This window comes from Cnephaeus nilssonii, assembly GCF_951640355.1.
Source record: "Cnephaeus nilssonii genome assembly, chromosome: 6".
Classification (NCBI taxonomy): Eukaryota; Metazoa; Chordata; class Mammalia; order Chiroptera; family Vespertilionidae; genus Cnephaeus; species Cnephaeus nilssonii.
The window spans coordinates 90218240-90338022 of NC_137077.1; the positions used below are offsets into that span (position 1 = coordinate 90218240).

Below are 119783 nucleotides of genomic sequence, written 5' to 3' on the forward strand. Positions count from 1 at the left end.
AGAGTTTAGGTTACTTGTGATCAATGGTGGGTGGTATAATTCATTCCAGTACCAAATGGAAATGATGTTTGAATTATTTATTCTTCACTATTTTTCTTACCACAGTTTCCTTCCTTGATGTAGAGACAAGATGAAGAGAATGTTTGCTTTTATACCACCTGTTCCTATGCCTCAGCCCTTTTGTAGTTAAGAGTGTTATGTGTTTGTCTGAAAGTCCTGACATTAATGCCAAAGGTTTGCTGTTCTGGTGTTGCAGATGCCTATCCTCAGGGGGTTTGCCCTCTGGTTTGAGCCCAATTAGAGTTTCCTGGTGCCTGGTGTGAGGTAATACTTTGGGAATGCTGTTTTTGAAGAACTGGTGGAATCCTGCCTCAGAGGAAATGCCTAGCACACAACTGGAGATAGACAAGTTCTTGTCATTTTTACAGCTCTTTGTCCAGAGAGTAAAATGGTAAATGACTTCTAAGGGTACTTTCTTCCTCAAAGTCAGCATTACTCAGACCAGTTTCAAATACTAGATCTCTTGCTAATGAGCCATGTGAGCTTGGGCCAGTTACTTTGCCTCTGTGCCTCAGTTTCTCCGTTTGCATCATGAGGATAATAGTGCTGATCTTAAACATTGTTTTGAAGATTGAACACAAAACATGGGAAGCACTGAGCTTTGCTGGGCACATAGATGTCCCACAAAACATCTGTGCTGAACCGACTCAAGCTTCTGGGCCAGGGAAGGGGGTGGTATTGGGAGAGCAGGTAGGGAGTCTACTTGTCGCTATGGTCAAGGAAATATCGGTTTGTTTGTTGCTTCCCAGAGAGTAGCTATGCTACTGTTAGCACATTAACTATGAGCTAGTAGCATCTGCCCTCTGAGGGCTTGAACCCTGGCTTCAGTTCTGACTCTGACATTTTGTATGTCGGCTGCCTTCTCTTAGGTTTTACAGTTGAGGTCTCTACTGTATAGTAGACACCTATTCCAGCTACCATAGGGCAATTTCAGGGAAAGTATATCCAGAATGGAAATCCTACACCCCTACGTCTATCAGAGAACTCACCTTGCCTTCCTCTTCCCACCCAGCCTCCTAGAAATACCTAGATAGAAGGAAATATTTCCCAATGAAAATAATTCTAATTACACTTTCACCTACATCTAATGCCTAACAAACCTGTGGCTGAGAAGTGGTTCTTTAAAGGATTATATATTTTTCTGTATAGTATAAGCCCAACTCTTTTTTGTTTTTCTGTTCTAAATGAGATCAACATGAAACTATAGACTTTGATGGGCCTGGTTGTCTTTTAGATTTGTTGAGCCAACATTCTTCCTGCCCCTTTTATCCTTTGCACTAAGTAATTTCCTGTCTCCGTCCCTCTGTTCCCACTCAACTCTAACTATGCACCCCCATTCCTTAACTGCACCACTTTGACAGCTCCCGACATACTGTGACTCTCTCTACACTACTCTCCATGCATCAGCCAGGTTCTCCTTGAAACCTGTACACTAGATCATAGCACATAGTTGCTTAAACCCCTTCAGTGACTTTCCACTACTCTCTGGGTCAAAGTCTGGTCCCTTACCTTGGGCCACAGGCCCTGAAAAATCTGTCTTCTGACTTCTCTCCACCCTTAGCCTACATCATGTCTCCCTCACTAGAAGGGGCAGCCACACTGGCCATTTTCTGCACTATGACTCGATCCCTGCCTCCCACTGGGAGAGTTTCTGCCCTTGATCTTCATGGAGCTGCCTTGGAGGCTGGCTCTCATTCTTTGCATCTCAGCTCAAATGTCCCCTTCTCAGAGAGGCATTCCCTGACTGGCCTATCTAAAGGGGTCCTTCCCAGTTTGTTATTCTCATCATTCTGTTAAATGTCCTTCTTTGCACTTAATTTATGTTTACTTGTTGTTTTTTCCTCCACTAGAATATTAAGTTCTATTTTTAAAAATACACTTTTTATTGATTTCAGAAAGGAAGGGGAAGGGAGAGGAAGAGATAGAAACATCAATGATGAGAATCATTGATCAGCTGCCTCATGCACACCCCACACTGGGGATCAAGCCTGCAACCAGGCAGGGGCCCTGACCAGGAATCAAACCGTGACCTCCCGGTTCATAAGTTGATGCTCAACTACTGAGCTACACAGGCTGGGCAAGAATGTTAACTTTTGACTGTGGGGAATCTGTCTTTCTTATTCACCACTGTATCTCCAGCATATAGCACAGTGCTTGATGATAGTAAATCTCAATTAATAGTTGTTGATTATTGTTTATAACAGTGAAAAATTGCAAACAGCTTTATTGTTCACTAATAAGGTGTTCATTAAAGAAATTATGGTAGAATCATGTGATTGGATATTATATTATACTAGAGGCCCGGTGCACGAAATTCGTGCACGGAGGGGGGGTTGTCCCTCAGCCCAGCCTGTACCCTCTCCAATATGGGACCCCTTGAGGGATGTCCGACTGCCCGTTTAGGCCCGATCCCACCGGGGCAGTCGGACATCCCTGTCACAATCCAGGACTGCTGGCTCCCAACTGCTTGCCTGCCTGCCTTCCTGATTGCCCCTAACCGCTTCTGCCTGCCAGCCTGATCACCCCCTAACCACTCTGCTGCCAGCCTGTTTGCCCCCAACTTCCCTCCTCTGCCGACCTGGTCACCCCTAACTGCCCTCTCCTGCAGGGTTGATCACCTCCATCTGCCCTCCTTTGCAGGCCGGGTGCCTCCCAACTGCCCTCTCCTGCTGGCGATCTTGTGGTGGCCATCTTGTGTCCACATAGGGGCAGGATCTTTGACCACATTGGGGCAGCTATATTGTGTGTTGCAGTGATGATCAATCTGCATATTACTCTTTTATTAGATAGGATAGAGGCCTGGTGCATGGGTGGGGGCCAGCTGGTTTGCCCTGAAGGACGTCCCAGATCAGGTGGGGGTTCCCTTGGGGTGTGGGGCGGCCTGAGCAAGGGGCCTGTGGTGGTTTGCAGGCCGGCCACGCCCCCTGGCAACCCAAGCTGAGGCCCTGGTATCTGGAATTTATTTTCCTTCTACAATTGAAACTTTGTAGCCTGGAGCGGAGCCAAGCCTGGGGCTCCCTCCGAGGCCGGCAGCCATTTGTGTTGGGGTTATAATTGAAACTTTGTTGCCTTAATCGGGTGGGCCGGCCAGGGTGTGCAGAAAGTTTTGCTTCCCCTATTGCCGGCGACAACCCTGGCCTGCGCTCTCAAGCTCCATTCTGCCGCCATTTGTTTGAATTTGTTTACCTTCTATAATTGAAACTTTGTAGCTTGAGTGGAGGCTTAGGCCTGGCAAGGGCAGGCGGAAAGCTTGGCTTCCTCTGTTACCTAGGAAACCTTGCTCTCTGTGGCTGTAGCCATCTTGGTTTGGGTTAATTTGCATACTCGCTCTGATTGGATGGTGGGCGTGGCTTGTGGGCATGGCTTGTGGGTGTGTCGGAGGTATGGTCAATTTGCATATTTGTCTATTATTAGATAGGATGGGGTAATATTTTATGGGAAGAAAAAATGTTAATCCTATTTTGGTAAAAAAAAAAAGTGTCTATGTTAGATATTTAAGAAATACTGCAAGGACAGGTATGAAAATATCATTTTTTCCTGGGTTTGTGTGCTGTCTCTTCCTTTCCTTTTTAATAAACAATTTGTATTAGAACATTTTCTACAATAAAACAATATTACTTTTACAGTGACAAAAAAAGTATTCTAAATGAAGTTATATTATAATGTGACATGTGGGGTGGAAAACAATGGTGTTTGTGTAAACAGTCTTTGGAGAATGAGAATCTGAGTTGACTTCCTTTCTGGTTTCAGCTCTTGAAAGTATGAAGAATGATCCTGTGGAATCTAACCAGATTTTGGTGAATACTCTTCTGCAAAATATTGAGGAATATGTTAATCCTGTGGACAGCTCTACTTCCATTATAAGTACTCGCTTCTTCAGATTATCTGGCAGGAGAGCCCGAAAAAGAAAGAGGCACCTATTTAAGACTGTCATATGGGAAGGAGACAATGATACCAATCGGCAGAGGAATTGGCTCCTAGGCCCTCTAAATTTACTGTGCACTTGGTGCAAGGGAGGGTAAAAAATACTCCCCTTATAAGAGGCAACTTAGAATAGTCAACACAGTCACAAGCACCGAAGTCTGAAAGTCCCCCTGAAGAAACTGAATTGATCCAAAAACAAGTTGCTCCTGAGTCACTATGAACATTTAGAACTGGTGGCTAAAGCCTTTTCCAGCTGTTTATCCAGATGTCAGTGCTTGACTCTACCGTAGTCTCTCCCACCTTTTGTCCAACTGGATGGGCTACTTTGGTTTAACCCCAAATAGGTAGTTTTGATCTTAGACGATATAGTATATTCCTTGTTCTTTGTCTCCCCTAGGGTATTGTTAGCTATCAGTCGATACATTTGTAAATAAACGTTATTTTTCTATCCTAAAACAAAATGGCTTCCATCCTAGTTTTTGGGGTTAGGGGGTAAACCCGAGTGACAGCAACAGTTCTGGAAGCAGTTCCTTCTACCTTCAAGTAAAGTTTCAAATGACAAAAGGGAGGAGTAGAGTGGTAGAATCACACGGTACCTAGTTTTCAATCTCTCCCCCCCCCCCCTACACAGGTTGCATGAAATTCACATGCTTGACACATTCCCATGGGTGTATTCAGATTTCAGGTTAGAGATAAAAGGCGGGCTTCGGGTTGCATACTGTGGAGCAGCAATAACTCTCTCACTCAAAAAGCACATCAGATTGCCAAGAAAGCACATTATTGTTGAGATAACTTTGAATCCATTCTAATTTATTTTTAAAATTATTCTAGAACTTAGATTTCAATGCTTGCTCCCTGTACCATATACCAATTGTTACTGACTAGTTCTCTATACTATTTTAGTACTCCTTGTGCCTGACTTTTCATCTACAACATGGTATTATAATACTTCCTGGGTATTGTCCTCCAGTATCCATTCTTCCCTTCTTCCCTGTTTTGTGTTGTTTTTTTCTTAAAACTGTGCATTTGTTTGCCCAGAAGAAAGACTATGTATCCCATCCTCCCTTGCAGGTAGGTGTGGCCATATAACTAAGTTCTGACCAAGTGGGTGTAAGGGAAAGTGGCATATGCAACTTCCAAGAAGTGTTCATTAAGGGCAGGGGCACATCCATTGTTGTACCACCTGTCTTCCTGGTGACTAGACTGTAGACATGGTTGGAACTAAGCATCTGCCTTGGACCATCAGGAGGAAATAATATATTGGAAGTGATAGCAGAGCCAAAAGATAGACAGAACCTAGATCAGTTATGAGAATAGAGCTCTTTTCCAGTTTGGGTACTGTGTTTATCTGGGGGATGTGGTAGAGATAAAATTTTATTGATTTTAACCAATCTTGATTTTTCTGTCACCATCAAACCCAATCCTGATGGGTTTACTTAATTTTTCAACATTGCTGTAGGGATTAAAAGAGATAATGACTATAAAGAGCTTAGCTGTTTGTCTGGCATGAAGAAGGCAATACTTTTTTTCCAAAGTCATGAAACTTTCAAAGTTCTCAGAACTAAGTTAGGCTATTGGAACTTAGTTCTGAGAACTTTGAAAGGTGTGAAAAGAACTAGTTCCCACTTTGGTCAAATTCACTAATTTTACTTCTTTGAAGTTAGCAGTGATCAAAATGATTTTGATTGCTTCTAAATTTTATTAACTTTTAGATAAAATCTTTTTGAAATTTGGTTTCCTCATATAAAAATTAGAATATTTAAACTTTCTTCATAGGCTTTAAAGAATTAAACAAAATATGCTATATACTAGATATATCTAAGTGCTAAATAAATGGCTATAGTTATTACCCAGGTGTGATGGTTAATTTTATGTGTGAACTTGGCTGGGCCATGGTGCCAGATATTTGATCAAACATTATTCTAAATGTTTCTGTGAGGCTTGTTGGATCAGATTAACATTTAAATCAGTGGACATTCAGTAGAGCAGATTATTCTCTACTAGAGGCCCAGTGCACGAAATTCATGCATGGGAGCGGGGGTGGGGGGTCTCCTCAGCCCAGACTGCACCCTCTCACAAACCAGGACCGCTGGCACCTAATCGATCACCTGCCTGCCTGCCTGGTCGCCCCTAACTTCCCCCCCTCCCGCTGGCCTGGTCACCCCCAACTGCCCCCTCTGCTGGCCTACTCAACCCTCATTGCCTCCACTGCCAACCTAATTGCCCCCAACTGCCCCCTCTGCCGGCTTGGTCGCCCCCAACTGCCCCCCCTGCCTGCCTGGTCGCCCCACGCTGCCTGCTTATTCAGTCGTTTGCTCGTCCCTCACTAACCCCTCTGCCAGCCTGGTTGCCCCATGCAGCCTGCTTGTTCAGTCGTTTGGCCATCCCTCAGGCCAGCCCTGGGTGGCTGGGCAGCTGACATCCAAGGCTTGCCTGTGCCTCAGGCATTGGCTGGGCAGCCACCATCTGAGGCTTGCCTGTGCCTCGGTCCGGCCCTGGGTGGCTGGGGGGCTGAGGCAACTGGGGGACTCCAGAGGCAGGCGCGCAGGGCAGGCCAAGTCATGCCACCTGCCTGCCACCCCCGCGGGGCTGAGGGAACTCGGCACCGCCATCTTGTGGCTGTGGGCACCGCCATCATTGAGGGCATGGCATTCAATTAGCATATTCCCTCCTTTTTGGCTGTGGGTGCCACCATCTTTGAGGGTGTGGCAGTCAATTAGCATATTCCCTCTTTTTGGCTGTGGACACTGCCATCTTTGTGAGGGTGTGATGGTCAATTAGCATATTCCCTCTTTATTAGATAGGATAACTCGAGTGGGCCTCATTCAGTTGGATGAAGGCCTGAACAGAACAAAAACTGATCTCCCCAGAGCAAGAGGAGATTCTGCGAGGAGAAAGCCTTTGTACTTGAACTGCAACTATTCCTGGAGTCTCCAGCATGCCAGGCTACCGCATCAGATTTTGGACTCTCCAAGCCTCCATAATTGTATGAGCCAATTTCTTAAAATAAATCTGTCAGGATATATATCCTGTTGGTTCGGTTCCTCAGAGGAACCTTAACAAATGCATATGATGTCCTCAAGGTTCATCCATGCTCTAGTATGTGTCAGAATTTCCTTCAATTTTAAGGCTCATTGCAGATACCACATTTTGTTTATTCATTCATCCACTGATGGACACTTGGGTTGCCTCCAGCTTTCAGTTATTGTGAATAATGTGTCTAAAAACAGGGAGATTCAAATATCTGCTCAAGTCCCTGCTTTCACATCTTTTGAGTATATACCCAGAAGTGAAATTGCTGGATCATATGATGATTCTATTTTTAATTTTTTGAGGAACTGCCATGCTGTTTCCCATAGTGGCTGCACCATTTTACATTCCCACCAGTAGACACAAGGGTTCCAATTTCTCCACATCCTTGCTTACCCTTGTTTTTCTTCCTCTCTCCTTCCTTCCTTCCTTCCTTCCTTCCTTCCTTCCTTCCTTCCTTCCTTCCTTCCTTCCTTCCTTCCTTCCTTCCTTCCTTCCCTCTCACCCTCCTCCCTCCCTGCCTTCTTTCTTCCGCTTTCTTATCTTTTCTTTTTTTTCTTTTTTTCCTTTCCTTTCCTTCCTTCCTTCCTTCCTTCCTTCCTTCCTTCCTTCCTTCCTTTCTTTCTTTCTTTCTTTCTTTCTTTCTTTCTTTCTTTCTTTCTTTCTTTCTTTCTTTCAATAGCCATCCTAATGAACATGATGTGGTATCTCATTATGGTTTTGATTTCCATTCCCCTATGATTAGTGTTGAACACCTTTTTATGAGCTTGTTGGCCATTTGTATATCTTCTTTGGAGAATTATCTATTCAACTACTTTGCCCATTTTTTAATTGGGTTATCTGATTTTGTTGTTGTTGAGTTGTAGATGTTCTGTATATATTCTAGTAGTAGCCTTTTATTGGATATATGATTTGTAAATATTTTCTCCTATTCCATATGTTGTTTTTTCACTCTGTTGATTGTTTATTTTGATGTACAGAAGTTTTAAATTTTGTTGTAGTTCAACTTACCTATTTTTATTTTTTCAGCCTTTGTGTTTGTTATATCCAAGAAATTATTGCCACCCACTATCATGAAGTTTTCCCCGTTTTCTTCTAAGATTTTTATAATTTATAGTTATGTTTAAATTCATTTTAAGTTAAGTTTTATAAATAGTGTAAGGTCCAACTTCATTCTTTTACATGTGGATATCACACACACACTTTTTTAAAACTATTCACTCCTTCAGAAATTCTATCACTTACCATAGGTTTAGTTTTTTTACCCAGGGGTGATCAAATCCATACATCCAGACTGCCTCTATCCTGAATTCTAGTCCCCCATTATGGAATACCTCTTGGAGTCAGTGAAAGTGGGGCAGCCAAGAAATTCAGTCTGATTAATTACTCACTATTAGATGAGGAAAGAGAATATGTCCCATGCCCACTACAGTGTGGCTTAATGAGCAAAAGTAGTATAATTAGATGTAGACTGGACAGTTATCAAATAAACTGAGGTTGAGAGAAACAAGTATTATTAGGTACACATTGTACTGTTCCAGGGAGAGGCACATGGGATTGGGAACAACTGGTCTCTAGAAAGGTGTTTTCTCTTAAAAGACAGGCACATTTCATGGGACTTTCTTGGTGCCTAAGTAATATGTCTCACTCAAATCCCTATGTTTTCCTGGTTTTGAGTCTATGATCACCAAGAAATTCCAATTCACATCCACTTCCCAAATAGAAAATTAGCTTTTGCTCACTGGAAAGGGCTCCTTTATAAATACACATCCATTAGCAAATGTAAATACAGTGATTATGTATCTGTAGTGAGCCTGATACTTTCTGAGTTACTAAGATAATTCAGTTTCTGGACTGATGCTCAGTTAATGACCTTTCCTATAGCTGGTCATGTGGTTTAGATACCCTGACCTTTCCTCCCTAAACATAACATCTAGGCCTCAGTTTTATTTCAATTCCAGGCCCAGAAAAGCAGCAAAACAAGGAGGGCAAGCCAGGACCAGCTAACTAATGACCCCCTTCCCTGGCATTGACCAATCAGTGGAGACTATGGCCCTTAAAGGATATACCTGGAATAGCTGATGAATATTCTATTAAGAGCCTTCTCTAAGAACTCCCCTAAACTCCCAGCCTTTAAAACCCTCAAGACAAGCACCCAGCTCGCAGGGAGTGTGCTGTGCCTTTCCCTTCCCCCTGTTCATTCCCCACAGGCGTGCAAATCCCAAACTCTAAGGGGCCCCCATGAGACTTGCAACCAGGGGAGCAATGGGCAGTGGCAGCTCATCCTGGGATAACCCCTGAATCTGTCTCCAAGGCCCTTTTCTCTGAACCAAAGTAGCCCTGCCTCAGCTCATTTCTTTCCTATTTCCAGAGGCCAAAGCAGACCACCTAGGACTCCTGTTGCTTCTTCTATCCTAAGCCCTTCCTGTTTCACTTTCCCCAGTGCTAATAAACATACGCTTGAAATTACCTGGACTTGTGTTGTGAAATCTTTCCTGCAGGAAGTCAAGAACCCACACACTACTGGCCTGCCTGAGGCAGACTGCTGTGGGCCCTCTCTCTGTCCAGTAACTAAATTAACTCCAATTAATATTAGTAATGGTGGAACATTTTTAGGCTTGTATAATGCAGCATGCAAGGTGCTAAGCCCTTTATGTTACCAAGAGGATTTCAATGATCTCACAAAAATCCCATACGATAGGTCCTTTTTCCCCCAAACTGTAAGAGAAAATTTATCTCAAAAGTCACAGAGGTAGAAGAAATGAGCAATAGAAGAAATGGGCTCCAGAGACAAGTTACAGGGGCAAAAGAAAAGGACCCTTCGAACTTAGGAGAAAGAGAGAGGCAAGGAGAACCGGCCTGGGGAGAAGAAGTGGGAGGAGGGAAGGGGCGGGGAAAGCCACAGGTGTGCTCCCAGGAGGGAGATCTCCAGGATAAGACCAGTCATTATCTCCATTTTATAACTAAGAAAACTGAGGCTCAGAGGCTTTAAACAACATTTCAAGGCCACCCAACTAGTTAATAGCAGAGGAGGGATCTGCATCCAAGCAGCGTGACTTTACTAGGGCATATACTTAAAATTAGCAAGAAGTAATGAGAACAGGGGAAAAAAAGTATCAAAAAAGGGGAGAAACCAAGATGGCGGCGTAGGTAAACACCTAAACTGCTGCCTCTCACAACAATTTCAAAACTACAACTAAAATACAAAACGTCTATCACCCAGAACCAGGGGAAAGCTGGCTGAATGGAAGTTTTACAACTAGAAGGAAAGAGAAAAGAGCATTGAGACGTGCACAATTGCTGAAAAGCTGAGGTACGGAGGCACGTGAATAGGGCTGGCAGTGGTCGACTGGGTATGCAGCTTTTTTCAAACTGAAGGGAGACAAGCTCCCAATTACTCTGAACTCCCGTTTCTGGGGAGACACTGGGGACCCAAACTCCTACGGGGAGAAGCTGGACTGTCTGCCATTGGGTCGGAAAGTGAGAGTGACTTTCTTACAGAGGTGCGCCCAGCAATCATTGTTTACTGTGCAGAGATGCAAACTGCGGGGACTTGGAAACGTGGAAATGCAGAGATGGCTGACTGGCAGCCATTGCTGTTTGCCACGTCCTAGACGAGTGAATCCCTGAGACCCCGCCCCACATAATCTACAAACCCACCCAAGCTCCACACAGCGGCTTTTGCATATAAATGGCCTGCCCTATCGCAGCTTAACCTAATAAACTGTAGCTCTGGTCAGACAGCTCCAAAACCTCCAAACCCCAAGCAAAGAGTAGAAAACTGTAGTTCTTGCTGTAGCTCCTGTTGGGTGGCCTCAGACAGTGACCTGCACCCCATTAGATATCCAGAAGCTAGTGTATCTAGTGGTCAGTGTAAGACGACACCAGATTTCAACTACTCACATCCATAAGTGACACATTCCAGAGGCAGACTCAGTGAGCAACAAAGACCCATGAAGCAAGTCCTGCCCCATAAGCGTATCTCCAGCACAGCAGTTCTTCCCTTATAGACATAGCGGGTCCTCACAGCCAATTGGCCTGGAGGTCAATTCCTCCCAGTGACACCAACAACAATCAAGACTTAACTACAACAAGGCTGTACACACAGTCCACAAAGGGGTGCACCAAGAGTGTCCACCTCAGGTAACTGGAAGGCTGACCCACTGGGCCATATAGGACACCTAGCACACAAAGCCACCCTACCAACTCAGGGAAGCAGCGAAAATATGGAGACAAAGAAACAGATCACAAACAAAAGAAATGGAGGAAAACCAACAACTGGATATAGAGTTCAAAACCACGGTTATAAGGTTTTTCAAGAATTTCCTAGAAAAGGCCAATAAATTTAGCGAGACCCTCGAGGATATGAAAAAAAGCCAACTAGAAATAAAACATACACTGACCGAAATAAAAAATATTATACAGAGACCCAACAGCAGACTAGAGGAATGCAAGAATCAAGTCAAAGATTTGAAATACAAAGAAGCAAAAAACACTCAACCAGAAAAGCAAAAAGAAAAAAGAATCCAAAAATTTGAAGATAGTGTAAGAAGCCTCTGGGACAACTTCAAGCGTACCAACATCAGAATTATGAGGGTGCCAGAAGAAAAGAGAGAGCAAGATACTGAAAACCTATTTGAAGAAATAATGACAGAAAACTTCCCCCACCTGGTGAAAGAATAGACTTACAAGTCCAGAAAGCACACAGAACCCTAAACAAGAGAAATCCAAAGAGGACCACACCAAGACACATCATAATTAAAATGCTAAGGGCAAAAGACAAAGAGAGAATATTAAAAGCAGCAAGAGAAAAACAGTTAATTACCTACAAGGGAGCACCCATACGATTGTCAGCTGATTTCTCAACAGAAACTATGCAGGCCAGACGGGAGTGGCAAGAAATATTCAAAGTGATGAATAGCAAGAACCTACAACCAAGATTACTCTACCCGGCAAAGTTATCATTCAGAATGGAAGGTCAGATAAAGAGCTTCAGAAAAAGCTAAAGGAGTTCATCACCACCAAACCAGTATTATATGAAATGCTGAAAGGTATTCTTTAACAAGAGAAAGAAGAAAAAAGTAAAGATAAAAGTTATGAACAACAAATACATATCTATCAACAAGTGAATCTAAAAATCAAGTGAATTAAAAATCTGAGGAACAGAATAAACTGGTGAATATAATAGAATCAGGGGTATAGAATAGGAGTGGATTGATAATTCTCAGGGGGGAAGGGGTGTCGGGGGTACGGAAATAGACTGGACAAAAATCATACACCTATGGATAAGGACATTGGGGGAGGTAAGGGCATAGGGTGGGGTGGGAACCGGGTGGAGGGGAGCTATAGGGAGGGGGGGAGGAGAAACAATAGTAATAATCTGAACAATAAAGATTTATTAAATTTAAAAAATAATAAAAGTATCAAAAAAAATGCTGGCCAATGAAGAACTTAAACAACACACAATACTTAGCTCTGCGATTACTACAAAAAAGGCAAAGAGGAATACATAACAGGGTTAAATAGCTCTCACTGTTGAGTTATAGAAAGCGTATTTGTACATTATGTGGACAAAAAGGGGCCACATCTAAGCCTGACAAGCGCAGGGGAAGACTTCGGGGAGGCCTTACAAACTCAGAGACCTGAAGTAACCACATAGGATGGTCTGAAATTAAAACTCTAAGCAAAAGCAGTTCATGGCTGGTAGTCATGTCTTAGGCTAGAATCTTCCCTGACAAAAGTCAGTCTTTCCCTTAACTGAGCCTGTCTATGGCCTTTTTTTTTTCCTGAGCCCATTTCTTCTATAGCCACACTGGCTGGGCTAAAGGAACTTCTTTAAGGAGAAAAGATAAAACATATGAATAAGAAAATATAGGGAATCCCTGGCTGTTATGACTCAGTTGGTTAGAGCAATGTCCCATACACCAAAAGGTCATGGGATTGATTCCCAGTCAGGGCACATACTAGTACCTAGGTTGTGGGTTCAATCCCAGCCCTGTTCAGGAGGCAACCAATTGATGTTTCTCTCTCTCCTTCTCACTCTAAAAAAGAAAATAAAAAACACTCCACAAACAAAACAACAAAAACATGTCCTCAAGTGAGAATAAAATAAAAAATTTAAAAACATAAAATAGAGGAAAGAAAAAGCTGACAAAGGCAAACAGTGAAAGTAGTGGATTAATTAACTATACAGCTAGTACAAAGGTTAAAAGGTAAATGTAGGAAGATCATGTATAATTACAACAATAAATTAAGAGACACACAAGAACTAAAAATAATGACAAAAACATAAATGTAGAAAGGATGAGTAAAAATTGTAGTGATTCTAGAATGTGTTTGAACTTAAGTGACTATCACCTTAAAATATACGGCTAGAATGCTATAAACATAGCTTGGTATAGCACATACAAAGCACAAACCAAAAATTGACAAGAGATATAAAAAAAAATAAAGAAATCCAAGTATGACACTATTGAAAGTCAACAACATGCAAGAGAGAAAGCAAGGGCATAAAAACAAACTGAGAAGAACAACAAAAACAATTAGAAAACAATGAATAAAATGGCAATAACTACATACCTATCAGTAATTACTCTAAATGTAAGTGGACTAAATGCTCCAATCAAAGAGATAGGGTAACTGAATGAATAAAAAAATGACTTATATATATTGTCAATAGGAGATTGAAAGACACACACAGACTAAAGATAAAGGGGTGGGGGAAATGGTATTTCATAAAAGTGGAAATAAAATGAAAAAAGATGGGGTAGCAATACTTATGTCAGACAAAACAGACTTTGAACCAAGGGCTATAACAAGTGACTAAGGCATTTCATAATGATAAAGGGATCAATCCAACGACAAAATTCTTGTAACTATGTATACTTAATGTGGGAGCACCTGAATATATAAAGCATATATTGACAGACATTAAGGAAGATATCGACAGTAATACAGTGATAGGAGGGGACTTTAACACCCCATTGACATCAGTGGATAGATCAATCAGTCAGAAAATCAAAAAGGAAACAGTGGCTTTAAATGACACATTAGACCAGATGGACTTAGTTGATATTTTTAGGACAGTTTACCCCAAGCAGCAGAATATACATTCTTTTCAAGTGCACATTTTCCAGAATAGATCACATGTTAGGTAACAAAACAAGTCTCAATAAATCTGAGAAGATTGAAATCATATCAACCATCTCCTCCAATTACAATGGTATGAAACTGAAATCAATTACAAGAAGAAAACTGAAAAATATAAACATGTAGAGGCTAAATAACATGATACTAAACAATGAATGGGTTAACAATGAGATCAAAGAATAAATCAGAAGAGACCTTAAGACAAGTGAAAATGAAAACAAAACAACCTAAAATCTATTGGACATAGCCAAAGCAGTTCTAACAGGGAAACTTACAGCAATACAAGCCTACCTCAAGAAACAAGAAAAATCTCAATACAACAATCTAACATTACATCTAAAGGAACTAGAAAAACAAGAAGAAACAAAGCCCAAAGTAAGTAGAACAGAAATAATAAAGATCAGAGTGGAAATAAAGTCTGAACAAAACAATAGAAAATATCAATAATATCCAGAGTTGGTTCTTTGAAAAGATAAATAAAATTGATAAACCTTTACAAGACTCATCAAGAAAAAAAGAGGGCCCAAATAAGTAAAATCAGAAATGAAAGCAAAGTGACAACACCACAGAGAAACAAAGTACTATAAGGAAATACTATAAATAATTTTATGTCAACAAATTGGACAACCTGGAAGAAATTATAAATTCCTAGTTATATACAATCTTCCAAGGCTGAATCAGGAAGAAACAGAATATCTTAACAGACTGATAACTACGAAATCAAACCAGTAACCAAAAACTTCCAACAAACAAAAGCCCTGGACCAGATGGCTTCACAGATAAATTTTACCAAATATTCAAAGAAGAATTAATACCTATCCTTCATAAACTATTCCAAAACTCGCAAAGCAGTGGAAGGCATCTAAACTCATTTTATGAGGACAGCATTACCTTGATACCACAACCAGACAAAAACACTACCAAAAAAAAAAAAAGATAAAGAAGAAAGAAAAGAAAATTATCGGCCAATATCTTTGATGAACATAGATACAAAAATTCTCAACAAAATATTAGCAAACAAAATTCAGCAATACATTTAAAAGATCATACAACATGATCAAGTGGGATTTAATCCATCAGGCTGTTTTAATATCTGCAAATCAATTAATGTGATACACCACATAAACAAAAATGAAATATAAAAATCACATGATCATATCAATAGATGCAAAAAATCATTTGAGAAAATTCAACATCCATTCATGATAAAAAAAAAAAAACTTAGCAAAATTGGTATAAAGGGAACATATCTCTAGGTAATAAAGGCCATATATGACAAACCCACAGTTGACATCATACTCAATGGTGAAGAGATAAAAGCCTTTTTTTTTTTCTTTTTAAAATCTGAAAATCTTTAAAACATATTTTTATTGATTTCAGAGAGGAAGGGAGAGGAAAAGAGAGATAGAAACATCAATGATGAGAGAGAATCATTGATTGGCTGCCTCCTGCATGCCCTTCACTGGGGATCAAGGCTGCAACCCAGGCATGTGCCCTTGACCAGAACTGAACCCAGGACCCTTCATTCCTCATGCTTACACTCTATCCATAGAGCCAAACTGGCTAGGGCTAACAGCTTTTTCTTTAAGATCATGAACAAGAGAAGGATGTCCACTTTCACCACTTTTATGCAACACAATCTTGGAAGTCCTAGCCACAACAATCACATAAGAAAATGAAATAAAAAGCAAATTGGAAAGGAAGAAGTAAAACTGTCATTATTTGCAAATGGCTTAATACTATATATAGAAAACTCTAAAGAATATACCAAAAAACTATTAGAACTAATAAATGAATTCAGTGAAGTTGCAAGATAAAAAAAAATATTTTTCAGGAATTGGTTGCATTTTTATACAGCAACTAGAGGCCCAGTGCTTGAAATTTGTGCATGGGTAGGGTCCCTAGGCCTGGCCAGCAATCAGGGCCGATCAGGTTCCCTGCCTCCCTGCCTTCTGCTTCCCTTGCTCCCTCAGCGCCCTGAAGCTGCTGCTGCTGCTGCTGCTGCCACTGGTCACCCATCATGTTCTGTGATGCCCCCTGATGGTCAGCACACATCATAGCAAGTGATTGAACTCCCAGTCTCCCAGTTGAACTCCTGAGGGGACACTTTGCATATTAGCCTTTTATATAGATAGATAACAAACTATCAGAAAGAGAAATTAAGAAGAGAATCCCATTTACAATTGCATAAAAATAAAAGTAAAATACCTAGGAATAAATTTAACCAAGGAGGTAAAAGACCTGTACTCAGAAAACTATGTTTAAGGTATTAAAGAAATACACTAAAGAAGATACAAAGAAATGGAAGGGTATAGCATACTCATGAATAGGAAGAATTAACATCATTAAAATGCCCATACTACCCAAAGCATCTTACAGATTCAATGAAATCCCTATCAAAATACCAATGTCATTTTTCACAAAACTAGAACAAGTACTCCTAAAATTTAAATGGAACCACAAAAGATCCTGAGGAGTCAAAGCAATCCTGAAAGGAAAACAAAGTTGGAGGTATTGAGTTACATGATATCAAACTATACTACAAAGCTACGGTAATCAAAACAGCATGCTATGGCATAAAAAAGCAAAACACATAGATCAATGCAACATAATAGAGAGCCCAGAAATAAACCCATGTTTCAGTTAATGTAAGACAGTGGAGTCAAGAATATATACTGGGGTAAAGACAGTCTCTTCAATAAATGGTGTTGGGAAAACTGGACAGATGCATACAAAAGAATGAAACTGGATTGCTTTCTTATATCCAAGAATAAACTCAAAAGGGATTAAAGATTTAAATGTAAGACCTGAAACCATAAACCTCCTAGAAGAAAACATAGGCAGTCAACACTTTGACATTGCTCTTAATGATTTTTTTTTTGGGGGGCGGGGATATTTCCTTAGGCAAGGGAAACAAGAAAAAAACAAAAAAGCAAATGGGACTGTCAAATGAAAAAGTTTTTGCACAGCTAAGGAAACAATCAACAAAACGAAAAGACAACCCAGTGAATGGGAGAGCATATTTGCCAATGATACATCAACACCAAAAAAACCCCTAACAATCCCATTTAAAAATGTGCAATGGACCTGATTAGATACTTATCCACAGAGGACATACATACGGCAATTAGACATATGAAAAGATGCTCAACATCATGAATCATCTGGGAAAGCAAATTAAAATCACAATGAAATATCTCCTCACACCTGTCAGAATGGCTATCATCACTAAATCAACAAACAAATGTTGGCAATGATGTAGAGAAAAGGGAATCCTTGTGCACTGTTGGTGATATTGTAAATTGGTGCAGCCACTGTAGAAAACAGTACTGAGGGTCCTCAAGAAAATTTAAAATAGAACTACCTTATGACCCCAAAATTCACTTCTGGATATTTATCTAAAGGAATCCAAGACACTAATTTGAAAAGATATATGCAGCCCTATGTTCATTGCACCATTATTTACAAGAACCAAGATATGGAAGCAACCTAAGTGTCCATACTTAAGTGGATAAAGAATGAATAAAGAAGATGTGGTACATATATAATAGAATATTACTCAATCATAAAAAGAAATGAAATCTTGCAACAAAACAGATAGGCCTAGAGGGTATTATTCTAAGTGAAATAAGACAAACAACACAGGATTTCATTCATACGTGGAATTTACAAAACAAACGAACAAGCAAAACAGAAACAAAATCACATACAGGGAACCAATCATTGGTTGCCAGATGGGAGGGGGTTTAGGGAATAGGTGAAAAAAGTGAAGAAATTAAGTACAAATTGCCAGTTACAGCCCTATCTGGTTTGGCTCAGTGGATAGAGCATTGGCCTGCTGACTCAGGGTCCCAGGTTCAATTACCAGTCAGGGCAAATGCCTGGGTTGCGGGCCATTCCCAGTAGGGGGTGTGCAGGAGGCAATGATCAATGATTCCCTTGCATCATTGATGTTTCAATCTCTTTCTCCCTCTCCCTTCCTCTCTGAAATCAATAAAAAAATATTTTAAAAATTGCCAATTATAAAAACAGTCATGAGGAAGTAAAGTAGAGCATACAGGAAAGTCAATAACATTTTAATAGGTATGTATGGTTTTAGATGGGTACTAAATTTAATTGGGTGATCACTTGGTAAGTTACATAAATGTCCAATCAATATGTTGTACTCCTGAAACTAATATAATATTGCATGTCAACTGAAATTGGGGGGGGGGGGGGGGGGGCGGGCGAAAGACGTCCAAGTTCCTGTACAGTCCAGTTGAGGCGTGTACTGCCCATTCAGAGGTAAAATAACACATTCACATACTGCATATTAAGGCCTGACAAGAGGGAGGATCAGAATACTGGTTTCTCAATTCTCTGCTACAGCCCTTTTGCCCGCGGTGTTTAGTAAAGATCGGCCAATTTCTTCAAGTCAATCAACTGTGGAGATTAGTACATCTGCGCTAATAGGCAGGGGATCAAACATCCTGCACCGGGCAGGACGGCAAGGGAGGTCGCAAGTTGGCATTAAGCCCAAAGGCTGTGGTCAGAAACCAGGACCCCAGGGTCCAGCACCCGCAGCTTTCCCACCTCCAGAAAAGTCCCGCCCCGAGCCGGCCGCGCAGGCGCAGTAGTGCAGACAGAGGGACCACGCCCAAGTCCCCGAGTGAGCACGCGCAGTGGCGCGGGGCGTGGCAGCGCTGCACGCTCCTCTGGGGATGGAGTCGTAGCCACGCTTTTAAGGTCAGCGACCTTATCTCTGATACCGCAACCTTCTGGCCTGAAGCGAAGCTGTCTTGCCCGGGAAGAGAGTGATCACGGTGCCGCGTGGTAACAAAGCTTAGGACCAGGAGAAACGAAATGAGAAAGGACGTACTCCGGTGTAAGTGCTAACTGGTGGCTGTTTGGGAAGGGGTGGGGGCCGTCGGGAGCGGGAAAAACCTTCGCGAATAGGGGGGCGGAGCTGACGTATGATTGATAGGCGAGAAACTATGCAAGGGCGAATGGGAGGTGAGTGAGGGCGGGATCTGCATTTGAACCGGAGCGGTGCTTTGGAGTAATAATAACTAACACGCACCTGGGACTTCAATAACCAGTCTATGCTAACCACTTTTTATAAATTACCTTATTTAGTGGTCACTGAAATCTTATGGATATGCAGTTTTATCTATCTCTCCTTTACACGTGGGGAAACTGCGGGTTAGGGGTATTAACTTAGGCAGGAATACAGCTGGGGTCCCAAGTTTAGAAGCCTGACCTCAGAGCCCATACTGTTGATGGCTCTGCCCTACTGCCTGCCCTTCAGAAAAATCAAGGTGGAGTGGGATCCAGTCAAGAGGATTCGGTTGAATGGAATTGACCAGATTGTTGGAGGATGTGTTATGAAAAGTGGAAAAAAATACTATAGCAGGTTTTTCCTACAACATACACTATGTGAGAGCTCTGAGGATGGAGCTGGGAGGCCGGGCCATGTCCCCTGCTGTGGCAGCATTGCAGCCCCGCTGAGTGCTGTGACTGGATTAACAGTAGGTGCAGAAAACGTTTTCTTTTGGGGCTGTGTTGTCTCCCAGGTGTGTGAAGTTAAAGCATTTTAGGAACTTAAAATGGGGATAGTGCTTTTAAATTGTTCCTGTCTTCTCTGGCTGCCATAACAAAATGCCATACATTGGGTGGCTTAAACAACAGAGTGTTGTTTTTTGTTTGTTTGTTTTCTATTTTAATTCTCACCCGAGGATATTTTCCCCATTGACTTCTAGAGAGAGTGGAAAGGAAGTAGGAGAGGGTAGAGAGAGAAACATCGTGAGAGAGACACATAGATTGGTTGCCTCCCGCCCCTACCAGGGCTGGGGAACTTGCCACTGAGGTACCCTTGACCAGGACCCTTGGGTCTGCAAGCTGATGCTCTAACCACTTAGCAAACTGGCCAGGGCCAGAGTTCTTTTTTTTCCTTACAGTTCTAGAAGCTGGGAAGTCCAAGATCAAGGTCCCAGCCTATTCTGTTCCCTGTCCAGGACCCTTTTCCTCTCTTGCAGAAGGTCGGTCCCCTTCTTACTTGTCCTCACATGGCTGGTAAGGAGAGAGGTGTCTTACTCCTAGAAGGCCACCAATCTTAATAAGGATTAGACCCACTGTTATGCCTTAATTTAATCTTAATTACCCTTTTCATTTTATGCTAATTACCTCCTAAAAGCCCTCCCTCCAAATAAAATAGTCTCATGTTGGGGATTAGGGCTTTAACACGTGAATTTGAGGGAGGGTGGAACACAGTTCAGTCTGTAGCAATAGTTTATACCCAAGTAAATAACAAGTGATAATTGAAGACTGAAGAAAATGAACACTTTCAAACCTTATATGTACCTGAGGTTCTTTCACATAACCTCTTATTGCCTCATTTAATGAACATAAGGTTTGTGCCTTAGCACTGGTGGTAAATTCTAGGGAGAACTTGTGTGGGAGGTCATGGTTGTCCTTCAGGCAGCCAATCTGAAGAGGTCAGAAAAAGCTACACCAAGCATTCTTAAAGCGCGCTTAGTGTATCAACTATTGGTGGATTTATCTTAATCCTTCTTTAACTTCTGACTTAGCTTGTGCTGTTTCTGGAATAATGAGATCAATAATTACCATCCACGGGGAGTGAAATAATAATTACTTTTTTTTTTTTAATCCTCACCCGAGGATATTTTGAGAAAGTGGAAAAGAGAGGGAAAGACAGAGAAATACCGATGTCAGAGAAACACATCGATTGGTTGCCTCCTGCACATGCCCCAACCAGGGCCTGGGCGGGGGAGGAGCCTGCAACCGAGGCATGTGCCCTTGACCGGAATCGGACCTGGGACCCTTCTGTCCATAGGCCGACGCTCTATCCACTGAGCCAAACCGGCTAGGGCAGTAATTACTTTTTTTCTGTATTGTTTCCTGTTGTTAATTTAAAGTTTGGTAACCAAGTCTATTTTCACCTTACTTACCCTGGTGAGAGAAGAGTGAGGAAATACAAAGCCTACCTGCTTGAAGGTCTGGCAGATGTGCGTTCAAATCTTGGATTCAGGCAATTGCTATGAGACTGTGGGCAAGTAACTTAACCTTTCTTTAAAATATATATATATTTTTTAATTGATTTCAGAGAGGAAGGGAAAGGGAGAAAGAATCATTGATCGGCTGCCTCCTGCATGGCTCCTACTGGGGATGGAGCTTGCAACTCAGACATGTGCCCTGACCAGGAATTGAACCGTGACCTCCTAGTTCATAGGTCAGTACTCAACCACTGAGCCACACCAGCTGGGCAAATCACTTAACCTTTCTGAGTGTCAGTTTTTTCATCTATAAAATAGAGCTAGTAATAATACTGACCACATGGTTGTTGTGATGTTATATTAAAACAGTTTGAAACTACTAAAGAACTGGCCTTGGACTAGATATTTAAGTTATGGGACATCCTCCACTCACACTTCTTTTTTTTTTTTTTAATTTCTTTATTGATTAAGGTGTAACATATTTGTCCTCATCCCCCCATTCCCATCCCACACTCCTCCCCATGGATGCCCCCACCCCCCTGTTGTCCTTAACCATTGGTTAGGCTCATATGCATGCACACAAGTCCTTTGGTTGATCTCTCCCCCCTACCCCCACCCTCCCCTACCCTCCCTCTGAGGCCCGACAGTCCGGCTGATGCCTCCTTGTTTCTGGTTCTGTTCTTGTTCATCAGTCTATGTTGTTCATCATTTCCCCTAGATGAGCGAGATCATGTGTTACTAGAAATATACTTATAAGAACCAAATGTGAGACGAGCAATAATAGTTATGCTGACAGGCAAATGAATCAGTCTGTAGTAAGTTTCTTTCTGGACCAACAGATCTTTTGAGACCCAATTTCAATGTCCACCAGTTCCTTATGTGTACATGTCAGCACTGACTTTTCAGTTCTGGATGGTGGACAAATGGTGGTAATGCAGGTCCGACTCCCTCTGGTTTGGTCTCGCCTGGACCCAGGGGCGCGGCCTCACCCAGACCCGGGATCCAGCCTCACCCGGACCCAGGGGCGCGCGGCCTCACCCAGACCCGGGATCCAGCCTCACCCGAACCCAGGGGCGCTCACACTTCTGAAGAACACAAACCTCCACCTACAGCCCCCATGTCAAGATGGCTATTTATTTATTCATCAAATTTTTATTGAATGCCTGCTAGTTGTCAAAGCACCTGGCATTCTGAGTGCTAAGGGCAGGGAAGAACAAGACAGACAAAGTTCTTTCTTTTATACAGCTTATACTGTAGTGGGGAGGACTAAATAAATTGAGTTGAGTGCTAAGAGCTATGAAGAAATTAAGTGCAGGGTAATGACATCAAAGAGTGACTTAAAGTAGAGCGGCCTGCGTGTGTGCATGCACATGTATTTGGAAGGAGGGTATTTGACCAAATAAAGGGAGAGACTTCTCTAGGAGCCGAGCTGTGGTTGAGGACTCATCATTCCCTCTAGGAGGGACAGAAAGTGCAAAGCTCATTAGATCCGGCTGGATCCTTTAGATGTCTGTAGGCAGACCAGTGATCTGTTTTAAAAGGGCGGGAGCCAGACAGAAGGCTCTGATTCTTTTTTTATTTTTTTTTTATTAAGGTATTATATGTGTACATATCTTACCATTGCCCTCCCCACACCCCCCTCCCATATATGCCCCCACCCCCCAGAGTTTTGCATCCATTGGTTATGCTTATATGCATGCATACAAGTCCTTTGATTGATCTCTTATCTCCCCCACCTCTCCCTAACCTTCCCCTTGTAATTTGACAGTCTGTTTGATGCTTTACTGTCTCTGTATCTATCTTTTTGTTCAAGATTATAATGTTCTTTATTATCCATAAATGAGTGAGATCATGTGGTATTTTTCTTTCATTGACTGACTTATTTCACTTAACATAATGTTCTCCAATTCCTCCCAGGTTGCTGCAAATGATGAGAATTCCTTCTTTTTTATGGCAGCATAGTATTCCATTGTGTAGACGTACCACAGTTTTCTGATCCAGTCATCTGCTGACGGGCACCTAGGCTGTTTCCAAATCTTAGCTATGGTGAATTGTGCTGCTATGAACATAGGGGTGCATATATCCTTTCTAATTGGTGTTTCTAGTTTCTTCGGATATATTCCCAGGAGTGGGATTACTGGGTCAAATGGGAGTTCCATTTTCAGTTTTTTGAGGAAACTCCATACTGTTCTCCACAGTGGCTGCACCAGTCTGCAATCCCACCAGCAGTGCACGAGGGTTCCTTTTTCTCCGCATCCTCGCCAACACTTGTCGTTTGTTGATTTGTTGATGATAGCCATTCTGACAGGTGTGAGATGGTACCGCATTGTTGTTTTGATTTGCATCTCTCGGATAATTAGTGACGTTGAGCATGTTTTCATGTGTCTCTTGGCCTTCCTTCTGTCTTCTTTTGAAAAGATTCTATTTAGGTCTGTTGCCCATTTTTTTATTGGATCATTTATCTTCCTTTTATTAAGTTGTATAAGCTGCCTGTAGATGTTGGAGATTAAACCTTTATCAGTGATGCCATTTGCAAATATGTTCTCCCATGCAGTGGGCCTTCTTGTTGTTTTGTTGATGGTTTCTTTTGCTGTGAAAAAGCTTTTTATTTTGATGTAGTCCCATTTGTTAATTTTCTCTTTAGCTTCCATTGCCCTAGGGGCAGTGTCAGTGAAGAATTTCTTTTGGCATATGTCTGACATTTTGCTGCCTGTGGATTGCTCTAGTATTTTTATGGTTTCCCGTCTTATGTTTAAGTCCTGTATCCATTTTGAGTTTATTTTTGTGTATGGCGTAAGTTGGTGATCAAGCTTCATTTTTTTGCATGTATCTGTCCAATTTTCCCAACACCATTTATTGAAGAGACTGTCTTTATTCCATTGTATGTTCATGCCTCCTTTGTCAAATATTAATTGAGCATAGTGGTTTGGGTCAATATCTGGATTCTCTATTCTGTTCCATTGATCTATATGTCTGTTCTTGTGCCAGTACCAGGCTGTTTTGAGAACAGTGGCTTTGTAATACAGCTTGAAATCTGGTATTGAGATCCCTCCTACTTTATTCTTCTTTCTCAGGATTGCTGTGGCTATTCGGGGTCTTTTTTTATTCCAGATGAATTTTAGGAGAGTTCTTTCAAGGTCTGTGAAATATGCCGTTGGTATTTTAATGGGGAGTGCATTGAATCTATAGATTGCTTTGGGTAGTATGGACATTTTAATGATGTTGATTCTACCAATCCATGAACATGGTATGTTCTTCCATCTGTTTACGTCTTCCTCTATCTCTTTTTTCAGTGTCCTGTAGTTTTCCGTGTATAGGTCTTTTACCTCCTTAGTTAAGTTTATTCCTAGGTATCTTAATTTTTTTGGTGCGATGGTAAATGGGATTGCCTTTTTAGTCTCTCTGTCTGTAAGTTCACTATTGGTGTATAGAAAGGCCATAGATTTCTTGGCGTTAATTTTGTATCCTGCTACATTGCCGAATTCATTTATTAAGTCTATTAGTTTTTTGACGGAGTCTTTCGGATTTTTTATGTACAATATCATGTCGTCTGCAAATAAAGACAGCTTTACTTGTTCTTTTCCAATTTGGATGCCTTTTATTTCTTCTTCTTGTCTAATTGCAATGGCTAATACTTCCAGTACTATGTCAAACAGGAGTGGTGAGAGTGGGCATCCCTGTCTTGTTCCTGTTCTTAGGGGAAATGTTTTTAGTTTTTGTCCATTGAGTATGATGTTTGCTGTGGGTTTATCATATATAGCTTTTATTATGTTGAGGTATGAGCCATCTATTCCCACCTTGTTGAGAGTTTTTATCAAGAAAGGGTGTTGGATTTTGTCAAATGCTTTTTCTGCATCAATTGATATGACTATGTGATTTTTATCTTTCAATTTGTTTATGTGATGTATCACGTTTATTGATTTGCGGATATTGTACCATCCTTGCATTCCTGGGATAAATCCTACTTGGTCATGGTGTATGATCTTTCTGATGTACTGCTGGAGCCGATTTGCTAGAATTTTGTTGAGGATTTTGGCATCTATGTTCATGAGGGATATTGGTCTGTAATTCTCTTTCATTGTGTTGTCTTTATCTGGTTTTGGTATTAGGGTGATGCTGGCTTCATAGAAGGAGCTTGGAAGTGTTCCTTCCACTTGAATTTTTTGGAATAGTCTGAGGAGGATAGGTTTTAGTTCTTCCTTGAATGTTTGGTAAAACTCTCCTGTGAAGCCATCAGGCCCCGGGCTTTTGTTTGTCGGAAGCTTTTTGATGACTGCTTCAATTTCGTCCATAGTTATTGGCCTATTGAGCTGTTTAGATTCTTCTTGATTGATTTTTGGAAGGTTATATTTTTCTAGGAATATGTCCATTTCCTCCAGGTTGTCCAGTTTGTTGGAATAGAGTTGTTCGTAGTATTTTGTAACAATCCTTTGTATCTCAGCGGGGTCTGTTGTTATTTCACCTCTTTCATTTCTGATTTTGTTTATTTGGGTCCTCTCTCTTTGCTTCTTGGTGAGCCTGGCTAGAGGTCCATCAATCTTGTTTATCCTTTCAAAGAACCAGTTCTTGGTTTTGTTGATCTTATGTATTGTTTCTTTGGTCTCTATGTCATTTATCTCCGCTCTGATCTTTGTTATTTCCTTCCTTCTGGTTACACTGGGCTTTTCTTGCTGCTCTTTTTCTAGCTCTTTGAGTTGTAGGGTTAAGTAATTTATTACCATTGTTTCTTGTTTTTTGCAATAGGCCTGTAGAGCTATGAACTTCCCTCTCAAGACTGCTTTCGCTGTGTCCCATAGATTTTGGATTGTTGTGTTTTCATTGTCATTTGTTGCCATGATGTTTTTTATTTCTTCCTTGATCTCTCTGGTGACCCAGTCCTTGTTTAATAGCATGCTGTTTAGTCTCCATGTGTTTGATTTCTTTGGATTGTATTTATTGTAGTTGATTTCCAGTTTTATGCCACTGTGATCTGAGAAGATGCTTGATATAATTTCTATCTTCTTGAATTTGAAGAGACTTTGCCTGTGACCCAGCATATGGTCTATCTTTGAAAATGACCCATGTGCACTTGAGAAGAATGTATATTCTGTGGCTTTGGGGTGAAATGTTCTGAAGATGTCAATTAATTCCATCTGGTCTAGTGAGTCATTTAGGATTGCTGTTTCTTTGCTGATTTTTTGTTTAGAGGATTTGTCCAGTGGTGATAGTGGGGTATTAAAGTCTCCTACTATGATTGTGTTGCTATTAATCTCTCCCTTGATATCCTCCAGGAGTTTTTTTATGTATTTGGGTGCTCCTATATTGGGAGCGTATATGTTTACCAGAATTATTTCTTCTTGTTGGATTTCTCCCTTTAGTATTATGAAGTGGCCTTCCTTATCTCTTGTTATGGCATTTACTTTGAGGTCTATTTTGTCAGATATAAGTATTGCTACCCCAGCTTTTTTTTCATTTCCATTTGCCTGAAAGATATTTTTCCATCCCTTCACTTTCAATCTGTGTGAGTCTCTTGTTCTGAGGTGGGTCTCTTGTAGACAGCATATATATGGGTCGTGTTTTTTTATCCATTCAGCTACTCGATGTCTTTTGATTGGAGCATTTAGACCGTTTACATTTAAAGTTATTACTGAAAGGTATTTGTTTGCAGTCATATCTATTTTTGTGTCTGTATTCCTTCTTACCTGTTTATTTCTTCTTTTTACAGTATTCCCTTTAGCAATTCTTGCATTGCTGGTTTGGTGGTGATAAACTCCCTGAGGCTTTTTTTGTCTGCAAAGCTCCTGATTTCCCCTTCAATTTTGATTGATAGTCTTGCTGGATATAGTATTCTTGGATTCAGTCCTTTGCTTTGCAACACTTTGTATACCTCCTTCCATTCACTTCTAGCTTGTTGTGTTTCTGATGAGTAATCATTTGACAATCTGATGGGTGTTCCTTTGTAGGTAACTCTCTGTCTCTCTCTTGCCGCCTTTAGGATTCTCTCTTTATCATTTATATTTGCCATTGAAATTATGACATGTCTTGGCGTGGGTCTTTTGGGGTTGATCCTGCTTGGGACTCTCTTTACTTGCGTAACTTTTATCTTTCCCATATCCGGGAAGTTTTCTGTCATTATTTCTTCAAATAGATTTTCTAATCCCTGCTGCTCTTCTTGTCCTTCTGGCAGCCCTATTATACGCATGTTACTTCGTTTCATGTTGTCCCGAAGTTCCCTTAGGCTTTCCTCCTGCTTTTTAATTTTTTTCTCCAATTGCTGTTCAGCTTGAGCTTGTTTCTGTACCTGATCTTCTAACTCACTAATTCGGTCCTCTGCTTCTTGTAGTCTACTGTTGAAACTTTCCATGGTGTTTTTGATTGTAGCTATATCACTTTTCATTTCTTCCTGATTCTTGCATAAGTTGTTGATTTTCTCATCCATCCGATGTATAAATTCCATGACCATTACTCTGAATTCCTTTTCGGTCATGTTGCAAGCTTCATTTTCACTAATTTCCTTTCTTGGCGACTCCACATTTTCTTTCCTCTGTGAGTTATTTCGTTTCCCCATTCTGGCTATTACCAGAAAGCTTAAGCTTCTGTTTGCGTGGACCTGGGCCGTGTGCTGTGGGGACTTCGCTCCACCCTAGTTTCACTGAAGTGCTCTGACACTAGGACGTGTGGCTGTCTTTGGTTGGTGGGAACCAGACTTGCCCAGGATCAGTGTCCCCAGTGTTCTGTGTGGTCTCGTGTGCACATTTAGAATCAGGGGCCCTGTCTGCACCACACTGTTGGTATGTGCCGAGAATGAGATCCTTAGCATGTGCCAGGAGTCAGAGTTTCCCTGTGTCTGCACCAAGACTCGAGTGTCAAAGACTCTGTTGCCTTGTGCGGTTTCTCGTTGAGAATCAGGGTCCCTGTGTGTGCACGCACCAACAATTGGGGTCGCTGGCTCTTAGTGTGAATGCGCTGTGAGTCAGGGATCCCAGGCAGCTGTGTCCGGCGTGCCAAATTCCCTGAAGTGGAGCTGCGTCCTGTGTGTGCTCTCTCTGCTGAGCCAAACCGGCTAGAGCGCACTTTCTTAAAAACCTGAAGGTGAGCCGGCTCAGTGCACTCTCCCAAAGTCCCAGAAGGGGGGCGGAGTCCGTCCTGCGCGCCAAATTCCCCAAAGGGAAGCCCCTCTGTGCAGGCTCTTAAGAATCTCCGAAGGGGGAGCTGTGACCCGCGAGCCAAATTCCCCCAAATTCCCCGAAGGGGAGCCCTCTGTGCGCACTGACAGATTTCCCCGACGGGGAGCTGCTTCTGTCCCGTGCGCGAGCGCGCGCCAAATTCCCTAAGAGGGAGCGCGTCCCTGCGCAAAGCTCGGCAGCTTGGGCCGGGGGCGGGTCTATCAGTTACTATGGCGCTGTCTGTGCGCGCTGTGCGCGCTCCTGTGAGCAGCTAGGGCGAAGGGCGCGTCTATCAGTTACTATGGCGCTTTCCGCGTGCTGTGGGCGCTCAGCAGCTTGGGGGAGGGACAGGTCTATCAGTTACTATGGCGCTATCAGCGCCTGCGAGGAGGGGGATAGGCTCTTTGACTCACGGAAATCTGCCGGGAAGTCTGGATTCTTGTTGTTTGTTTGTCTGAAGCTGTGATAGCAGTTCTCTGTCCCCGGTGGCTGCAGGGTCCTGGTTTGTGTCAGAAGCCAGGATCTGAGTCTCAGGCAGCTCTGTTTCTCAAGATGGCGTGGTCTCTGCGTCCGCACCAGCCGCCGAGAAGTGTCCGCTTTGTGCGCGGGGCTCCGCCGTCTGGGGCTGCCCTGTTCGGGAGCCCCTTGGAAGACCTGCAGAATCTAACTGACCCTATCTCATACACACACACACACCACACACATCTACACTCTCCTCTATGGGTTCCTCACTCACACTCTCTCTCTCCCTACCTTCCTGCCGGTCGCCATCTTTTTCTCCTCCTCTGATTCTTAAGGCCAAAACATTTTTTGGAGGCAGCTCTGTTTTGTGCTAGAAATGGAAGGTAGGATGAACTAAGAAGCAAACTAAAGATGTCTATAAAATAAGGATATGTACATTAACCTGTGCCAGGTAAGAAAAACTGTAATTGTACTTGTAATTCTCTGCCTGTGTGTCAGGATTTTACTTACAGGTCTCCCAACAGGATAAAGCAGCATTTGTCATGCAAATACCACCCAGTGCAGAAGTGAGGGAAGACTGCTGCAGAAGTGAATACAGGCAACATCTTTGATCCCAGGGCACAGGTCTTTGAGAGGACATCTCCAAGCCTTTCGTAGAGGCATTAGAAGGCTATCCAAGCAGCAAAAGTACCTCAGGTGAAAAGCAGGGAGTTTCTGTATAAGGGTTTTCGTATTCTGCATTCTTCTAGAGCCCTTTGTGATAAATGTCACTGGGTGGATTTCAGGATTTAGTATGGCTTCATGGGTATATGCACATGATGAAGAGAACATGATCTCTCTCTGCTTGCCAAATAATGTACAGCCTAAGGAGAAAATCCATAATTAGTATTGAGACTGATCTTAGGAACTGTTCTAGATTTCAAGCCGGTTCTTCCTGGCTCATCAGAGAACTACCAGATATTTTTCTCCCCTTAGGATCATGGCTGATAAAAACCAGGAGATCGGTGGCATCCATTTCCCTTTTCCCTTCACACCCTATTCCATCCAGAAAGACTTCATGGCAGTGCTATACCAGGTGTTGGAGGATAGCAAGATTGGGATATTTGAGAGTCCAACTGGCACTGTAAGTATGAACAGTTGGCCCAAGAGGGCTCTTGGGAGACCCTGACTACACCTAGTCAGAGGTTTATTTGCCTCTGCAGAGATTTTCATGGTTTGGAGTTGGGCAAAGTAGTTCTCTCAGTTTATCTTTCTGAATAATGCTCACTTCCCTCTATTAAATTGTTAAACACAACCCCAGGTTCTAAAGACAATTAGGCTACAGGCAAAGGAGAATTTGAATGGCAGTGGAAGCATAGAACTGAAACTTTTAAGACTTCTCTGGGCACACAACTGCTTTGATATTGAGCAACATAGAAATTACTTCAGCTTATTCACAGATTTAACATGTTGATGTAGTCTCCAGGCACTTGGTTACTGAGTGCTGGAGGGATCCAATCAAGGGCCCCTAAGTTTTTTCTTCCTGGCCTGGAATGAGTGATTTATTAGACATTGTCTGTTGAGGTTGCTAAGGCTGTGGTAATTAGTTCCTACTTCTCTCTTACACTTCACTTATTTTTTATAGCAAGTACTATGTGATAGTGAAATGTATGTGTTGCTGTGAAGGTCCCTCAACTAGGCTGTGACCTCCTGGAGGATAAGGACCTTGTGGTCTCACCTTTGTGTCCCTATCATCTAGCAGAACTTGGCCCATTTGGCCCATAGGAGGCTCCTAGTAGGTGTGTGGAATGAATGAATAAAAGGAAGTAACTCATTCTTTTTCTCTCACTTGCTGATGGAAGCATGTCACTCTCTCCTGAGATGACATGACCTCCTGGGACAGGAAAAGGGCAGACAGGGGTACTATATTGTTTCATTTTGTTCTTTCATGTACACTGAGTGGCCAGGTTATTATGATCTCTGAATGCATAATAATCTGTCCACTCAGTGTATATCCTATAGAATAAAAGGCTAATATATATATATATATATATATATATATATATATATATATATATGCTGAGTGGCCAGATTATTATGCGTTCGAAGATCATAATCTGGCCACTCAGTGTATATGTAGTGAGTGGGAGAGAATAAATCTTGCAATTAATAAAATGTGGGTCATAAATATAATGTGCAGAGGTATTTTTTTCAGTAGTATTCTACTATCACTTTTACCCTCCATTTAACCCAGTGCAATATGACTTCTTCCCCTACCAAACCACTGAAATATTTTTAGGGTCAGTAGTGACTTCCTGTTTAGTAGATCTGGATATCTGAAGCCCTTATTTTGACCATACTGTAACGTTTGACGTTATAGAACATATCCTCCTCTTTTGTTTAAAGCAATATAAAAATTTTAATCAAAGAATAACGCATGTTATTTTAAAAGTCAAATTTATTGCCCTGCCAGGGTGAGCTCAGTTGGTTGAGCATTGACCCATGTACCAGGAGGTTACTGGTTCGATTTCCGGTCAGGGTACATGCCTTGGATGTGGGTTGATCCTCAGTAGGGGCATGCAAAAGATAGCTGATCAATGTTTCTCATCAATATTTCTATCTCTCTCTCCTCCATTCCTCTCTCTGAAATAAATGAACACCTTTTTTAAAAAAAGTCAAATCTGGTGCAATGGGCCGGTGCTTTTATATATTTTGTCTATTTCTTAAGAAATGTACTTTTCTTATATAGCACATTTTGAAATTATAACCTATGTGCTCTTGTTTCTTGATTTGTGGATTTTAGTGATTGGTACCTTCCTCTTGTGATGGATAAGATGTAGCTTTCTTACCATCTTTTTCCCTTCCTCTCCTGATGTAATTAGCTGTTTTTAGTCTCTGCTAAGGCAGTATACTATAATTGTTTTTTCATTGAGTAATTTTATTTTTCTAGAGTTAATAATTGCCTTTTAAAAGTTTATTTAGTGTTCAATATGCTTATGCGAACTCCTCACACATCATCCAGTAGTCTCTCAATATGATACAGATTTTCACACTGTCCAAAAGTACAGTTGGCCCTTACCTGTGGGTTCTGCACCCATGGGTTCAACCAACTCCAGGTAAAAAATATTGGGGGGGGGAAAGCTACCTTGTTGCTGACATGTTCTATGTAGTTAGACCTACGACAGTTGCTGAACATGTACAGACTTTTTTCTTATTATTACTCCCTAAACAATATAGTATAGCAATTATTTATGTAAAATTTACATGATATTAAGTATTATAAGTAATGTATACATGATTTAAAGTGTATGGGATTATGTGCATAGGTTACATGCAAATACTAAGTCATCTATCTATCCTAAATAATAAAAGGCTAATATGCAAATTGTCCCCTCCACCAAGAGTTGACAGGGAGTTGACCAGGGGGCGGATCGACTGGCCAACTGTATATGGCCCCTCCCCCCAGGCGAGCCAGGCCCAGTCGGCCCTGATGGGGCAGGCCGACTGGACCCCGCCCATGCACAAATTCGTGCACCAGGCCTCTGGTGTATATATAAAAGCCTAAGCGACTGGAATGCCAGAACAACCAGAATGACTGGTCGCTATGACACACACTGACCACCAGGGGGCAGATGCTCAACGCAGGAGCTGCCCCCTGGTGGTCAGTGCGCTCCCATAGTCAACCTCCCGCGGACGGCCAACCTCACCAGACCCCTCCCAGTGGCTGGCCAACCTCCCATAGTCCCTCCCCACAGCCGGCATGCCCTGGCCGGCAGGAAGGAAGGCCCTGGCCGGCCACCAGCAGGAAGGAAGGCCCCGGCCGGCCACCAGCAGGAAGGAAGGCCCTGGCCGGCAGCTGGCAGCTGGCAGGAAGGAAGGCCCTGGCAGCCGGAAGGCCCCGATCGGCCCTGGTCGCCTAGGGACCCCACCCGTGCATGAATTTTGTGCACCGGGCCTCTAAGTTTTATATAAGGGACATGAGCATCTACAGATTTTTGTATCCTTGGGGGTCTTGGAACTAATCGCCCATGAATACTGAGGGACAGCTATAGAGCATTCCCATGAAACCTTTCATAAGCCAAAATGACAGTAAAGTGGAGAATATCTTCCAGTTCCCAAAAGTTTGCTTTATGCAAGTTTGTGTTATACCACTGTGCTTTTACAAAAGAGCTAAGTTTGCCTAATGCGAACTTTTGGAAAGTGGGGGATACCTGTGTTCCCTGTGTAAAGTTATCATCTTAGTCTGCTAGAGTTGCTACAACAAAATGCTATAGACTGGGTGGTTTAAATGACAGAAATTTATTTTCCCGCAGTACTGGAGACGAATGTCCAAGAGTAAGGTTGCAGCAGGCTTTAGTTTCTGGTGAGGATCCTCTTCCTGGTTTTCAGACGGCCATCTTCTTTCTGTGTCCTCACATGGCAGAAAGAGAGAGGGGTCCGGCGGCGGGGGTCGGGGGGGAGAGAGACAGACAGAGAGACACAGAAAGAGAGAGATTTGGTGTCTCTTCCCCTTTTATAAGGACACCACCAGATCTATCAGAAGATCAGGGATACCTTTATGACCTCATTTTACCTTAATCACCTCCTTAAAGACTGTTTTTCCAATATGGTCATGAGCAGGTTAGGGCTTGAACATATGAATTTTGGGGGGGATAAGTTCAGTCCATAGCAATAATCAATTCCATTTTACCTTGAAGACTTCCTTGAAGTCCTTCACCCATTTGTTCTAATCTGAATTAGTTGTTCCTTAGATCTACTTCACAGCAATTGCTGGAGGATTTCCCTTTGCTCCTTTTTAAAAAAAAAAAAAAATCACCTTTTTTTAGGATAATCGCTATATAGTAATATGTATCCCTTTTAAGTCTACAATTCCAATGAATTTTGATAGATGTGAACACCCATATCATCACCACGATCAAGATGCAAGACATATCCATCACCCCAGAAAGTTCCCTGTACCTTCTGGAAGTGGCTCCCTGCTGCTGCCCCTCCATTCTCAACACACCAGCCTCAGCCATTGATCTGCTTTCTGTAGATTAGCTTTATCTTTCCACTATTCCATAAAAGTGGAATCAGATAGTATGTACTCTTGTATCTGGTTTCTCTTATTCACTCAGCATATTTTTGAGATTCATCCATGTAATGTTTATTTTTCCTTATTTTTTTTTCGGTAATGGATTCTCTGTTTCTTAGACACATATCTTCTTAATTTATTTCCTTGTTTTGGTAGAGAGTCTTCCTGAAAAGGGCTGTGTAGGTAAGTGTTTAAGACTTTGCTGGCCTGAAAATGTATTCTACTTGGTTGGTATTAATAGTTTGGCTGGATATATAAGTCTAGTTTCAAAATAATTCTCCCTCACAGTTGCGCCCTCTGTTCACTAGTTTCCATTGTTGCTGTTGAGAATTCCAGTGGTAGTCTGCACCTCAGTCCTCTGTGACCTGATTCCACCTCACCCTCCAAAGTTTTTAGGATCTTCTCTTTACCCTTTGTGTCTGAAATTGCATGCTGACGGACCTACTGTGCGTATGTTTAATTTCTTGTACTGGTTACTTGAGCACTTTCCATCTGGGTCATCTACCTCTCATTCTGAGACATTTTCTTGTATTTGATAATAATCTTGTTGGTACTCCCATTCACTGGGTTTGGGCCCCCTGGTTAATCCTATAATTATGTTTTCTTCTAATTGCTCATCTCTTTGAGCACCATGGTTTGTTTGTTTTTGTTTTTGCCTAAAATTCTACTTCTTTAAGATTTCTTTAACTTCATTGTCCAGTCTTTCTATTCAGATTTATTTTGGCTGTCATCTCTTAAATATTCAAGAACTTGTTCTTATTCCGTAATTAAAAATAAAAAAAGCATCCTGTTCTTGTTTCATGGAAATAATATCGTTCTGAAGATATCAATTATAGTAGTAGTTGGAAGTTTTCCCCCCCTGCATTGCCCCTCTTCCCCCAATTTGGGGTATTATGTTTTGAGGCTTTCCTCAAATGCCTGGCGATCCTTGGCTGTGTTCTGTTGGTGTTCAAGCAGATGCCACTGCAAGGCTGAGTGACAGACCTGTGATGGAGGCTGTGGCCATAGGTCCAGCCACTGTTTGGGGCTTCCATTTGTCAGTATTTGTAGAATTTTCCCTAGGGCCATCTAGTTTTTCCAGAGAAGTCTCTCCTTTGAACTCTTGCCTAGTGGGTCCAAGCCTGACAGCCAGTATTTTTGAGGGACTGGAGACGTGACTTTAGGTACACAGTCTCTCAGTGCCCTGCTTTCAGCCCTCTTCCCCACGCTTCACTCCACCTGCTGTCTCCAGGGCCTCCGGGCTCAGCTTTACCAGAGAATAAAGTGTCTGCTGTGAGGAGTGGGGACTGCAACTTGGGGTCTAATTATCCTTAAAAGAATTTCAGTTAATCCCTTTGTTTTCATTGTTATTCCGTGGCCCTGCTAGTTTCCGGGCGTTTCTGAGGGGGGATCTGAGGAGACTTCTGTAGACACCTGGGCTCCGTGTCCTTTACTCTGCTAGGTCGGTTCCATTTCTCTGCTTTCTCTCCTAAAACTTGTTACTATCCCTTCTTCCACTTTCTTGTTTTTGTGGGTGTAAGCCTCTTTTATGCATTTGGTATAATTTTAATGAGTTTCAGAAAAGATGCAGAAGAGCTAGAAGAGCATGTGTACATTCCACCTTGTTTAACCTGAAGGCCCAACTCCTCCCTCTCAGGTCTTTCCGTCTTCAGCTCCTTGTCCATTCCAGGCATCCTCTCCTGCTGCTCAGCCCTTCATGTTGGTGCTCTCGGTTCTGTGGCCTCATCTGTGTACTTCAGTTGCCTTCAAGAAGAAGCCACTGTCTTCCACGTCCCACCCCTAATAGAGCTCCCTCCTGTCCTTGTGCCCCACTGCCTGCAGGGGTGCCATGCCGTTACAGGCTGTGCCTCACCTTCCAGTCCTCTGCCTCAGATGCCCATTCCTCCCCCCCCCCCCCTCCCGATGATGCCTATTTTCCTTTAAGCGTCATCTTTTTAAGCCTTTCATGAGACCACCACATTGAATTGACCTCTTGCCTTTGTGCCCACTGTGCCTTGTATAGCATTGCAGTTCTGGAGTCCGTGTCCTGCAGGAATGCATAACCCTTCAAGTCATATGTTTAAGTTTGTGCCTGTGGGCACTTTCTAGAGAGCTCTGTGTTCCCACCATCAAGCCCAGTGGTTGCTACAGCTCCTGTGTAGGTGTTTAGAAAGAATGAATTTAGTTTTCTTTGCATAAACTTTTTAAACTGTGTTATTTTAACAAAATCCCCAGGAAATAACATTGTACAAAGCTAGGTATACTGTGGGTACTTTATTAAATTTATTTCATAACAGGTGAGCAGTTGATTATACATCTTTTTAACGTTTTCCAGCCTAAAATTTCTGTGGCCTTATTACGGAACATGGATCTGCAGGGCTTTGGTGGTCTTTTTTCCTTGGTGTTAAAGAGTTTGCCACCGTTGTTTCTGGAAGATAACTTTGCCCTCAGAAACTTCCTCAGCTCACTTTCAGGAGGAGGATGCTGGCTATCTAACTAGGCATCTGTGCCTGGACCATGTTACATGGGGGACGTCTCTCCTACTCCTCACTTGATGACAGCTGAAGCTGATGGCTCCCATTCCCAGGCAGCACAGAATGGCTGCCCCAGGCTTTCCTGGAGACTGCTGTCTGCAAGTCTTTGTCACTCAGTCTCTATCAAAAATGGACAGAAAGGAAACATAGGGGCTTTTCTAAACATATGTGAGCCATCCATTCTTCAGAAGTACCCATCAGTCACAGAGCCTTCTGAGAATTTGATGAAAGCGAATAGATCCTCATCCCAAGTTAATAGTATTTTATTATCCTATATAATAAAAGCCTAATATGCTAAGTGTCCAGTTGTCCATTCAATCAATCAAAGCATAATATGCTAATGATATGCTAAGGCCTCTCAACTGCTCACTATGATATGCACTGACCACCAGGGGGCAGACAGTTGACCAGTAGGTTAGCTTGCTGCTGGGATCCGGCCAATTGGGACTGAGCAAGACAGGCTGGACATACCCTGGAGCCCTCCCGCGGTCCCTCCCTGGCTGGCCAACCTCTCGAATCCCTCCCTGGCCCAATTGTGCACTGGTGGGGTCCCTCGGCCTGGCCTGCACCCTCTCGCACTTAGGGACTGTCGGAGAGCTGGTTTCAGCCCAATTCTGCAAGCCAGACTGAAGGACCCCAATGGTGCACAAATTCATGCACCAGGCCTCTAGTTACTTAATAATAGCAACTCCCCCACCCCCCAAAAAAAACAGGCCCTGGTTGCTCATTTATGTACCAGCTGTTCCCTCTAATCTTGGTGTAGGTATTAACTTTTATGTGTATTAACTTAATCAATGCTTGCAGCAACTCTGAGGAAGGTCCTACTATTACTGGTATTCCCATTTTGCATTTTTAGAAATAAGCCTAGAGAAGTTAGCCTAAGGCCACAGAGCTGATAGGTGGAGGAGCCAGTATTTGGCCCAGGCAACCTGGCAGTGAAGTCTGAAGCTCTAGCCACTATGCTCTGCTGTTTCTGCCCAACCTAGACACACATGCATTTCACCTGCAGTTCATTCAAGCCCAGATTAGGCTCAGAACCTCACTCTGGATACTCCGAGATCACCCCTGGGTTAAGCAGGCTTGGGGGAGTGATGGCCTGGACAGGAAGGTGGTGGCCCTCCTGAGATTCACCTGAAGTGACCTGCCCTTTGGATACCAGAAGCAGCAGCTTTGTGAAACTCATGGCAGCAGCCTTTCTGGAAGGACTGTTATAACAAATCCTGGCAACGTGGGTGGCTTAAACAACATAAATTTGTTCTCTCCCAGTTCTGGAGGCCAGAAGTGAGAAGGAACCAAGCCTCCCAACAGCTGGGTTTCAGGGTTGGTTCTTCCTGAGGGCCGTGGGAGAAAGGTCTGTTCAGGCCCCGCTCCTTGGTTTGTAGATGTCTCTTTTATTTCCCTGTCGATCACCTTCCTTTTCGGCCTGTGTGTCCAAATTTCCCCTTTTTATAAGGACAACAGTCAGATTGGATTAGGGCCCACCTCATCTTGACTAAATACACCTGCAATGACCCTGCCTCCAAATAAGGCCACATTCTGAGACATTGGGGGTTGGGACTTTGACATGGATTTGGGGGAGACAAGATTCAACCCCATAACACGGACCCACGGGGAGAATTCTGGTCTTTAAATCAAGAATTGTGTTCTTGAGAGCAGTTGGTTGCTTCAGCAAAGTTATAAACACCGGGACTATGGGGCTGGTCATGTTCTACCTGCACACCAGCTGCTTGAAAGGTGTTGCTCCTCCTCGGCACGTGGGTAGCATTTCATGCTCCACATGTTTTTGCTTTAATTGTTTTGGGGGCTATTTATCTACTTTCTCACTTCTAGTTATGTTGACTTACAGTAGTTATGTGTAACCTGATAAGCCACTTCAAATTCTTTCAGGAGCAGTGAGTTGTATAACTAAGCTAAGAGCTTCATTTTCTTGCTAATTTCCTTCTCTTCCCCAGGCTGGTCTAATATTTAAAGTCAGACTTTCTTTGACGCTTCAGTAAAATGGGAAAGGTCATTTGGGAAGCTTGGTTTGTTGTCCTCTATTTCTGAAGACATGTTTTTCCCGTAGGGAAAATCCTTAAGTCTTATTTGTGGGGCCCTTTCCTGGCTCCGTGACTTTGAACAGAAGAAACGTCAAGAGGAGGCACAGCTCCTTAAAACTGGAACTGCCCCCTCCGGTGATGGGAAGGACCAGCCCCCACTTATTTCATCCTCACATCAGGAGACCCCAGACACTCTGAGGCCCACTGGAGAACCTGACTGGGTTACTCAGTTTGTGCAGAAGAAAGAAGAAAGGGACCTGGTGGACCGGCTAAAGGTGAGATCCAGCGTAAAAGAAGTGGCTGTGATCTAGGAAACAGGACTTGGGTGATTATTTGGGATTGATTCTGAGATTTAGATAGTGTGCTTCGCCTTTGCAGTGCCTCTTAGCTCTCCTGCCAGCTTTGTTGAGTTAATGGTGCTGCACCCTTGCTATCTTTTTTTGTTGTTAACCCTCACCTGAGGATATTTTTTCCATTGCTTTTCAGTGAGAGTGGAAGGGAGGGTGGAGAGAGAAACATCAATGTGAGAGAGACTCTCACATGGATCAGTTGCCTCCCCACACATGCTGCCCCGACCGAGGGCGCAGAGTGAACCCATAACCCAGGTACGTGCTCTTGACTGGGAATCGAACCTGTGACAATTTGGTGCATGGGCCAGCACTCTAACCACTAAGAAACATTGACCAGGGCCTTGCTGTCTTTTTAAAGCTAATGTCAACAGGCCTTCTCTAGACAAGGGCTTGGCAGTTCCCATTCATTACCCACCTGGGAAAGAAACCTATCTCTGTTGCCATTGGCAACATGGTTTCATAGCTGCAAACTCAGTAAGGAATGCATTTGATTGTGAGAGTATGTGGCTCTGGGAGGGGGTATGCAGATTTCCTGCAGTGAGCAGCGAGGCCGGGACCTGGCGAGGCTCCGGGTCTGGTGATGAGTGCCGGCCAGGGGAGGAGAACCGCCCTGTGTGAAGAGGCACTAGGCTGAGCAGCCCCAGACTCTGTAAGAAAGGCTTGGTTTGGGGCTTCCTGCAGTAATCTCCTTTATGGCTTCTTTCCCCTTTAGACGGAGCAGATCAGGAGGAAGAAGCGAGAAGAACGCCTACAGCAGCTCCGTCACAATACACAGCTCAAGTATGCAGCCAAGCGTGAGGTGAGTGTCATCTCCTGGAGTGGCTGCTTGGGGCCTCGAGGTTGCTCCTTTGGGTGAGTAGCCAGGTCCTCAGGTTCCGTTCCCTGGCCCCCACTCTCTAAGTCCTAATGACCCAGTGGATGGGAGCTTGAGCCGAGGTAGTGTTACCTGGGATATTGATACCAGTAAAGCAGCAAGGCCCGAGTTAATGGGGTGTGTGTGTGTGTGTGTGTGTGTGTGTGTTTCCTTGGGGATGGCCACACTGAGGCTGACTCTGTCGAAGGTGGGGCATCAGTACTGAGGTTATCTTTCCCCTCCTGCACTGCTCCTGTACAGAGACAGGAAGAAGAAGAGACTGAGCGTCTCCTCCGTCTCAGCAGGGACATACTGGCGGCAGGAACAGAGGCCGAGCCGCTGGAGCAGCTAGCATCTGGGGAGGAGGAGCTGGTCCTCTCGGAGTACGAGAGTGATGAGGAGAAGGGAGCCCCTAACGGGTAAGATAGCACTTCTGCTCCACCCACCGCCCTGCTGAGCCCACATGGGAGGCAGCTCCTTCCTTGTGCCCAGAAAGAGGCAGGCTTCCTTGTCACTCTTTGGGCATCTGAAGGGATGGAATGCCAGCCACTGCCTCTTTTCTCTCAGCCAGGCTCCTCCTCAGGGTGCGTAAGTGATAATGGCAGTGATAGCCAGCCCCCTCTCTGCCGGGCACTGGCTGCACGTGTGTAAATGCCATTATTCTCACATCAGTATTTGTGTCTTCCCTTTACACCTGAGGAAGCTGTGGCCCAGCCGGGTGTGATGCCGTGGCCAAGGCCACAAGGCCAGGCAGCGGGGAGCTGAGACTTGAACCCGCCCACCCAGCTCTAGATCTCAGACTCTTAAGTACCAAGCTGCATTGAGTACAGGTGCTTATCCACACCACCGTCTTGGTTCCTGTGTCCTGTGATTTAAATCCAGGCCTTTCAGACAAAGCTGACTGAACAGTTCTTAATTGACAGGAAACTAACCCTGTAACTAACTCCTTTTCTAATAGCCCAAGGCAATGAGCATTTCTGCTTTTTAAGAAAACTGAATTGCTAGGTGAATAAAAACAAACAAAAAAAATCTATGGATGACCCCACCTTATACACAAGGTAGAGTATATCTGAAAAAGGATTTTGTGTTTTCTAAGAAGCTTAGACTAATAACGTTGACTAAACAACCAGCCAAGTAATGCAGGTTGACTGACAGTCCCCAGTGCTGATGGGCTCCTCATTCATTCCTAGAAAGGGCGGGCTTCGTTCATTCACACATCCAGCCTTGCACCGAGAGCCTGCTGGTGCAGGTGGCTACCGTGTCTGCTCCTCTGTAGCTCCATACAGCGGTCGTTAATCAGCTGCACAGAACCCAGGTTTTTCACGTCTTGGTTTATACAAAGATTCTATGAGACAGAGGAGCAAGAGTTAAAGAAATGGTGCTGGCTAAATGATACACAGCAGCCCTCCCCCGTTCCCCGATCCTGAGTTTGTGCACTATGTGGCATGTGATTTATTTATTTAGTTTTTTAATTTAAGTTTTTTGTAAATTCTGAGGGGAGAAGAGATTGATATGGTCATAAGTGAAAGCATCTTTTATTCTCTCACCCAGTCATTTGGAGCTTCACTCAGGAAATGTACATGGAGTTGCTGCTGTTTGCAGGCTATGGGGAGGGCGGGGGAGGGGACGATCCGTAGAAACAAGACACACCCAGATCCGCCTGTGGGCAGGATAGGGTGGTTGAGGAGACAGAAGAAAAAACGGTGTTTGAAAGAGATGAATATCACAGGGACCATGGCAGTGTGTCACAGGGCAGGCAACCCTGCCAGGGGAGATTGAGGAACGCTGCCCAGACCAGGTAATGTTTATGAGGAGATCTTGAAGTTGGCTAGGTAAAGGGAAGAAGTGAGGGAGAGAGCATTCCTGACACAGAGCACAGCATGCCCAGGCTCTGATAGAGTGATAGAGTCAAATTCTCTTGGTGAACTGAGAGAAATCTCATTTGCTGGAGGTTAGACAGTGAGAGGAGAGTAGTCTTAGATGACAGTCAAACATTGACCCTAGGGTTTTGTTACTACCATGTTCTTTCTCTCTCTGTCCTCTCCTGAGTGGCAGTGGGAGGATGGTTTTGGTGTTAGCCTGGGGCGTCTCTGACCGAGAGCACAAGCGAGCACGACGGCTTTGGTGGAACTTCATTACTGGGGTGTGTGCGTCTCCTTCTAGCTCAGAGCGCGATCCTCAGTTCATTTCTCAGTTGTTTAGGTCTAGGGCTGATCGCTGGCACGTGGTAAGATGCTCAGTAAGTGTGTGTCTAGTAGGCCTGCGTTTGCGAGAAGAATGTTTTTCTGTGTTTGTTTTTCTCTCAGATTAGATGAGGATGAGGATGACCTGGAGGAAGAACATGTAACTAAGGTAAGAGGCTGTGTCCTGTGCTTTGTGCTGTGATTGGCCTGGAGTCCAGGGAAAATGCGAGGGTCCCTCCTGTAGGTGAGGGGCCTCCAGCCCACTGACTGTCTCCCCAGACCCAGACCTTGGTCTCTAGGTGCTCACCTGGCAGGCTGGTCTGGGCACCTGGGAAGACATCTTGTGGGAGTGGTGTCTGGGCTCATGTGCCGCAGGCCATGGAAGAACAGCCATTCTGGGCCAAGGACCCTGGGTCTCTCTCTGCATCAGGGGTTGGGGAAGGCCAGGGCAGGTCAGAGTGAGAGTTCTTTGTCCTTTGGATGTCTGATGGCATGCTTCTCTTTTGTTCATATTTTCATTTGCATGGAAAGCTATGAGGCGTATTGGTGCCAACACTTCTCAAATTCAAATCATTTGGTTTCATTCACGTAATACCTTTGTTTTCTCTGTTGAAATTGGACCCCTCTCCCTTTTTCTCTTTTCCTCTCCTCACTCTTCTAAATCTTAGCGGAGTACAGAGAAAGAGTGTTCAGCTCAGCCTACTCCTGCTTTACTGCCAACCCCACCCTCATGCCCTTGGGAGGTGTGTGTGGAACGGCCCCTCACCACGCCCCAGAATCTTAGGGACCTTTTCCATGTCAGGAGTCACCACTCATGGAAATACCTTTCCTAAGGTGGCCCAGCCCTCCAGAACAGTTGGATTAGGGGCTGAGCATGACTGATGGGAGGAGTCCCATCTGGTGGGCATTCTCTTGAACTTCAGGAGTTGAGGATGAGGTGGGGAAACCCTGGTATTTTGCTAAGATCTTCTGTGGGACAGAGTCACCTTGCTTTAGGTTTGTATATTTGTGGCCCCTTTCCCCATTCCCTCAGCCCATCACCCATGGCATTCCTTGATGTGCAGAGAATATTTGAGGAGGTTATACTGTCTTTGAAATCCCTTGCTTTTCCTCGGCGCAGATTTATTACTGCAGTCGGACCCACTCCCAGCTGGCCCAGTTTGTGCATGAGGTACAGAAGAGCCCCTTTGGCAAGGACACCCGGCTCGTCTCCCTCGGCTCTCGGCAGGTAGACAGAGGCAGGGCGCCTCGGCCCTGGTGCCATCTGCTCCCTTCCTTGTGCCTTTGTCTTCCTCTTCCAGGCAGGCTGAGGAAGGGGAGGATAACCTCTTCCCTGGCCTTGCTGACCCTTGGAAGGGAACGGGGGAGGGCTGCTGTGTATCATTTAGCCAGCACCATTTCTTTAACTCTTGCTCCTCTGTCTCATAGAATCTTTGTATAAACCAAGACGTGAAAAACCTGGGTTCTGTGCAGCTGATTAACGACCGCTGTATGGAGCTACAGAGGAGCAGACACGGTAGCCACCTGCACCCTTGAGCTAAAGCAGCAGCCTCTGGGACCATCCTGTGGCCTCGGGCAGTGCTGGGAGTGAGGGGGAGGGGCCTGGGCCAGCCCGATACAGACATGGTTTCTTCCTAAAGAGCCTCTCCTTGGGAAAAGGTGTTTTTGCTTTCTGGGTCAGTGTTAATTCCAAAATCCGGGTTTTGAACAGAGTAAAATACCAGAGTGTCATGATGAGACCAGAATAAATAGTTCACGTAAGGGTTTTGTAGACATGACCTTACCGGCCTGCTCCTGGCCACAGGACAGTTACTGTTCTTTCTGCCTTTGCCCCCGTGCTGCCACCCGCAGAGAGCAAGAGCCGAGCTGAGGACCAGGAGCCCAAGCGGAGAAGGCAGGCATCCCGGGCTGCCTGTCCCTTCTATGGCCATAGGCACCTGCAGCTCTTCCAGGACCAGGTGCTGCTGGAGGTGAAGGACATCGAGCAGCTGGTGGCCCTGGGGAAGGAGGCTGGGGCCTGTCCCTATTATGGGAGCCGGTTTGCCATTCCAGCTGCCCAGGTGAAGACCGCGGAGGGTTGGGCAGTAGCTCTTGGCTTTAACTGCAGCCTAGGCCGTGAGGGAATTCCTTCCTCCTCTTAGTTTGGGAAGGTGTCACCGGCCATGGTTGGACTGACAGACACACTGCACACTGATGACACGAAACCCACTCTCTCCTAGGGCATCCGGCCGCAGGAGGCCCCAGGTCCCTTGGTGGCTGTTCTGCAGGGACTATGGCATTGTGGGGGGTCAGATCCAGGAGAAGGTGTGCATTCCTAGTTGAAACTACAGTGAGAGATGCCAGGGCAGACACCGAGAGGAATGGGAGCTACAGAACATAAATCTGTTTCCAAATGGCTGTTCAAAGTGACTGTCTTAACTGTGTACTTACTGCAGCATTTGAGAGGACTGTTTTTATTATTTAAACAGAAAAGCTGCCAATTTAACAGGTCAAAAATTATACTGTTATTTGGTTGTTATGATTTAACATTTCTTGCTACTTCCTTCATTTGAGTGACTTTTGGAAATAGGATATTATTTGTAGAGAATTCCATATAATCAAGAAAAGGTTAAAGTCGATTTTAAAAGATGCAGGGAACTGTGTTAGTAATAATTTCGTGTGGCAGTAATTGCTCATCAGTCTGTTTCCCTGGACTGCGTGTGTGGTCCTCGGAGCAATGCAGCAGCCCTCCCAGCACTCCCCTGTCCTTCCCGGGTCTGCCGCAGCGAGGGTTAGCGCTGTAGACACTGTGTGCCAGTGCAGTAAGATGTCCTGAAATTCTTATGATCTTGACTTTTTAAGGCCCTTTTCACCTCATTTTTGCTTTTATGGTATCCCATGGAGCTAGCAAAGGCAGGTACTTTCCATATTCTACCCCTGGGACAACTGGGGTCCAGAAAGGTTAAGTGGTTTATCTGTTTTCTCACAGTAGGTGAGTAATGGAACCATATTAAAACCTGGGTCTTAAGTTTCCAGTTTTCTGGATTTTCACTTGGTTTATCAGTATGCTTTTAACTGGAAAATCGTCATAACACCAGAGCCACTAAAAAATGTACAGAATGTTTTTATTTTTGTTACCCAACCCCACTTCTTAACCCTGTTTTGACAGTTTATCAAGCCCATTTTGCAATGAGGAAAACGAGGCTCATGGGAGCTAAATGACTTTCCCAGAATCACACAGCTGGGCAGTGACAGCTCCTGGGCCGGAGCCCTGGGCTGCCTTCTGCTGCACTCGTGGTTTTCACCTTTTTTTTTTTTAGGAAACTTGGGTGCCTCGGGGGCTACCTTGGGGGTATGGACAAAGCTAAGCACCTGGGGTTCCCCTCCCCATAACCCCACTCTTGGTTCAGTCAAAAGTCAGATCAGCTTTACTTTTGTTTCATATATTTGATGTTCCACATCAAACTTTTGAGGAGTCTGTTGCTAAAAGCACAGTACGATGCGATCCTTTCCCTGCACCTATTCTGGGCAGGAAATAAAACTGTTCACACCAGGAACTGAGGGCAGGCTGGTGACCCTGCTCTGGGAGGGAGTCCCGCCCCACTCAGGTGGTCCCATCTCCTCCCAGGTGGTGGTGCTGCCCTACCAGATGCTGCTGCACACGGCCACCCGGCAGGCCGCGGGGATCCGGCTGCAGGGCCAGGTAGTGATCATTGATGAGGCGCACAACCTGATTGACACCATCACAGGCATCCACAGTACGGAGGTCAGTGGATCCCAGGTAGGTCAGCCTCTCCCTCTGGAGCCAGGGTTTATCATGGGGCAAAGGATCATTTCCCTAACTGCCTGGACCTGGGATTCCTCCATAAATGGCGCTTGGTAGTGGTGCACTGCGTCAAGGCGGCAGCCTCATGAGAGGTGACTGCTTTCTAGCGGATCTCAGAACTGGGATCTAGCTCAGGCAGAGGGGCTGGTGCCTTGGTCTTCACTGGCCTGTGTTGTCCTGAGTCCCTCCAGCCCAGGATGCTGCTAACCACTCCATGATCCAGGATAATGGCTTGAGAGAAGCAGGGTCCTCATGTAGTTAGATGATACTGCTTTGAGAGGATTTAACTGAAGAATGCTCAAGATTTCTGAAAACTATTTATTGCCTGTTAAGTGCCATGCATTGTAGGAGTTACCTCTGATGTTCACGTCTAATCTACATTGGGCTGGTATTCCTATTTTACACTGAGAACTCAGAGATTCAGGGAGGTTTAGGCAGTGCCTAAGGTCACATAGCTAGTAAGTGGGAAACTGGGATTTGACCACTGGTTTCTGACCCTGAAACCCACGTGACATTCCACCACCTCTACTGACCAATGCCTGGGTTGATCTTCGGCCGGGACATGATGGTTACCTTGAACTATCACCCTTAGTAGGCAACGTCTTTTCCCAGCCCAGTAAGAACTAGAGGGGGCTTTGTTACCGGAGAGTCAGCCTCTTGCTTTTTCCCTGGCACAGAGTGGCCCCTGCAGCAGAACCTGCCTGCCTTCCTCTCAGGTCCCACCAGCCCACGGACCTTTAAAACCCACACCTTAGTCTGTAACCAGCCCCACTCTCCTCACCTTGATTGCCTCCTATGTGTCCTGGGCTGGCATTTTCTAGCCACAATCTAGACCAGTGGTCGGCAAACTGCGGCTCGCGAGCCACATGCAGCTCTTTGGCCCCTTGAGTGTGGCTCTTCCACAAAATACCACGTGCGGGCGTGCACGTACAGTGCGATTGAAACTTCGTGGCCCATGCGCAGAAGTCAGTTTTCGGCTCTCAAAAGAAATTTTAATCGTTGTACTGTTGATATTTGGCTCTGTTGACTAATGAGTTTGCCGACCACTGATGTAGACAATTGGCACAGCCCTGTTCCACTTGCCCAGACCCTGGTCTGCCTTCATGCCCATTTCTTCTCTCCTCAGCTCTGCCAGGCACATTCCCAGTTGCTCCAGTACATGGAACGATACAGGTGAGACACCACCTCCAGAGGGGAAGGGAAAATCCCGCTCAGCCTCAGCACCCCTAAGCCAGCCTCTGAGAGGAGGCACTTAGGTTGGCATCTCTGCGGGGTGGCCTAGCGTGCTGCTGTCTCCTGTGTGTGTGCACCCACATAGGCCAGGGGTGCTCAGGACACAGCACCTGGCTCCGAAGGCCGTGGGTCACAGCCAGCCTGTTTTTCTGGGGGAGTATTTGTAGCTTGTGACCCAGTTAGAAAGACACCAGCCAGAAAGGCCTCAGCTTGGGGCACTTAGAAGGGAAGGTGCTGTTGGAGTAACCCACTTGCTGTCTGTTGGTTTGTCCTCAGGAAGCGTTTGAAGGCCAAGAACCTGATGTACATCAAACAGATCCTGTACCTGTTGGAGAAGTTGGTGACTGTGCTGGGTGGTAAGGAGCCCCGCCCCGCCCTAACCCCACCCTGCTCCGCTCGTTGGTCTCGGCTCCCTGGACGCTGTCAGGACGTCTAACTTACTAGTAGATCTTTTTCAGGACCCTGGTTTATTCACTGTTCTGAGGTAGTAATAGCACTACAATACAAGTGAATGACGTTTTACATAGTATGATAGCAGCTGGAGTGCTCCTGTGAGGACGGCAGCATGGGTGTGTTGACCCTCAGTGACACGGGTGAATGAAGCTAGAGCCTTTGGTTGCTGAGCCCATTGAGAGGAACTAGAACCCACTGGCTCCAGGTCCCATGCACCTTTCCAGCATTCTGTGCAGCAGCCCTTTCCTTCCCCGGGGATCCTTTTGAATGCTTTCATGGAAGCGGAAGTCCAGGACGCCAGCGTGGTTGTTCTGAGGGGATTTTGTCTCACGTTGGTGCTCTTGGCTTCCGTCTCTGCCGTGCCTCTGTCATCGAGCAGCTGGGCGTGTCCTGTTGGCACCTGCCTAAACTGGGGTGGCTACTCTGTCCCTGCCTCCCTGTGAAAAGAATCACCAGGCTTTGGTCTCCAAATCACTTGTGGGTCAGGCTTTGAGGCTTCCTGGAACATCTGTCCTCAGTGGCGGGAGTCTATGGGTATTAAAAATAGCAAAAAGCCGGTTCACAGACAAATGTTCTTATTTTACTAGTACACTGTGGAGTGTGAGAGGATGGGGCCAGAGGACCACCATCTTGACCTGTTGGAATTCTCTTTTAGGGAACATTAAGCAAAATCCCAATACACAGAGCCTTTCAAAGACAGGTAAGAGGGTGGCCCTCATGGGCCCAGGGCTGGTCTGAGCCAGTTCTGAGCTTCCCTCTGGGACCCCAACACCGTGGTCTTCAGAGCAGGACCCCAAGGCTCGTTTGTTTACCCTTAGGGACAGAGTTGAAGACCATCAATGACTTTCTCTTTCAGAGCCAGATCGACAACATCAACTTGTTCAAGGTAGAGGTTTTACTGGTCCATGCTAGCTCATCAGATCTTATCCTTACCCCTACCTGTGGCAGAACACTGTGTTAACACTATGGAAGGAATAAAAAGGAAATTCCTTCTGTCCTCAATCAGTCCAGAGGGCTGAGGATCTACAGCACAGACATACCATTAACACTTAAAAAAAAAAAAGTAATGTCAGTAACAAAACATAATCCAGGACCTAGGGTTCAAGGGTCAGAGAGATTAGGGGGGAAAGGTGTCTTTGTTTGTACTTAATAAGCACAACTAGAGACGCCCGGCCCTCCGCTTTACTCCATGTTTCATGGGGCACGGTCTTTCCCCTAGGCTGCTGGGTAGAGCTGGAAGTTAATTTTGTGAGTGTGATCCTGCTGTTGGGCTGCGGGGAGTGAGGTCACAGCTGGGCCACTCTGCTTGACCTTTTCTCATCTTCCCCCTCCAGCTGTGATTTATTGCAGCCTCACAGTTTTGCTTGCTCCAGGCCTACATATTGGTGCTCTCCCCGGGGCCAGACTCACAAACTTATGATTCTAGTTTACTAACAATAACGGAACAATCACTGTGTTTGAGGCAGTGGGCCAGGTCCTGTGACTGTAGAGTAGGGTGTGCCATCACCATTCTAGAGCAAAGGAAGCCGAGGCTCAACGAGGTCACCCATTGTGCCCCATAGCCTGGATAGCTGTTGAATTTACCCCACCTTTTCATTTCCACAGCTGCTGCTTCAGTGCAGTCTTTTCCTTTGCTTCTTTCTGGTTTTCTTGATTTCATTGTGTCTCCCTTCTAATAACTTTTACAAACTATAGTCTAGTGAATCTTAATTGAAAGATACCATTCTTTTGAGAATTCTTTAAAGGCTCCAAAGTCATCGTCTTGCATTTCAGCCTACACACCAACCTAACTGCACTCCAGGTGTCCCTTGAACAAGTCCCAGGCTTTACCTCCTTTGTGCCTTTGCTTATAGGATTTTTTAAAGACTAACTCTTAATCCTTCAAGATCTAGCTTAGGTGCCGTCATGGTGAAGGAAAGCAGAGGGACACAGCACCTTTAGGAGGGGTGGAGCCATGCAGACTTGTGGAGGCCGTGCCTGAGGCCTGGCAGGGGCCCTCTCGTGGGAGAGCCCTGTGTGGTGTGGGGACAGTGGGAGCGGAGTGACCTCAGAAAGGAGGGTGACATGGTCGGCCTCAGGAGGCTTTGGGCTCCCCGGGAGATGGTGGTGACTCAGGCTCCCGGGGTTTGGGAGAGTGGTTATCTGTTTTTGTTGTCCAGCCTGATTAAGTGGTCCGTGCGCCTACAGCGGGTTTGGTCTTGCAGGTGAGGCGCTACTGTGAGAAGAGCATGGTCAGCAGAAAGGTACGGCTGCCCTTCTCTGGGGCCTGGTGGGGTCCAGCTGCATCCCTGCGTGCTGCCCTCACAGAGCCTCTCTCTCCTGCCCTGTGGATACTCAGAGGCACCCTCGTCTCTATTGTCCTCACTGGGGAGCATCCTTGCCGGGTTGGGGAGGGGCTGCCAAGATGCCTGGTGTTGGGGTGGCGGGAGGGTGGGTGCTGGTTGAGATGCAGATGAGAGATGGAAGCCTCTTGTCCACCCTGGCCTCCCTCACTGCTGCCCTCGTTTGTCTCTGTTGCTCTTATTCCTGCTCAGCTTTTTGGCTTCACAGAAAGGTATGGGGCAGTCCTCCCTCCCCCCAGGGAGCAGCCCAGACTGGCGGGGTTCCAGCACTTCCTACAGAGCCTGCAGCCCGGGGTGACGGAGAGTGAGTCCGGAGGCGGGGCGGGGCTGCAGGCCCTGGGCAGGGATGTTCCTCACACATGGACTCTCCCCAGAGAACCCGTTAGTCCAACTGCAAGGAGGCTCTCTGCTCTCGCCTGTGGTCCCAGACTCTCTCCTTTCCACTCTGTGCAGCTCCCACAGCCCCTGTGGAAGACGGGGAGGCCAGGGTGCCTCGGCCTGCTTCCCCGCTGATGCACATCGAAGGCTTCCTTGAAGCTCTCACCACTGCCAACCAGGACGGCAGGGTCATGCTGAGCCGCCAAGGTAATCCGAGGGGAAGCCAGCCTGGAGCTGGAGGCCAGAGCATGAAAGGGGCCTTTACTTCCATCCCAGCACCTCCGGGGGTCAGGACGAAGAAACATGGTGATGCCAGCCTCCTGTGACCTGGGCAGGCAGTGGGGGTAGTGAGGAGGGAAGCAGGTGTGTGGGATGGTCGGTTGTCTCAGGCAAGGATGTGAGAGGAGCCATGTAGCCTAGTGGTTAAGGTAACATGGGCTTTAGCTTGAGCCTTGTTCCATCACCTACAAGCTGTGTCTTGGACCAGTTTCTTTGTCTCTGAGCCTCATTTTCCTCATGTGAAAAGGGAGCTAATAGTACTCTACCTCATGGTTGTCCTGCAGATTAAGTGGGATTTGATTTAAAGAGAAAGTGATTATCTCTCGTGCCTCCTACATGGACCCAGCTGGAGGTCCCCTTTGCCTCGGAGGATAGAAGTGTTTGTTGGGCCTGTACCTGCCCCCTTCCCATGTAGATCTTTTCTTTGTCTTTTTATCAGGCAGCCTCAGTCAGAGCAGCCTGAAATTCTTGCTACTGAATCCAGCAGTGCCTTTTGCCCAGGTGGTGAAGGAATGCCGGGCAGTCGTCATTGCGGGGGGCACCATGCAGCCGGTAAGGACACTGGATCCAGACTCCTGTGCCCGGGTATGGATGGGACAGTGACAGGAATGGTGCACAGTCAGGCCTCTTCACCTCATCCCTGGGTTCCCAAACCAGAAAGGGCTTGGCTAGAACAGGCCCAACAATGTCCACCAGGTGGCACTGCTGTGCTGTCTCACTGCTGGGCCTTGTAGGCTTGGGGATGGGGCCTTGCCACTGCTCCTGTGTGTCTGAAGCGGTGGGATCACACTTCTCCAGAGAAAGTCCTGTTGGAGTTTCTTCCTCACACTTAGTGCCTTAGTGCCACTCCCTTCCTGTACCCACCATAGATACGACCTTCCCTCTTTTATAAACTTAAATGTATTTTTAGAAAAGTATTATATTTTCATTGTAGAAATCACAGATAAGCAAAAACAGGAAGAAGGGTCATAATTTCACTAGCAAAAGATTCATTTGGTGCATATCATTATAGTTGTATGCATAATTTCTACAAATATACATACACTAGAGGCCGATGCATGAAGATTCGTGCAAGAATGGGCCTTCCTTCCCCTGGCTGCCGGCACCGCCTTTGCTCCAGCCCGGAGCCACCTTTCTGCCTTTGCTCCATCCAGAACCGCTTTTCCACCTTCCCACGCTGCCCAGATGCCCTGAGCGGCTGGGGCGGTGCGAAATGCCTGCATCGTCGCCATGGTGACGACACAAGCGTCCCGCCCCCTGCCACTCAGCACCTGTGTATGCAAATTAACCCGCCATCTTTGTTGAGTTAATTTGCATACTCCTGATTGGCTTATGTGCATTGCGAAGGTACGGTCAATTTGCATCTTTCTCTTTTATTAGAGTAGATATTTTTAAAACAAAAATATGGCATTATCTGTAAATGCAGTTGTTATAATTTGGTTTTTCTCACTCAGCAACAGAATGTCATCCACATTTTTCTTGTCAGTAAAGAAGCATTTATTCCACCATACTTTGGCTATAACATGAATGTATATTATATTTAATATAACCACTTTTTTTAGGTATTTAGGTAATTTCTAGTTTTTCTCTAGAAAACAACAGAGTTTAAACAATAGAGTGGTAAATGTAACCAGTCCCTGCATAGTGGTTATTTCCTTAGGAGACGTCCTAGAACAGTGGTCGCTAACTGGTGGTCCGTGAGGTCCAAAAGGTTGGCGACCGCTGTCCTAGAATAGGACTTCCTACATGAAAAGCTACTCAGCATCCTCAAGCGGTCTGTTCCCAAACTCAGCTGCCTGTCAGATTGCCCCTGTAGCTTTACTGTTTTCCATTCTTTCATGTGTCTAGACCTGTATGTTTTTTTCATTCGTGTATTAAAATAATTGGTAGTCATTATGGCTCAATGCTCAAATCCATTGTGGCCTGTGGGAACCTCCCTGCTGCTGCTGGTCCTTGTGATGTGGCCTCCTTAGTCTTAGGATGCTTTCTTGCTTCCTGGCACAACAAAACACCCCAGACCACCCGGTGCTTTCTTTGCCCCAGATCTGGAATCATTCATTTCTCCAAGGTGCCCTAGTTTCTTTTGCTGGGGATGGGTACTTAGAAACCAAGATCTGGGTGCTATGCGCGTGCAGTGTTCCTGGATGATTACTGTTTGTGGGTCTTTTCAGTACTGACCTGGGAAATATATTTTCAGACATCATGAGACCATATTGATATTTCTGATTCAAAAATCAACCAATTTATTTGACCTTATTCTCTATCTCATTTCTCAAGCTAAACTTGTTTTTTTTTTATCCTATACTAGAGGCCCAGTGCACGAATTGGTGCACGGGTTGGGTCTGGCTGGCCCGCCCTGATCAGGGCCCGATCAGGGCCAGGCCGGCTGGGGGGAGAGGCTGCAGGCAATTGGCCAGCAGGCCCTACCCCAAATAGGGGTGGGGAGGCCAATTGTAGGTCAGCGGCTGGGGGAGGGGCCATGGGAGGTTGGCTGTCTGGCCCTGCCCCTGATTGGAGTTGGGGGGGGGGGCTGCAGGAGGTTGGCCAGCCGGCCCACCCCCTATTGGGGTGTGGGGTGCAGTCAGGGGCGGGGATGGCCAGGGGGAGAGGCTGCGGGCTGATGGGGTGCTGGGGGCCTATCGGGGGCAGGGTCGACCAGGGGGAGGAGCTGTGGGCCAATGGGGTGGGGCAGGCAATTGTGGACTAGGCTGGCTGGGGGAAGGGCCGTGTGGGTGTTGGCCAGCCGCTCCACCCTTGATTGGGGTGGGAGAGGCCAATCAGGTGGGGCCGACCGGGAGGAGGGGCCGAGGGAGGTTGGCTGCAGCCCCACCCCCACTCCCCCCAATCTGGCCGGTTTGCTGGCCACAGTGGGCATCATAGCTACCGATCTTCTGGTTGTTATGGCATTCCAGTTGCTGGCTTTTTATATATCTACTAGAGGCCCAGTGCACTGGCGGGGGGGGGGGGGGCGGTCCCTCAGCCAGGCCTGCCCCTTCTCACAGTCCAGGAGCCCTCAAGGGATGTCCTACTGACGGCTTAGGGGAGCGGCCTAAGCCGCAGTCTGGCCTCCCTCTGTGGGAGGCAACTGAGCTCATCAGGGGAAGGCACCGATCCCATCACCCCGCTGCTGCTGCCGCTGCCGGCCACGGCAGCTGCGAGGCCTGAGCTCTGGGCCTTGCAGCTGCCGGGGCTCAAGGCTGCCTGAGCCCAGGCCTCCACTCAAGCTAAAAAGTTTCAATTATAGAAGATAAATAAATCCCAAGAAAAATGGCAGCAGCCATGGAGCTGGAGAGAGCAGGAGGCTTGGGTTGCCCCTGGCAATGGAGGAAGCCAAGCTTCCTGGCTGGCCCTGGCCTCCGCTCAAGGCTACAAAGTTTCAATTATAGAAGATAAATAAATTCCAGATACCAGGCCTCTGCTTGGGTTGCCAGGGGGCGTGGCCGGCCTGCAAACCACCACAGGCCCCTCGCCTAGGCCGCCCCACACCCCAAGAGAACCCCCACCTGATCCGGGACACCCCTCAGGGCAAACCAGCTGGCCCCCACCCGTGCACCAGGCCTCTATCCTATCTAATAAAAGAGTAATATGCAGATTGACCATCACTCCAACACACAAGATGGCTGCCCCCATGTGGTCAAAGATCCTGCCCCCATGTGGACACAAGATGGCCAGCAGGGGAGGGACCAGGCCTGCAAGGGAGGGAAGTTGGAGGCGATCAAGGCTGCAGGGGAGGGCAGTTAGGGGTGACCAGGCCAGCAGAGGAGGGAAGTTGTGGGTGACCAGGCCTGCAGGGAAGGGCAGTTGTGGGGGATACAGGCCTGCAGGGTAGGGCAGTTGGGGGGAACCAGGCCTGCAGGGGAGGGAAGTTAGGGGCAAACAGGCTGGCAGGGGAGCAATTAGGCATCAATCAGGCTGGTTAGGGGAGTGGTTAGGTGGTGATCAGGCTGGCAGGCAGAAGCGGTTAGGGGCAATCAGGAAAGCAGGCAGGTGAGCAGTTGGGAGCCAGCAGTCCTGGATTGTGAGATGGATGTCCCAGATTGGAGAGGGTGCAGGCTGGGCTGAGTGACACCCCCCATGCACAAATTTCGTGCACCAGGCCTCTAGTCCTATCTAATGAAGAGGGAATATGCTAATTGACCATTACTCTATCACAAAGATGGCTGCACCCACAGCTGAGGCCAAGTTTCCATAAGGAGCCTTAACAAGCAATCAGCAGGGACCTGGGGCTACGCCCTCCCCCGTCCCCATGGGGCTTGACAGGGGACCTCAGGCTGCACCCCACCCCCACCAGGTGGGGCTTGACAGGGGACTTCATGCCGCAGCCCCCACCCCAGCACCAGGCCAGGGTACCTCAGACCGTACCCCCCGCCCCAGCACCGGGCCAAGGGACCTGAGGCTGCGCCCCCGTCTGGCTTGCCTTGACAGGGGACCTCAGGCCGTGCCCCCCACCCGGCGGGGCTTGACGGGGGACCTCAAAGCACGCCCCCCGCCCTGGTCTGGACTGGGGGACCTCACACCCCCTGTCCTGGCGCTGGGCCAGGGGACCTGAGGCTATGCCCCTGCCCAGCGGGGCTTGACAAGGGTGGGATTGGCTGGGTCTGGATCTAGCCCAATGTGGGGGGGCCGGCCGGGTCTGGGTCTCACACGATTTTGAGTTGCATGTGTGTAGGTGGGGACTTGACTCTGGGTCCCATGGTGCACCCCAGACTCTGACAGGAGGAAGGTTTTCATATACATTTTACTACTTTTCTTTAATCTCTGACACTTCTATTATAGAGAAAGGGCAAATAGCAATATTAAATTATTTCCTCTAATTAATCCCCTTTTAATGTGCACGAATTTCGTCCACCGGGCCACTAGTCTTACCTAATAATAGACAAACATGTAAATTGACCGTACCTTCGCTACACCCATAGCCAATCAGAGTGAGTATGCTAATTAACCCAAAAAATATGGCAGTTAATTTGCATACATAGGCACCCAGCGCCTGTGTCCCAGGCACCCAGGTCACTGTGAGGTAAGGCTGCGTGGGCCCAGAGCAGCCTGGGAAGGGCCTGAGCCAGGAGGCTCCAGGGCAGGGCCAAGCCTGCAATCAGAACGAGGGGGCAGGAGCGGAGCCTGCGATCGCAGGGAGCTGGGGGTCCCCTGCCCAAGGCCGAAAGCCTCGGCCAGAGGCTTTCGGTCTGGGCAGGCCTGGGCAGGGGCGGAGCCGGTGATCAGAGGGAGCTGGAAAGGCCTGGGCAAGGCCCAGCCCGCAATTGTTGTGAACTATAGAGGAAACACCTTTTCTGACTGCACATTGGCTAAGCTTCCTGTATGCCACTGGTAATATTCTTAGTAACCTGGGTAATAAGAATCCAAAAAGGTGATCTAGGGTTTTTCCACCACACTTCTGGAGAAAAAAACGAAGGTCCGCTGCTGGAGGGATAAGAAATGTCACATCCTGCCCTAGCCGGTTTGACTCAGTGGATAATGCCTCGGCCTGCTGAGAGCAGGGTCTGGGTTCGATTCTGATCAAGGGCATGTACCTAGGTTGCAGGCTCCTTTCTGGCCGGGGACCAGATCAGGGCTCATGCAGGAGGCAACCAATGAAAGTGTTCCTCTCACTTTGATGTTTCTCTCTGTCTTTCCCTCTCTCTTCCACATTCTCTAAAAGTCAATGGAAACATATCCTCAGGTGAGGATAAAAAAAAAAAAAGAAAGAAAGAAATGCATATCCTATGAAAGACACATCTTGAAAATGCCTAAAGAAAGTTGTCATTTTTTCTTGGTGAAGGGACTGGAGTCTGTGTTGATGAAAACACCTTGGTGGCTGTGGTGACTGGCAGTGGCTGCAGCAGCGGGGTGATGGGGCTGGCGCCTTCCCCTGATCAGCCTGGTTGCCTCCCACAAAGGGAGGCCAGACTGCGGCTTAGGCCCGCTCCCCGTGGAGACCTCCCGTGGGGAGCGGGCCTAAGCCGTCAGTAGGACATCCCCTGAGGGCTCCCAGTATGTGAGAGGGGGCAAGTTGGGCTGAGGGACCCCTCACCCCCAGTGTACAAATTTCGTGCACCGGGCCGCTAGTAGATAATAAAAGGCTGATATGCAAATTGATCGAACAGCGGAACTAAGATGTGCACTGACCACCAGGGGGCAGATGCTTAACACAGGAGTTGCCCCCTGGTGGTCAGTATACTCCCATAAGGGGACCACTGCTTAGTTAGAAGCCGGGCTCACGGTTGGCGAGTGCAGGGGCAGTGGTGGGAGCCTCTCCCACATCTACGGCAGCACTAAGGATGTCTGACTGGCGGGAACGGGCTTAAGTTGTCAGACATCCCCCGAGGGCTCCCAGACTGCGAGAGGGAGCAGGCTAGGCTGAGGGACACCTCACACCCCCCCCCCCCCAAGTGCACGAATTTCGTGCACTGCGCCTCTAGAATTAACATAATTACTTATTTGTTCTCACACACAATATACTTAAAATAGTGCCAAAAATATAATACCAATATCCTAACAATAACCTATTGGTCAAAGTTTTATTTCTTCGCATTTTTTTTTTTTTTTTTTTTTTTGCCTTTGAGTATATCCTGCCTGGATATGTGGTCACTGAGGACGTGAAGCCATTGCTATCAGGCTCTTCTGTGAGCGTATGTTGTGAATTTGATAGGTAGCTAGGCTTTTTTTGTTTCAGTTTGAGAGTTTTCCTTTTTGTTGATTTACTTCTATTTTCAAAATATGTAAAACCTCTGTGTGGTTCAAAAATTGAAACTATACAAAGATCAGAATATCTCACTTCATCCGTTCCCAACCTGTTCCCCATCCCATAGGTGAGCATGTTTTATTAGCTGGTCTATCCTTCTACTATTTCATGTTAATTTTTTTTTTTGCCAAAATAAGCAGATGGCTTTTTTCCTTTCCTTCAAAGGTGGCATGCTCAGTTTCTGTTCACCAGTATGCTCTGGCGATCACTCTGTATCAGCACACACGCACGGCCTGCGTTCCTTTCGTTGGCTGTGCAGGTTTCTGGTGGGTGGATGCAGCATAGCGCAGTCGACCAGTCCCTCTGGGTAGGCAGTCTAGCCCTCACAAACAACTTCACAAGAAATATCCTGTGCGTGTGTTAATTGGTTTGTTGAGCTGTACCTTCAGGGGAGACTCCTAGATATGGGGTTGCTAGTTTAGAAAATCTAAATATATTTGATTTGTTAAATATTGTCACGTTCCCCGCTGGCTGCGGTGGTACTATGCTGTATCCCACCTGCAGTGTATACACGTGCCTGTTTCTCCAGAGTGGTCAAACTTTTGGATTTTTGCCAATTTGATAGGTAAAAAACTTGGATGGAGCTTTTAAAAATACAAAAGCATAGTCCTCGCGCTAGAGATTCTTATTCAATAGTTTGGGCTGGGCCCTGGCCATGTGAATATATATTTTTAAATTCCCACTGGTGATTTTGTTGCATATGCAGGGCTGAGAGCCACTGTGCCAAATTTCCTTTGCTATTCCCACAAGTAGTTAAATGGGACTGCCAACACTGGACACCATATAATTGTTTTATCCTTTTTGCTAATTTGTTATCAGCTTTTCTTTTTACCTCTTCTCTGTTCTTATGTACTTGCTGCCTCCTCACCTAGACTTTTGTCTTTCCAAGCGATTCTCTCTTCCCCTCTCTGTTAAGGCTCTGCCTGCTCAGACCTGAGGCCCTGTCCCTGGACCTCAGGGAGGTCACAGAGCCTTGACGTTGTGGTCTTCAGGTTTCTGACTTTCGGGAGCAGCTGCTGGCATGTGCTGGGGTGGAAGCCGAGCGACTGGTGGAGTTTTCCTGTGGTGAGGATCCATGTTCAGGGTAGAATGGGCCACATAGTCACTTATGACCCTGTGTTGAACCATATGCTGTTAGTAGGCCTTAGGGGCTGAGGAAACACGGGATGGGCATCTCATCCTTTGCCAGCTCTCTCTGAGCTCGCCATCTCCGTGCTCTCGTGCTCTGTGCCCCCTCTGTCCACCTGGGAGAGTTCTGAGCATTGCTGCTTTAGTGTGGAAACAGGTGGGTGGGTAAGTGATATAAGCGGCTACTCCTAGTCTGGAAGGCAAGGGTTGGGCAGTGCTCTTTCTGGACTCAACCTTGCACCTCCAGTTCTCAGCCTCTCTCTGGGTCTCCCCAGGTCACGTGATCCCTCCAGACAACATCCTGCCCCTCGTCCTCTGCAGTGGGCCCTCCAACCAGCAGCTGGAATTCACATACCTGAAAAGAGAGCTGCCTCAGATGGTTAGTACCAGCCATCCTGCCTCACCTTGGCCTTTGCTAGGGCAGGAGAGAGACTTCTGGGGTGGGGACACTCTGGCCAATCCCGAGTGTTCAAGCATTGTGCAACTTAGTACTGGTCTTCATCACAGCTGGTTCAGGATGAATAGTGTCTAGGTGTTTATCAGGAAGGTCTGAGTTTCCCCACACCCCTCACCTCTGAGGCTGCTAAATAACTTTTCTTGTCCTGGCCAGTGTGGCTCGGTTGGAGCGTTGACCTGTGAGCCAAAGGGTCTTGGGTTCGAATCCCAGTCAGGGCACATACCCAGGTTGCGGGTTCAGTCCCCAGTGGGCGCATGTATGGGAGGCAACCAATCGATGTTTCTCCCTCTCCCCTTCTCTAAAATCAATGAAAGGTATGTCCTTGGGTGAGGATTTTTAAAAATAGTTTTCTTGACACCTCCAGCCATCTCTTTAGGATGAAGCTCATGAGAAACCATTTCCTTTTGCCATGGGGTTATAGCGAGCCCTGCCAGCAGGGATTCCAGTGCTGGGGCACTTCTCCAGTGGCATGCCTGGGGTTTTCAGTGCCCAATTTGACATAGATGGTGCCTAATCTCCAGTTGCCCACAGGACGTTGGGAGTTGGGGAGGGAGGACTTGGCACACACCAATGACCGGTGTAGCTCCGTGTGCTAGGACTGCGGTGTGTCAGCCGCTGCCAGTCACCAGGAGCAGCAGTTGAGTGTGGAGGGAGGGTGGCACATTCCAATTTGTGATTCCCAGGCAGGGGGCGCCACCTGGCCATAGGCCTCCCGGACCGCACTCACCCGTGAGTCTCTGTACTTGGTTCTGAGCCCTAAGGTTAGGAGCCTCTTTGGGTGTGGCTTCAGGAGTGACCCCATGGAGGGCCCCTTGTCTTTCTTAGATGGATGAGACAGGTCGCATCCTCTGTAACTTGTGCAACGTGGTGCCTGGAGGGGTGATCTGTTTCTTCCCCTCCTATGAGTACCAACGCCAGGTCCATGCCCACTGGGATAAGAGTGGCCTGCTGGCCCGCCTGGCTGTCAGGAAAAAGGTGAGTGACCCCTCAGCTGAACCTTCCACTCTGGGGACAGTGACCCAGAATTCCCGTGGGATTTCTCCTGCTCATCAGACTGGATGGTCGGGCCTCCCATATGAGGGCGTCTCCCACCACTTCTAATCCCTGGTCACTGCCCAGAGGAGTCCCCCAAGCCCAGGCTGGAAAACAAGGTCTAGAGCAGATCTGTGAGCCAGGCATCCTAAAACCCTGTTCTGGGAGATGTCTGTTTACTTTCAGATATTTCAGGAACCCAAGCGAGCAAACCAGGTGGAACAGGTGCTGACAGAGTATTCCAGGTGCATTCAGGTGAGAGCTGGAACCCAGGCCTTGGGTCCAGACCTGTGGGGTTGGCGGCTGAAAACCTTTGGATGGCGTCCCAGCTTTGGGCTGTTCCTGCAGTGCCGTGGCCAGGCAGGAGGCATGGTGACGGGGGCCCTGTTGCTCTCGGTGGTCGGAGGAAAGATGAGTGAAGGCATCAACTTCTCTGATGACCTCGGGCGGTAAGTAGTGGGCTTCCATCTCCCAGGACTCTGATGCCCACCTGCCCCTCAATCCAAGCAGCCCTCCCTCCGCCTGCAATCTGCTGCCATCTGAGTCTGCACCTGGGCTGACTGCGAAGTCAGCTGCATGGGGAAGTGATTCCGCAGCTTTGGGTGTGGCCCTTTGAGGCCAGGAGGAAAATTAGGCAGAGGTAACTTTATCAGAACTCAATTCCCTGGCCTAGATTGGATCTCTTCGCGGAAAAACCCCTTTCCAGGTGGTATAGGGTGGGGAGGGAGAGGGAGAGCCACTGAGCACAGCTTGAGAACTGGAGTGGTAGGCTCAGCAGCTGTCATGTGGGTGAGGACCCGGCCCTGCGTCCTGGGCCTTGTGAACCCCAGGTGCCTTTGGCTCCTGTGTGCCTCCACTCAGGTGTGTGGTCATGGTGGGCCTGCCCTACCCCAACATCAAGTCTCCAGAGCTCCAAGAGAAAATGGCCTACCTGGACCAGACCCTTGTGAGTACCTTCAGGGTCTGGAGGATAAGGGGGCAGGGGCGGGGAGCTCTGTAGCCTCTTGAGCTAAGATATGATGTCACTTCCCCCACTGCCCCTGCTGTGTGCTCTGGAGGGAATGGCAGCATCCTCCATACCCTCTTGGGCTTCTCATGACATCATCCATTATATCAGCTGTTGGCATTGTGCCCGTGAAGCTGACTGGTCTTGCTCAGAGCCTGGCAGTGTCCTTTTCTCAGAACACAAGGCAGGGGACAAGAAACAGTTCTGATAGGTCATCTCCTTTGTGCTTCCCAGCCCCGAACCCCAGGTCAGGCCCCCCCAGGAAAGGCTTTGGTGGAGAATCTATGTATGAAGGCTGTCAACCAATCAATAGGTAAGCTGGGGACTGGCCCTGGATGAAGAGTTGGGGTGGGATGGATGAAGAGTGAGGTGGCAGGATGGGATTTTACTTACCATCTCTCTAGTCTGAGGTCTGAGGAGGGGAAAGGGACACACAACGTACTGTCGGGTGGGTAGGTTTAATCAGAGGCCCAACCTGTCCCATCCAGGGAGGGCCATCAGGCACCAGAAGGATTTTGCCAGCATAGTGCTCCTGGACCAGCGGTACGCCCGCCCACCTATCCTGGCAAAGCTGCCAGCCTGGATCCGAGACCGTGTGGAGGTCAAAGCCACCTTTGGCCCGGCCTTTGCTGCTTTGCGGAAGGTCAGTCCTGCCTTTTCCTTCCTGAGAACACTCCCACCAAGATCCCCACCTAGTGTTTCACTGTCTTTCCCTGTCTCCCCAGTTCCATCACGAGAAGTCTGGCCTTTGAGGGATGGCCGCACCCATCTGGAATCCCTGGTTGCAGGATCCAGGAACAGGTGCAGAAGCCAGCAGGCGAAAATTAGGTCGATCCTGAACAAGCAGTGGTTCCTGGCCATCCTTGAGGCCATCCCAGGGCAGTTCCCCTCCCTGAAATTGGATCTTTCTTCCTGTTCACCACACCCAGTCGAGCCCCCCTCTCCCCTCGGCCAGCTTCCGTGGGCAGCTGTGGAAGCTGCACCTTCCACTTCAGCGTCTGCCCATGCTCGTTTCTCAGCACCCGCTTTCTCAGAGGCAAGATGGAGCAGGCCTCTCTGCCTCTCCCTTTTTAGCTAAAATTCGTGTTCTAAACCTTTACTTTTCCCTCAAAATTAAGAATATTCCCCATTTCCAGCCCCTGGTGTCCTGGGCTCTTCTGGTTACTTTGACCCCTGCCACCTGGGGATTAAGCACCATCTATGACACGTCGGGCACTGAAGTCATTTGCAAGTGGGAGCAGAGCCCTGTGCGGTGCTCCCCGCCTGCTGGCCCCTGACCAGTCCCACAGCCCTCCACAGCATGCTACCTCCTGGGCTGGTTCCAGGTCCCTGCAGTCGGTGGGGCCCCTCTCCCTCTCAGCCACTTGAGAAAACTCCAAGATACCTCTTCCCCTGGCATCAGCAATTACACCAAGGGCCATTAGGCTCTCAGCAGGACTATTTTTACCCTGAGACTTTTTTTTCTGTGTGAAAATATCCCTCCCTGCATCTGCAACAGCTGCCCCGTTGACTACACCTCCCTTCCCTGGCCCCAGAGAGAAGGGGCTTGGTCCACTCGGCACCTTGCTCCATTGCCCGAGACCAGGGGGAGCAGGACAGGCCCTGGCTCGGAGATGTTTGCATTCTGCACAGCTGTAGTTCCTTAATTAAAAGTGCACTGTTGGTTGATGCTCAGTTATATTTCTTTATTGATCTGTGTACTGCTGAATCTCAGTCTCAGGGAATAGAAGAGCATGCTAGTGAAGGAGGTAGGTGGAGCACAAGCAGAAAGCGAAGGCCCCCTCCCACCACCCTCAGAAGCCAGCCTCCCTGCTCCTTGAAGATGGTCCAGGCACAGACCTGGGTGGTCCTCTGTGATCCCCATCCCTCCAAGGGCAGCAGGGGCTGAGAGGCCTGCAGGCCAAGGAGCCCATCCCAGCTGTTTCCATGTGAGGAGAAGAGCCTCAGCCTGGGTTTGGTGAGAAGAAGGAGCTGCTGAGCCCCTAGGATTCCCAGTCCTCCTCGTCCTCCTCTCCAGGTGGCTGCTGTGGGGGAGGCAGAGGCGGGATGGAGTCTGACATTCGGGCGAAGGCTCCTCCTGGCCCCTCGCTGGCCTCGGCCCCAGGTCCTTTCCCAGAGATGCCTGGGAGGGAAAAGGTTAAGGGTAAGCGGGGGTTGTTTGGGGAACCCAGCCCCTAAAGTCTTAGAAACAGGAAGAAAAAGGCAGAATGTGTATGACGCACCCCAGTCCCTGGCCTGGGAAGCAGCAGTGCTCTGTCCTACCTTTGCGCCTCATGACCAGCTTGTTAAAGAGATCCGACATCAGGTCCCCGCCTTGGCCTGTGGCTCTCACTGCAACAGGAAAGCCACGGGTGAGGGAGGAGGAAGGGACCAGTGTGAAACCTGTTCCTGGGTGACAACCTCAGGCTTTAGTCACATTTGTCCTCTTTTTCTTCACGACTGACACATCCCCGCCCTCCACAGCCATCATGTCACCACCAGCTCTTGGATCCAGCACCAAGGCACTGATGAGAAAATGGGTAACATTTGAGTAACACTGTCACGGCCACGCTGTGAGACGGCACGAATAAGCGGCCCCACAGTATGGATGAGGAAACCAGCTGAGAGATGTTAGGCAATTTGCCTGGGTCACAGTGCAAAGCTCAGAAGCAAGGCCAGGACTCAAGCCAGGACTGCTGACATCCAGGACATTGTTGCTTTATGCCCAGGTGTTATATTTATGCAAGCATCATAGAAGTAATCCGTAGCCCCAAGAGTCCTCTGTCTCTAAAGTATCTCAGGTCCTGGCCGTTTCCTCAGACAACTGGCAGAGTAGGAGATTTTCTCTTGTTTGAGCTGGATGAGGCTCTGTCCCCTACCAGCTTAGAGAGGAAAGCAGGCTCCAGAACCCAGCAGGAACCCTCCCCCCGAGGCAAGGACGTTAGGGTGGCCACCCAGGGTCACAGCAAACACCCTGGGGAATAGGGGGCAGGCCTTTTGACACTTGGGTGGCAAGGAGCACCCTATTGGAGTCTGGTGGTGGTTAAAGAGGCGGCCCTTTTCTTAGAGCTCTACTGGAGGGGTGTAGGGTCCCCTCACCTTGCTCCTGCTCCTTCTGTTTCTTCTTCTCCAGCTTGCGCTCCTTGACGCTGCGGAGCTTGGCCTTGCCGATGCCCCCAGCCTGGCGGATAGACTCCAGCAGGGTGGCCCGGCCACTGGAGGGGTCCACTACTTCCTTGGGAGCCCCCTGGACTGGAGCTGGGGGTGGGGAAGGAAGGCTGCTCAGGCAGGGCTAGGCTGTGGGACAGCCCTGCCCGGCCCACAATTCTAGGGGTCCAGAGAAGCCCTCAGCAGCTGGCTGTGAGGAGGGGCTGTTCCTGAAGAGGAACCCAGCTGGTGAAGCCTGAGCTCAGGAAGTCCTGGGTCCAGGCACCGGTCCCTCTCCAATCCCCACCCAGCTTAGCTGCCACCCTGCAGAGGTGGACCCTGGGAATTACTCATGTGCTGAGGATCTAAATGTGACACATGCCCACTGCTGCTCCTACCTGAAGGAGAAATGCTGCTGTCATCCTTGGCACCTTGACTTGGAGAGGGCACAGTCTGCGGTGGGGGAGGGGGCGGGGGAGCGCTGGCCAGCACCGCTGGAGCTGGGGGAGGTGGAGGGGGTGGCGGCGGCGGAGGAGGTGCTGTTAGGACCCCATCTTCTAGGTCTGAAGCAAGTGAGAAATGTGAGGTGGCTGGGGAAGAAAGTGGCCCAATTCCCATTCATGGTTCTCACTCACCTGGCTTGAAAGGCCCGGCCACCTCTGTGTGGAAGGCGGGCAGCTCTGGAATGGTGCCAGGGGCAGAGGGGGCAATGCCAGGGCCCAGATCAGCGCTGTACATGAGGTCATCAGCAATGCCTGGCAGGTCGGGCAGGTAGGACGGCACGTCGATCTCCGGCACTTGGCCCAGGTCAGGCACATAGAAGTAGTTCTCTGGAACCTGCAGAATTAGGTGGGGGTATGTGAGCTGGGGTGCTGCAGGGGTCATGCATGGGTCCTGCAGTTTGACCTTAGGGCAATCAGTGGGGCTCAGGTGGGATAAGGGGCTCCATAGACCCCTTGCCTAGAAAACCCTAGCAGGGCCCCACATCCTCAACCACCTATACCCCCCACCCACCCAAGAATAGTCTACCTGTTGCTCCAGCTGCTCTCTCTTGCTGATGGACAGAGGGGCATCAAATAGCTTCTCCTCTGTCTCTGCCCCCAGCATCACATGGGTCTTTGTTACAGCACCAGCCAGGGGATCCAGGAAGACATACTTTTTGTACCTGGAGAGGTGAGGAGGAGGTCAGGCGATCTATCATCTGTTCTAGGCCCATGGCCCTGACCTACCTTTCCTACTTCATCAGGGACCACAATTAGTTTGTACTGTGGATTCCCAGGCCTTACAAGACAAAGCAAACTGGTCCTGGCCTTGCAGGCTGCAGACTTCTGCTGCATCTGAGTCTGATGTCCCTGGGGTCTCCCACTAAGCCAGCCAGGACTCCCACCACCCCTTTGTAGCCCCCCTTCTGGCCATACAGGTTCTCAGTGGTGTTGAAGAGCAGCAAGGAGCTGACGGAGTTGATGTTGCTGGGAAGACCCCCGAGCCCCTCCTCAGCCTCATCCTCAGGTTCCAACTTGGTGTTCACACACACAGGGAAGTATTTCAGCTTCTCCTGGGGGTGGGGCAGAAATGTGACAGGGGGATGGTGGTTACAGGGCCAGACCAGTGACCTCCACCCCATCCCATCAGAATCCTCTTGGGGGACGAACCCTATGGTGGGCCCTTAGTTCCTCCCCCACATCTAGTACTGCCACTTGCCACTGGTCACGCCCTGCAAGTGTGTGAACTGGGTGTGCTCATCAGACCTGCAGGGCCCGCTCATCCAGGGGGCGGTGCTTGCTCTGGATCCTGTGGCGGGGGCGTCTCTGCAGGCCAAAGTCCTGGGCACCCGTAAAGATGGAGCTGTACTCCTGCAGGTGCTCTGGAGCGGGGTACTTGGCACTGGAGAACACCTGTGGACATGGAGAGTCTGACATCACTTTTTCAGGGGCCCCAAGAACTTCCAGAAAGCCTAGGTTTGGGATGAGGGGATTCTGAGAAGGAAAGCTTGAGGTGTGGCTGGACAGTAATGGTAGGGATGTGGGCAACCTCAGAGGCACAGAGGTATGGTAGAGAATGGGAAATCTGTGACGGCCTATCAGCCACAGGGACACAGCCTACCTTGATGGCCTTCTTGCTGCCCTTGATCTTCTCAATCTTGGCCTGGGCCAAGGAGACCCTCTCCCCAATGGCCTGCAGCTGGCTCCGGCTCAGCTCTACTCGCTGAGAGATCCTGTCACGGAAAAAATGACAGGTCCTAGGGGCTGCTCCTCAAACCCCTGCAGCCTCCTGCATACCTCCTGCTTCTAACAGCAAAGCTGAAAAAAAACCAGGACTTAAGCAAAGGGTCTTTAAAAAAAATGTTATTTGCTTGTCAGGGTCAATCTTGGAACTCTCAGCTGACCTCCCAAAGATCATCCAAACCGAAGGGTGTAGAATGCACTGCATTAAGTTTCTCGGAGCTCTGGGTAGGGCTGGGCAATTACCCAGGTGCCTAGACATGCCACCTGAATGGACACTGTTCCTGCTTCCAGAGTTTGCAGCCTCTGGCTGGGGCAAGCAGAGACAGAATCTTCATGACTGACATGGACACAGTCACCTATTTACAGACAAGGAAACCAGAGTTCAGCAAGACTGAGTGACAGGCAAGGCTGGACCTAAATTCAAGTCCTAGACCTGTTCACGGCTCTTGTAAGTACATCCCCAGTCCTGACCAAGGTTCTCCAGGCAATGGTCTGGCTGCTCATGGGCTTCCTCCCCTTCCTTCCTACCCCAATCAGTTGGCTGCAGCAACACCCGCTGCCTTGTTATTCCCCGAACATTCCAAACTCTTGTTGCATCAAATGGAATGCTGTCCCCCAATATCCACAAACTGGCTCCTTCACTTCACTGAGCCCCTCATGAAGCCTTCCTGACCACAGAATCTGAAAATGCACCCAACTGAAAATGCAATGTCACTTCCCAACTCCCACCCACTCTTTCACACAGTGCACTTGACATTGTGTGTCCCTTGCCTACATGTGCTCCGAAGGACTGAGGACTCTGCTTTATTCCTGGGTATTCCCAGTGCCTAGGGCAGTGCTGGACCTTTCAGGCCCCTCTGTGGTTCCTGATGACTAACAGCCATGTGCCCTAAACGTAAATTCACATGAGCCTCACTTACGCTGTCCCACGTTACTCGGCAATAGCAAGGGTCTTCCTGCTGCAGCATTAACCCTGGCTCTCGTGTGCCAGTCTATCCTTCCTCCATAGGCTCCCCCACCTCCCAGAACACCAGTTCCTGCCCATGACCACCACGTTCCCCATTCAGAGCGGCCACATCTCTGCATTCCCCTGGCAGGAGTGAGCACAGAAGTGAGGCAGGAGAAATGAGGCAGAGCTGCAGGTTGCGTACCTGGGGAAAGGCGGGGAGGATACGGCGGGTGGCAGAGTGGCCTCGCTGCCCCTGCGGTGGGGACTGCAGGGTTAAGGGACTGAGATTTTTTTAAAAGTTGAAAGGAGCAGTCAAGACTGACCCAGCCTTCCTAAAGCATCCCCACCCACTCTAAAGGGTTTGGGCCCTCCAAAGAGCCCACATCTCCATCCGACAATTTCACAGCCCAAGGGTCTCTGTCCTGACAAAGTCTCCCTGATTATGCCTGGCTCCTCATGTGCCAGAGGTGGAGTGAGGTGGGGGCTGGGATACAAGCAGGCACCCAGGGCAGCTTAGTTTTCCTTGACAGACTCGTCTGAGTGGGGCAGCAATGCTGATAGACAATAAGAGGGCAGTTTCCTTCCAACGAGAGAATGCAAAACCATCCATCTTTCCAGCATGGGCTCCCTCTTTTCCGCATGGAGAAAGGTCTTCATCAACTGGGTAGGCATACTTGATCAAGCTGCTTCATCCAGTTCCCACCTCTGTCACTCTGGCCCTGGGTGCTGAAGCAACTTAGTGGTTATGTAACCACTCCTCTTGGAGTCAATGTGGAGAGGGAGGGACATCAGACCCAGAGATGGATCAAGGCTACTCTGTTCTGCTTCTTCCATTAAGGAGAGAAGGGCCAATTCCTTAACATTGTAAACATCAAGCTTAACAACAAACTCTGGCAAATTTCCAGAATGGATTATTAAATACAGTGTCTGTAAGCACTTAGAAAAAGAAGAGGCAGGTCCTGGGAGCCAGCACTATTCTAAATTCACAGCATTTCTTTCTTAGACAGGGTTATTAGAATCGTGTATCAGGGGAAAACCTTAAACACAGTGCATCTTGAGTCAGCAAGGATTTCGACGGCTTCTCACACAATCCTACAGACAAGATGGAGCTATGGGGGTTGGAGGAGAGTACACTTGAGAAAATCAGGGCCAGATGAACAAGTCTCTGAAGGGCACTGCAGGAGAAGGGGCTGATTTCGGCTGCACCAAGGTATCTGGCAGGGCCCAGTCCAGCTCAGTCAACACTGGGGATATCAAACAGAGAGGGTAAAAAATGGTCTGCATGATGGAACCTAGGCTTAAATAATCCTGCGGCCAGAAGGATGGAATGCAAGAAACAAGATAAAATTGTTCAGGGCATGAACGGGAAACCCAGCATTCAGGTTAAAGTCAAGCGCACAAATACAGAAGGTGGAGGCTGAACAGTAGCTCAGATAAAGAAAGGCCTGAGGTTTTGGTTAACTATAAACTCAAAATGAGCTAAAAGAATGTTAAGCAGCTTAAAAAGGAAATACAGCCCTGGCTGGTGTTCTCAGTGGTTAGAGCATCAGCCTGCCTACTGAAGGGTGTGGGTTCAATTCCCAGTCAAGGGCACATACCTGAGATGCAGATTCAATCCCTAGCCCTGGTTGTGGCACATGTGAGCGGCAACCAATCGATGTGTCTCTCTCACATCGATGTTTCTCTCTCTCTCTCTCCTCCCCCTTCCCCCCTCTCTAAAAATCAATGGAAAAAGAATCCTCGGGTGAGGATACATAGCTCCTGGTCCATCTCCCTTTTTTATTTTATTTTTTTAGAGAAGAGAAATATTGATTTGTTGTTCCACTTATTTATGCATTCAATTGTTTGATTCCTGTGTGTGCCCTGACTGGGATCAAACCTGCAACTTTGGTGTAGTGGGAGGATGCTGTAACCAACTGAGCTATCTGGCCAGGGCCTCTTGTACCTTCTCTCAGTGTGTGTGTGTGTGTGTGTGTGTGTGTGTGTGTGTGTGTGTGTGTGTGTTTAATCCTCATCCGAGGATATTTTTTCCCACTGATTTTTAGAGAGTGAGTGAAAGGGAGGGAACGGGGGTGGGGGGAAGAGAGAGAGAGGAAGAGAGAGGGGGAGAGAGAGAGAGAGAGAGAAACATTGATGTGAAAGACACACATCTATTGGTTGCCTCCTGTATGTGCCCTGACCTGGGCCAGAGATCAAACCTGCAACTGAGGTATGTGCCCTTGACTGGGAATCGAACTCAAGACCCTTCAGTAGGTGGGCCAAACTATAACCACTGAGTCAAACTGGCCAGGGCTCTACCTTTTAATAAATAGGGAACATTCACTCTCTTAGAGGTACCTCAGAGAAAATAGAGCCCTGAATTAATGATCTACACCAGGCACCAATCTCATCCACAGCTATGTCTCCTTTAAACTGGATCAACATTTTAAGAGGACTCTGAATTCCCTTCTAGATCCTTCCCTTATTCACTGCTGTATCTCTAGCACCTGGGACAGTGCCTGCCATGTAATAAACATTGGCTGAATAAAAAATGATGAAGTTAATGAATGTCCAAAGGCAGGTAATGAGTGACAAACTCATGTCATACAAAGGTAACTGAAGGTCTGGCTACACCTGAGATGATTTACAGAATATGATAATTCCCTCCAAATATCAAAACTATGACAAGTGCTGTTAGGAAAACAATTAGACTTATTTTCTGTCACCCCAGAGGGCTGCATTAGGACCAGTGGGCAGAGTTGCAAGGAAGCAGACCTCAGTTCTAAATAAGAACTTTCTAGTAAACTGCTTCATAGCTTTACAAAGCAATCAGATTCCAGCTGCATGACCACCTGTCAGGAATGCTTAAAGGGAGATTCCTGTGTGGGGAGGGGAATGGAAGACATGATTTCTGTGTTCTTTTTTTATCAAGAACCTATAAGTCAAAGTAATGGCTAGTCTGTTGACAAAGCTCCCAGATAGTCTAATCTCTTACAGTCATATACCATGATGCCGAGGAGAATACAGGCCATAGATGAGAAAGCTTTCAATTTGTTGTGTCATTATCTACTGGCAGCTATAGTTTGGAAGGCTGTGTTAGGAAGGACTATTAGACCACATTGGGGCTGGAACTGAGTGCAATAACTGATTAGCAATGGCCACTATGAGGGTGGGAGATGGTAGCAAAAGGGCAATGGTTTGCCATTCCTGATCTACAGCCCCTGGCTTGGTGGCCTACTTCAAAGTAGGTCAGTTTCCAAGCTTATCACTGAAGACTTGTACAATGTCCCATAGACATGGGTTAACATCTACTTAGTAGCAGAGTGACCTTGGGCAAGTCACTTAATAGGCCTATGCTTCAGCTTCTTGGGCTGAAAAGTAGTAGTGGTAGTAACTTCTATATTATGGAATTATTGTAAAAGTTAAAATGAATGAATGTATGTCCAGTGTTCCTGTATTCGATGACATATCCTAAGTACTTGGTTAACATTTGCTCTTACTAAGATGTAGAGAGGGTTGAGGGACTCCAGACACTCAGGGGAAGCCAGAAGAGGCAGTGTTGGGCAGACAGAGAAGAAAGTTCCAGACCGGGTAATAAATACTTTGCAAGAGACCACCATGGAGGGTGGAGGGTAGAGCAACAATAAGTTGCTCCCCGGGCTGGGGCGGGAGGCATCAAGGAGGCACCTAGGGGCCACTCTGCTCCTGATGTGACAGAGGGAGGGGGACAATGGCCAGGGCAGTGCTTGGGCTCCCTGTCCTGACTCTTCCAGCACGGACTCTCCAGCCCCCTGCTTATGAAGCCAGGCAGGCCCACGGCCCCTGCAGTGCTGCCATGGCTACTCAATCAGATCAGCTCTTCACAATCAGATCGCATGCCAGTCCGCAGAGGCAGGTTGCTGAGGGGAAGGAGGCTCCCACTCCTCCATAATTGCTGCCTTTCCTGCCCTGCCTGCCCTGTTCCCAGGCGCAGCAGACCCTGAACCTGGGCCTTGCCTTCACCTTTATCTTCTCGGCTCACAGGGATAATTTACAGGGATAATTAAGAATGATCTGCTAATTATGCAGGCAGCTGATTGAGTGCCTCCTAACCTGGAGAGTCACCAGGTGCCAATCAGTAGAGAGAGAAATGGGGGGAGAGAGGTAAGAAGTAGAAAGACAGAAAAGGAAAAGGCTTTGCAGAGAAAATGGACCCTTGCCCAGGAGGAAGGGGCTGCAGTTTCCCTGGTGGGCTGACAGGAATGGCAAGAGATAGCACCCCAACTTCCACATGCAGAATCTACCCAGCTCCTCTTCCCCAAGCCACTGCAACACCCTCGGCCTCGTCACCTAAATCCTGTAAAGAAGATGACATCTCTGGGCAGATATTTTGGGCCTGGCTTCTCCCAGGTGCAAAGGGCAGAGAAGCCAGGGACTGGGCTGGAAGGAGAGGTTCCAGGAGGGCCTGTAAGGTACTTGTCATTCTCTCCAGTCTGCACAGCTCCCACTGCGGCAAAGCCGGAGGAAGGAACACCAGCTTGGAATGCTAATTTGCCATGAGCTCACCTTCCAGCAGAGCTGCACCCAGGCTCCCCTGGGCCAAGGGGCCAGGCCTGGGCCTAAAATGGGAGGACAGTGGGGAGGAGAGAGAAAGCGTCTCTTTTCTGCAAGGTTTACAAGCAAGAGGCGCAGCATGTTTAAGGGGGGAAATATCCAAGTTGGGGTCACATCCCACCACAAAAGCCCATTAGAAGTGAAAAGCCCCCTTGCCTGTTGATTGCTACAGGATGGGGTGGGGCAGAAGAGAGAGGTTAGGTCTAGGCACTCCCCACCCCTGTCCCAGTCATCCCAGACTCCTCCCTTTCCCTCATCCTCATTTTGTCATCATCATTCCCTTTGAAATGTCTCTTATCCAGCCCTCCCTGTCGGCAACTCCCCTGGAGTGCAGCCTTAGCCCTTCCATGCCTCAACCACACAACAGTCCCAGAATCCACTCTCACCCCTTCTTGTCCACTCTGTGACCACTGCTTGACGAACCTTCCCAAAACTCTTCTGTCCCATCACTTCTCTGCTCAAGCACCTATCCAGGCTCCCTAAAACTCCTGGACCAAGCTCAAAGTCCTGCCTTGTTCAGAGAAGTCCCCATGGGCCCTGACTCACTTATCCCAACTTTTCACTCACCCATCCTCTTCCCTCCCACTCCACTGCATGGAGCACGCCCACACTGCAGAAAAGAAGCCGGAAGCAAACTCTCAAGGGCACGCGATCAGAGGGGGAAGTGAGACCCACAGACGCACAGCCAACTGAGTTCACACCCTGTTCTGTTCTGACTGTATGAGACAGGCAGCAATGTCTGTACTCTGGGAGCCAGGAAACACCACATTCTGGCCTCTAAGCCTTTGGCACACATTTCCAGACCCCACCACATGGCCTGTAGGCTCACATTCCCAGTCCTGCCCAACCACACCCGGTCTTTCCTGTGGCCTAGTTCATGCCTCTTTCCTTCAGGAGGCCTTTCCTGACCACATGTAGTAGGCATGCGATTCTCCTCGCTACCATCTACTTTTTCTTATTCGGTAACAGCCTCTGTTTTCGTGGCAGAACCCTTCACTCGCACAGACTCAGTCCGTGGACTTCAGGTGGGGCTAAACCCAGGGCTTAGGATAATGGTAATACATGTGACAAGGTCTGAGCCAGTCGGTGTGTCATGCCCCTCTCCCCCCAGCATTCGGCTCTGGCCTGGAGAAGAGAACCAAGCTGGGCCAATGGGCGAGTGGGACTTCTGAGGAAATGCTGGACTGGAACTAGAACCTGGGAGCTCTGACCCTACTGGGGTGACCTTGCCACCACAAGAGCAAGGCCTGCCTGGGAATGGGGCCAACCCAGAGGCAGAGAGCGGGGGATGGAGTGAAAGCAATACCAAGTACTGATGACATCATTACACCCTTCGGCTCCAAAACCTGCTCTACCGATTGGTTGCTTTTTACTTAAACTAGTTTAGGAAGTTCTAATTGATAAATATGCTGTCAATTCTTACTTATTTCTCTCTTCTCTAGGTCCCAAGAGGCCCACAGCTTATGCTATGTAATTACTAGTAAGAAACAACCAAGACCTACTGCTCTCCTATTCCAACACAAGATCCTTGAGGACAGGAACCATGCCATACACATCTTTGGTATCCCTCAAGATCCAGCAATGGGGTGACCTGACACCTAGTTCTGAGGGCTCCTCAGAGACATTCTCCCCTCCTTCAGATACTAGGAGGGCCCATACCCCCTCTCAACCAACTCACCATCCCTGCCCTGGAGATCATCCCACTAAACTGTCTACAGGAGCCAAATACCAGGAAGGGAAATTAAAGTATGCTAAAAATCCAATGCCCTCTTTAGAGAAAGGCAAGCATGCTGTCACAATTCCGGTGAAGAACACAAATATTTCAATCGCTGGGCATGGGGTGGCCATAATCTGGGACTGACAGCTCTTTAAGGCCTGTGTCCTCTTGCTTATGTGTTCCTTGAAAATATTTAACACAAAAATAAGCACAAAAGGGGCACCAAACACTTTCTATAACTGTTGATAGCCGCTTAATAGAGGACCACCATAGGCGGCAAATGAGCAGAGATGATATTAAGAGTGAACACTGATTGCATACTTCCTATATTCCAGGTACTGTAATTTCTTTGCAAGTTTTAATTAACTTAGTCTTTACAACAATCCTATTTGTAAGATACAAGATATCATTATTATCAGCACATTACAGATGAGAACACCAAGGCTTAGAGAAGTTAAATAACTCTCCCAAAGTTACAGAGCAAGCAAATGGGGAAGCCAGCTGGAGCCCAGGCAGCCTGCTCCAGAGTCAACCTCCTGAACCACTTGGGCATCATGCCCTGGTTACATTTATATTCTGGACAGGCTCGGGCAGGCAGGTACATCGGTGGGAAGGCAGCACGCAGAAGAGTCCAGCAGTTCTGGTGATTATACCAAATCCAACTAAAGACAAGAATCCATTCTCTGCTCCTGGGGAGGACTTTAGGAAGAGGTGGACTCACAACTGATGGAGGAGGAAGAAGTCACCTGGTGATGCAGAAGGGGATTCCTGGACTGGGGTGCAAGCAGGGGTTGGGGTGAGGGATGACTTGGACCATGAGATCAACCTGAGTCAGGCAGTCAAAACCTTTACATTGGGTGGAATAAAGGGTTCCTATGTGAGGCATGATGGGGGCACCCAGGAAGAAGATCTAAGCCCATCTCAGGTTGCTTATGGCCAGAGAAAGGACAAAACCTGGGACCTTTGCAAGGAAATAGCAAACATCAGTGATTCATCTATATATATAAAAGCCCAGCAACCATTATGGCGGAACAACCAGAATGACCAGTCTCTATGACATGCACTGATCACCAGGGGGCAGATGCTCAACACAGGAGCTTCCCCCTGGTGGTCAGTGCACTCCCACAGTGGGAGCGCCACTCAGCCAGAAGCTGGGCTTACGGCTGGCGAGCGCAGCGGTGGTGGCGGGAGCCTCTCACACAGCCATGACAGCACTAAGGAACGGCGAGCCAAGCAGTAAGGAGTGAGCAAGTGGGCGGTAAGGAACAGCAAGCCAAGCGGTAAGGAGCGAGCAAGCAGGTGGTAAAAAGTGAGCAGGCGGGCAGTTAGGAGCTAGAGCTCCCTGATTGTGAGAAGCCACAGGCCGTGCTGAGGGACACCACCACCCCCCGTCCCCCATGCACGAGTTTCGTGCATCGGGCCTCTAGTGTTAAATAAACATTGAGTGGAAAATCATTATAGCTTAAGGATTGTGCTAGATTAGCACTGGAATAAACAAAAAGCTGCCACTCACCAACTCAAAATTGCCAAACACCACTAAGTCTCTGCCTCTACACCAGCTTCATGAGGCGACCCCCGCCCCTTGCCCCAGCCACACTGGCTTCCATTCAAGTCCTTCCCACCTCAAGGCGTTAGCTCATGTACTTCTTTCTTTCTGGAACATTCTTCTTCCCAACCTACCCATTCACAATAACTCCCACTCACCCTGCAGATTTTACCATGCACCTTCTTTCCTACATATGCCTCTTCGGATTCCCCCAAGCCAAGTCAGGCCTCCCATTAATAACTCTCAAGGCAACCACCTTCCCTTCTCATAAAGACAGTAAGAACTCCAGTGTCTGGAGCCACCATACCTGGGTGTGACCCCTGGCTCTGCCACTTGGGCAAGTCTCTTAGTCATTCTGTGCCTCAGTTTCCTCATCTATAAAATGGAGGTAACAACAGTAGCTCCTCATAAAGTTGTTGTGAGGGTTAAATGAATTAATGCATTTGACAAAATCCAACACCCATTTTTGATAAAAATTCTCAGCAAAGTGGGAATAGAGGGAGCATATCTCAACATGATAAAAGCCACATATGACAAACGTACAGACAACATTATACTTAATGGGCAAAAACTAAAAGCATTTCCCCTAAGAACAGGAATAAGACAGGGATGTCCGCTTTCACCACTCATATTCAACATAGTACTGGAAGTCCTAGCCACAGCGATCAGACAAGAAGGAATAAGAAGCATTCAAATTGGAAATAAGGAAGTAAAACTCTCATTATTCACAGATGATATTGTACACAGAAAACCCTAAAGACTCCACCAAAAACTATTAGATTTAATAAATGAATTTGGCAATGTAGCAGGATACAAAATCAACACCAAAAAATCAATGGCTTTTTTATACACCAATAATGAATTCTCAGAAAGAGAAACTAAACAAAAAAACCCACTTACCATTCAACAAAAAAATTAAGATACTTAGGAATAAACCTAACCAAGGAGGCAAAAGACTTGTACTCAGAAAACTACAGGATGTTGAAAAAAAAAAGAGGAAGATATAAACAAGTGGAAGAATATACTGTGTTCATGGATTGGTAGAATCAACATCATTAAAATGTCCATACTACCCAAGGCAATCTACAGATTCAATGCAATCACTATTAAAATACCAACAGCATATTTCACAGAGCTAGAACAAACTTTCCAAAAATGTATATGGAATCAAAAAAGACCCTGAATAGCTGCAGCAATTTTGTAAAAGAAAAACAAAGTTGGAGGAATTACAATACCAGATTTCAAGTTATACTACAAAGCCACTGTAATCAAAATAGCCTGGTACTGGCACAAGAACAGGCATATAGGTCAATGGAACAGAACAGAGAACCCAGAAATCGACCCAAGCCATTATGCTCAATTAATATTTGACAAAGGAGGCAAGAGCATACAATAGAGTCAAGAGAGTCTCTTTCAATAAATGATGTTGGGAAAATTGGACACATGCAAAAAAAAAATGAAACTAGACCACCAACTTAACATCATACAAAAAAAAATTCAAAATGGATAAAAGACTTAAATGTAAGTCATGAAACCATAAAAATCCTAGAAGAATCCATAGGCAGCAAAATCTCAGACATCTCTAGTAGCAGATGTTTACAGATACATCTCCTAAGGCAAAGGAAACTAAGGAGAAAATAAACAAATAGGACTACATCAAAATAAAAAGCTTTTGCATACCAAAAGAAACCATCAACAAAATGAAAAGAGAGCCCACTGTATGGGAGAACATATTTGGCAGTGATACATATGATAAAGGATTAATATCCAAAATATATAAGGAACTCATACAACTTAACAAAAGGAAGGCAAACAATCCAATTAAAAAATGGGTAAAAAACCTAAATAGACACTTTTCCAAAGAGGACATATAGATGGCCAAGAGACATATGAAAAACTAGAGGCCAGGTGCACAAAGGGGGGCGCGGGGAGAGGGGGAGTAGGGGGTCCCTCAGCCCAGCCTGCACCCTCTCACAATCCGGGACCGCTGGCTCCTAAACACTCGCCTGCCTGCCTGCCTGATCGCCCCTAACTGCCTCTGCCTCAGCCCCCGCCACCGCGGCTTCGTACAGAAGGACATCCAGAATGATGTCCAGAAGATCGTTAGGCTACCCGGTCTAATTAGCATATTATGCTTTTATTATTATAGATGTTCAAAGTCACTGATCATCAGAGAGATGCAAATTAAGATGACAATGAGGTATCTATCACCTCACACCTGTTAGAATGGCTACCATCAACAAATCAACAAATGACAAGTGCTGGCAAGAATGTGGAGAAAAATGGAACCCTAGTACACTGGTGGTGGGAATGCAGACTGGTGCAACCATTATGGAAAACAGCATGGAGTTTCCTCAAAAAATTAAATATGGAACTGCCATTTGACCCAGTGATCCAACTTCTAGGAATATATTCTAAGAATCCAGAAACACCAATCAGAAAGAATGTATGCATCCCTATGTTCATAGAAGCACAATTTACAATAGCTAATACTTGGAAACAGCCCAACTGCCCATCAGTAGGTAAGTGGATAAAAAAGCTGTGGTACATTATACCATGGAATACTATACAGCAGTAAAAAAAAAAGAATCTCTTACCCATTGAGACAGCATGGAGGGACCTGGAGAGTACCATGCTAAGTGAAATAAGTCAGTCAGAGAAAGAGAAGTATCACATGATTGGACTCATATGTGGAATCTAAGTAACAAAATAAACTGATGAACGGAGTAGATCCAGAGACATGGAAGCATGGAACAGAGTGCAGAATTTCAGAGGGAAGCCGGGGGGGGGGGGGGGGGTGAGAGGTAATCAACCAAAGACTATGCATATATGCATAATCCATAGATACAGACAATAGGGTGCTGAAGGCCTGGGGAGGAAGGGGGTGTTGGCTGGAGGGAGGGAATCAATGGGGAGAAAAGGGGGATATACAGTATGTAATACTTTCAACAATAAAGAATTATCTATAACTAGAGCCTGGTGCACGAAATTCGTGCACGGGGGGGGGGGGGGGCGGGGCGGGGGGGCCCCTCAGTCCAGCCTGCACCCTCTCCAATCCGGGACCCCTTGGGGAATGTCCAACTGCCGGTTTGTGCCTGCACTTTTAACAGATGACAGCTCCATTGTTGTTTCTTTTCATGCTTAAACCCACTGGAATTAGTACGTATTCAAAGTGTGTATACATTTGGGGGGACACCCTGAATATCTCTAGTCAGCGGTGAAAGGAACCAACAGCGGATTTGGAACCCCCAGACAGGGAACCTCACTCACTCCCCGCATGTCTCCCCACTCTACTTTCCACCTTCGCGGGCAGCGGGACAATCAATGTTTTCTCTCATTAACTTGGAAAAGCACGTCCTGTCACCTGCTGCCCAGCAGGAGTGCGCTAGGCTCCAAGCAAGCGAGGCTCAGTCAGGGCAGCCTTCACTCATGGATGCCGGCCCCCAAAGTGCACATTCCTCCTCTGCAGTCACTCTGACTATCCCACCATTTCACTGAGAGGACGGAACTCCTCGCCTCCTCTGGGTTCACGATCTTGAACGCTGACCGAAGGCACCTCAGCGAGGGCCGCCCGCGCCCACCAGGTGTGTCTGTCCGCACCTGCTCCTGCCTCAGCACCTGCATTAGCCCCACGGAGGTGATCTCGTCGCTTCACTGGCCTCCGCGGGAACAGGACATCATCACTCTGTCCTCTCACTGTCATCTCACAGGCGCCCACCCTCAGCACCCAGAACACCCAGACACTCTCCAAAGGATGTGAGCGTGCTGGAGGGGACGTGCACACGTCCTGTGGGGGATGTAGGCATGCTGGGGTTGATGGAAGTGTGGCGGAGGGGCGGGGGGAGAGAAGGCGGGGGGGGGGGGGCTTGCGCGCACCATGGTCCAGGACTGTTGCAGGAGCACGTGGGTGACAGTGCGCTGGGGGACATTCACACGCCAGGAGGGGAGGAGAGGATGCGCACACCGGAGGCCTGCGGCTGTGCAGATCCGCCAATCCCTGTGGCGCGGCCAGGAGGACGTCAATCTGACCCGCCACGGTGGCTGTCCCTGCGATCGCGCACCTTCTGGGCCAGGAGGCGGGACTTGCGCAGCCATTCCTCAGCGCTGATGACCTGCAGGTGCTACTTCAGCTCGGCCAGCAGGCTTCGCTTGGCGCGCTCACGGCTGCCACGGCCACCATGTGGGGAGTACAGGCCACCCTCCGCCGGCCCGCCTCCCCCGCCCAGACGCTCTCCACGCGCGCTGCCCACAGGCTCAGAGTGGCCTGTGCTGCTCCGCGCCTCTGCGCCTGCACGCTGCCCACAGGCCCTCCGCAGGCGGGGCGGAACGCCTACGTCGTTGATGACGCAAGCATCCTGGCCCAGCCGCCGCCATCTTTGTCATGGAGTGACCCTCAATTTGCATATTCCCTCTTTATTTGATAGGCTAATAAAAGCATGATATGCAAATTGACCAAACGACCAAACAGCAGAATGACCGTCCGGATGACCACACTATGACACGCACTGGTGCGGGTGTGATGCGTTGGTGGGGTCCCCGCCATCACCCCATGATCACCCTGCAGAGGGAGGCCCAGGCTACTCAGCCGGCAGTGCTGTGGCAGGTGTACAGGGCCAGCCAGTGATCACCCCACAGAGGGAGGCCCAGACCAGCCAAGCAATCGCACCCCACGCCTGTCACTCTCAGAGGGAGGCAACCAGTGGCGGGGCAGGCTGGGGGGGGGCAGTGCCGCACAGATGGCAAGCAGTGGCAGCGGCGGGGTTGAGGCCAGCTGCCAGCAACCAGGGGAAGGAAAGCCCCAATAGGCCCTGATCACCGGCCAGGCCTAGGGGACCCTACCCAAGGAGACCCGGATTGCAAGAGGGCACAGGCCGGGCTGAGGGACACCCTCTCCCTGTGCACGAATTTCATGCACCGGGCATCTAGTAAAACAATAAAAATAAAAATAAAAATAGGTCTTATTACAATTGTAGTTTAAAAATTAACACACAATTGATTAATTACAGTCTATCTTTCCTGCCAGAGCATATCCTCTAGTTGGCCAGGGACGCTGCCTTATTCACCACTGTGACTAAGGAGAGTAGCAGTGCCCTGCACACAAGAAGTGTTGAATATGTATTTGCTAACTGCAGGAATAAGTGAAGGAACAGGGCCCCCGGTTGCAGGAAGAAGATGAGTTAGGAGAGCAGTATCACCACCAGGGCCTGTGGGGCCACAGGGAAGCTGGGGGGCTGAGTGGAACATTAGGTAGCTCTTATGAGCACTTAGGAGAACAAGCTTCTAAGCTGGGCCCCCTGGGCACAGGGAAGCCAGCTTGGTGCCCCCAGGACCAAGAATCCCCAGAAGGGCTGCTTCTAGAGGGTGCCTTCCGAGGAATGGAGAGAATGACTGCCCAGGGTAGGGAGAAGGCCCTGATCAGGTGGGGATGGGTGGCAGCACCCACCTGCTGAAGATGTCTCCGGAGATCTTCTGTAGGTACTGCAGGGCATCCGCTACCTGCAGGATGGCCTCCTCCCGCCGCAGGTCCGGCTGGATGAGGGGCACTGTGTAGGTCTGCCCTGCCAATGAGTGCTGGGTCCTCATGGGAGTCATGATACCTGTGGGTGGAACCAGAGCATCAGGGCTGCCACACACTCACCCACCCCCACCTACCACAAGGCCAGGTACAGAGAGGACAGCACAGCCCCACCCCACAAGTTCAGCCTGTACAGGCGAGGAGTTGGACAGCCTTTGGTGGGAGGCCAGGAACCCACAGGAGCTGGTCTTTTGTGCTCACCGAGTGAATGAAGGAGGGAAATTGGTCGGGACAACAGAGGCTGATGAGAAGGGTTCTGAGAAGGTGTAACACTGACTGACCCCATAAGGTGCTTGGGACCCTGCTAGACACCCTCATTTTACGTTATCTCATTCCAACCTCCTTAGCCTGGAGAACAAGAAAGAAACCCTTGTTGCAGAGTGAAAAAAAGGCCTGGAGCAGAAGAATAGATTTGGGTGGGAGGAGGGGGGATTGCCACAGTTAACTACCAAATGGCACCCACGTCTGAAAACCAGAGAAGGGGGCCTCCTGGGTTCCTCTCACGTTGGCCTCTGAGGGACTGAGGGCCTGTTCCTGAGATAGGACAGGCAATGGCTCATGACTCTTAGGTATAGGTGTCCAAGTTCTGCTCACCCGGCGAGAGCTAAGGAGGGCCAGGAAGAAGGGGCATGTGGGGGTGGGAAACAGGAAGGAAAAACACTCCTTCGGATTGTAAGACAGGGCAGAGTCTATTTATACTGGGTTTAATTAACTCCACTCCCTGGTGTCACTAAAGCAGCAATCACACTGCAGACAGCACGGATTTGATTGGCAAGAGATGCACCAGGCAGAATATTAAGGCAATGGGCCCCTATAAATAGGCCTAATCACAGCCCCTTGGTAGAAGATGGTGAGGAAGACACTAATCAGGCCTGGCACTGTGCCCCAGACCTGTTTTCCTAGGCACCATGTAGGGACCCCTGGTTGCAAAGAGGTGAGAGTGGGGCTGGGTGAATGTGGCAGGGAGGGCTTAGGGAGGGCTTGAAGTGCTACGTGACCTTATGTGAGGTGCTTGCCTTCTCTGAATATCTGATTCCATGTCCCATTCTACACATGCAGAGGGTCACTGCTAAGTAGTTAGTCCTAATGTATCACACCAACATCTTCAACAAGCAGGTGTGCCTACTCCTTTGCTCCCTCTGCCGGCCTTCCAGCCTTTCCTTCTACCCTACTTGTCTCCTACCCTTCCCAGGCCAGGACTTTTCGTCATCTGAGACCATTGTTCTGCTCTCCAACTTGTTTTCCAGTAATGACATCCTCAGTTTCTCAGACCTGAACCTGCCTTGAATCCTTATCAGAGCCCAGTGTTACCTCCTCATCTCCTCACTTCCCTCCTATCAAATGACCAAAGTGGGGCCAGTTATTCCTATCTGAAGAATCTAACCGAGACTTCCCCCACTCCTTTCAAGGAGAATCCTACCACGTGTGTGTGTGTGTGTGTGTGTGTGTGTGTGTATTTTTTAATCTTCACTCGAGTATAATTTTCCATTGATTTTACCAGGGCCCGGGCTGGGGAGGAGCCTGCAACCGAGGTATGTGCCCTTGACTGGAATCGAACCCAGGATCCTTTGGTCCTCAGGCTGACGCTCTATCCACAGAGCCAAACTGATGCATATTTGCTGGCCATCCTAACAGTTCTGTACTTCAGTTTTCCCTTCTGTAAGATGGGGAGGGGATTAAAAGCAGAAGACACTTTTCTGTGCATATCTTTTTTGTTGTTGCTGCTGTTAATCCTTACCAGAGGATATTTTTCCCATTGATTTTTTTAGAGAGTGGAAGGGAGGGAAGAAAGAGGGGAGAGAGGGAGAGAGATACAGAGACAGAGAAATATCAATTGGTTGCCTCCCACACTAGGTGTTGGGGATGCACCTGCAACCCAAGTACGTGCCCTTGACCAGGAATCAAACGTGAGACCCTATGGTGTGTGGGCTGACGCTCTAACCACTAAGCACACTGGCCAGGGCAGTGCACATCTTGAAATGCATTTCTGTGGTTATTTACCACATGTCTGTGTGTATGTACACTTATGTACAAGGAGGTAATTCAGGCACAAATCTCCCGAACAAGAAAGTAACAGATCCATTCAAAAATTTAAAAAATGAGTATAACTGATTGGTAGTTTACTCATTCTGTCTGCAAACATCTACTGATCAACTATTAGGTGCCCGCCATGATCACAACAAAGATGAATCGGACAGTATACTAGCTATGGAGATAGCCTCAAGAACAATTAAACAGCATAGGAGAAGTGCTCTAATCCAGCCATGAGGAAGGTGTGATAAACCCCTTTGGGGTTATGGGAGTCAGGAAAAGCCTCTTAGTAGAAGCTCTACTTCCCTAATAGGCCCAGACAGAGCATTCCAGGTAGAAGGACAGCTTGAACAAAGGAAGTGGTTTGAGTGGTGAGGGTATAACTATCCTTGACCAAGTAGCAGAAAAAAGAAAGATAAAGAGAGGCCAGATTATGAAAAACACAATACCATGGCAAGGAGTTTGGACTGAGACCCTCAGACTTGTGCTGTCCAACATGGTAGCCACTAGCTACATGTATGTGGCTTGGAGCACTTGAAATGTGGCTAGTCTGAACTGAGTTGTAGCGTAAGTGTAAAACATACACAGAATTTAAAATACTTAATAGGAAAAAAGATGCAAGATATCTCTAAGGATTTTACAGTCCTTATTCATGAGGGATATGTTTCAAGACCCTAGTCAGTGGTCGGCAAACTGCGGCTCGCGAGCCACATGCGGCTCTTTGGCCCCTTGAGTGTGGCTCTTCCACAAAATACCACGTGCGGGCGCGCACGTCCAGTGTGATTGAAACTTCGTGGCCCATGCGCAGAAGTCGTTTTCGGCTCTCAAAAGAAATTTCAATCGTTGTACTGTTGATAATTTGGCTTTGTTGACTAATGAGTTTGCCGACCACTGCCCTAGGTGGATGCCTAAAACCACAGATAATACTGAACCCTTATACACATATTTTTTCTATACATACATACCTATGATAAAGTTTGACTTGTAAATTAGGCACAGTAAGAAATTAACAATCATGATACAATTGTAACAAGATACTGTAATAAAAGTTAATTTGAATGGCTTTGGGGAAAAATAAAGGTTACTTGAACGCAAGCACTGTGGTACCTTGCAGGTGACGGATAACCTAGTCAGCTGTTAAGTGACTAAGGGGTGGGGGAGCAACTAGAGGGCGACACCTTCGAGATTTCAACATGCCCCTCAAAATGGGGTGCAACTTACAATTTGTGAGTTATTTCCGAAATTTTCCACTTAATATTTGCAAACTGTGGTTGGCCCAGGATAACTGCGACCATGAAAAGCGAAACCGGAGGTAAATCGGGAACGACTGTATATATAGTGATTGCATGCTGAAATGATCCTACTTCAGCTATACTGAGTTAAATAAAACATATGACTAAATTACTATCACCTGTTTCTTTTTACTTTTATTTATTTTTCATCCTCACCCGAAGATACGTTTTTATTGATTTCAGGGAGAGGAAGGGAGGGGGGGGGAGGATAAGAGACCCATCGGTTGCCTCCCGCGAGCGACAGGGGATCGAACCCACAACCTAGTTGTGTGCCCTGACCGGGAGGACACTCCTACCAACCGAGTCGCCCGGTCTGGGCTCTCTTTACTTTTAGAGTCACTTATGTGGCTCCCGTATGCCTAACGAACAGCACTGCCTTAGAGAATCGGGTAAGAACTAGGGCCTCTCCCGGGAAAGGAACGCACACCACCCCGCCTCTCCTAGTGCCGTTTGTCATTTCAGAAGCGCACCAAGCCCTTCCCGCACACCCTCTCGGCACACCGGCTCCCGGGTCAGGACCCGGTGCCGCAGGCGGCGGGGGCCCGGGCGGAGGGCCCGGAGGCAGGGAGAGTCCGCCTGGGGGGCCCGGGAGCCGCAAAGGTCTGGGACTCAGCCGGCCGGTTCCCGGAGCCCAGCCCGCGGGCGGAAGGGGCGGGCGGGGCGGCAGAGGAAGTGAGAGCCGCGGCCTGCAGCCCGGCCGGGTTCCCAGCGGGGCCTCCGGCGCCGGCTCGGCCTCACTCCGGGGAGGGGGGCCGGGGCCCAGGGCGGTGCAGACCCGTCTTACTGGTGGGCAGGGCCGGGACGCCGCTCCCGGGCGGGCAGCGGAGCGAGCGGCACCGTCGGCGGTCCACCTGGGCGCAGGGCCCGCGCTCCCCTCCGCCTCTCGAGGACGCTCGCTCGCGCCCGGCCCTGCGGAGCCCCGCCCCTCCGCCTCCCGCCCCCTCGCCGGCGCCCGCCGCCTTCGCCCGGCCGGCGGGGAGCTCGTGCGGCGGCTCCGCACCTCACCTGCGCGCCGCCGCCGCTCTGGCTCCCGAGTTCGGGCCCCGATAGCGGCCCCGTTGCGCACCCCCGCCCGGAACCCGCACTCGGGCCGCCGGCGGACGCTCGGCACCGCCTCTGCCCCCTCCCGCCCTCCCTCCCTCTGACGCGGCTGGGCTCCCGGCCGCCGCGCGCTTCCTGGGCCCGACCCCCGGCACCGGCGCGGAAACAGCCCCTCCCCTCGGCCCCACAGACCTACCGATTTAAAACGTCTTCTATGTTCTTGTCTTCAGTTCTGTGGGCCGTTCTCCCCGTGGAATTCACTTCGTTTCCATCCCCCTTTAAAAGTAAAATACTGTCAGACACAAAAGGAAAAGCACTGTGTGGCTCCACTTACGATACACGGTGGTGGAGTAGCCAAGTGCATGGGGGCAGAGAGTGGAGTGGTGGTGGCGGGGAGGGGAGGCCATGTGGGATGGGAGGGGTTGTTTGACCAAACTTGAGCCGGGCTCCTTGGACTCCTCTTCCAGAGAGAGGCCTCTACTTGCATCTCCGAATTGCAGCAAGAATCCCCCACCCTCTGTATCAGATCATCCAACATATCTGACCAAATCCCCCAAGGATATCTGGTCACCCTGGCCTGCCTTCAGCAAGAATCCAGTCAGGTCAGTTTTGCAAAAAATTACTTCACACTCTTAGTAATTTTCCATCCAGGACCACTGCCCGTCTCTTGGCTATAAATCCCCATTTGTTCACGTTATATTCAGAATCGACTCCGGTTCTATACTGAGGTCATTTTTCTCCTGTTGCAAAGTCCTGACAAAAATCTGTTTTCACCTCTTTAACTGCTGTACAGCTCTGGTTTTCTTTTTCTTTTTTTCTTTTTGTCTTGTTTTTTGTTTTTTGTTTGTTGTTAGCTCTGATTTTCTTTGACATGCCAGCTTGGGATGATGAAAAAGTTCGGGAGATCGGTGGTGATAGTTGCAAAACAATGTGCGTGTACTTAATGCCACTTAAAAATGGTTAAAATAGTAAATTTTATGTTATGTAAATGTTCCCTCAAAAAAAATCAAGCTAGATAGTTTTAAAAAACAGGATTTAAAATGTTTAAATATATAAAGGAAACATTAGTCTAGAGATCCTGCAGTAGTTCCTCCTTAATTCATTGGCTTGTCTTAGAGTTCTCGGCCTTTCTTTTAGAGTTGCCAAAGAAAAATACAGGACACCAAGTTAATTTAAATTTCAGATAAAATTTGCATTCTTATACTAATACATATTTATAATTTTACAAACACTATTATATACATACTAGAGGCCCGGTGCATGAAATTCGTGCATGGGGTGGTGGTGGGGGGGTTGTCCCTCAGCCCAGCCTGCACCCTCTCCAATCTGGGACCCCTCAAGGGATGTCCAACTGCCCGTTTAGACCCGATCCTGGTCGGATCAGGCCTAATCGGACAGTCGGACATCCCTCTCACAATCCAGGACTGCTGGCTCCCAACTGCTCGCCTGCCTGCCTTCCTGATTGCCCCTAACCGCTTCTGCCTGCCAGCCTGATCACCCCCTAACTACTCCCATGCCAGCCTGATTGATGTCTAACTGCTCCCCTGCCAGCCTGTTTGCCCCCAACTTCCCTCCTCTGCCGGCCTGGTCACCCCTAACTGCCCTCCCTTGCAGGCCTGGTCCCTCTCAACTGCCCTCCCTTGCAGGCCTGGTCCCTCCCAACTGCCCTCCCCTGCTGGCCATCTTGTGTCCACATGGGGGCAGGATCTTTGACCACATGGGGGCAGCCATCTTGTGTGTTGGAGTGATGGTCAATCTGCATATTAATCTTTTATTAGATAAGATAGAGGCCTGGTTCATGGGTGGGGGCCAGCTGGTTTGCCCTGAAGGGTGTCCTGGATCAGGGTGGGGGTTCCCTTGGGGCCTGGGCAAAGGGCCTGTGGTGGTTTGCAGGCCAGCCGTGCCCCCTGGCGACCCAAGCGGAGGCCCTGGTATCTGGGATTTATTTATCTTCTACAATTGAAACTTTGTAGCCTGGAGTGAAGGCCTGAGCCGGCCAGGGCTGCAGAAGCTTGGCATCCTCCATCACCCAGGGCAACCCTAGCCTCCTGCTCTTCCAGCTCCGTGGCTGCCTCCATTTCTGTTGGAATTTATTTACCTTCTATAATCGAAACTTTGTACCCTTGAGTGGAGGCCTGGGCCTGCCAGGGTGTGTGGAAAGCTTGGCTTCCTCCATTGCCAGGGAAACCCAAGCCTCCTGCTCGCTCCATGGCTGCAGCCATCTTGGTTGAGTTAATTTGCATACTCGCTCTGATTGGCTGGTGGGCGTGGCTTGTTGGTGTGGTGGAGTGATGGTTAATTTGCATATTACTCTTTTATTAGATAGGATACATATACATATACATATATATATACATATACATGTATGTCCAAAACTAAGCACAAGACATACTTAAACTAAAAAATTATTTCTTACTTACTTGAAATTGAAAATCACATAGGCATGTGATATTTTTATTTGCTAAATCTGGCAACCCTACTTTCTTCCTAATACTTCCTGAGTTTTGTCCTCCTTCCCTGCCCCTCCTTCTGGGGAGTTAGGTTGAATAGTCTTTTTTTTTTTTTCTTAATGTATTAATTTTAGAGAAAGGGAGGGAGGGAGAGAGGGAGGGAGGAACATAGATTTGTTGTTCCACCTATTTATGCATTCATTGGATGCCTCCTGTATGTACCCTGACTGGGGATGGAACCTGCAACCTTGGTGCATCGGGATGATGCTCTAACCAACTGAGCTACCCATCCAGGGCTTGAATTGTCTTTTTTTTTTTTTAATGCTGTTTTAAAAATTGATTTTAGAGAGAGAGAAAGGGAGAGGGAGAGAGAGAGAAACATCAATGAGAAAGAGAAACATCCATCGGTTGCTTCCTGGGGGTCAAACCTGAAACCTAAGTATGTGCCCTGACTGGGAATCGAACCATCAACTTTTTTGGTGTATGGAACGATGCTCCAACCAACTGAACCACCCAGCTGGGACTTTTGCTTCACATTTTAATTTAGGGACCCGTTAATGTCTCTACTATCTAAAACATAGGGCTTCCGCCCTGGTCGTTGGTTTTTTGTTTTGTTTTGGTTTTTTGTTTGTTTGGTTGGTTGGTTTTTTGTTTTGTTTTTTGTTTTTTAGTGGTTAGAGCATCTGCCATGCACCCAAGAGTCACAAGTTGGATTCCTGGTTCCATCCCCAGCCCCTGTCAGGGTGGGTGCCGGAAGCAACTGATTGATGCATTTCTCTCACATTGATGCTTCTTTCTCTCTCTCCCTCCCTTCCACCTTTCTGCTCCCTCTAAAAATCAAAGGGGAAAAATATCATCGGGTGAGGGTTAACAAAAACAACAACAAAAATAAATAAATAAATAAACAAATAAAGCCCTAGCCGGTTTCCCTTGGTCATTAGAGCGTCAGCCCAAGGACTGAAAGGTCCCAGGTTCGATTCCAGTCAAGGGCACCTACCTGGGTTGCAGGCTAGATCCCTAGCCCTAGTTGGGGCACATGTGGGAGGCAACCAATCAATATGTCTCTCTCACATTGATGGTTCTCTTTCTCTGTCTCTCCCTCTCCCTTCCACTCTATCTAAAAATCAATGAGAAAAATATCCTCGGGAGGGAATTGATAATAAACAAACAAACAAACACTGGGCTTCCAAGGTTGGAAGGGGAAAGAGCTTGAAGAGGATGTGGGAGGTTTGCTGGAACAGGCCTGGAAGCAGCATATAGCATTCCATTCCATTGGCTAGGTGAGGCTGGGAAAGATAGTCTATCTATATGCCCAGGAGGAAGAGCTAGCCAGTTTCTGCAACAATGGTCAGGAGGTGAGAAAATGTACAGTTCAGTGTGTAGTGGGAAATGAACGAGACCATAAGCAGGTTGGTGTTGCTGAAGTTCAAGGCAGAGAGGGGTGGGATGAGATTAGAGAAGTAAATAGGAACCAGACCACAATACAAGGTACCATTTGGGGAGCCTTCGTATATAATCTCAATTGTGACAGAGTACCTGAACCGTGGAGAAGAGGCAGGAGATCTTCTGTGTGTATTTGTTTTGCATAACAAACCTATTTCCTAACAAGTGTATAGAGTTTCATTGTGTAAAATACATGTACATATACAATATTTAATACTTATTAAAATTGGTGAGGGAAAGATTCTGTCATTCATATGCACAGTTGGAGAAAAATGAGGCTTTGAGAGATTTAAGACCTTATCCAAGGTCAGATAGGTTCATCTCTTTCTAAGCACTCTTATCCATTATATTATATTACCTCTCTAAGAGGGTCTCATATGTCATAGTAAGGAGTCTAGACTTGAGCCATCTCTTCCTGTTGCCAAACTTGGACTCCCTCAGATTTATCTCTAAGCAGTGGCATGGAGGGACCAGGAAGGACTTCATGAAACCATAACTGAATTCTCTGGTCAGCACCTGCCTCACCTAGGTGAGGAAGGTCTCCATTTTCAGAGGGAGGGGACAGGGAACTTTCGTGCCCTTCTCTGAGCCCAGAATGACCCATGTGAGGACCTTACAGCTCTCCTCCCCCGCTCCCCTCCCCCCTAATTCTGGCCTCCTCTACAGCGGTGGAGGGCCATGTCTGGAGAAAGAAGGGGGAGCATCTACGGGCCACAGGCAGGCCGACTTATCCATTAGTCACAGTAGACACAATACTTCGGGGCCCACAAAAATATTTTAATTAAAATCAGAAGAAGAAAATGAACTTTGGATTGAAGAAGATATTTTAATATAGAATATTAACATATTCATCTGTGAGCCAGCATAAAGAATAATTTTTAATATTTTTTAATAGAATAAGGTTCCTGGCCTAGCCTAGTGGCTCAGTTGGTTGGAGTGCCATCCTTTTACCTGAAAGGGGACCTGGCCCTTGTGTGGGTTCTTGTCTTTGTGCAGGAAAACGTCACAACTCGAGTCCAGATGGCTATGAGGGAGCCTTTATTAAAGCTGGGGCTGTGAGACAAGAAAGGGCTGCGCATAGAAGAAGCAAGAGGAGAGCGAGGCTGGGCTGCTCGAGCTCTCTGGGAAGTCGGAGGGAAGGGTCCTTGGGAACAGGTTGGGGGGACGAGCTGCCGCTGCACAGTGCTGCCGGGTTGCAAGTCACGTGGGGTCCCTTAGGGTTTAGGAGATGCATGTCTGTGGGGAAAAGTGGGGGAAGAAGAGGGGAAACGGAATGGTGGGGGCTCCCCAGAGGGAGAGCACACACTGGGTCCTTTGTCTTGAAGCTTTATCTCTTTCTCAAAGGTGGGACTCTGAGGAGGGGTCTCAGGGCAGGGTTTCAGCAGAGTATTAATCAGTTTTCTAGGTGTGCTCCTCCCAGGCTGTGGTCTTCACTGATTGGTCAGTGTCAGGGGGTCATCAGGCACCACAGCTGGTCTTGGTGTTGCCTACCTGGTTTTGCTGCTTTTCTGGGTCTGGAGCTGAAATACAGCTGAGGCCTAGATGTTATTTCTAGGGAGGTGACCTTCTGTGTCTGCTGTAAATTGCTCTGTCAGTTTGTTCAGCTATCTGTCTCAGTTTCCCTATTCCACTTGCCCTGGCTTACCGGACTATCTCCATCCCCTACACCAAAAAGGTTGCAGGTTTGATTCCCAGTTAAGGCATACACAGGTTGCAGGTTCAATCCACAGTTGGGGCACATACGGGAGACAACCCATCGATGTTCTTCTATCTATCACATTGATGTTTCTCTCTCTCTCTTCCCCTTCCTCTTTCTCTAAAAATCAATACAAATATATCCTCAGGTGAGGACTTAAAAATAGAATAAAGTCCCCCCATGAAGGCAAAGTGCTTAGTCTATGAAAGTCATAATGAGGTTTGGTGTGTGAAAGTGAAGGGTGAGGGGGAAAGAAGAGGTGTGTGTGTGTGTGTGTGTGTGTGTGTGTGTGTGTGTGTGTGTGTTTCAAGGCAAAGATTGAAGACCCAGGACTGCTGGTTCTCAATTCCCCAGCTCTTAGATTTAGGGTCCCAGGCTGCCAATGAACTCCACTGACCATGACATGCTCTAAGGAACCTGGAACCTTGAGCCCAGGGCATCACAGAGTTGTGCCCCTCCCTTGGTGGCATAGTGTCTACCGCTCTGAAATCCCAGTAGTGTGGGAGCTGGGCACAGGGCAGTAGGACTTATCCTTGAAATAGCTCAGGGAGGATTATCCCAGCCTCTCAGCAGCAGAACAGCAGGCTCATTCCCAGGAAGGGGGAGGCCAGAGCTGGGAGGGGGCAGGGAGGCTGCCAAAGTGGGATGATTGGGGAAGGCAAATGCCCAGCAGAGGCTTCTGGGCAGGGCATAGCAAGGAGGGGGTCATACGGGGTGGGGCTAAATCTCAGAGGTGGGGTTGTGCAAATAGAGCCATTTCCCCCCAAATGATCTGAAGCTTGAAAAAAACCCAGCCTGAGGGAAAGAATTTAAATTATAAAAAATTTAAAATATGACTGTGAAATAATTCTTTAAGGTGCTTCTTTAACAACCAGATCATTCCAACGAATGAACCATATGTAAAACACCCTCCCCACTCCCACAGCCCCCACACAGGCACCCTCTCCCCCACCCACACTACCACCCATGCTCAGGTACCTTTTCTGGTCCTCCTTCCCATCTCTTAAAACAAGCAAATACTGAAATCCCACCTCTTCCAGTAGGTGACAGGAAGACAAAATCCAGTTTCCTGGGGCCTCATCCAGTGAGGGGAGAATGCCTCCTGATCCTGAAATTGTGTGAATTTGACTAGGGCAGAAGTAATTAGTATGCAAATTGGCTTTCCAACATGCTAATGTTTATGCACAGAGCTGATAATCTAGCTAGAAGGACCAGGTCAAAAGTGAGCCAGGGGAACCAGTGATGGGTATGAGTCATGGGTGCCTCCTGCAGGCTGGAGATGGGGGTGCAGGGAAGAAGGGGTGGCATTAGGGTCATGTGTGTCTGGATAGAGATGCTGGGCATAGCAGGATCTGGGTGAAATGGGTGACTGGAGAAAGCGGAAGCTGAGTGGTGGACCTGGGGCCCAGAGAGGAGAGGCCGATGTTCTGGTAGCTACTAGTCACGTGTAGGTATTGAGCACCTGAAATGTGGCTTGTGTGTGCCACTGAGGAACTCTTAAGGTGCTTAATTTTAACAAATTTAAAAGTAAATTTAGCCGAAACCGGTTTGGCTCAGTGGATAGAGCGTTGGCTTGCGGACTCAAGGGTCCCAGGTTCGATTCCGGTCAAGGGCATGTACCTTGGTTGCGGGCACATCCCCAGTAGGGGGTGTGCAGGAGGCAGCTGATCAGTGTTTCTCATCGATGTTTCTAACTCTCTATCCCTCACTCTTCCTCTCTGTAAAAAATCAATAAAATATATATATTTTTTAAAAAGTAAATTTAAAAACTGATATTCTATTGGAAAACTCAAGTATGTATGAGACAGCTTGGGGATGTGAATTTACTTTTTCAATCTAATTTTTTGAAATCTAAACACAGACCACATATTCCCAATAAAAATTCAGCATCCAAATGGAAATGTGTTTCTAAGTTAGTGTGAACAAAAGTTTTCAAGTACATAATTTTTCTTTTAAAAAATATATTTGTATTGATTTCCAAGAGGAAGGGAGAGGAAGAGAGATAGAAATATCAATGATGAGAGAAAATCATTAATCAGCTGTCTCCTGCACACCCCCTACTGGGGATAGAGCGTGCAACCCGGGCATGTGACCTGATGGGAATTGAACCATGACCTCCTGGTTCATAGGTCAATGTTAAATCACTGAGCCACACCAGCCAGGCCACATTAATAATTTTATATAATTACATGTTGAAATGATAATATTTTGGATATATGGGTTAAATAAAAATATTATTTAAATTAATTTCACTTTTTTAAAAATGTGGCTATTTAGAAATTTTTAAATCACTCATGTTCTCACATTGTATTTCTAGTAGACAGCTCTTCTCTAGGCTGCTAAGAGGGACCTAAGTCTGGCTTCTGGTGCAAGTGAAGAATTAGAAAGGTGTGTGCAGAAGGTTCTCTAGCGTAGGGTCAAAGGTAGCTTGGTGGTGGGGGTAGGGGTAGGAAGGGAGTGGAGGCTGGGATGGGGAGGTAGAGACTACTTGACCTGCCAGTGTTAAGAATGTGCTTCATGGGACAGGCTATGTCTGTTAGTTTATATCACGGGGCTTAGGTATCTCTTAGCTCCCCCTAGGTCTTCACCCCTGACTAACCCCTGCATCCCCCATCGTTGTTCATGTGCTGGCAGAGTGTGCTCACCTACAGTGCCCTAACCATCACTGGACCATAAACTTCTCTGGCACACAGATCATGCCTTATTTCTCCTTGTATTCTCAGTATTAGCACCATGCTATAGTTGCTTAACAATGTTTTGCTGATAGACAGAACAGCAGTTCAATTGCTGTCTGCTTTAGTGGGCTGGCTAGTGTGTGTGTTGGGCTGAAGAGACCTTAAAGAAAGAGGGGGCAAACCCCTGAGAGAAGGCTAAAGCCTGCTGGGGGAGAAGAATCCTCATCTCCTGGGGAAGCTCTGAGGACCCCTAAGTTGTGGGAGAGAACTTTGTCTGTGTCAACTCAATAATAGCCCCACACCCCACTTTTCATCTGTATTATTTTTTGCAGTAGTTTTCCAGCTCTTGCTTCCTGCTTCTACTCTTGGCACCTTCAATCTGCTCTCAACGTGGTAGCCAGAGGTGTCCTTTCAGAACATGTCAGATCATGTGACTTCTCAGCTCAAAACCCTCATCTCAGAGTAAATTAGCCTACGCGGCAACAGACTCTAAGGTGACCCCCATGACCCCTACCACCTGGTGTTCACACCCTTGCACAACTCCCTCCCCTGAGTGTGGGCAGAACCTGGGACTTGCTTCTAACCAAGAGAATACAGCAAAGGGGACAGGGTGTGGCTACATATACGTGACTAGGCCACATAAGACTGTAAAACTGTAATGCCCACGGGCAAGCCCTTGCTGCCTTTGAAGAAGCAGGCTGCCATGTTGTGAGCTGCCATACAGAGAGGGCCATGCAGAAGGGCCTGCGGAGGCCTCCAGTCAGCATCCAACGAGCACTGAGGCCTTCCTCCCAGCAGCCGGCAAGGAACCATTGCTGCCATGTGAGCTTGGAAGCAGATCCTTCCCCGGTCAGGCCCCAGATGAGAACCCAGCCCTGGCTAACACCTCTTTGTTTGTAATTGAGAAATAATTCACATACCATAAAATTTTCACCTTTAAAATATATAAATCAATGTTTTTTAAATATATTCACAAAGTTAGGCAACCATCACCACTGTCTAATTCCAAAATATATTATCACCCCAAAAAGAAACCCCATACCCATTGGCAGTCATTCCCCATTCTTCCACCCCCAAACCCTGAAAACCACAAATCTATTTTGTCTCCATGGACAACGTTATTGCAGCCTTACAGAGGACCCATCAAGCCCTCCCCAGACTGCTGACCCTCAGAAGCTGTGAGGTTCTAACTGTGTGGTGTTTAAAGCCTCTAAGTTTGTGATGAAATTATTGCATGGCAATAGATAACTAACGAAGATTTTGGTTCCTAAAATGGGGTGCTGCTATAACAGGTATCTAAAAAGGTGGGAGTGGCTTTAGAACTGTGCAGCAGGCAGAGGCTGGGCGTATTTTGAGGAGAATGAAAAGAAAGCCTAGATTGCTTTGCTTAGACTGTTAGCAGAAATGTGGACTTCGAGGACTTGCCAATGAGGACTCACAGACAGTGGGGTTTTATTAATAGCAACTGGAGGAAGGGGACCCTTGTTGGATAGTGACAGAAAGCTTAGAAAAATGGTCTCCTGCAGTTATGTGGGAACAGGATGTGTAAGTGATAAATTGGTTAATACTCTCAGGAGATTTCTAAACAAAATGTTGAGGTGCTGCCAGATTTCTTCTTGCTGTTTATAGAAAATGTGAGTAGAGAGATAAATTAAGGAGAAAGCTCACTTAAAAACTATTGAAAAGAAATCATGACTTGATGATTTTGAAAATTTGCAGCCTCTCCACATGGCAGAAGATGCTAAAATTAAGAAATGGCCCTGGTCTAGAGAAAAAGCAGAAAGTGTGATACAATCTTTTGTTAAAACATCATGAAGATGAAAGGATCAGAGTAGAATTGAGTCAAAAAGAGGGCTGTTCAAGAGATTAAGGATATGCCTCCCAGAACCTCTTAATCCACCACAAGCCTCAAGGAAGCTTATGTGAGCTATCACTCCGTGATTTGGGGAGGAGCTTCTCACAAAGATCTTGTGTGCGGCTTTTGCCTAATAGAGTGAACCCCACTGAAATCAACACTAGACATACAAAGCCTTTTTAAATTTTATCTTTATTGTTGAAAGTATTACAGAAGTTCTCCCTTTTTTTTCTTCCCATTGACCCCCTCCACCCTGCACCCGCCTCTCCCAGGCCTTCACCACACAGTTGTGTATGTACATCGGCTATGCATGTAAGTGCCCGATTAATCTCTCCCCACCTCCTCCTTCCCTCTGAGATTCAAAGTTCTCTTTCAGAAAGAGCACTGCTATCTTGAACTGTGAGGGACAGAGAGAGTGCACAATTAAAGGTGGCTTTAGGATCCCCCAAATTCTACTGGAAAGAAGAAAGCTGATAAAACTACTCAGCTGCAAACATGTGCTACCTTTTTTGAAAAAGGAAGGATGAGCTTTATGGGATCTTGGGAAGTGAGGTGATGATTGTATTTGGCAAGTACAATGGACATCAGTCAATAGGGGACAGAGGGCAGAGTGGACAGACTCCAAGCTGATACCAATGACCCCCACCTCATATTCACACCCTTGCATAATCCCCTTCCCTTGAGTATGAACAGGATTTGTGACTTGCTTCTAATCAATAAAGAACAACATAGGTTACAGTATACAGGGTGTTCCCCAAAATGTATACATACTTTAAATAATTATTAATTCCAATGGGTTAAGTCTGAAAAGAAAGAAACATCAATTGAGCTATCAGCTGTTGGGACACCCTCATATGTGATTATATATCCACTAGTAGCCCATTTGCAGGAATAATCCTGCAAGCGGCCACTGCGGCCGCGTGCGCTGCCGCTGCCACCACTGTTGTGGCTGCCACGCCTGCACCCGTGTGCCGCTGCAGCCTGCCCCTCTCCGCCCAGCTCCGCCCCGCCCGGGCTTTCCCTCTGGCAGCCACTTTGCTTTCTGCTTTTCCTCCCTCTTCCAAGTTGTCTTCAGTCTTCACTCCTCCCTCCCTCAGCGTATGCAAATTAACCGCCATCTTTGTTGGGTAATTTGCATGCTCGCCCAGATTGGCTGGTGGGCATGGCTTGGGCGTAGTGAAGGTGCAGTCAATTTGCATATTACTATTTTATTAGGTAGGATGGTCACATTACATGAGATCATAACATCTGTCTTGCTTGGGCACTGTCTCCCTTGCTGGCTTCAGGAGCAGGATGCCACGTTGCAAGCTGCCTTATGGGGAGGACCATGCAGCAAGGAGCTGAGAGACACCTCCCGCTGCCGGCAAGGAACTGAATGCTGCCGTGTGAGCTTGGAAGCAGATCCCTCCCCGGTCAGGTCCCAGATTGGAGCCCAGCTCTGGCCCACACCTCGATTACAGCCTTACAGAGGACCCCGTTAAGCTAGTCTCAGATTCCTGACTTGTAGAAATTATGAAATAGTATGTGTTGTTTGAAGCTGCTAAATTCATGGTAATTCATTACACAGCAATGGGGAACTGATACAGCCTACAAGGCCTTTCTCAATCTGAATCTCACCCCAGCTTTCGGACCTTGTCTGAGGCTGTTCCATCCCTGACTCACTCCACTGTCACCACACTGGCCCCTTGCTGATCTTCAAAACCACCAGGCAAGCATTTGTACGTGCTGTCCCTCTTCCTGGAATGCTCTTTCTGCACATAACTGCATGACTCATTCCCTTACCTCCTTTAGATTATTGCCTACATTTTGCCATCACAGTTACCTCTTTCCTGGGCCACCCTTAAAAAAATTGCAACTAATCTCTATTCCCATTCCAAACACTCCATATCCCCCTTTCTTCTTTATTTTTTTCTCCAATGTTGTATCATCATTTTTGCCTTTTTCTTTTTTTACTGTTACATCCCCAGATCATGAGAAGTGTTCATTAAATACTAGGAGAGAAAATAAATGAACCATGGAGGTTTGTGGATGTTGGGGATGGTTAGGATAATGAGGAAGAGACTTTTCCTGGAGGACTTTTTCTGTCTGGCAGATTTCTATAGAGTCCAACTTCTAAAATGCTTCTTCCAGACACACTCCTTTTTATAGAAAACATAATCCCGCAAGTGAGGAATGGATTGTGGGATCTATTCCCATGTTCTACAAAATAGCAATGACTACGTACATCTAATTACTTGATGTACATAGAAAGGTTAACATAACATTGTATACCCAGTAAGTGGTCCACAGTGAGGAATGCCCTCGCATCTGACCCTCACTATGCACATGAGGATGGCCAGATCCAGGAAGTCAGCCAACGTCACCAAGGTCACTCGGTTATTTAATTCCATATCCAGGAACCAGAAAGGAGGTCTCTTGCCTCCGCCCAGTGCTGGACAAAGTGGCTCCTGGAAAAACTTCCCTAGGAGCATCGGTCCCCCAGAGTGGGAGGCAGGAGCTGTGGATTCAAATCCATCTCTGCCACCAAAGTGCCACCGGTCCTAGGCAAGCTTTCTCCACCCAGGCGAGGAGCTGACGTTGCCCAATGAGCTGAATGCTGGTCACTTTCTGACCAGATGAAACATGAGGGAGCTGCCCTTTGCCAGATGCCAGATGCTGGTGGATACACAGAAGGGAGGATAAGAAGCCCTGAGCCAGAGTAGCAGGGCAGAGAAGGGACTGGGGAACCACAGTGGTCTCTGCCTGGCCCTCCTGCACCCTTTCTTCTCTCCCATCCTTCCCTCTTCTGCCCTCCTTCCTACCCTGTTCTCTGCCCTTCCCTCTCTCTCCTCTCTTTCTTGCCTTCATCTCTCTGGGTTGTTCAGTCCCTTTCGGTATCCATCTCTGCCTCAGTTTCTGTATTTCCCGCCTTCCACTTGCTGCACCCTTCTTCCTGTCTTTCTCAGCCTCTCCTCTAAGCCCAGGCTCTGCTAGGGCAGCATGACTTCACCCACCCAAAACCCTAGAGCTGGGAGGGGTCTGTGAGGAGCTTTGACAGACTCTGTGGACAATGTATGGATGGACTGGAGTCACTCCTATACATGGGGAGGACTTTGCTCAGATCTCTTTCTGGCCAAGCCAGTGCCTGAGGAGTCTGCACTGGGGTCCATACTCCAGAGACCAGGTACAGCCGGAGGTCAGGATTGCAGTGTGGAAAAACTGATTGATTTGTTCTATTCCACTGTTCCACTCCTGAACAAGCTGTGTGATCTTGGGAAAGTCACCTGACTTCTCTGAGCTCCACTTTTCTTATGTGCAAAATAGTAATACCCACCTCATGGGGTTGTTTAAGGATTCAGTTTAATTGAATAAGCACTTTCCTAGTGATTGCAATGTGTCAGGCACTGTGTTAGTTGCATTTCTAGTCGGAACATAAGTAAACACATATATGTATGAATAGGTAGATCTAACTGAATAAAAAATTTCAAGAGATAATATTTAACCTTATCACGTGGGATGCATTCTATTTTCTTTTCTGTTCTATTTTATTTCATATCTTTAAATGGCCCATTATATTGATGTTATGATCTACTACTCCCTGTGTTTTGCAAAGCACTGCTTAGGCAATGGGAAAACATTGATGATATTTTGAAGAACACAGTGACACAAAATTAGAAGTGAGGCAGGATGGGAGTCAGAGTAGGCCATTGTGAGGCTGTGGTAACAGTCCCAGGGAGAGATCAGACTGTGAGAGCTAGGACTGATCAAATGAGCCCAGAGCCAGGAGAGGGCTCATGCGGTTGTCTTCAGTGGATATTTCTGGAGTTGGAAAATATAGAGCTGTGGCAATGTGGAGATTCCTGGCAGGACAGGGAGGGTATGGTTTCTCCTTTGGAGGTCTCACTGTGGCTCTCTGGGTGTCTGACAGACCCAGGCAGAACCCCCAGCCCTGGCCTGTCATTTTGCTAGGGCTCCCGTTGGGTACAGTGAGAGGACTGGCACAGAAACTATAGATCAGTGGTTCTCAACCTTTCTAATGCCGCGACCCTTTAATACAGTTCCTCATGTTGTGGTGACCCCCAACCATAAAATTATTTTCGTTGCTACTTCATAACTGTAATTTTGCTACTGTCAATGAATCGTAATGTAAATATCTGTGTTTTCCGGTGGTCTTAGGCTCTACAGCAGCGGCTCTCAACCTGTGGGAGGTTTATATTATATTCTCACAGGTTGAGAACTGCTAGCAGGAAAATACAGATGTTTACATTATGATTCATAACAGTAGCAAAATTACAGTTATGAAGTAGCAACGAAAATAATTTTATGGTTGGGGGTCACCACAACATGAGGAATTGTATTAAAGGGTCGCGGCATTAGGAAGGTTGAGAACCACTGCTATAGATGGTCATTGGGATAACCCCCATACCCTGTGCAGTGAGTTGGTGATGGATGAGGAGCATCAACTTCATATAAAAGGACAGCACGTAGCTTTCCAGATCCAGGCCCAACCTTCAAATCCTCTCTCCCTCAGAGAGTAGGAGTTGGGGTCTGACTCCATACTTGGCCATTATGCTCAGCCATGGGCCCAGCCTGGTTTATGGGAGGGACTGAAAAGAACATGCACCTTAATACCAGATGGCTCTGGCTTTGACCCCCGGCCTTACTACTTAACAGCTGTGTTCTTGGGGAAGTCATGTCAGTTCTCTGAGCCTCTTTTGTCTCATGTATAAGATGGGGATAACACCTCTGACCTGCTGGTGAGATTAGCAGCTCCTGGTTCTCTTCTCACTTCTCTTCACTTAGTGAATCTTATATTTATTCATGGCTTCAATTAAAACATATTTTTTATTAAGGTACTAGAGGCCTGGTGCACGAATTCATGACCAGTGGGATTCCTCAGCCTGGCCTGTAGGATTGGGACGAAACTGGCTCTCCAACATCCTCTGAGGGGTCCCAGATTGCTAGAGGGCACAGGCCAGGCCGAGGGACCCCACCGGTGCATGATTGGGCCAGGGAGGGATGCAGGAGGTTAGCCAGCTGGAGAGGGACTGCAGGAGTGCTCCAGGGTGTGTCTGGCCCATCTCGCTCAGTCCCGATAGGCCAGACCCCAGCAGCAAGCTAACCTACTGGTCAGAGCGTCCGCCCCCCGGTGGTCAGTGCATGTCATAGTGACTGGTCAATCAGTTGACTGTCTGCCCCCTGGTGGTCAATGCATGTCAAAGCGAGCGGTTGATATGCCTTAGCATATCATTAGCATATTATGCTTTGATTGGTTGAATGGATGACTGGACACTTCGTTTATTAGGCTTTAATTATATAGGAAAACTCATATGTAGTAAAAGTCATGCATTTTAGTGTACAGTTCTGTGAGTTTTAACTCCTGTGTGTAGTCGTATAACCACCACAATCAAGATATGGAAAGGTTCCATCACCCACAAAAATCTGTGTCCCCTCTCCCCTTTGCAGTCAGCCCACCCCAACAACCACTGATCTGATTTCTCCCCACAACCATTGACTTGATTACTATCACTAAAAATTAGTTTTGCCTCTTCTAGAATGTCAGATAAATTGAATTATACATATGTACTCTTTTTTATCTGACTTCTTTCACTCAACATAATATTTTTGAGATTCATCCATGTTACGCGTGTACCTATAGTTTCGTTCTTTTAGGGAATAAGCAGGGTTCCATTGTATAGATAGATATTCCACAATTTATCCATTCATTCACAATTGATGCACATTTTGGGTTGTTTCCATTTTGGGGTTATTCTGAATGAAGCTGTGATTAACATTATTCTGCAAGTCTTTGTGTGGACAAATGTTTGATTTCTCTTGGGTAGATATCAAGGAGTAGAGTTGCTGGGTTGTATGGTACGTATATGTTTAACTTCTGAAGAAACTGCCTATTCTCCAAAGTGGTTGTGCAGTCTTACGTGTCCACCATTAATGTATGAGAGTTCTGGTTTTTCCACATCCTGGTTTTGTCACTCTTAAAATTTTAACCATTTTAATAAGATGATATCTCATTATGGATTTAATTTTCTATTTCTTTAATGACTATTGATTTTGAGCACTTTTTATGTAATTATTGGTGATTTGGACAATCTGTTTTGTGAAGTGTCTATTTAAGCCTTTTCTATGGTGTCAATTTTTATTAGCTAGTTTACTTCTGTCCAAACCTTACTCCAGGGCTCTGGATAAATATGCCAATGGCATTTTTCTTTAATTTAAAACTTTTTACATTTAATATTATTTTGTATTAGTTTCAGGTGTACAATATAGTGGTTAGATAATCATGTAAGTTACAAAGTGGTCTCCATGATATTTCAAGTACTCACCTGGCACCATACATAGTTATTACAATATTGATTCTATTCCATATGCTGTACTTTACATCCCTGTGTCTATTTTGTAACCACTGATTTTTACTTCTTAATCCCTTCACCTTTTTCACCCAGTCCCCAAACAATCCTCCTCTCTGGCAACTATCAGTCTGTTCCTTGTATCTATGAGTCTATTTCTGTTTCCTTTGTTCATTTATATTGTTCTTTAGGTGCCACATATAAGTGAAATCATATGGTATTTGTCTTTCTCTGACTGACTTATTTCACTTAGCATAATATTCTTTAGGTCCATCCGTGCTGTTGCAAATGGTGAGATTTCATTCTTTTTTATGACCAAGTAATATTCCATTGTGTATATGTACCACAGCTTTTTTATCCACTCGCCTTTGATGGGCACTTAGGTTGCTTCCATATTTTGGCTATTGTAAATAATGCTGTAATGAACATAAGGGTGCAGCATTTTAAATTAGTGTTTTATGTTTCTTTGGCTATATACCCAGAAGTGGAATTGCTGGGTCATAAGGCAGTTTCATTAAAAAAAAAAATTTTTTTTATTAATCCTCACCTGAGGATATTTTTCCATTGATTTTTAGAGAGAGTGGAAGGGAAGGGAGGAGGAGGAGGAGGAGGAGGAGGAGGAGGAGGAGGAGGAGGAGGAGGAAGAGGAGGAGGAGGAGAGAGAAACATCAGTGTGAGAGAGACACATTAACTGGTTGCCTCCCGCCACAACCTAACTGGGCCAGTGATTGAACCTGGGTGGAGGTACTTGCCCTTGACCGGGAATTGAACCCTCAGCCCTTCGTTATGCAGGCCGACACTCTAACCACTGAGTCACACCAGCCAAGGCTCCATTTTTTAATTTTTGAGGACCCTCCATACTGTTTTCCACAGTGGCTGCACTAATCTTCATTCCCACCAACAGGGCACGAGGGTTCCCTTTTCTCCACATACTCACCAACATTTGTTTGTTGATATATTGATGATAGCCGCCAATGGCACTCTTGAGACCCATGCTTAGATGTCTCAAAGGGATCTCAACTGAACATAAAGGTCAACTCATAACCTTCTTCCTCACTCTTCCTCCTCTCTCAGATGTTGGCCTCAACTATTGATATATGTTTTAGTAAATGACCTCACAACCCACACAGTGGCACAGACCAGAACTCAGAAGTCATTCCTGATACCTCTTCTTCTCTAGTCTCCTCACCCCCACTCACTCCATCACTTTTCCTCCTACTTATCTCTTCAACCCACTCAATTCTCTCTATCCCCACCATAGCCTAGGCCACTAGGATCTCTCACCTGGATTACTGCAATAGCTTTCTTTCTACCTGGTCTTGCTCGCTTCAGGTTGTTCTAACATGTAATAGTCAGACTTTTTAAAAAACAGACTTGATCACATTACTTTCCTGTTTAAATTCTTAATGGCTTCCCATAACTTTTCAGATAGAGATCAATTCCGTAATGTGATTTATAAGACCGGGCCATGAATCCCTCAGCCAGATGGTTATCTTTTGGCTGTAATACCAGGCTTTCTCCTGTCTCAGGGCTTTAGCACATGCAGTCCTGTCTGTCTGGAACACTCATTTCCTTTTCTTTACCTCACTAACACCTGCTTATTCTTCACATCTCAATTCAAACATAACTCCCCAGACCCCAAGGTTAGAGTGGGTCCTGCTACTATATGCCCTCAGATAACCCCATAATTTTCTAACTTGGCACTTATCAGTTTACAACATATATTTCTGGGATTATTCAATTACCATGTTTCTCTCACTAGACTAGTAGACTTTATGAGGACAAGGATTGCATTTTTTTCATTATTATCATGAATTTTACCATTCATCTTTATATTTTACAAGAGGCCCAGTGCATGATTGAATCATGCACGTGTAGGGTCCCCTACACGCTTTCGCTTTTGATCATGGGGGGGGGGGGGGGGCCTGGGTGCCTGTCTGCTGGTGCACCAGGCCTTTCAGAAGCCTCCGCCGCCCCGAAGGCTTCTGAAAGGCCTGGTGCCTGAGTGGAGAGGCATCCAGCTGCCACGCTTTTGCTTTTGATCCCGGAGCTGGGTGCCTGTCCACTGGTGCACCAGGCCTTTCAGAAGCCTCCAGCACGGCAAGGCCTGGTGCCTGAGTGGACAGGCACCCAGCTCCCACACTTTCGCTTTCGATCGCTGGTGCACCGGGCCTTTCAGAAGCCTCTGGCTCGGCGGAGGCTTCTGAAAGGCCTGGTGCCGGAGCAGACAGGCACCCAGCTCCCCCGCTTTTGATGGTCCTCGGCTGCTGAGGGGGCTACCCTGCTGTTGAGAGGCGCAGGGGGCGGGTCCCGCCCCCTGTGCCTCTCAACGGCCGCTGAGGGGGGCTGCCGCGGACACCTGGCTACCCTGCCGTTGAGAGGCGCAGCTGGGTGTCACGGAAGGCCCCCTCAGCGGCCGCGGATCTGGCTGTTGAGAGGCACAGGGGGCGGGAGTCCCGCCCCCTGCGCCTCTCAACAGCAGGGTAGCCCCCCTCAGTGGCAGCGGATCCGTGCCTCTCAATGGCCGGATAGGCCACCCTGAGTCCCGCCCCCCAGCCTCCCGCCGCCCAGTCGTGGGCGTAGCGGAGTGATGGTAATTTACATGTTACTCTATTATTAGATAGGATAAGATGGTGCAAATTTAAAATGGAAATATAAGCATTTAACTCATATGTGGAATCACCAAAATGACACAATTCACAGTTCGTAGCTCATCCATGTGTATGTATTTTGTTCCTAACAGAACAGTAGAAATGCTGCACAAAATAAACTCGGATGTTCTATTTCACTTCTTGACACACACACATTCTACCCACACACTCTACCTTTGAGGTACGGATGAGTGAGGAAGGACTGAAGGGAAAGGAGCTATATATTACTCTAGCCTTGCTTTTCCTTCTATGTAATAATTTTGGCATATGTGTTGGTTAATCCAGGGATTATCAACAGTAGGAAAGAAGACGATAGGGTTCCTTGGTCATTTCTGTTTCTTTAAATGCCATTGTCTTCTTCCTGTGTGCAGAGTAAATTCTGGTTTGAATGGGAAGCATGGCTTCACACTCAAAAGCCTATGAACCAACACCCTTGTTCTCAGTTTGAGTGTCCCAGCACTCCCCTGGGGTGCAGGTCCACCAGAATCCTGTGCTCGTGGGATGTTGAGAAGGCTGTATGTGGATGGGGCAGCGAGGAGTGGCGGACACTCACTTGACCTGAATCTCCTCTGTTGGTGTAACTGCTCCACTGTCCCACTGGACTTCACTTATAAATCACAAATGTAAAGGTAAATTTATTAATAATCTCAAAATGGCGATAGCAGAGCATTTAAACCAAGTGGTGTGCCCTTCTGAGCACAGGACCCTATGTGACTGCACATGTCCCACACTCATGGAGGCGGCCCTTCCCAACACATATAGTAGATACTTAATATATGTATTAAATGAATAAATAAAGGGTTGTTACTTGATAGAAGATAAAGAGTTCATTTGGTTTTGATGAAAGCCAAAGGCCTCCCTCCTCTATCACCTTGGAGATTCATCACAAACACCACTGCTTATAACTGCGTATCTTGGGGAGAGACACTTCCTCCAATATTTCACAGTGAGAGTGAGAGAGAAGGAAGTGAGGGGGCAGAGGAAACCTGTCAATTAATCACTGCACTTTGCACATACAGCATGTAACACCTTGTAGCCTTAGCTCTTAAGACATTGCCTAAGTGTGAATTAAGTTTCACAGCTCACTGCCTTCATCCACTCCCTCTCACCCCATTCAGCTTCCACCCTGACTGCAAGAGAGAGCTGAAGTTGCTAATTCATTAGCAGAGGACCTCTGGGACCTACCCTGGAGGAGAAGGCAAACAGGGCAGCTCAGCCAAAGTCAGGCCACTGGTTGTTGGGGGATGCTCAGATTCCTTGTCTGTGGCCTTGACTTCCGGTCCACAGTTTGGCACATGCAGAAAGATCTCTGAGAACTGCAAAGACCAAGAGTTAAGAGGCCTGAGCTCAGCATCTGGCTTTACTATACACACTCCATTGTGTGACCTTAGGCAAGTGATGTTCCCTCTCTGGGCCTCATTTTCTCCTCTACCAGATGAGAAAGTGAACCATATAACTGGTTCATAAGTAGTGTTCCCAGACTCCCAATGTCTCAGGAGTCACAGTAGTTGAAGGAAGAGGGAGTCTCCCCAACTTTAGTCATTGGTGGTAATCATCATCATCATCATCATCATCATCATCATCATCATCTATATATATAAAGAGCCAGGGTCCATAACGTCCTAAACGAACGAAGGGATGACCAAATGCCAGGCTGTGTGCACAGCAGGCTCGGGTGGGAGGGGACTGATGAGCAGGCTGAACTGCTGACCTCTCGGAGAGAGAGAGAGGCGGGGCTGATCAGCAGCTGCCACGGCTACTGGTGAGGCCTGGAGAGAGAAGCAGGGTCTGATCCGCAGCCTCTGTGGCCTCTCCAGGCCTCACCAGCAGCCATACCTCTCTCTATCTGAGAGGTCAGCAGTTCAGCCCACTCGCCAGCAGCCTGGGGTGGCTGCTGATCACCCCCCCCTCTCTGATCAGGCCTGGAGATAGGCCCGGAGATACTGACTGGCATAGAAACCAACCAATCAGAACTTAATCTTGGTGAACTGTGAAGGCAGAACCTAAGGTGAGGACTGAGGAGGGGTTTTAAGGGCAACAGCTGTTTGGTGTAAGGTGTAAGAAAGCAGTTCCATTTTTTAGTGACCGGTGTGGCAATATAGTGCATATGGCTGGCTATCAGCCCATATATAGGGATTATGTATTTTTGTCTGCCAAGATCATCTCCTTCTGTAAAAAGCTCCCCCCACCCCCATTTAAGCAATCATATCCTATATAATCTATCTATACTAATAAAAGGGTAATATGCTAATTAGACCATGTTGACCGGCCATCTTCCAGACATCCAACTTCCTTCTGGACAAAGCCGTGGTGGTGGGGGCCAAGGCAGAGGCAGTTAGGGGCAATCAGGCTGGCAGGGGAAAACAGTTAGGGACGAGATCAGGCCAGCAGGGGAGGGCAATTAGGGGCGATCAGGCAGGCAGGCAGAAGCAGTTAGGGTTGATCAGGCAGGCAGGCAGAGAGGTTAGGGGCGATCAGGCAGGCAGGCAGAGGCAGTTAGGGGCAATCAGGCAGGCAGGAGGTGAGCGGTTAGGAGCCAGTGGTCCCAGATTGCAAGAGGGATGTCCGACTGCTGGTTTAGGCCCGATCCCACAGGGGTCAGGCCTAAACCGGCAGTTGAACATCCCCCAAGGGGTCCTCGATTGGAGACGGTGCAGACTGGGCTGAGGGAACTCTCCCCCCACCCCCCGCCAGCCATGCACAAATTTCGTGCACCGGGCCACTAGTAGTAACAATAGTAATAGGAGATACAGAGCACTCACTGCTCCAGGTGTTATCATAAGTGCTTGATATACACCAACTCATTCAGTAGTCACAATATTCCTATAAGATAGTTTTAACTATTTGTCCATTTTCAGATGAGGAAACTGAGGAGTTAAGTGGTTAAGTGACTTGCTCATGGTCACACAGCTAATAAATGACAGCAGGAATTTGAACCTTGTAGTCTGGCTCTAGAGTACATCTTCTCAACTGCATTATCCCCATTTTACTACCTACGTATCCATCCATCCACCCATCCATCCATTCATTTGAGTTTCATGCAAGAGTTTATTTGATAAAAGTATTCTTCTAACAAATAATAAAACTTTAAAAATGACTATTGCCATTCAAACTGGAAAAGCCCCAGGGGGAGGGGTGCTGTGACTGCTTCCCATTCCCTGGGTCATTCTTAGGGCAATTCCTGTGGTTGGGGATGAGGAAGAAGTGGCAGCAATCAGAAAAAGAGAATTTTTAAAGCAATGTGTCAGACATGATACCTTCAGCTCATGTGTAAACATGCTACGTAAGAAAGCTCAGGTGGCTTGGATCTGGTTTCCTCTCTGCTTCCCTTTCTCTCATCTTTCCATCTCTTCCTGGAAGGCAGAGCTGGAAGGAGTTTAGGAATTGACGTATAGGATGAGACTTCAGAGGGCTGACCTCGGCCAAATGGGAGAAAGGTAAAAGAAGGCAGATCACAGCTCAATCCTAGCCCTTTCATCATCCTAAAACTAGATAACCATCCTGTGATGCAGGGACCTGTTTGTCCTGGGAAGTAAGTGGCTGTTTCTGCTCCTGCCCAGATTCTGGGGATCAGGAACGCAGAGTCTGGGGATCAGGAACGATGAGGTGGGGATGCTGGCATTTGGGTGGCAGGATGTCCTAGAGTAGGAGAGCTCCCAGGTACTTCCTTCTCCTCGGTCCAGGGATTCTGCCCAGCCCCTGAATCCACTGAGGGACTGCAGAGAAGGGTGGACCTTGGCCCCAGTTCATGCAGCTTGTTAGGGGCAAGAGGGCAGGTTAGAACCAGTAACCAGGGTTCCCAGACCTGTGGCTCCAGCTTGAAACTTTCTCATGTATTCTCAATGACACCCCACAGTCCCCCCTCCCCTCCCCCCCCCCAAAAAAAGGAGGAAAATTCTCTCCATGCCCTTTTCACTACAGGGCTTTCTGAATGGTCACAATGTGCCTTTCAAATTTGTAACCTTCTCCAAAGTTGAGGCCAGCCATGAATGGGGCTGGAGATGGGGGAACCCTGAGGAAGGGGTACTCTCATCTTCACCTGGGCCCACAGGTTCTGTTTGGATCTGGGTTTCTGCCTCCAACACTTTCCTGTTCATATGGAACATACACAGGTGTGAGTTCAGGGGATTCCCATTTCACAGATGAGGATGGGGAAGCTCAGAGAGAGTAGGTGACTCACCCAGGTACCATGACCAGAGGTGTGAACTCCGTCTTCTGACTCTAGGAGATATCACAGCTCCTACTGAATGCTAAAAACAAATAAGCATGGATATTGTGCTACCATAACAACCCCATGATACCCATTGCATAGGTGAGGAAACTGAGATTCAGACAACTTAAATAACTTCCCCAAGGTCACACAGATAGGGAGGAGAAGAGTGAGGGTTCAAGCCCATGTCTGCCTTTTCTAAAACCCATGTTCCTTTTCTCTGATTCTATTCCATTCCTAAATCCAGAGAAGCCCCTAGGAAATGGTATCTTGGGAGAAGGGGTGTGGGGACTCTGTTCAAGCCACAAAGCTCAGGGTGCCTTCAGAATACCTCCGAACCTGGCAGGACTGGCTTGATCCATCAGGTGGGCAATTAGGTATGAATAGGGCTTTCCCAGGCCAAAACACGACTGCAAGACAGCCTCAGAGGCTCCTTCTGAGGCCTGTGCCATGAATTGCATCCCTTCAACCGACCTTTGCTAAGCAAGGTGTGGAAAAGTCACCTCCACGGCTGCAGTTAAGAGGAGCTCCGGTTGAAAAAACCTAGAGCAGCCTGGCCTGAGTGGGATTCTGCTCTGTATTTACTAGTCTTGTCGTGTCACTTCTTTGTGTGTCCCTGTTTCTTTTTCTGTAAAATGGGGTTAGTCAAAATACTCCGTAGGCTTTTGGTGAGAACTAAATAAGACCGTGTATCTGTGAAAGTACTTTATACATAGTATAGCGTTAACCACTCAGGAATAAAGCTGATTTTTAATGGACGTGTGTTCTTTGCCAGACCATTGTTCTAAGTAGGGTAACAGGAGTTACCTCATTTAATCACACACACAAGTATAAGGCCATTGCTGCCCCCATCTCTGTTCCCAACTTATCTGCTCCATGTTGGATGTCCTAACATGTGGTGAAGAAGAAAAAACAGTAGGGGCTTAGCAGATTTGAGTTCCAGTCCTGTTCTGCCTTTACCGGCTGTGTAACTTCAGGAAAGCTATCCACCCTCTCTGAGCCTCATTTGGCACATCTGAAAACATACATGTCTTGCTCACCACTCACCAAGAATCAAATACAATGAAAATGTGTGACTGTGCATTACATGCATTATTTATTTATCTTTACAGTAACCTGGGATGTGAACTCAATTATTACTCTCATTTTATAGTGGAATAAACCAATGCCCAGAGATATTTAAAACTATACTGTGAAATACAAATGCTGACTAGGAGTATCATCACTATTATTATATAACAATAAGGCAAGTTTACGTGAAAACAGATCCAAAAGGTCACAAGGAGAGGCAGTATTTGCTTTACTTCCCTGTAGGCTGATTGTCTGATTTAGTTCCAGTCCTGGAAACAGAATACAGAAAAGCGTGTGTGAGCAAGGAGTTCTGGCTGTGTGTGGGCAGAGGGCTGGACGAAATGATCCCAAATGCCCTCTCTAGTCTAGCATCCATCGAATCTTCTGGGCAGGAGCAGAAACAGCCACTTACTTCCCCGCCCCACATGCCCATCTGGACAACTGTCCAGTCAGAGCCAGGTGTGAAACCTGTGAGCCTTCTGTGCTGAAGGGGAGGCTTTCCCCTCAGGGGATGCAGCTGGTCGGCAGAGGTGGCAGCACCTTCTGTTCTTGTCAGTTCCTGGGGGAGAAAAGAGGCACTGAATTATTACCCTGAGCCAGAAAAAAAAGAAAGCCTTGCTGTTCCCGCAAGTGGTTATTAGACATCAAAGCTCTCATCAGTATCCCTTCTGCTCCCATCAAATTACCCCAGAATTATAATTTTACAGATATATATGTCATAGCTAAGAGGAAATGCAGAAATGACCTTGTCCCATAGTCTCATTTTTGAAACATTTTATTATTGATGATATATAAACACGTGTAAAAAAGTACACATACACGAGTCCCACCACATGTCCTACCATATCATTTTATTTTGTTTATTTCCTTATGTAGCTTCCCTTGGCCTGGATTTTGCTGATTACATTCCCTAGGTGTTTTTGACATGTTTCTGTTTCTTCTAAAAATTTTTGGTAAATTAATAGTTGAATCTAGAAGCTTGATAAGGTTCAAATATGATTTTTCATCATGTTATTTTAAAAGAGACATCTGAGACCTCAATGGATAAAGTGCCATTTTCTATGGCTGAATTCTTCTCTATACCTAAGCATAATTGTTCATTGTCCTCTTTTTTCCCACTTCCATTTGCTACTTTATTCTTTCCTTGAATACTTATTGTGTTCAAGGCCCTGGAATAAGGCACCAATTCTTGCCCTCAAGGAATCTGCAGTCCAGGATGAAAAGAGCAACACAGATAACCACACGACAGAGTGGTGAATGAGAGAGAGAGAGGGAGACAGAGAGAGAGAGACAGAGAGAGAGAGAGAGAGAGAGAGAGAAATAAGGTGTATGAGAATGTAAAGGAAGAAGAGAAAATGGAAGAATGGCGTAAGCGGCATTTATACTAAGCCTTGATGGAAGAGCACCTAAGACCATAGAAAATACTTTTTCAGGATAGTGAGAAGCTAGGAAAATTCTAGGGCAGGAGGAATACGGAAACTGAGACAAGAAAATTAAACAAGGCCAAACATGCAGCCAGCTTGCTGCAAAACCTTATCTTGAGAACAAATGACACTAAGGAATGCCAGAAAGCAAGGGGGAAGGGAAGGAGAGCAGGGGAATTTTAATACCTCTTCTCCTCAAGCAGAGTCTACATAGCATAAATCACCCTGAAACTGCTAAGGTAGAAAAGAAAGGAGAGCCTGTCTCACTAAATAAAGAAGTCAGTCCTATCTCTCTCTCTCTCTCTCTCTCTCTCTCTCTCTCTCTCACCCTCCATCCCTGCCTTCCACTCTCTCTATAAATCAATGGAAAAAATATCCTTGGGGGAGGATTAACAAAAAATAAAAAAGGATAAAAGGATTACAATGCATTGTGGGACTCATACATAGATGTAAATCTATAACGATAATAGCTCAGAGGGTGGAAGAATGGAAATAAACTGTTGTAAGTTTTACATGCAAAATCCTATCTAAGAAAAGAGTAATATGTGAATTAACCATCACTCCACTACACCCACAAGCCACGCTCACCAGCCAATCAGGAGTGATTATGCAAATTAACCCAACCAAGATGGCTGCAGCCACGGAGTGAGCAGGAGGCTTGGGTTTCCCTGGCAATGGAGGAAGCCAAGCTTTTTGCACACCCTGGCGAGCCCAGGCCTCCACTTAAGGTTACAAACTTTCAATTATAGAAGATAAATAAATCCCAACAAAAATGGTGGCAGCCATGGAGCTGGAGAGAGCAGGAGGCTTGGGTTGCCCCCAGCGATGGAGGAAGCCAAGCTCCCGCAGCCCTGGCCTGCCTTGGTCTCCGCTACAAAGTTTCAATTATAGAAGATAAATAAATCCCAACAAAAATGGCTGCGGCCACGGAGCAAGCAGGAGGCTTAGCTCCGCTCAAGGCTACCAAGTTTCAATTATAGAAGATAAATAAATCCCAGATACTAGGGCCTCTGCTTGGGTCACTGGGGGAGGTAGCCAGCCTGCAAACCACCACAGGCCCCTCACCCAGGCCGCCCCATGCCCCAAGGGAACTCCCACCCTGATCTGGGACACCCTTCAGGGCAAACCAGCTGGCCCCCACCTGTCCACCAGGCCTCTATCCTATCTAATAAAAGGGTAATATGCAAATTGACCATCACTCCAACACACAAGATGGCTGCCCCCATGTGGTCAAAGATCCTGCCCCCATGTGGACACAAGATGGCCACCACAAGATGGCCAGCAGGGGAGGGCAGTTGGGAGGGACCAGGCCTGCAAGGGAGGGCAGTTGTGGGTGATCAGGCCAGCAGGGGAGGGCAGTTGGGAGGGACCAGACCTGCAAGGGAGGGCAGTTGGGGGCGATCAAGCCTGCAGGGGAGGGCAGTTAGGGGTGACCAGGCTGGCAGAGGAGGGAAGTTGGGGGTGACTGGGCCTGCAGGGAAGGGCAGTTGGGGGGGACCCAGGCCTGCAAGGGAGAGCAGTTGGGGGGGACCAGGCCTGCAGGGGAGGGCAATTAGGGGTGACCAGGCCTGCAGGGGAGGGCAGTTAGGGGTGACCAGGACTGCAGGGGAGGGCAGTTAGGGGCAAACAGTCTGGCAGGAGAGCAGTTAGGCATCAATCAGGCTGGCAGGGGAGTGGTTAGGGGGTGATCAGGCTGGCAGGCAGAAGCTGTTAGGGGCAATCAGGAAGGCAGGCAGGCGAGCAGTTGGGAGCCAGCAGTCCTGGATTGTGAGAGGGATGTCCGACTGCAGTCAGTCATCCCTCAAGGGGTCCCAGATTGGAGAGGATGCAGGCTGGGCTGAGGGACACACACACCCCCGTGCATGAATTTTGTGCACTGGGCCTCTAGTGTTATAATATTTGAAAGTAGAAAATAGAAACTTAACAAGTATTGTAAAACCTAGAGCAACCATTAAAAAATAAGTAAACATGGTGATAAAATGGAGTACCAGAAAATACTCAATTTAAAAGAAGGCAGGAAAAGTGAACAAGAACAAAGAACAAATGGGACAAATAATAACAAATCAAGATAGTAGATTTAAATGTAACCATACTGATAAATTAAATGAAATGTAAATGATCTAAGCACCTCCATTAAAAGACAGATTGTCAGGCTGGATTTTCAAAAAGCCATATCCCACAAAATGTTATCTATAAGAAAAAGCACTTTAAATTTAAAGATATAGGTTAAAAGTAAAAGGATGGGGGAAAATGTAACGTTCCGTATTAGTTTTCTGTTGCTGCCATTACAAATTAACACAAATGTAGTGGCTCAAGCCATTCAAATTAATTATCTTACAGTTCTGTAAGTTAGAAATCCAACATGGGTCTCACTAAGCTAAAATGATGGCGTCAGCAGTGCTTCATTTCTTTCTGAAATGCTCGGGGAGAATCAGTTACCTTGCCTTTTCCATCTTTGAGAGGCCGCCCCATGTCTCATGGCCCCTTCTTCCATCTTCAAAGCAAACAAAATAAGTCCAGTCCTTTTCACATCACACTACTCTGACCATTCTTTTGTAGTCATGTCTTCCTGTGACCGTTCTTTATCTTTAAGGGTCATACAGTTAGGTCGGGCACACCTATATAATTCAGGACAACCTCCCCATCTCAAAGTCTTTAATTTTTTTTCTGGTATCTGTGAATTTTATTTTTTTTGTTAAATTTATTGGGGTGACATTGGTTAATAACATCATGTAGGTTTCAAGTGTACATTTCTATGATACATGATCTGTGTATTGTATTGCGTGCCCACCACCCAAAATCAAATCATTTTCTATCACCACATATTTGGCCCCCTTTCCTACCCCCCATACTAGAAACCACCATACTGTTGTCTGTTGATGAGTTTCAATTTAATATCCCACATACGAGTAAAATTATATGGTTCTTAAAAAAAATCATATGGTTCTTAGCTTTTTCTGACTATTTTGCTTAGCATAATATTCTCAAGGTCCATCCATGTTGTCACAAATGGCAGTATTTCATTTGCCATACTGTCCAGAGCGATTTTTCTTTTTTCTTGGGATTTTTCTTTTTTCTTGAGATAGGTCTGTAATGATAAAAACTTTCCTCTTATTACTGTTTTTGCTGCATCCCAGAAGTTTGGTATGTTGTATTGTCATTCTCATTTGTCTCTATATATCTTTTCATTTCCCCTTTTATTTCTTCTTTGACCCAGTAATTTTTTAGTGGTATTGATAGTGGGGAAGGGCACATAATAAGAATAAGAATAGAGACACAGTTGTTTAATAATTATTCACCTTAGTAACTATAGATAAGAAATTTTCTTACAGACCCTGGGAAACTAGAGGATGAAACAAGGCTGTAAAAAGATAAGATGCCTCAATGAGTCCATTTCTGACCCCTTCAGGCGTTTGCCTCAGGAATGGTGACCATTCTCCAGTCCCAGGAATGGGCTGAGCTGTTTGTAACATCATAGAAGCCACCTTGTTATTGGACTTTGAGTTACTGAAGTAGCTACTGAAGGCCGGACTGCAGACCCTCCCCTCCCCTTTCACTATGACACTCGTAGCTCAAACTGCATGAAGTTATCTTCTCCCTTGCCCATATATATTCAGCCAACTGGCGAGGGGAGTCAGAACAGAATTTCCAGGGTGACCAACTGCTCTCCCAATACTGCCAGCATTATTGGAATAAATGCTCATTAAGATTCAACTCTGTCTCTGCTTAATTTGGCTCAAGTAGTGACAGTGGCCTCAGACCCATAGTGTCCAGTATCAATATGTTGTTTAATCTCCACGTATTTTTGCATTTATATGCTTCCTTTTTGCAGTTGATTTCTAATTTCAAAGCATTGTGGTCAGAGAATATGCTTGGTATAATTTCAATCTTCTTGAATTTGTTGATGCTAGTTTTGTGACCCAATCAACATATGGTCTATCCTTGAGAATGTTCCATGTGCACTGGAGAAGAATGTATAATCTGATGCTCTGGGATGAAAGTCTCTGTAAATGTTAATTATATTCAGTTGGTCTAGTGTATCATTTAAGGCCAATATTTCTTTATTGATTTTTCTGATTGAATGATTTGTGTAGAGCAGTCAATAGAGTATTTAGATCCCCAACTACAATTGTGTTTTTGTCAGTGTCTCCCTTTAGTTCTGTTAGTAGTCCGTCTTATATATTTTGGTGCTCCCTGATTGAGTGCATATACATTGAGAAGTGTTATGTCTTCTTGATATAGTGTCCCTTTTTAATTATAAAATATCCATCTTTGCCCTGGCCAGTATGGCTCAGTTGGTTGAGAGTCATCTTGTGCACTAAAAGGTCACTGGTTTGATTCCTGGTCGGGGCACATGCCCAGGTTGCTGGATCAGTTCCTGGTCCAGACTGTGTGTGGGAGGCAACTGATTCATGTTCCTCTCTCTCTCCCTCTCCCTTCCTGTTTCTCTAAAATCAATAAAAACATATAAAAATAAAATAAGATGTTCATCTTTATCTCTTGTTACCTTTGTTATCTTAAAATCTATTTTGTCAGATATAAGTATGGCTACACCTGCTTTTCTGTGGATGCTATTTGCTTAGAAAATCATTTTCCACCCTTTCACTTTTGAGTCTATCTTTTTCTTTGCAGCTTAGATATGTCTCCTGGAGGCAGCATATTGTTGGGTATAGGTTTTTGATCCAATCAGCTACTGTGTGCCTTTTTATTGGTGAATTTGGTCCATTTACATTAAGTCTTTAATTTTAATGGCATCTACAAAGTCCCTTTTGCCAAGTCAGGTAACATACTCACAGGTTTCCAAAATAGGAACCATTTGGGAGCCACATGCAAACATTATTTATTCTTCATATTATTATTTAATCCTCACCCAAGGATGTGCTTATTGATTTTAGAGAGAGAGAAAGGGGGAGGGGGCAGAGAGAGAGAGAAAGAAACATTGATGTGAGAGAGAAGCATCAGTTTTCCTCCCGTATGCACCCTGACGGGGGGTCGAACCCAGAACCTTTTCGGTGTATGGGATGACAATACAACAGAGCCACCTGGCTATGTGATGCAAACATTATTAATTAGCAAGCTGGAGTAGATATCAGACAATTGTACATGAAGCATTTAGCAAAATGGACCGTAAATTGCACCATTTAAAAGTTCCAAAGAAAGGTCAATAAATTTAAAAAGATTAAATTAGAACTCAATAATAGAAAGATTTGAAAGTAATGGGGAAATTATAAAATATTTTGCACTGAATGAAAATGAAAACATTTCTGGGTTAATCTAAAACAATGCTTAGTGGTGACTTTAGAGCTTTTGAGTGTTTATATTTAAAAAGAAGAAAGGTCTAAACTCAATAAGGTAAGCTTCCATCTTAAGAAGATGGAAGAAGCCCGGCCAGTGTGGCTCAGTGATTGAGCATCGATCTATGAACCAGAAGGTCACAGTTCGATTCCCAGTCAGGGCATATGCCTGGGCTCAATCCTCAATGTGGGTTGTGCAGGGGGCAGCTGTTTAATGATATTTTCTCATCATAGATGTTTCTGTTTCTTTCTCCCTCTCCATTCCTCTCTAAAATCAATTAAAAAATGTATTTTTTTAAAAGGTGGAAGAATAGTCCTGGCCAGTTTGCTCCGTGGTTAGAGCATCAGCCCATGGACCAATTCCAAGTCAATGGCACTTACCTCAGTTTCAGATTCCCCAGACCTGGTAGGGGCTCATATGGGAGGCAACCAATCAATGTGTCTCTCTCGCATCAATGTTTCTCTCTCACATTGATGTTTCTCTCCCCCCTCCCCTTTTCACTCTTTCTAGAAATCAATGGGGAAAATATCCTTTGGTGAGGATTTAAAGAAGAAGGAGAAGGAGGAGGGGAAGGAGGTGGTGGAGGAGGAGGAGGAGGAAGAGGAGGAGAATGAGCAAATAGACACAAAAGTAGGTAGAAAATGGGGAAAATATAAAGAGACTATATTGGTGAAATAGAAAATGAACAAACAATAGTGAAAAATCAATGACACCAAAAGCTGGTATCATAAAGATAGATAAATCTCTATCTAGTATAATTTTTAAAATACACAAATTAGCAATATCAGGAATGAAAAAGGAGACATCTTCACACAGACTACAGACATTAAAAAGCTAATAGGAAACAACTTCATGCCAACAACTTTGACAACTCAGCTGAAATGGATACATTCATGGAAGACAGTTGTACACATTTCCTACTACTGTTGTTAATTACCATAAGCATAGTGACTTAAAACAACACAAAGTTATTATCTTACAGTTCCGGAAGTCAGAAGTCTAAAATAGGTTTCACCTGGCTAAAATCAAGGTATTGGCAAGATTAAATTCCTCCTTCTGGAGGCTCTGAAGTAGGATCTGTCTATCTCCCTTTTCCAACCTTTGTAGGCTACCTGCATTATTTGGCTTCTGTTTCCCAGATAGCAATTGCTTCACTCTGACCTCTGCTTCTGTTGTCACATCTTCTTTCTAACACTCTCACCTCACTCATAAACTCTCAAGATCACATTAGACTCATGCAGATAATCCAAGATAATCTTCCCATTTCAAGACCTTAACTCAACCATACATTTAAAGTTGCTTTTGCCTAGTAAGGTAATCTATTCACAGGTTTTGAAGATTAAGGCATACACATTTTGGGATATCATTCTGTCTACCAGCAACACACATTAACAAAATGGATACACAAAGAAATAAAATATTTTAATAACTCCATATCTGTCCAAGAATTTGAATTTGTAGTTAAAAATATTCCCATAAAGAAACCTCCAGAGATTCCAAAATGGCAGCAGAGTAAGTGGAAGCTACACTGACACTCCCAGGACCAAACTAGAAATACAACTAAAATTCAAAAAACCCACCCTGAAAAATCAACTGAAGACTAGCAAGAGAGAACCCTAATAACCAAGGATGGAAAGTGGAGACCACATAGAGATAGGTAGGAAGAGTGGAGGCACAAAAGGGCTGACTAGGCTCCCACAGACAGCAGCTGAAGTTTGGAGAGATATCTCAGCTGTGGGGGTTCCCACTGAGAACTCTGGGGTCAAAACCCAAAGTTGGGCTCCCAGCCCAGAGCACCAGAACTGAGAGAGGTGCCCATATAACATCTGGCTGTGAAAAGCAGCAGGGTTGTTGTCTGCCAGGGAAAGACAGCTAGAAATGCAGGCATCCTCTTAAAGGGCCAACACACAAAATTTTGTGTGCAGCCACTCACTTTGGGCCCTGACAGAGGTAGGGCATAATTGACTAGAGTTGTGCAAGCAGAGCCAGAGTTGGGGGCTATGAGGTTGGAGCTTGGAGGAAAGCTACCCTGGTTTCCTGTGCTGAGACATTCCCTCACGCTGAGGAGGACATCTTTCTTCATGGACCTTTGCTATCCAGGTGTTTTTTGCTTGGGGAAAAGGCAGTTGCCCCACCCCGTTGGAAGACCTCTCCCCCTACCCTGTGGTAGATGGAGGCTAATCAAGACTGAGTGTTAATTGGACTGCAGGTAGAGGAGGACCCCTGGAGGCTCTGAGTCTTTGCCTGATCTCCTTTTGGGCCCGGGGCTAGGAAAAGCAGACCATGGTGCACATCTTGGTCCTTTCCAAAGACACTCAGTCCCAGCAGAGGGAGCCACAAGCTGTGGATTGTTGATAGCTCCAAACAGGGTACTCAGAGCCAGTCACAAACAGTGTCTGACATTGTCCTGCATTGGAGATTAAGAGTCACAGCAGATCTACCTAACACATAGACACAAACCCAAACAGACAGCTAAAATGGAGAGACAAAAAACAACAACCCCCAAATGAAAGAACAAGAGATTTCTCCAGAAGAAGAGCTAAACAAAATGGAGATAAGAAATTTATTAGATATAGAGTTAGAAATCATGATGGCAAAAATGCTCAACAGCATGCATAAAGATATAGTAACTATGAAAAAAGGCCAATTGGAAGGAATTAAAGAATGACATAGCACTAATAAAGAACACATTGGAAGGAATACACAGCAGATTAGGGGAAGCTGAGGATCAGATCAGTGAATTAGAAAACTGGGTAGAAAAAATCATTCAATCAGAGAACCAAAAGAAAAAAAAAAGAAAAAATAGAAGGACAGCTTAAGGGAGCTATGGGACAACATGAAATGTAACAATATTCGCATAATAGAAGTACTAGAAGGGGAAGAAAGTGAGCAAGGTATAGAGAATATGTTTGAAGAAATAATGACAGAAAACTTCCCTAACCTGGTGAAGGAAAAATTCACACAAGTCCAGGAGCCACAGAGAGTTCCAAGCAAGAAGAACCCAAATAGGCCCACACTCAGACACATTATAATTAAAATACCAAAAATTAAAGATAAAGAGAGAATCTTAAACACAACAAGAGAAAAGCAATTTGTTACCTACAAAGGAGCTTTCATAAGGCTGTAAGCTGATTTCTCATCAAAAACTCTACAGGCATGAAGTAGTCAAGCTAATGAAAAGCAAGGATCTGAAACCAAGATTACTATTTCCAACAATGCTATCATTCAAAATAGATGGTGAAACAAAAGAGCTTCCCAGACAAAAAAGGCTAAAGGAGTTTATCATCACAAACCAGCACTGCAAGAAATGCTAAAGGGCCTGCTGTAATGAGAAGAAATACACACACACACACACACACACACACACACACACACACGAGGTGAGATGCACAAAATTTGTGCAAGAGTAGGCCTTCCTTCCCCTGGCTGCTGGCACCAGCTTCCCTCTAGCACTCGGGACCTGGGCTTCCCTCACAGCCCCAGCTTTGTCCAGAAGGTCATCCAGAAGGACGCCCAGTCTAATTAGCATATTATGCTTTTATTATTATATATATATATATATATATATATATATATATATATATATATATATATATATATATATAGAGAGAGAGAGAGAGAGAGAGAGAAACAGGCATAAAGAATTAAAATGATTGTGAGGTAACCAGAAACCCAAGAATGCCCGAGAACGTCTTTCTAGCCATGCTAGCAATCATCAGCTGTACAGTAATATTACCTGGGGCAAATGGGGAAGTATTTTGGACTTATGCTCCTGACCCTTCATGGGTAAGACCCCTTATGTGGGCTGATCACTCGCCTAATGTAGTCACCAATAATACCAATCACCTTGGTCATCCAGGAGGACGATGGGTGGGGCAAGACAGTATAATTACACAGGGGTCTCCACCCAACTTCCCTTTTGTATGATACAAAATCAAACCACTGCCCCTTGGTGTGTAAAATTAAAGAGAGGCTTCTGTCTTGTGTGGA

The 119783-nt window shown here is 46.8% G+C and overlaps 2 protein-coding genes across 12 annotated transcripts; one reads left to right on the forward strand and one right to left on the reverse strand.

Annotated features, from left to right (window-relative positions):
• The first annotated feature begins 18856 nt into the window (after positions 1-18856).
• Positions 18857-62205, forward strand: LOC307100968 (putative ATP-dependent DNA helicase DDX11-like protein 8). 8 transcript variants are annotated; one of them, XM_079773659.1, is made up of 28 exons: positions 18857-19027; positions 29275-29458; positions 29738-29885; positions 38394-38642; positions 39430-39516; positions 39832-39989; positions 41877-41922; positions 42874-42981; positions 43182-43269; positions 43605-43813; positions 45361-45513; positions 46685-46731; positions 47068-47147; positions 47900-47944; positions 48063-48130; positions 49449-49487; positions 49779-49890; positions 50040-50171; positions 50683-50795; positions 57975-58047; positions 58386-58489; positions 59393-59542; positions 59786-59854; positions 59948-60048; positions 60461-60549; positions 60840-60918; positions 61094-61248; positions 61331-62205. In XM_079773659.1, the coding sequence occupies exons 3-28, from the start codon at positions 29742-29744 to the stop codon at positions 61681-61683; spliced, it is 3051 nt and encodes a 1016-aa protein (XP_079629785.1). In that variant the 5' UTR covers positions 18857-19027; positions 29275-29458; positions 29738-29741; the 3' UTR covers positions 61684-62205. The 8 variants fall into 8 exon arrangements, with proteins under 8 accessions (XP_079629785.1, XP_079629779.1, XP_079629778.1 ...); XM_079773656.1 differs by having other exon boundaries at positions 18859-19027; positions 45361-45498; positions 60461-60545; positions 61331-61495; XM_079773655.1 differs by having other exon boundaries at positions 18860-19027; positions 60461-60545; positions 61331-61495.
• A 75-nt stretch (positions 62206-62280) lies between these two features.
• WASHC1 (WASH complex subunit 1) lies at positions 62281-85081 on the reverse strand. Of its 4 annotated transcripts, none has more exons than XM_079773668.1 (11): positions 84876-85081; positions 80184-80337; positions 65835-65946; positions 65480-65626; positions 65150-65286; positions 64761-64896; positions 64367-64568; positions 64130-64294; positions 63684-63842; positions 62868-62936; positions 62281-62727 (listed from the first exon to the last, which is right to left on the reverse strand). In XM_079773668.1, the coding sequence occupies exons 2-11, from the start codon at positions 80330-80332 to the stop codon at positions 62588-62590; spliced, it is 1416 nt and encodes a 471-aa protein (XP_079629794.1). In that variant the 5' UTR covers positions 80333-80337; positions 84876-85081; the 3' UTR covers positions 62281-62587. The 4 variants fall into 4 exon arrangements, with proteins under 4 accessions (XP_079629794.1, XP_079629793.1, XP_079629795.1 ...); XM_079773667.1 differs by lacking the exon at positions 84876-85081 and adding an exon at positions 84644-84747; XM_079773669.1 differs by lacking the exon at positions 84876-85081 and adding an exon at positions 84639-84662.
• Positions 85082-119783: the final 34702 nt, after the last annotated feature.

What these genes read in the sequence shown, in the direction of transcription:
- LOC307100968 (XM_079773659.1), top strand. Translation starts at nt 29,742, where the DNA reads ATGGCTGATAAAAACCAGGAGATCGGTGGCATCCATTTCCCTTTTCCC. An exon ending in GTTGGTGACTGTGCTGGGTG is followed by an intron (nt 47,148 to 47,899) that starts GTAAGGAGCCCC and finishes ATTCTCTTTTAG; the next exon opens with GGAACATTAAGCAAAATCCC. An exon ending in CCTGGACCAGACCCTTGTGA is followed by an intron (nt 60,550 to 60,839) that starts GTACCTTCAGGG and finishes TGTGCTTCCCAG; the next exon opens with CCCCGAACCCCAGGTCAGGC.
- WASHC1 (XM_079773668.1), bottom strand. Translation starts at nt 80,332, where the DNA reads ATGACTCCCATGAGGACCCAGCACTCATTGGCAGGGCAGACCTACACA. An exon ending in TGGATGAGCGGGCCCTGCAG is followed by an intron (nt 65,287 to 65,479) that starts GTCTGATGAGCA and finishes CCCCACCCCCAG; the next exon opens with GAGAAGCTGAAATACTTCCC. An exon ending in GGCCGGGCCTTTCAAGCCAG is followed by an intron (nt 64,295 to 64,366) that starts GTGAGTGAGAAC and finishes CACTTGCTTCAG; the next exon opens with ACCTAGAAGATGGGGTCCTA.